Raw genomic sequence first — 144,179 nt, 5'->3', positions numbered from 1 at the left:
AGCTGAAACTATAGTGTCTCCATCTCTAATGAACTGAGCTGTGTTTATGGTGTCAGTAGGTGTGGCTGTTCTAACAATCAGAAATGAAATGAAGCAGAAAACAAGCATGGGGATGCAATCCATTGCTGCTCTCACTTTGTTATATTACAAAATTGCTGGCCTTGCTATATGTGAAAATATTCGTCTCAAGGAATTGCCTATTTAACATCACAATTAGTCTACAGAGAACGCAAGACTCTGGAAATTATTGGCTCTGAAGTGACCCTTGTGTTCCAAAAATGGTTGACACTGCTTTAAGACTTTAAACATCAAGCTTAAGGAATCATTTACTTTGAAAATTGAGGCTAGTGGACTCTGAATTACGACCCTATAAGCTTAAGATCTCTTTTCCATTGCTTGAGTTCGTTGGAATACCCAATCTTGAAACACCTGATGAATCGTTAAGTGGAGTTTCTCTGTTGGCAACCCAAACTGGCGTCAGGACCGATATTGTACCATACCATATCCCCGAGTACCGGTTTCTGGATTTACCGGGGCTCAAAAATCCTAATTTATGGGTCCCACCAGCTGAAACTCTGCTATCTCCATCTCTAACTGGCTAAGTTGGGTGCATGGTGTCAATAGGGGTGGCTACCTTTACAATCAGCAACAAAGTGAAGCAAAAACGAAGCCCGGAAATATAATCCAGTGGCAATCTCATGATTGTTTCAAGTAGCTCGCTTTGTTATGTTATAAAATGGTTGGCCTTGCTAGATGTGAAAAATATTCGTCTTAAGATATTGCCTATTTAACACCACAGTCAGTCTACCGGTAAACGCTCGTCGTCGGAATTTTTTTGGTTTGTGAAATTAGCATGCATAATTGACACAGATAGTCAACACTCAGAGAGCTAAGGGAAGCTCCGGCGATGTCATGTATTGATGATGTGCCGTGGGCCTTGAGCACCAAGAAGTGTTTGACGCTAAATCAAGACTTAAGCTCAGTTCAATGAATCAATCGTTTACTTTGACGCTAACGAGTACCGGGTTGCAATCATATTTTCTGAAACTCTTTGTAGGATTTTTCTTGCTTCTTACATTTTTCTATTCATGCCGTGTCCTCTGCAAATTGTTCTCTATTAAATTGAAAAGATAAAAAAATCTTTAGACTTGAGTTTTTTTAAAAAAACAATAAAGATAATTAATTATTTTACTATGTTTAAAAATTAAAATGATAAAAAGGCTCGAATATCACTATTAAGAATTTTGCTTTTAAGATAAATTAATAATTTTATTATACTTAAAAAATTATTAAAAAAAATGATAGCTCCAATCAATATAATAATAATCACTAGAGCATTCAGAAAAATAAAAATACCTCAAACACTAAAGATATTTGTTTTATTAAAAGGTCAAAACGATAATTATACTGATAAAAATATTTTTGCGTTTTAATTATTTTTTGTTTTTAGTTTTACTATATGCATCGATTCATAAGCGTAGGGTTTCCCCACTGACTATCATTCATTTCTAGTACTGGATTTTTTTATTTACTGATTGATTGATAGGGAGAACTGACACTAAATTTTAAGAAAGTATCAGTGTGTTGGTCACCACTCATCAGCAATTATTTTTTTCGAATTCTAATAATAAATTCCATTACATCTCTCACTTGTCAAATGAGTCTTTGTAGAATATAATTACCCTCAAAATTAAAATTCAAGTGGCATTAATACCCTCAAAATCACTCCTATCATGATTTAGTACTCGAGTACGAGAGACGATTTCATGACCTCTCACTATTCACACCACATTATGTCCCATCAGAACAACATATGATAGAAAAGTTAAGGGATGACTTCAGACAAGAATTGAAGCAGGGGTTGATTGCTTTACAATTCAAGACAGTAAGGGAACTGATTGAAGCAGCACAAGCCTTGGAGGCTTGTATGAAAGAAGGCCAACAGAGTCATGGGGGTGCAGGAAAACGAAAGGATATAGAATTTTTAGGCAGGCCACCGCTTCCAAAGAAAGGTAGAGGCGAACAGTTCCTTCAATTCAAAAAGAAAGGGGGGACATCAACTAGCTCCCGAGAGGATATCGGTGGGAAGTCGAGAAGTGGTCAGACCCGCTCCAAGGCTATAGCTGCGAGGGGGCCTAATGAACAGAAAAAAATTGTCTACCCTCGATGTGCTCAGTGTGAACAAAGACACCTCGGAAGTTGCTTGGTTTCTCTTGGACAATGCTACATATGCCGAGGAGAAGGTCATAAGTGGAGAACCTGCCAGTACTTGGGAAGAGGATGTCATCACTGTGGTGAGAAGGGTCACTTTAAAAGGGAATGCCCCCAGTTAAATACTGAATAGCCTTAGAGACATAGGCAGCAAAGTCAGAGTCATCAGCAGTCCATAACAGTAAACAGATCAGGAAGATCGACTCAGTCAGGAGTTAACTTAAATAGGGGACGACCCAGAGTGTAAAATGAAAGGAATCAAGGAAGGGTTTTCCATATGACCCAAAAGGATGTTAGAGCAGCATCAGATGTGGTGGCAGGTATGCTGCAAATGAATGACTATCAAATGCATGTTTTGTTTGATTCTGGTGCCACTCACTCCTTTATAGCAAATAAAAATGTAACCAAATTGAGTAAGGAAACAAAAAGGGTAGAAAAAGGATTTATTTATGGGACACCTTTAGGTGAAACTGTGGAAACAAATGTTGTATTCGAAGGGATGGGAATTAACATTAATGTGTGTGAACTAGAAGCATATTTAATATCCCTATAATTAAGTGATTTTGATATAATTCTAGGTATGAATTGGTTGGGCAAAAATAAGGCTCGTCTAGACTACTTTACAAAAACAGCAACCTTCCAAGGGGCTAAAGGTGAAACAATGGTCTTTAAAGAGGAGAGAATTTCCAACTTTACATATATAATGTCGACTATGGTTGCGAGAAAACTACTAAAGAAAGGTTGTACAGCATACCTTGCCTATGTGATAAATTCAAAAAAGGGTAAAATAGGACTGTCTGACATTCCAATTGTGAGGGAATTTCCGGACGTATTTCCGGAAGAATTGCCAGGACTACCCCCGGAAAAAGAAGTTGAAGTCACCATCGACATATTGCCTAAGGTGTCTCTTATAGCCCAACCACCTTATAAAATGGCTCCAAAAGAATTGGATGAGTTGAGATGTGAAACCCTAGAAAATTTATGATTTAAATATGCGGATGTATAACCTGCCATGTAAACGTAAGACTGAAAGTGATATATAATGGAGGGGATGACCTCCATAAAATGAATTTTGTTTTAGAATTCATAAATACAGAGAAATTGGTAACGTGTTTTGATGGATAAAATAATGAGAGAAATGATAAAATGTTTCTAAGAAATAAGTGAGGTAATAAAGAATACATTATAATAAAGGATAATTCAATAAAAATGGCAGGATTGAAGGTGCAAGCATCAATTAAAAAAATCAGTGACGTTACTTTGAAACGATAATAATACCTGATAAATAAATAAAGGCAGAAATTTTAAAATGAATATATTCCAAAATAATAAAATGACCTTAAAGGTTTAGAAGGATAATTGATATTATTTTATGTGAGGATTGAACAAGAAAATTTGGATCGTTGATGAAAAGTCATGAACTGACCAATTTTACATTAGAAAACAGAGCTCTCAATCCAATCATCGGATCGGGATGAAATTTTGCATGAAGTCTATTAATATGTTTTCCTACCTTGGTGAAAGATATCATCCCAATAGGAGTTTGGTAAAGACTAGCGATTTAAGCAGAAACAAACCGGATAGTTTACATGAAAAATAAAATAAAATACATAAATATATAAATGAGGGACATAAATGTAATTAGGGGAAAGTGTGCCTTTAAAACAACAAAAGGCCAGCAGTTTAAAAAAAAAGAAAAAGGAAGTGTGTGAGAGACAATAGAGAATCGACTAGAGAGAGATGCAGAATTGGGAGGAACTAATAATGCTCCGGTAGCTATATCTCTGGAATCCACTGTTGGATTATGTTGATTTTTGGATATGTTGTGCGTCTCACACTCCTATACTAACAGACCGGAGGGATTTGAAGGCCCATAATCCGTTTGACAGAAATCATCATCGGAAGTTTCCTGGAAAACAAAAGGAAATTCACCTGCAGGGCAGTTTTGGTCGCTCGCCGATTTCTCTCTTTTTCACCGTTGGATCATGCTTATTTTTGGATATGTGGTGCGCATAGATGTTGCCTTACTTCTGGACGGTGGAGATCGGAAAGGCGTCGTTCATGTTGAATAGTAGCTCATCCATTTTCAGGTCAGTTCGGTTTTATTCAGATTTATGGAGATCAAACCGTTGGATCATTTTGATTTTGAGATATATTATACAAAACTCAATTATCTACATTCTGACCGTTGGGTTCAAATAAATAATTAGAGGTGGATGACTTATTTCTTTTTTAATATATTGCTAGTCTTAGTAAAAATTTAGGAAGCTTGATTTAATTACATGTTTTGATGAAATTCGAATTGTGTGGGTATTGGGTTTATGTAAGATGTAATGGTAAAATATGTTCTTGTTATTAGTGTTGGTATAGATTAAGTGTGTTGTAAAATGTGTTAGGGAAGTTTTGAGGACATTAAGTTTGTTGATTTAATGGATATATAGGCATTAAAAAGGATTGGGTCTAGTGATAATTGAAAGAAAACTTGAAGAAAATTGTATCCTCCATTTAATGTAAAGATTCGGCCTAGACATATAAATGAGAGGATGATCATAATTGTTTTAATTGCTATGGAATTTGAGTTGAACAAGGTTATAATAGATATGAAATGAATGGGCAAATGTTTATCTGGAATAATTAAAAAGGGAATCATCCCTCACCATGAATAAAGGCATTCAGCCAAATGAAGAAGAAATAAGGAGATAAGACTTTGATTCATTTTCTATGTAAATTAGGTATGGATGTATTTATGTGTATAAAGAAAATTAGGTAGAGTGTCAATGTGATGAATTTTAAAAGGATCCAAATTCTTATCATAATATTGAATTCAACCAAAAATGGAAATCTTGAACATGAGTTTATTCGACCTAATGTTATAGGGATTTTTATGGGATTGTGGTTTGTTGAATGCCAAATGAATTGTGTTATGTTTGAAATAATAGATTAATGTGAGGAAAATTTCATTTTTGTGGATTTTTAAGGTTGTCCAAATGGATAATAAAAAGGGAGAAAAATGTTAAATTAAGACGTGCATGGAATTATGATGAAAAATATGTTGTTAAATTTACTTAAGATGAAGTAAAGTGAACTTATGAAAAAGAATTGAAAAACTCATCATGAAAATAAATAAATAAATAAGAAGGTCATTCAGCCAAGAATTGGTTTGATAAGGAAAATGAATTAACTTCAATGGTATGAATAAATGTAAGGATGTGAAGTTACTAAGTCTATACATGATAGGTTGAGTAGAAAAAAATAAAATAAAATAAAATTGTTAGGTCATGTTTAAAGATATTCAGCCTGGAAAGACAAGTCATGAAAGGAAAGAAAATAAATAAATAAATATGTGAATGCATGTGTCATGCGATTTTAAATTTAAATGAATTTTAGAATGGAATTTTCAATTATGATGGTGCCACATTTGATATGTATCTTCAATGATACAGGAGAGATTGCAGAATCTGTTCAATAGCGTGGGACTTTTGTGCGAGTTCAAGCAGAAGGTAGGTGTCTTACACCTCAAACTTTTGTTTTTACAATACTTGTTAGAGTTAAATAAATGGTATTTTCTATAAATGTACTTGTGCTGGACTAGCTGGCTTGAATAGAGTTAGTGGCATTATTATACTGACTGTCGAGTTATATGTGTAATAATAAAAATGAGGTATACCGACTTTAGGGTGATAAATTAATGGTATATTATGATTAAATTATTGATGCTCGATTTATGTATGTATACTGATGATGTGTATGTGTTTAAATAATTTATGTGAAGGAAGTCGGTGTATCGCACCTTGTCTTTTTAAGTTGTGTAAACTTATTGATAAATTTCAGAATTTATTATTTTATTGCTTCGATGATATTGAAATGAGTAAGAGTACCTTATGTGTAACGCTATACCTCTATTAGTTAGGATAATGTTTGAACGAATAGGGGTGACTTGCGTGCGTTGTTATGTATCAAATTAATTATGTTATTATGGTCGTAGTGTCGATAACTAAGTTGTGTGTGAATGATACTTACCAACAGTTATTACAATGCATATGATGTTAAAAAAAAGGGAAGAAAGAAAAAGAAGAAGAAGAAGAAGAAGAAGAAGAAGAAGAAGAGGAAAGAAAGGGGATCGATACGAATGGAAATTTCAAGTGACATTGATTAGCTATCCGGGTTTGGATAGCTAATGGTATCAATGAGGTTTCATTGGTACCGGCATTTCAAATGACATTGATTAGCAATTCGAGTTTGGATTGCTAATGGTATCAATGATGTTTTATTGGTGCCGGCATTTCTTAAATTGATTAGTCGTTCCCGAGCAATTGGGTGACTAATGATGTTAGTAAAGATTACTAACATCGGCATGGTTACTCCTGGTTTAGTGAAAAAGATAAGTTTATTAACTATTCCGGGTCAAGAATAGTTAATGATATCAATGGGTCACATTGGTATCGGCAACCATTTCTGGTGTGATTAGCTACTCCAGGTAAGGAGGCTAATAATGTCAAGGGTTCTTGACATCGGCAACTTTAATGGTAAATCAGATATGAATAAGATTTAATACTCTAGATATGAATAGTTAATGATACTAATCGGTTGTGTTAATATCGGTATGTGAATGTAAGTGATTAGTCTAACCCAATATTAAAAGACTCATGATACTAATGAGATTTATTAGTGTCGGCAATTACTTTCTAGAAAATAAAAGGGAAAATATTGATTAGTTATTCCAAAGGAATGAGATAAGCTAATGATACCAAGAGATAAATGTCTGGGTATAATTGAGAATTGATTTATAAGGAGATGGTGTTCGAAAATCGTTGAGTTGTGTTGAGATTTCCAAGATGAAATTATTCTCAACAAATGGGAAAGGATATTAGATGGATATTGGTAATAGATTGAAAATGCTTGTAAAAGAGGTTTATACCTAATTTTATGTCTCAAAAGAAATTCTATGAAGGTTATTGCATATCATTGTTATTGTTTGTTACTACTTTTTCATATTTATATGTACACGTTAATTTCTATTTTCAGTTCCATCAGGGTCACGCTCGGAATGATATTGGTTTAGTTACCTTTTGCTTTTGACCATGTAATTATTTGTAAATTAAGAATCTTATCTCCTAAAACTTGAAATGTAATATTAATTTGTAAATTTGAATGTATGACTTTAATCTAATGTTTGTAACTTTGAGTACCTATTTAACCATACATGTTTAGAGTTGGAAATCAAATCTTTAACTTGAATTACATTATATAACGTTATTGAATAACATGTGCTGTGTTGATGATGTTGAGTTGGGTTGAGATCCAGGATGTGAATTAAAATTGGAAGTGTAATATGGTTTTGTCGATAACTTGGGACCTCCTAGTATAGGGGAGACACTGCTGAAATTTTGGTAGAAATTTGGTGGAACTGGTATATATTAAAAAAAAATTACCTAAAAATTTCCAATGTATCGTGAAAAAAGGATGTGGGAAATCGAGGTTGTTACATGAGAATTCAATTGCAGGAGCTTTTAGACAAAGGATTCATACGACCAAGCAACTCACCTTAGGGGACACCCGTATTATTTGTGAAGAAGAAAGATGGAACATTGAGGCTTTGCATAGATTACCGTCAGCTGAATAAAGTGATGGTAAAGAATAGATATCCGCTTCCGCGGATAGATGATTTCTTCGATCAGTTGAAGGGTGTTAAAGTATTCTCAAAGATTGATTTAAGATCAGGGTATTACCATATGCGAATCAAAGGGCAAGATGTGCTGAAAACTACCTTCAGAACTCGCTACGGACACTTTGAGTTCTTGGCACTACCCTTTGGATTAACTAATGCTCTAGCACTTTTTATGGATTTAATGAACTGAGTATTCCAACCATACCTTGATAAGTTTGTTGTCGTATTCATCGATGACATCTTGGTTTACTCCAAATCCTATGAGGAGTATGAACAGCACTTGAGACAGACACTACAGACTTTAAGGAGCCGCTAGTTGTATGCCAAGTTGGATAAATGTGACTTCTGGTTAAAAGAAGTTACCTTTTTGGGGCATGTAGTGTCTTCAAAAGGCATTTTTGTGGACCCTCAGAAGGTGGAAGTAGTTTTAAGATGGGAAAGGCCTACTACGGTAACTAAAATTCATAGTTTTCTCGGATTGGCAGGGTATTATAGAAGGTTTATCGAAGGGTTTTCAATGATAGCAACACCATTGACACGACTCACTAGGAAGAACATAAGATGGGAGTGGTCAAAGGAGTGCGATGAGAGATTTCAAGAATTGAAGAGAAGGCTTACTACTGCCCCCATACTAATCCTTCCATCCGGAACAGAAGGCTTTGTAGTCTATAGTGATGCCTCAAGAAAAGGACAGGGTTGGGTCCTAATGCAGCATGGAAAAGTAGTTGCCTATGCATCGAGACAACTGAAGACTCATGAAGTCAACTACCCAGTTCATGACTTAGAATTGATAGTAGTAGTTTTTGCATTACGAGTATGGAGGCACTACTTATACGGATCCCGGGTTCAAATTTTCATGGATTATAAGAGCCTTAAATATCTGATGTTGCAGAAGGAGTTGAACATGCGACAACGGAGATGGGTAGAATTAATTAAAGACTATGATTGTATTATAGACTATCATCCAGGAAAAGCGAATGTAGTCGCGGATGCTCTCAGCCGTAAAGACAAGGCGATTAGGGGTGGACCAGCGACTTGGAATGAGGAAACCATGATTGAGCTAAAGAGATTAGGGGCAGTATTAAATGTGAGTCCGAAAGGATCCTTAATGGCTTAACTAAGGGTGAAGTCAGGATATCGAGAGCAAATATTAAAGGCACAACAGCATGATGATGAAGTGTTAAAAGTAAGAATCAAATTGGAATCGGGGGGTGAAACTCTTTTTTGAATGGGTGATGATGGAATAGTGATGTTGGGGCGACGTATATATGTGCTTGACAACAAAGCCCTTAAACAAAAGTTACTACGAGGGGCTCACGAGTCTAAGTTCACTCTACATCCAGGTAGTACTAAGATGTACTAGGATCTGAAACAGTACTACTGGTGGCCAAATATGAGAAAAGAAGTGGCTGGCTACGTGGCAAAATGTAGTATTTGTCAGCAAGTAAAAATAGAACACCAAAAACTAGCAGGGCTGTTACAACCATTACCAATCCCTGAGTGGAAGTGGGAGATGATCACAATGGACTTTGTGTCGGGACTACCTAGAGGAAAGAGGGGGAATGGTGTAATCTAGGTCATTGTGGATCAACTAAGTCTGCCCTTTTCCTATCAGTAAATATGACAAATCTAGTTGACAAGTTGGCTAAGATTTATGTGAATGAAGTTGTAAGGCTTCATGGAGTCCCAACATCAATTATTTCAGACCGAGACCTAAGATTTACTTCACGTCTCTGGCCGAGCATACAACGTGCCTTGGGAACAAATTTCAGTATCAGTACTGCCTTTCATCCGTAGACTGATGGCCAATCTAAGAGAGTTATTTAGATCTTAGAGGATTTACTAAGGGCATGTGCTTTGGAATTTGGTGGAAACTGGGAGGAGCACCTGTCACTAGTATAATTCACGTAAAACAACAGTTATCAGACAACAATTGGAATGGCCCCATTTGAAGCTCTTTATGGCAGAGAGTGTAGGACACCCTTGTGTTGGGAAGAAATTGGGGACAGAAAGCTGTATGGGGAAGAATTAGTACAAATCACTACTGAAAAAGTGAGGATTATTAAGGATCGAATGAAGGTGGCTCAGGATAGACAGAAGAAGTATGCAGATATTCGAAGAAGACCACTTAAATTTTGTCCTGGAGATAAAGTATTTCTGAAGGTAGCTCCATGAAAGCACATGCTGAGATTCAGCATGAAGGGGGAGTTAGCTCCGAGGTTCATTGGACCATTTGAAATCCGAAAACGTATCAGACCTTTATCATTTGAAATAAACTTACCGTCACAGTTGGCCAAGGTTCACAATGTATTCCATGTTTCTTTGCTGTGAAAAGCCAATGTAGACCCTTCGAGAGTGTTACCTCAAGTGCCAGTGGAGGTAAAAGAAGACTTAACACTTGAGGTAAGATCGATCAAAAAACTCGATTGGAGCGAGAAAGAACTTCGTAATAAGAAAGTTCTCATCATCAGAGTCTTATGGCGAAGCTCACAAATTGAGGAAGAAACATGGGGGAGAGAATACAAAATGAGACGAAAGTTCCCCGACTTGTTTATAAACTCAAGTACATCACTCAAATTTCAAGGATGAAATTTCTATTAGGAGGGGAGAATGTAAACCCCGGGAAATAAATAAATAAATAAAAGTGAAGAAATTCATGTATATGGTTAAATAAAAAACAGGAATTCATAAATTTTTGAATATAAATTTCCGAGCGAAATAATTCGAGGCATTATAATAAACCCGATACTGTTGAGGGTTGCATTTAATTGAAGAGAATAATACACTTAAAGGAAATGGGGTCTAAATGAAAATAAGGGAAATTATAGAGTATAAATACCCTCTCCTCACCAAAAATCTGCAGGAACCATAAGGAAAGAAAATAGAGAGTTTTGTATCCATTTTTCCAAAATCAAGAGAGAAACACTAAAATTTCAAGAACCTATCCAAGATTAAGGGTTTATAGATGGGATAAACACTTGTGTGTAAGGGATTAACAAGAAAATTGAACAAGAAGAAAAGAAAGGAGGGAGTTGAAAATCTTCAACTAGTTGAAGATTAAAATCTTAATTCATACCAGGTAAGGTGTTCTAAACATGATCTTAAAAATTCATTCCAAAGTTGATAATGAATTGATGCCTTGATATTGAATTATAGGTTAGGGTTCTTAGACATGAATTGGGAAAAATTAAAATTAAGTTAATTCATGTGTGGTATGTAGTTTATGAAAGTATTGTGTGAAGGGAAGGGGGTGACGAATTTGGACAGACTCGTCTCTTGACTTTCGGTGAGATTTCAGGTAGGAGGATGAGGGAATTAGGATCGGGTTCCTCATAGAAATTGTAGATTTGAATGTTAGCTAACCAAGAAAACTAGTCTTGCTCAATTTAGAATTGTAGAACTCCAGTTATGGGTTACCAACCGAGACTGAGTCGTGACTGATTATGTAAGGCAATAGGACTGATTAGTTGATGAGCAATTTTGACTATCTTGGAGGTAGAACTGGGTTCTTCTTCCTTCAGAGAACTTGTAGCCTCGTGTCTTAGCTTTATAACGAGATCAATCTCACTTAAAATGGAGTTTTAGAACTCTATATATAGTTAAAAATACAATGAGTGTTCAGACATTAGCAGTTCAAATGTCTAGACAGTAACAGTTCAATGTTTAGATAGTAATGGTTGGACAGTAATAGTTCAAATGTCTAGACAGCAACAGTTGGACAGTAACAATTCAATGTCTAGACAGTAACTTGGAAATTAGACAGTAATAGCTCAAAGCTAGACAGTAAAAATAGACTTTCACGTGAATACTATATGTACGAATATAAAAGAATTGAGTTATACGAACACTTGCACATTGAGATACTAACTCTGAAAATATACATGATATATGTATGTATGTTTTTATGAGGAAATGAACATGCATAGAAAGTAACATATGAGTAATTGATGAATATGGATTCTCTATAATATTAGCTTGAAGGAATTATAACCAAAAACTTCCTTGTGATTTAGGAGGAGCAACCAAGATTGGATCTTCTGTTAGGGGAGGTCGCGAGACAGGCGAAGCAGGTGTGTGATTTTTCCTCCTATTTGCACTTCTACAAATTTAAAATTCTTCTGGTGAATGCAATTATAATAAATATCGTGTTCGATGTAAATAAAGTCTAGCGTATTTACAAGATTAGCTTCGGTTAATAGCATCCGTGATAGGATCACCGGGAAATGAATTACAAGATTAGTTTTGGCTAATGGCATCCGTGATAGGATTGTCGGGAGATGAATTGCAAGATTAGCTTCGGTGATCGCCGAGAAATGGCATCCGTGATAGGATCGCCGGGAAATGAATTACAAGATTAGACTTTGCAAGGTCACTCGGTTCATGCAAGTAAATAAGAGTATTCAAATTAAGAATATGCAAATGAGTGTTAATTGGGTTTAAAAGATTTATACGCAAAATATAAGTTGTCTGTTAGAATTTTTATGGATCCAATAGAAAATGAATATTTCATTCATATACATTATATGAGCATATATATATATATATATATATATATATATATATATATTTCTTTTATCAACATAATATGTTTGTTTATGTAACAGGTCCATCAAATATCCAGGGAGATCATTAGTTTAGGACTCTACTTTGTCAAGCTTATGTAAATATTTAACTTAAATAAAAAAGAATTAACGCACTACAAGATTTCATAGTTTTACCGATGGAAATATTTCATCGGTATGTGATTAAGAGTTCATCGGTAATTTATTTACTGACGTCATCACCGACGGAATACGTACATCGGCTTTTCTTTCGTCGGTAATACTAGCGTCCGTCGCTATATCTGTCGGAAAAATAAAAAAACATTTGCCGATGGTTTTATAGATGGAAATTGCGCGCCAAAAAAAAAGTTTCCCGCTTGAAATATACCGACAGATTTATCCCTTCGGTGATAGTGTGACATATCGATGGATACATACCGTCGGTAAATGTTTCGTTGAGTGTTTGGAATACTGACCAAAGATATCTGTCTGTACATTCGTCGGTCATTGTGGCAAGTACTATCAAATACCGACGGATTAAGTCCGTCGGTAAATGTGTCGGTGAGTGTATAACATCGACCGAATATATCGATCTGTAAATTCATCGGTGACTGTGACAGCTACTGTCAAATGCTGACGGATATATTCCGTCGGTAAAACCCTCTGTGATTATTTTTAAAAAATTATTTAGAATACATAATATAAAATTATATAAATTAATGGTAATAAAAACCAATTATGCAAATAAAATTTTTATTAAACATCAAAAACAAAAAAAATAAAGTTAAATAATATTCATTACAAACTGAATGTGTTTTTTTAAAAATATTAAATTAACTATTGAAGTTAAATAATATTCATTACAAATTAACATAATGGTGGAGCTAGAGGAGGAGGAGGAGGTTGATTGTTATACGACCAAAAAGGAGGAGGCGCACATGTATCACCACTTTGTGATGCCATGTTCATGACCATTTCGTAAAGATGTTCATGATCCGCTTTTTGTTGTGCATGCTCCGTTTTGAGTTGTGCATACTTCGCTGATAGGTAGTTGTATTTTTCGGTGAGTTGAGCCGTGTGTTGCTGTAAGGCCACAAACTCCTTAGATTGGGTGCTCGATACTGATTGGGAGCTCCCAACGGTTGAAACACTACAGGACGCCTGCAAGTTGATTAGTACTTAAAAGTGCATTTTTATCAAGGTTTTATATCATCATTTTGCACTTAAAGTATCAATAACTCCTTAACTAAAGCATGTTTTATAATAACATATCTAATTATATAAGATACCTTTAATTTATGGTAAATGTTCATCTTAAATGCAGGCCTATCACATAAATGAAAGAATTGATTGAGGAGTTGAAGTACTGAAATTGAAAGGACTGATTGGGTCATATCTGGAGCTGTAGATCTTGGATTTAGGTCCATTTTATATGGATGGAAAGATAAGACATAGGCCTACAACTTTTATGTGGAGCCCAAGATTTAAAAAGGCTGTTTTCAAGTCCAAATTGTAGCAACAACAAAGAAGTCTGAATCTATCCTGCAGCCCAGACACTGTTCAGTGTTCAGCCCATATCTCAAGTTCTAGAAGTCCAAATGATCTCACATTTTTACCCTGGAAAGATGAGACAATTTCCTAGAACTTTCATGATTTAAGTTTGTTCAAATTATGACGTCATCAATGACGTGTTTGGCAGACAAGAAGATAAGAATTGTCACCAAGTCAAGATGTGGCCACCCACTCATCAATTAGTCAACAAATCAATAGTTCCGAATTTTGGCCTATAAAAGGAGGCATTTGCCATATATTTAGGCATCTTGGTGTTGAGATCAAGATCATGCTCTTGCTTTCTCTCTTTGTATTGCTTATGCTTTGCTTTCATTAATATCAAGTTTATGCCTTTCATTTCCTTTCCTTTACTTAGTTAACTTTTATCTTACTTATATTCTTATCTTGTTTATATATGTTTCTTTCTTTCATTATATCTAGCTAAGTTAATTATGTCAAGGTGAAAAGGTTACACTAATGGTGTAAGGATAAGTATAATATAAACTCCACATGGACTTTAATGTTGGATACTAACATGCTTTATATTTGTTATCTTATTCACTTTTAATACTTTGCTTGTTAAATGGTTAATCTAGATATATGTTGTATAACACTTGGTATAACAAATACTTGGCACTTTCATAGCCCATACTGTATGGTATAACTGACACCTGAGCTATGAAAGGAACTTGATTTGTTGTTAACATAAGTTATAATCATGAATGCTTGAAAACATTTACAAGTATTAGCATTATTCGAATAAGATAGCTAATGTAATCATGTTAACAATTTATAATCTGATTGGAACCTCCTTGTGTGTGGTTTCCAATTGAATAATAAGGGTTTATACTATACTTGTTTGAAATACCATTAGTGGATCCTCTAACCTTGACATTTGTTGTTATCATTGTTTAATCCTTATGTTAATCTTTCATCTCAAAGTTCTCATCAACTTCTTCCTCTTCTTCTTCACTATTATTATTATCACTATTATTATTATTATTGTTATTGTTACTATTGTTGTAGTATTATTGTTGCTTATAATTTATACAAGTAACCTCCCTGTGGTTCGACCCCGGTCTTGCCGAGTTATTTATTACTTCGACACTCCTGTACTTGGGAGAAGACATCAATATTTTGGTCGTGTCACAAGTTCTCAGCCGTAGTGTTGGAGAGCCCGTAAACCTGATTTTTATCAGGTCCACCAGACGATCCAACCTCCATCCACAAATCCGGATCGAATTCCGGATGGGTCAAAGGATTGTCCCCATATCTCTCTCTCAACTGGCTATTATAGGTCTCCTGAAAATAAAAAAAGTAATCATCATATTCAATTCAATAAAAATAATAACTTAAAAAATAAAATGGTTGAATAAACATACCACCAAGTGTTGAGCACGGTTGTCAACGAACTGTTGCGCCCTTTTTTGGCGGTCTTGACTCCGCACGTGTGTCTCTAAAAACAGCTCCATCGGGCTTGGCTCACGTCCAAGAAACGTAACCTATAATGAAAAAAGATTAATTAACAACAAATTAATTTAATGATATATTTCATTTAAATTAATCTTACCATCCGTTTCACATGTGCAACAAATGGAACGGAGCCGCCGGTGTGCGTTGTCACCGATCCATGAATTGGTCGATTCTGGTTGCCAGCACCGTACTGTGAGCATCGTGTGAACCGCTCAGACATCATGTGCTCAAGATAGTGCGGGCATATATCTTCCAGGATGTATATCGGTTTGAAATCCCTCCAAACTGCCACGTCATTCCAGCCTTGGAGACCCCTATCTCTCGTGGTTTTTTTTGCCTTTTTTTGTGATTCATATCAAAAATCATGCAACCTAATTCCATAGCGAGAAATTAGAAGTTGAAACATAAATTTTTTTCTAAAAAAATATTGTATTGTTTTCGATGTTACCTAATTGCCGCGTGATTTTCCCACACCCTCCTCACAACTTTGTCATGCGCCCTGTCTCAGGCGAATTTGTGCTGTGTATAAATAATTAGATAAATAAAAATAATAATTTATTTACAATTATATTAATAAATTATTAGAAATAAGCTAGAAATGAGAAATTAACACCAACCTCAAATCTGTTAAACCATGCATCGATTTGAGGTATCCATTCAGGATGTCTGGATACCTGACTCCATTGAAATAATGGAATCTCCATTGACGATTTAAACGTCGATGATATTACTCGGGCTGCCTCAATGTTTGTGAACCTGAAAATAAATTAAATTAATGAAATATTGATTAGTTGTTCATAAATTATGTTATAATTTAAAAGAAAAAACTAAAACCTTAACAAACTTACATTGAAAGGTCGTCCTTCCACTGTGCCTCGTTCTTGCGGGTGAATTGATTCCGGTGCAAAGGCACGCCACCTCTGCGCTGTGAACCCGCGCTAGAAGAGGCAGCATCGGTTGACGGCGTAGGTGGCGTAGGTGCCTCTTCTTGAGAGGCACCTAAGGATACGTCATCCTTGCATCTACACAATTGTATACGAATAATGATATAATTAAATTTGAATGTTAAAAAAAATTCGACAACACCTCCCCTATACTAGATACTACCCAAATCCACAAACCTGTAAATATTGACAAAAGCCACAACAAATTGACTCCATCTATACTAATATTGTATATAACATAACATCTATACATATAACATTCATACTAATTACAAGGTAAATTCAACATTAACAACATATTCAATCATTATATAAATACAAACAATAAAAAATATTGAATAAATTCAAAAAAAACTCTAGACTAACAATTAAAATTAATGCAAATAATTAAACACAAATCAAGCAATAATGTAGTAAAATTACTAATTATTTCAACATATTCAATTACTTATTCTAAGGTAAATTCAACATTAACAATTACAATTCAACAAATTATTCAATCATTATATAAATACAAACAATAAAAAATATTCAATAAATTAAAAAAAAACTCTAGACTAACAATAAAAAATATTGAATAAATTCAAAAAAAACTCTAGACTAACAATTAAAATTAATGCAAATAATTAAACACAAATCATGCAATAATGTAGTAAAATTAATAATTATTCCAACATATTCAATTACTTATTCTAAGGTAAATTCAACATTAACAATTATAATTCAATAAATTATTCAATAATTATGCCAATACAACAATAAAATATTTTCAATAAATTCAAAAAAAAAACTATAGACTTTAGGAATGAAATATGCTTACCATAATAATGTGTTTATTTCAAGACTTTATCTACATTATAAAAATACACCAAAACAAAAAAACATAACAAAAATAAAAAAAATCCTTAAAGTAAAATGAAATAGAGGAAACACTTACCTTTTAATTTGATGAAGATTTAAAAAAAAACCTAGTAACCTTTGCAGAAATCTTGAAGGAAATGAGAGGAAAACAATTGAAGAAGAGGGGAAATTAAGAACGGAGGAGATGAAAAAATGAATTGAAGGGGCGATCGCTGGCATTTATAGGGCAGTTTTACCGGCGGATTCACCGACGGCAATTAAAAATAATATTATTTTGATTTATTTCATCGGTGAAGTTTTGAAAATCCGTCGATAGTTTTTGAATTTCGCACCAACGTTTCGTATTACCCTCCATAATTTTCGCGGTCCGTCGGTAATTCCGTCGGCAAAATGACGAGGTCAGAGATGCATTTAATGCACCGCTGTTTGGAATTTGCACAGTTCATCGATGATGTTGTCGGTAATAGTGACCCGCCAACAACATACCGACGGACTTGAATCCGTCGGTATCGACGTCGATGATAGTGGCATTTCAAGTAATTATTTTTCAACTCTCTGTGAAATGCCGACGGAAGTTTGTCCGTCAGTATGGACGTTGGTGATGGTGGCATTTCAAGTAATTATTTTGATTGCTAAACTGTCCATCGCACAAAACAATAACAACAATGCTTAAACAATACATAAACTTATAAAATAAATATTTCATGTTACAAAATATATCATCCATAATATATATTACATGAAAAAATAATTTTACAGAAGGCTTCATTCTGATAGTTAGTCCTAATTTTCTTCTTCTTCGTCGTCAATTGAATAGTCATCACCTTCATCACAATCTTCAATATGGATATCATCATCTTCATCGATACTTGCTTGTCCGCTAGAGCTCAAAACAACATTCAACTCCTCTGCGTCAACATCAACAAGACTATCATGGAAAACATAAAAATTTGAATTTTCTTCCAAGTCAATCGAAGGAGCAACTCAATATGGTTCAACCAACTCACTAACTTGAAAGACTTCATCTCGCACACTTGTGTCTTCGTTCTCATCCTGAACAAGCTCGACACGACCCCTGGGTTTTTTTTTTAAAAAACAGACAAACAATCCACTCTTGATCGATCCTTTCTAAAAGAAGGAGTGTATGTGTAATAAACTTATTGACATTGCTTTGTGAAAAAAAAAGGCATTGTTTACGTTGCGGAGTCTAGCTTTTGAGTTGATTTCGACCAGACCATAGTGCAGTTCAACTATGATTCCTTTGTCAGTCGTGTCATACCAATAGCATTTGAATAAAAACACTCTATTCTGCTCGCTATGATATTGCAGTTCAACGACCTCTTCTAATCTACCATGGTAGTCAACTTCTAACTCACTACTAGTCGATCCCTTAACACAAACACCGTTGTTGTATGTCTTTCTTCCATGCCCGTATTCTTCAGTATGGAAAATATATCCATTGACAAATTACCCGTTGTAGCACTTAACTTTTCTTTCAGGGTCCAGGCTTAGTGAAGACAATGACTTAGCAACACTTGTTCTCATTTGATAAACCTTGTATATAATTTTGCAATGAACAGTAAATGAGAATCACGTAATGACATGCATACAATAATTTTGCAGGTGAGAATGAGTTTGTGATAGTGTTGTTGCGATGTCGCGGTCGCACAAATTAATTACCCTAGCTTAAAACACACAAGATAGTATAGAGCAAGCAAGGGGTCGATCCCACGAGGAAGTTTCAAGTCAGATTTTTATGTTGTACGTTATGTAATTGGGGGGATTTGGTTTGTGATTATCTAAACTATGGCAGCAATTAAACTAGCAAACAAAATCAATTAAAACCGAAACTTATCAAGAAAACAAACCTTGGTCGCAAGCACACATCCACCAACGAAAATTAGAACTGATCCTTGAAACAAAAATTGCAGTTTATGTTCTGAAATTTTATCTTTTCTTAACGTTGATTAATTAACAGATCCGCCGTATAACTAATCCTAACCAACAAACAATCAAAGTGTCCGCACTAATGATTCAATTTAATGGTAGCTTTAAGAACTAGATAATTTTATCAAGATTAACATACAAGCTGTCCGCAGCTTGTGTCACTTTGTTCTAATGTTCTCCCTAAGTTCAATAACGTAGTTCCGCCACAATTATCAAGCTTAATTGCTTCACAAGTTCATATATCACAACTCCGGTTTTGATATTAAACTTAGCAATAGATTGTTCACAACAATAACTTAGAGTCCGCTCTAGCAATCATCAACAACAATCATAGAAAATATGCATAGGAAAACAATCATACTCATTCATAACATAAACTGAAAATAGAAGGAAGAATAAATCTCACGGTTCTTGAAATCCGAAGGTTTGTTGTGTCCTTGCAACCAAGAAAAGAGCTTAGCCTTGCATAACTATTGAACAACTACTTCTAAAGAATGAAAAGAGCATGATTTTTGGGTTTGTAGAGGAGAGAATTTGTGTTTATTCTCTGCTGGCTGCTGCCTCCTTCTGCTCTCCCTCTTTTCTGCTAGCTGCTGCCCCTTCTCTCTTTCTTTTTATATGCTAAGATACCCTAGTCTCTATTTTACAAAATAGTCCTCCCTTAAGTTGACAGTTTACATTTAAGTACTTCAATAACTATTTTTCCTAAAAAGGAGAAATAGCCTTGCATGAAATCTTCAAACTCTGACTTAGAGGACCTAAATTGCTGATATAAAAACTTGGATGTCGGTTTAGATGCTTCGGAATGTAATTTGGACTCGTTTCTTCACGAAACCTGTTTGCTGGCAGAATTCAGTTGTCATCTTTGGAAAATCATATCTCCCTTATATGACATCGTTTTTGGCATAGGTCTTTGAATTAGGAATCCAAGAAAATTGAGTTTGCATCAATTGGACTTCTGTAGCTCCAGATATTAAATTTTGAATGGCCAAAGGTCAATACTGGCAGAATGCAAGATTTGACTTTGCAGGATGTGATTTCCATGATCTTTCTCCTTTTATTTTTCTTGCATTACATTTCCAGAAAGGTATGGATGTTAGCTTTTTAGTGCCACTAGAATCACTTCATTTCGATCTCTAGAACTCACGCTCTGCACAAAACATCGACTGAACGTAAAATCTGCCAATTACCTCCAATTTACTCCTTTTTGCATCTTTCATCCAAAAATGCCTTCAAAACATAAAACAAAGAATATCAAGGCATTTTATATATAAAACATGGACAAAACATTAGGTAAATGTGGGTGAAACTATCGAATAATATGGTTACATCAAATACCCCCACACTTAGCTCTTGCTCGTCCTCGAGAAAGGATAAATAAAATCAAATTGAAAAGAACTATGATCAATCTCTTAATCTCCCATCAATGTCCAAGAATATATGCATTATAAACAAGAATACAATCATGAAGGATAAATAGTATAATTCTCATGAATTCATTTACATGCAAACTTCAAAACTCAATCAATCGTCGGGATTTAAATGAAATCTATGCCATGCCAAAGTGATAGGTCCTCTCATTGATATACACTCCAACACTCATGTGTTTAAGGTTTATGTGTTTAAATCTCTCAAATTCAATCAAAGAGTATGTTCTACCATAGGCTTGCTGTTCAATCTCATCTCCATTAGCAACTTATTACAAGTACTACATGAATCAAAAGGTCTTATTTTCTGATTGTAATGGGGCTAAGGTTAAGGTGAGGTAAAAGAAAGTAAAAGGAAAGGTTCAAACCAAAGAAAGTAGAGCATTCTGAAAAATGATATTTCAAACAAGATATTCCATCAAAGCACATAAATTTTCCATCTTTAATCACCAATGCTTCACTTCTTTTGATTTCAAGCTTTTTCAACATAAAATCTTAAGAACATAAAGGAACCTTTTTTTTTCTTTTCTTTTCCTTTTTTTTTTAACCTTTGGCAACTTTGCCCATCTTTTCATCAAGCATCACTTCTTCTTTCTTTTCACATAATTTCCAACCATAATTCCATGAGATATCATAAGTATATGCTTTACTAATCATTGGCCAGGGGAAAAGGAAAACATATAAAAAGTTAAGGCTTATACATGGATAAAGCAAAGAAAAGATAAACAAGCTCAAAAGGGGCTCACTAAGGATAATATGCTTTAGGTTGACTTTTTGGTTCAAGTGATTAAAATTCCTAATGCCTTTATCATCTTCATGTATATTTGTAATGGAATATAATCTCAATAAGATATGAAGCAAGTTCTAGCGATACATATCATTGAAAGAAGGCACAATCAAAGAATATAATGTTGAAGGCTCAAAAGCTTGCATTGGTATAACACTATAAAGTCAACATGACATATTCTCAAAGTCAATCCCTAAACCAATTAAACCTTAAAATTTGCATGCAGACTCCTTCATTTGATTTATATCTTCATCTATCTCAATTAATTCTCATACATAATACTCATATTCTCAAAAACCAATGGGAGTTAAAAAGATCAAACACAAATTTTTTTTTTTTAGAACAACAAAGAAAACTAAAATTCTCTTAATACCCCCACACTTAAAACACAACATTGTACTCAATGTTGAAATAAAAGCAAAGGAACATAAGAGAATGACAGAAAATAAATTAAAATGCGAAAAAATAAAAGATAAGGAAAAAGAAAGCAAATCTGATTTTTTTTTGTGCTGGGTTGCCTCCCAGTAAGCGCTTTTGTTTTATGTCATTGGCTTGACATGTGGCATGCTCATTCTTCATAGATTGGTTCAGCTAACTCTATAGAAGCGGTGAGTTCTGTCGTCCAACCTTCATAGAAAGGTTTCAAACGATGCCCATTGACCTTGAGTACTTTGTTGGTTTCTAAACTTGTAATTTCAACTGCACCATAAGGAAAAACATTAGAAACAACAAAGGGTCCAATCCAACGAGAGCGCAATTTTCCAGGAAAAAGTTTCAAACACGAATGATAAAGAAGGACTTTGTCTCCAACATGAAACTCCTTTCTTGTAAGCATTCGGTCATGAAGATTCTTAGTCTTTTCTTTGTAAATCCTTGCATTCTCGTAAGCATCATTTCGAATTTCTTCCAACTCTTGTAGTTGCAGTTTTCTTGCAATCCCAGTAGCATCATAATCCATGTTACATTGTTTAATGGCCCAAAAAGCTTTGTGTTCAAGTTCTACCGGTAGATGACATGCTTTCCCATAAATCATTCTATAAGGTGACATTCCTATAGGTGATTTATAAGCAGTCCGATAAGCCCAAAGTGCATCTCCAAGACGTAGACTCCAATCTTGCCGGTTAGGTTGCACTGTTTTCTCCAAAATGGACTTGATTTCTCGATTTGAAATTTCAGCTTGGCCATTCGTTTGAGGATGATATGTTGTGGAAGTTCGATGAGTCACATGATATTTGCGTAGCAATGCTTCCATAGAACGATTACAGAAATGAGTGCCACGATCACTAATGATAGCTTTAGGGATTCCAAACCTGTCAAATATGTGAGTCCTGACAAAATCTAAAACAACCTTAGCATCGTTAGTTCGTGTGGCTTTCGCCTCAATCCATTTGGACACATAATCAACAACAAGAAGAATATAAAGATTGCCAGATGAAGAAGGAAATGGACCCATAAAGTCAATACCCCAAACATCAAAAATTTCACTTACAAGAATATTCATTAAAGGCATTTGATTCTTATGAGTGATATTACCTGTTCTTTGGCATTTTTCACATGATTTGCAGAAGTGATATGCATCTTTAAAAATAGAAGGCCAATAGAAACCACTTTCAAGTACCTTGTGGGCTGTTCTTTTTGCTCTAAAATGCCCACCACAAGAATGAGAATGACAAAAAGTGAGAATGGAATGAAATTCATCTTGTGGTACACACCTCCTAACTACTTGATCCGCACAAAATTTCCAAAGGAAAGGATCGTCCCAAAAATAATATTTAGCATCAGCTCGTAACTTATCTTTTTGGGGTTTAGACAAACCTGGAGGGAATTCTTTGGTGACTAAATAGTTTACCAAATCAGCATACCAGGGTCTTGTAGAGGAATGCAACATATACAACTGCTCATCGGGGAATGTCTCTCTTATTGTTTCGATCTGTATATCCTCAGTCTTCAGTCGGCTCAAGTGATCAGCCACATGGTTTTCAGCACCTTTTTTGTCTTTGATCTCAAGATCGAATTCTTGTAAAAGCAAGATCCACCTAATCAGTCTTGGTTTGGACTCCTTCTTCAAAAGATACCTGAGAGCTGCTAGGCGTTCAAGCATTTGATCCATGAATGGTAATGGGAAATGATCTTTGCGTGTAGAAAGATTGAGCTTTCTGTAATCAACACACATTCTCCATCCACTCGAGATGCGAGTAGGAATGAGCTCATCATTTTTGTTTTTCACCAATGTGATTCTGGTCTTTTTGGGCACCACATGGATTGGCGCGACCCATTTACTGTCAGTGATGGGGTAAATGATTCCTGCATCTAACAGTTTCAAAATTTCAGCTTTCACTACCTCCATCATAGGCAGGTTCAACCTCCTTTGCATTTCCCTTGTTGGTTTTGCGTTGTCCTCCAATAGTATATGATGCATACACATTGAGGGACTAATGCCCTTGATGTCAGCTAAAGTCCATCCAATGGCCGTCTTGTGATCACACAACAACTTCACAAGTTTTTCCTCTTGCATACTTGTCAAACCTTTTGCTATGATAACGGGAAGTGTATTGTTGTCGCCAATGAATACATACTTCAAATTATCGGGCAAAGGTTTTAATTCTAACTCGGGGCCCTGTAAAATAGATGGCAAAAGCTTTTTATGTGAGAGTACTAAATCAACAAAGACATTACCATGGGGAACAGTTTGAAAAGCTTGTAAGGCCAATACTGATTCATACACGTTTTGGGGAACACACACATGCCTCTCTATCTCTTCTATCTTGGTGAAATCATAGCCATAGCTCAAAGCTATGCTTAATCCGTCTTCACAATCAAAATCACAAACTTGCTGCACACACTTATCAATTTGGTCATAACATGTGATAGAATAAACATTGCTATAAGGATATTTCATTGCATCATGAAAATTGAATTCAATTTTTTCATCTCCTACTTCCATAGACAAGGTATCCTTACCACAATCAATCTTTGTGTTGGCGGTTTTCAAGAATGGTCTCCCAAACAATATAGGAGTGTTGGTTGATGAATCACAAGAATCATGTTCCATATCAAGAATATAAAAATCACATGGAATAACCAAACTATCAATCTTGACTAGGACATCTTCTATCACACCAAGTGGGTAAACAAAACTACGATCCGCAAGTTGTATTACAATGCTAGTTTTATTCAAAGGCTCAAGACTAAGAGAATCATAAACATGTTTGGGCATAACACTAATGGATGCACCTAAATCGCATAAAGCTCTTTTAAAACTAGCATTACCAATAACACATGGGATAGTAAACGCACCTGGGTCTTTTTGTTTTAAAGGCAGATTCTTTTGAACAACGGCAGATACAACTTCACCCATACTTACCGTTTCATGACCTTTCAGTTTGAAAGCTCTCTTGGTAGTACACAACTCCTTCAAGAATTTTGCATATTTGGGAATTTGCTTGATAGCATCAAGCAAAGGAATGTTGAGTTCCACTTTCTTGAAAACCTCTAAAATCTCTTTTTCTTTGTCTTCTTTCTTTGACCTAGAAGAACTCACAGGAAAGGGTGGAATTGTTTTAAAACTGGAATTAATTGAGTGAGGAGTTACCTTGGGAGTGTTGGTCTTTATTTCAGTTTGTGGAGGAGAAGGATATTCCTTCTTTGTACTCAATTCAGTTTCTATCTCTTCTTCTTCCTCCATCTCAATTTGTTTCAACCTTTTCTCTTCAAGTTCTTTCCCACTTCGCAGCATGATTGCATTAACATTCTCTTTTGGATTTAATGCTTGGGAGGGCAACTTTCCATTCATTTGTGCTTCCAATTTCCCTACACTTGAAGCTACTTGCCCCATTTGCTTTTCCAAGTTGTGAATACTTGACCTTGTTTCCTGTTGAAAAGACATGACATTTTGTTGCAAGGTCACAGTGTTAGAAGCCAAAGTTTTCATCATCTCACGAAGATCATCATTGGATGATGACCCCATAACATTGGAGTTTGTGAATGGAGGGGGTTGTCTTGCTTGATAACTTTGTTGGGGCTGAAATCCATGGGGATGGAACTGTCGGCCTTAATTTCCTTGTTGGGATGGGTTGCCGTAGCGTAAGTTGGGATGATCTCTCCATCCAGGATTGTACGTGTTGGAAAAGGGATCATATTTACGCTGGGGTTGTCCGTTGAATGCTCCATCAATTGCATGAGCTTGTTCAATGTAATCTTCTTGCATTGTTGGGCACATATCCGAAGCATATCCTTGTAAGGAGCATATGCTACAAACTTTCACCTGCTGCACATTTCCACAAGCCAAAGAACGCACAAGAGAAGTAAGATCATTAACTTTATTTTCAAGGTTAGAAATACTTACCTCATTCACTCGTTTGTTGGAGAAGTCTCCACGAGTGCCAAATTGTTTTGAGTTGGCTGCCATGTTTGAGATCAATTGGCGTGCAGCCTCGGGTGTCTTATCCACCAATGCGCCTCCACTTACAGCATCAATGATACTACGGTCAGCAGGCATCAATCCTTCATAGAAATATTGAATGAGCAGCTGATCGGGTATTTGATGATGAGGACATTGAATGCAGAGTTGCTCAAATCTTTCCCAATATTCGGAGAGTGTCTCTCCATGAGATTGCCGAATCCCACATATTTCTTTCCTTATGTTGGCAACTCGAGATGCTGGGAAATACTTCTCAAGGAAAATCTTCTTCATGGCATTCCAAGTTCCAATAGCTCCCGGGAGAATAGAGAAAAGCCATGCCTTTGCTGCCCCCTTCAAAGAGAAAGGGAAAGCTTTCAACTTAACTTGTTCTTCATCAACTCCATTCGATTTCATGCCAACACAAACCATATGGAACTCCTTGAGATGAGTATGAGGATCTTCTCCTGCAAGACCATTAAATGTTGGTAACAAATGTATAAAACCAGATTTGAGCTCAAAGTTTACATTATTGTCAATGTTTATGCACAATGGTTGATTTTCCACGTTAGGAGCAGCAAGCTCCTTGAGTGTTTGTTGTCGTGCAATAACCATGGTGTTGAGGCGAGCTTCCTTTCTTAACCTATGTAAAGTGCTTTCTATTTCAAGATCAATCTGCACTTGAATTTGATTAGTAGAATGGGTCACAGGCATAAATTGCTAAGAAAACTCAAAAGAAAGTAACCACACAAGAGATTGAAAACAATGCAAATTGTATAAAAATCCTACGGTAGAAAACTAAAACTGCCTAAAAACACTAGAAAAAAGCGGAATTTGGCCTTAATAGGGTGGGGCTAGTGATTTATCACTAGTCCTGTTCAGAACGTCGTTTCCCTTCACGAAAAAAAAGGCCAATACCTAATTCCACCAAAAACTCTGTTTTGAACAGTACCGCCGCCGCAAGTGAACAGTACCGTCGCAAGCAAAAATTCTGTTTCTCTTTTTTTTTTTTTGAATCACAGCAAATAAAAATAACAGTACAAGCACAACAATCAACTAAAATTACCTCCCCGGCAACGGCGCCAAAATTTGTTGCGATGTCGCGGTCGCACAAATTAATTACCCTAGCTTAAAACACACAAGATAGTATAGAGCAAGCAAGGGGTCGATCCCACGAGGAAGTTTCAAGTCAGATTTTTATGTTTTACGTTATGTAATTGGGGGGATTTGGTTTGTGATTATCTAAACTATGGCAGCAATTAAACTAGCAAAAAAAATCAATTAAAACCGAAACTTATCAAGAAAACAAACCTTAGTCGCAAGCACACATCCACCAACGGAAATTAGAACTGATCCTTGAAACAAAAATTGCAGTTTATGTTCTGAAATTTTATCTTTTCTTAACGTTGATTAATTAACGGATCCGCCGTATAACTAATCCTAACCAACAAACAATCAAAGTGTCCGCACTAATGATTCAATTTAATGGTAGCTTTAAGAACTAGATAATTTTATCAAGATTAACATACAAGCTGTCCGCAGCTTGTGTCACTTTGTTCTAATGTTCTCCCTAAGTTCAATAACGTAGTTCCGCCACAATTATCAAGCTTAATTGCTTCACAAGTTCATATATCACAACTTCGGTTTTGATATTAAACTTAGCAATAGATTGTTCACAACAATAACTTAGAGTCCGCTCTAGCAATCATCAACAACAATCATAGAAAATATGCATAGGAAAACAATCATACTCATTCATAACATAAACTGAAAATAGAAGGAAGAATAAATCTCACGGTTCTTGAAATCCGAAGGTTTGTTGTGTCCTTGCAACCAAGAAAAGAGCTTAGCCTTGCATAACTATTGAACAACTACTTCTAAAGAATGAAAAGAGCATGATTTTTGGGTTTGTAGAGGAGAGAATTTGTGTTTATTCTCTGCTGGCTGCTGCCTCCTTCTGCTCTCCCTATTTTCTGCTAGCTGCTGCCCCTTCTCTCTTTCTTTTTATATGCTAAGATACCCTAGTCTCTATTTTACAAAATAGTCCTTCCTTAAGTTGACAGTTTACATTTAAGTACTTCAATAACTATTTTTCCTAAAAAGGAGAAATAGCCTTGCATGAAATCTTCAAACTCTGACTTAGAGGAGCTAAATTGCTGATATAAAAACTTGGATGTCGGTTTAGATGCTTCGGAATGTAATTTGGACTCGTTTCTTCACGAAACCTGTTTGCTGGCAGAATTCAGTTGTCATCTTTGGAAAATCATATCTCCCTCATATGACATCGTTTTTGGCATAGGTCTTTGAATTAGGAATCCAAGAAAATTGAGTTTGCATCAATTGGACTTCTGTAGCTCCAGATATTAAATTTTGAATGGCCAAAGGTCAATACTGGCAGAATGCGAGATTTGACTTTGCAGGATGTGATTTCCATGATCTTTCTCCTTTTATTTTTCTTGCATTACATTTCCAGAAAGGTATGGATGTTAGCTTTTTAGTGCCACTGGAATCACTTCATTTCGATCTCTAGAACTCACGCTCTGCACAAAACATCGACTGAACGTCAAATCTGCCAATTACCTCCAATTTACTCCTTTTTGCATCTTTCATCCAAAAATGCCTTCAAAACATAAAACAAAGAATATCAAGGCATTTTATATATAAAACATGGACAAAACATTAGGTAAATGTGGGTGAAACTATCGAATAATATGGTTACATCAAGTGCTTACATGTGTTGTGAACCATGTGGCAAATTGTTCATCTTGTAATTGAAAGATCTGAGATTCCGTCAGCTGTGAGTTATTGGACAGCAAATATTGTCGATATTCCCTACAAGTGATAATGAGTGTATTATATTACAATATATAATTAACAGTATATTATTGACAAAGTTTAATTAGTATTACACATATATACGCAGGGGTGTAACATCCTTTTCAACTCTGCCAATAAAGAAATCTTTTCTATTCTTTCTGTACCTATGATTATGTGGCAAGAAACAACAGTGACAGTAAAAAAAAAAGCTTTACCTCCGTTTGTTAGCATGAATGCCTTGTTGTTTTCCATGCAGTATGGACATTCTAGTTTCCCATGCGTGGTCCAACCAGAAAGCATTCCATAAGCTGGAAAATCATTGATAGTCCACATCAAAGGCGCCCTCATAAGGAAATTTTGTTTCCTCGATATATCATAAGTCACAGCTCCGGAGGACCACAACTGGGCCAACTCATCAATCAACGGTCGAAGACAAACATCTATATTTCGGATCGGGCTGCTCAGACCTAGTATGACCATAGATAAAAACATGAACTCCGACCTCATACACATCCCCGGTGGCAAGTTATAAACCGTTAGTATGACCGGCTAACAAGAATAAGGAGCAGCAAATGACCCGAATGGGTTGAATTCGTCTGTACACAACCTAAGACGCACGTTCCTTGATTTAGCTAAAAAGTGAGGATGCACACTATTAAAGTGTTTCCACGCTTCGCCGTCAGAAGGATGCACCATCACTCCATCAACCGCATGATGTGATTAGTGCCATGTCATGTGCTCAGCAGTCCTTGGTGACATGAATAATGTAATAGTCTGAACTGTACGACTCGATCAATGTTAAAAGATTCCAACATATCCTCTTTATTTATACCAACTGTAATAGTATCAACCGCATCATGTGATTAGTGCCATGTCATGTGCTCAGCAGTCCTTTATTTATACCAACTTTATTTATATCAACCGCATCATGTGATTAGTGCCATGTCATGTGCTCAGCAGTCCTTGGTGACGTGAATAATGTAATAGTCTGAACTGTATGACTCGATCAATGTTAAAAGATTCCAACATATCCTCTTTATTTATACCAACTGTAATAGTCTAAACTGTACAACTTAATCAATGTTAAAAGATTCCAACATATCCTCTTTATTTTAGGGTAAATGTTTTTTTCCAAAAATTTAGCAGAGTTTCGTTTGCATTTAGGACATCCCAAGTTATCGACTACTATCAATTTATTCAATCAACCCATCATCACAAGGTCCCTTAATTCCGAACCTTTTATCAAACCTCATAATTCCACACCTCATACAATCCACACAATATATATATATATATATATATATATATCCTACGAGTAAGTTCAATATGAACATAGTCCAACATATAATATCATAAAATTTAAAGGAAAAGGAATACTAACATGCAAAGAAAGTATTTACAATATAAGAAGTGTTCTTAGATATTTCAAAAGGGTTAATTACAAGATAACTAAAATACTACATGCTAAGCTAAACCTTTATAAATACATCAAGATTTGCACAAAAGTATACTACATAAACACGTTAATTCCTTTTTGTTTTAAGTTAAATATTTACATAAGCTTCACAAGGTAGAGTCCTAAACTAATGATCTTCCTGGATGTTTGATAGACCTGTTATGTAAATAAACATACCATTATGTTGATAAAGAATATATGTATGCTCATTTAATAAATAGAATGAAGTATTAACTTTCTATCGAATCCATGAGAATTCTAACAAAGAACTTATATTTTGCTTGTAAATCTTTTAAACCCAATTAACACTCATTTGTATATTCTTAATTGAATAATCTTATTTACTTGCATAAACTGGGTGACCCTGCAAGGTTTAATCCTGTAATTCATTTCTCGGCAATCCTATCACGGATGCCATTAGCCGGAGCTAATCGTGTAAATCATATCCCGGCAATCCTATAACGGATGCCATTAGCTGAAGCTAATCTTGTAAATACACTAGGCTTTATTTACATTGAACACGATATTTATTATAATTGTATTCACCAGAATGATTATAAATTGTATAAGTGCAAATAGGAGGGAAAATCACGCACCTGCTTCGCCTGTCTCGTGACCTCCCCTAACAGAAGATCCAATCTTGGTTGTTCCTCCTGAATCACAAGGAAGTTTTTTTTTTTTTGGTTATGATTCCTTCAAGTCGATATTATAGAGAATTCATATTCATCCATTACTCATATGTTACTTTCTATGCATGTTCATTTCCTCATAATAACATACATACATATATCATGTATATTTTCAGAGTTAGTATCTTAATATACAAGTGTTCATATGACTCAATTCTTTTATATTCTTATTTATAGTATTCACATGAAAGTCTACTGTTACTGTCTAAATTTGAACTGTTACAGTCCAATTTCCAACTGTTACTGTCTGACTTTGAACTGTTACTGTTTGACTTTGAACTGTTACTATTTGATTTTTCCAACTGTTACTGTCTGACTTTAAATTGTTACTGTCTGACTTTGAACTGTTACTATCCAATTTTCAACTGTTTCTATTTGACTTTGAACTGTTACTGTCCAATTTCCAACTGTTAATGTCTGAACACTCATCAGATTTTTAACTATATCTAAAGTTCTAAAACTCCATTTTAAGTGAGATTGATCTCGTTAGAAAGCTAAGACACGAGGCTACTAGTTCTTTGAGGGAGGAGAACCCAGTTTTGCCTTCAAGATAGTCAAAATTGTTCATTTACTAATTAGTCCTACTGCCCTACATAATCAGTCACGACTCAGTCTCAGTTGATAACCCATAACTGGAGTTCTACATCTCCAAATTGAGCAAGACCAGTTTCCTTGGTTAGCTAACATTCAAATCTACAATTTCTATGAGGAACCTGATCCTAATCCCCTCATCCTCCTACCTAAAATCTCATCAAAAGTTAGGAGACAAGTCTGTCCAAATTCGTCTCCCCCTCCCCTTCACACAATACTTTCATAAACTATATACCACACACATGAATTAACTTAATCTCAACAATAAGTACTTCTTCCCCAATTTATGTCTAAGAACCCTAACCTATGATTTAATATCAAGGCATCAATTCTTTATTGAATTTAAAAATGAATTTTTTTAAGATCATGTTAAGAATACCTTACCTGGTAGAAATTAAGATTTTGATCTTCAACCAGTTGAAGATTTTTAACTACCTCCTTTCTTTTCTTATTGTTCAATTTCTTGGTAATCCTTTGCTCTCAAGTGTTTATCCCATGTATAAGCTCTTAATCTTGGATGGGTTCTTGAAATTTTAGTGTTTCTCTCTTGATTTCTCAAGAATGGGTATAAAACTCCCTATCTTCTCTCCTTATGGTTCCTACATATTTTTTTGGTGAGGAGATAGTATTTATACTCTATATTTTCCCTTATTTGCATTTAGGCCCCTTTTTTCCTTTAAGTGTATTATTCTCTTCAATTAAATCCAACCCTCAACAGTACCGGGTTTATTATACTATCTCGAATTATTTCACCCGGAAATTTATATTCAAAAATTTCTGAATTTTTGTTTTTATTTAACCATATGCATGAATTTCTTCACTTTTATTTATTTATTATTTTTCTCGGGGTTTACAAATAACCTCTACAGTCTAGATGTGATTGGGAAGTATCTAAGTTTTTTATATGCCACCAGAGTCTTTCCTCTACCAGTTCTGGGTTTGTAATGGGAATGCCCGCATATCATGCACTCGGTCATCTCAACATTTTCAAGGTAGTATAACATGCAGAAGTTAGGGCACATGTCAATTTTTTGGTATCCTAAACCAAGGGGTTTCATCATGGACTTCGCAGCATAGAAGTTCTCTTTCAGCCTGTTCCCTTCAGGTAAAATGATTCTCGCCCATTCAATAATCTTGTCATACCCAGCCTCACTCAACCCGTGATCTGACTTGATGGTGAACACCTGTGCTATAGCTGATAATTTACTATGGTTCATGCAACCATCCCATAATGGTTCGTTAAAGTCTTTCAACAAATCAAAAAACCTAGCTGCATCTGTATTAGGTTCTTCTTCTATAATTGGACATTGACTGACATTACCTTGATTCATTCTCATTGCATCCATAACCATATTCCTGTAAGGATTAGTGTTGTCATTTTTCGCTTCATGCACGTTGCTAGCACTAGAAGTTGACCCAACCACCCTTTCTTCCATTCTCCTCTTACTAACAAATACTTCTTCGTGTGCATACCAATACTGGTAATTCTCCATAAACCCTTTGTGTAGAAGATGCATCGTTACAACATCTGGATGCAGATACTTTTTATTTTGACACTTCCTGCATGGACACCTAATACCGCCTTTAGTAAAATTTCTGGGAATAGATGTTGCGAAATTAATAAAACCCCGAACCCCGTTACAATAATCCATCCTCCGCAATCCTTGGGGTGAATCTCGATACATCCATGAACGATCATCCATGACTTCTATCGAACCTCTATGAAATTATGATGACAACATGTATTAATTAACTATGTTAGGTAAATAAATTTGCAAAAATATTGGTTTACCTCGAGATTATCCAACAAACCAATTACAACTCCTCATAAATATTAAATATTCATTACCAATTATCAACGTCCATACAAATTAATACATATATATCAATTTACAGAAATTACAACTTCGGAATACCATTGATGATAAAAATTAAAACGGACCCATTAAACAAGCTATTAATTATTTCAAAACAACACATGTAATTCAATAATTTAATAAAGTTTCAACAATTTACAAACAAATACAATCTTACAAAATCTAAAACAAACCATAACAAGTATAAAATTATACATTCATATACTACAAGTTTGTTTGAGAAATAACAATAAAACATGTACATCTACTAACAAAATACATATACTAAAAAACAATAAAATTCACATTTAAATGTTAAAATTTAAAAAGATAAAATTACTTACAAAAACTGATAAAAATCCATCGGTAAATCAGAACACGGATGCTGTGACAAAAAGACTTCAAGATATATGACTTGTTGTGCTGAGAAGATGGAGATTTTTTTTTGGGGGGGGGACGCTGGTTGTTTGCAGTTGGGGAGAGTTGAGATAAGGAAGAAGAAGGAGAAATAGGGGAGGAGAGGGTCGATTGAGAGGGGATATATTAACTTTTGCTAATGGCTTCACCGAAGGACTATTTCGTCTATGATTCTGTCGGCTCATCTGACGGCAAACAGGGCACGTCACCGTACGGAGCTGCCGTTTTGAATCCCTCGGTGATTCCGTCGGCATTTTCATCGGTGAATCGGTCACGTCACCGTACGGAGTTGATGTTTTGAATCCTTCAGTGATTCCGTTGGCATGTTCATCGGTGAATCGGTCACGTCACCGCACAGAGCTGACGTTTTAAATCCCTCGGTGATTCTGTCGGTAAGAAATACCAGCAATAACCTCCACATCAGTGAACCGCCCTTTTTTTTTAATTCTCAACATTCCGCCCGTAATGCCGTCGGTAGATACTGACAGAATTTGGTCGTCGGTATCTACCGAGGAAATTACTAATAGAGTAAATTTGGTCGGTAATGGCGACCTCAAATTACTGACAGAATTATTCCGTTGGTATTAAGCGAATTTCTGGTAGTGATGTGTTTATGTAGTATGCTTTTGTGTAAACATTGATGTACTTATAAAAGTTCAGCTTAGCATGTAGTATTTTAGTTCTCTTGTAATTAACCCTTTTGAAACATTTAAGAACACCTATTATGTTGTAAATGCTTTCTTCGCATGTTAGTATTCCCTTTTTCTTTTAAATTTTATGATATGATATGTGGGCTATGTTCATATTAAACTTACTCGTAGGATATATATATATTGTGTGGATTGTATGAGGTGTTGAATTATGATGATTGATGCAAGGTCCGAAATTATGGGACCTTGTGATGATGGGTTGATTGAGTAAATTGATAGTAGTTGATAACTTGGGATGTCCAAAGTACAAACAAAACTCTGCCGAATTTTTGGTAGATTTCAAAAAAAAAAATTTACTCTCAAATTAAGAGCATATGTTGGGATCTTTTAACATTGATCAAGTCATACAGTCGGACTGTTATATGCAAAACTAAGGGTAATTAAACACAAAATCAAAGAATTAGAAGTAATCCGCCTCATTTTGTTTTATAGTGTGTCTGATGACATTCTTTCTCCATTATTTCATCAATTTGCACCAACAAAAGAAAATGAGAGTTTTTGAATGAATTGACTAACCTAGCTATAAAATGATGCATGATTTTTTTGAAAAAAGTAAATATTTCTTTAATTATCTTTATTTTTTCATTTTAAAAAATTATGTTTTCTTATTTTTATTTTACTATTAAATATTATTAGGCTTTTCTAGTTTTCTTATTGGAAGAGAATATTTTGTTTGAATTTTATTTTTTTATTTAGTATAAATAGGGTTGTAATTGCTTTGCCTGATTTATAATGCAAGTGGAAGCAGTAATTTGCATTTGTAATGCAATCTGCAAGAATGTTCTATGTTGATTCCAAAACAAAAGCTTTTCAGGTCACGATTCCAGCTTGAAACACCACCGAATGAAAGGGAAAAAGAGAGAAACAACTGTGTGCAGAAAACATTGCAATCGCTAATTTAAGTGTTAGTATGAAATATTGTGTAAAAAGCTGCCATATTTCTGTAAAGTTGTTCCAACCAGCTGGTATTTTTACCAAAGCAGGAGGTCGAGACGAATTTCAATTTCTTGTGCGCAAGTTCATTGACTTCCATGCTTCTTCAACATAAATCATGCAGCGCACGTATGTATAATATTTTTAGTATCAGTATTCAGTAGTGTCAAAGTAAATGATTGATCCATTGAACTGAGCTTCAAGTCTTGATGCAGCGTCATACACTTCTTCGTGCCCAGAGGCCACGGCATAGCAACGATGACGATCACTGGTACTTCCCTTAGCTCTCTGTAGTGCTGACTATCTGTCAATTATGCATGTTAATTTCATCAACATATAATGCAACAATAAGAACATCATTCTCTCCTTGTTTCTTCACATACAAAGTAGGCTAACTTTTGCTTTTCTCAAACCCATGTTGAATGAAGTAATTGTCAATTTGGTCGTACCAAGTTCTTAGAGCTTGTTTCAACCCATATAATGTCTTCTTCAACAAACACACCTTATCATCTTTTCCACTAACAACAAAATCTTACGGTTGCTCTACATTGACTTCTTCTTTCAACTCGCTATCTAAAAAGACTGAGTTTATATCAAGTTGGTATAACAACTAGCCCTTATGAGCTACAATTGAAATGATTGCTCTTACAGTATCAAAACAAGCTACCAAAGAAAAAACTTCATTGAAATCAATTTCAGAGAATTGAGAATAACCAATAGCTACCTTGAGAATAGCCTTCCAAGTTATTGATGCAATCATATTATTCGATAATTTTATTCATATTTACCTAGTATTTTGCCTATGTTTTATATATATAATGCCTTGATGTTCTTTATTTTATGTTTTGAAGGCACTTTTGGATGTAAGATTCAAAAAGAAGTAAATTGGAGATAATTGACAGATTTGACCTCTGATCGATGTTTTGTGTAGAACTTGAGCTCTAGAGGTCGAAACGAAGTGATTTCAGTGGCATTAGAAAGCTAACAACTATATATTTCTATACATCTATGGCAAGAAAAATAAAAAGAGAAAGAGCATGGAAATCATAACCTTTAAATACAAGTCCAAAGTCTTTATTACCAAATTTCAGCAGAAAAAGATCTCATATGAGAGAGATATGATTTTTATAAGATGACACATGAATTCTGCCAGCAGATAGGTTTTGTGAAGAAACAAGCTCAAAGTACTTCTCAAAGCATCCAAACCGACATCCAAGTCTTTATTTTGGCAAATTAGCTCCTCTAAGTAAAAAAGTCAAAGCTTGAAGATTTTATGCAAGACTTTTTTTTTCTTTTTTAGGAAAATAGTTATTGAAATACTTAAATATAAATTATCTACTTAGAAAAGGACTACGTTATAGAAAAGGGATTAGGGTTTTCTATGATATAAAAAGAAAAAGAGAAAGGAAAGAAGGGGGCAGCTAGAAGAGAAGAAAAACAAACCCTTTCCTCCAATAACCCGAAATCATGTATTTTTTTTTCTTTTTGATTAGTTGTTCAATAGATATACAAGATTAAGCTCTTTTTCTTGGTTGCAAGGACACAAAAATCTTCGGATTTCAAGAATTATGAGATTTATTTTACCTTTTCTTTTCAGTTTATATGATGAATATATTTGTTTTTCTATGATTGTTTATTTTAATTACTAGAGCGGACTGTAAGTTATTATTATGAACAATATATTGCTAAATTTGATATAAGTTATATGCCATATCGATTGGAATCAGATCAGGTTGGCTTTTTTTATAGATAAAGATGGTAGGAACTCACTCTATGATGAAGGAATGAAGGCTTTCTTGGCACTATGCAGGATTATAAGCAAAAACTAGATTATTTGGAATAAAGGTTTAATTATTTAGAGTAAACCATAGCAGATCTAGCTTGGCTAATGGGTAACACAAACATGAATCATGAAGAGAACATTGCTTGGAGACTTACCTTGAGGTAGCCAACTCCCAGACTTATTTTTGAAGATTCACTTAAATAACCATTTATCCATATGGAAGTTTTTAATAGAGACAAATTTGATAGGGGTGATAGAGCCTTAACATTCTAAGATAAACCACTACAATAAACACATGATTTTGCATTAAGATATAAATCCCGACATTCAATGAAGATCTAGACATAGAAGAATTCCTTGATTGGATCGGTGAATATGATAGGGTTAAGGAGTACTCAAATTTCTTAAGATAGAAAAAGGAGAAACTGGTTGCATATAACTTGATAGATGGAGCTTCTTCTTGGTGGAAACATTAGATAGATACATGCTTAAGAGAAGAGAGACAACCTATTACATCATAGATATATATGAGGCAATTGTTGCATGAGAGATTCCTTCCTCATGACTATGAGCACTATTTGTTTTAGTTATACTAGGATTATTCACAAGGTAATAAATTTGTCAGCAAGTACACCGTTGAATTTCAAAAGCTAACAGAACGTTGCAAGCTCTAAGAGACAGAGAATCAGTAGGTCGTAAGGTTTATGAGAGGGTTAAAACTAGCAATGCAACATAAGATTGGAGTACAATTGTTGTTTACGCTCTCTAAGGCGAGAAATATAGAGTTAAAGGTTGAGATGCAAATGAAAGAGAGGGTTGGTAACAATATTAGATTTGACAGGTATGATCTTTCTAGAAGGCAATATAATAAGACAAGTAGATTTGATCTTACTGATAAGGGGAAGGCAGTACAACCATCAAGGCCACATCTAATAAGGCCCGATACTATTAGACCTGATAAGATTTTGAAAAAACAAGTTGAAATAAACAAACTGAATAACCTTTATGAGATGATAATAATAGATAAATTCTTTATATAAAAAGAACCAGGACACCATTCCAATTATTATAGAAGACATAAATTGGTTAATCTGATTGAATAACAGTATGAGCTAGAACCCTCTGACGACGAGGGCAAGCTGAGTGAATATAATGGGGGTGATAAAGAAAAATTATATAAATATGATGATGATAATGAGAGATATACTATGTGGTTATGAAGATATTGCTAAAACCATAACTATATAGTTAGGAAGTATAAGGGTGAGATTTTGATGTGGTAGATATAGTTGCTTATAGTTTAATCTTCAGTAGGCCTTGGCAATACGATGTAGATGTTAAACACTTGGTTAGAGATAATTTGTACAAGATTATAAAGAATGATATGAATTATACTCTTATACCTTTAAAGGGAGAATCCAACTCTAAAGCTTTCAAAGTAGAGGGAAAGGCTTTCATTACAATAATTAGTTCAGAACTTGAGATGCAAACAGAGGTACAAGAAACTAGGCAGATTCATGCAATGGTTATAAAGGCATTATAATGCAGGCAGAAGCTAAAGACAATAATTAAAGGAAGAACACATAATATTTTAAATGGTTGAAATGACCTATAAGTGTGAGCTCCAAATTCACAAATTTACTCTCTCTAAAAATAATGATAATGAAGTCCGCATCACTAAGAGGTTCACAAAGCCTTAAATAGACCAAAAACCTTACTTTAACTAGAAATAAAAAAACTAAAATCTAAAATTACAAAGAAAAGAAGCATAAATTCCAAAATAAGCAAGAAATATTAAAATAAGGAAAAACACAAAAATTACATAACCATGGGCCTCAATGATAATTTTTTATATCTAAAGATTCATGGTTCACGTAGCTCGCGTAACGACACAGTGGCTATTATACAAAAAACAACCTCCAAAAAATCTTGTAAACATTCAAGTGTGATTCAACAATTGGAATAAAAGTTATAACTCTTTTGAAACATTATTTTGGCCTAGCATAACCAAACCTTCTCTTGGGTCATGACCTGTCCCACTAGTCCATAAATGCTTTTGCTAGGCCATCAACATAATCTGTCTAGAGCAGATCCTCATCTAGTTATAGTAGACTCACATCTGACAACTTAGAATCATTCGTTATCATAGGCCTAACTACATCACATTAGTGGATGAACAAGAAAAAAACAAACATTCTTGAAGCAATTAACATTTATGTTGTTGGTTAATGAGGTTCATAGTTTCCATAGGTTAACTACTTTCTATCACCGATTCATTTGAAATTTTAGTAATATTAGGGCTCTCATTACTAGATACATGAAGAAAGGAAAATTTGATTGGAGAGAAGAGACAAAAAACAACTTGGTTTTTATAAAAGAAAAATTAAGCAATGTTCTGGTTTTGTCACTTCCAGATTTTGACAAACCGTTTAAGGTAGAATGTGATACTTATGGTGTTATGATTGGTGGATTTCTATCCCAAGAGAAGAGACCCGTGGTATTTTTTAATGAGAAGCTAAGTGATGCTAGGTTAAAGTGGTCCACACACGAAAAAGAGTTTTATGTTGTTTTTTAAACTCTTAAAAAGTGGAAGAATTATTTGATTTGTAAGGAGTTTGTATTATATTCTGACTATGAGGTGCTAGAATTTTTATATAATAAGAGAAGAATAAGTAATGACTTGTATGTAAGTTAGGTCTACAACTGTTTCCAATTAGAATTATGTGTCATAACTATCCTTTGCTTTTAAATAAAAATAGGAAAAAATGAAAAACAAATGTTGAAAAATAAAAGAAATACACGAAGACAAGTGACTTGGCTGGTAAGAACAAGTCAAAGAATGATATACATGCATAAACTAGAGATGGAGGAACCAAATTGGATCTTTAACTTTGTTTAGAAACTCGATTGCACCATTGAAGGATCTAAATGTTAAAAGCAATGCAAATTAAAGGTTAACTTAAAAAATTGAATGAATTTGCATAAAAATAATTATAAGGATTTAATTAGATTTTTAGTAGGATGATTTGATTTAATCATAGGTATAATTAAAGGTTTAATTAAGTTTATAAATTAATTTAGACTGAAATTAAAATAATTAATTAAGTTCAAGGACTTAATTAGACTGTTAATGGGTCAAATTAATTTTATTAATGACTTAATTCATGAAAATTAAGTTTGGAAGATTTATTTAGGTTTAATTGATAAGATTAAAATTCTGGAGGACCAGATTTAATTTTTACAAGCTTAATTGGATGAAATAAGGGGTGAAATTATATATATAAAAAAAGTTCAAGGGTCAAATAAGAGCCAAATCAAAGAATCTCAAAATCAAGGACCAAAGTGCAAAACACATGTAAGTTCGGGGACTGAAATCAATCAAAACAATGTATGAATTCAAATGTTTTTCCTCTTTGATCTTTTTTTTTTGTTTAGGGTCGTGTTTATGAGTTTGGGTCTTTAGGTCAGGAAGCCCAGCTCATGTGGATAGGCTGAGCCCATTTTTCAATAAAGTAGTGTTTGGCATGATCAATTTTTATCAGAGAAAAAACACAATATGTAAACCCCAGGGGTTAATTCGGCGTAAAATTGAAGGAAAAAAATGAACAATGTACACATTTTGATATATAATGATATAAAAATTGATCCAAAATCATCGCTTGTAATGTTGGATAAGAAATTTAAACACGGTATAACTCAAAAGTTCTATAACATTTCTAAAGGAATTGTATAAGGAAATTAAGCAAATAAAATATGAAAATTGGGGATTTGATACAAAAATTGATCTGAAATAATCGCTTGTAATGTTGGTTAAGAAATATAAACACAATACAACTTTAGAGTTCCATAACATTTCTAAAGGAAGTGTATAAGGAAATTAAGCAAACAAAATATGAAAATTGGAGATTTGATACGTGTAGTCAGGGAAGGGATATGGACATTTGAAATTCAAAAAAAATGGTTAGCAATTAAATTTTTTAAATAGAAGTGCGAAAAATTGTAGAAAAAATAAAAAAAATTTCAAAATGTGAATGAAATTTAAACAAAAGTGATTTATGAGGAAAGAAAGGTACTGAGGTATAAATTAATGAATTTCGACATTGCCCATTGAAAATTGATATTAAACATATACCAGGACGACAGAAATAATACCCGATAACTATAAAAATTATTATTTAAAGGACATAACGGGAATTTGACAAATTGTTGCCTATATAAGGCTTATTGCAGCCGACCATGGAAAATAAAGAAGGAAGAGAGGGAAAAAATTCCATTTTATTTAAAAATTCTTGAGAAAATCTAGAGAAATACTAGAAAAAAAGAAAGAGTTGGTGATACTAAATGATTTAGGCAACAAAATCCTTTAGATTTAAAGTGTTTAGCGAAGAAATTTGGGGATAGAGTAAGGAGAAAGTGGTGGCAACAATAAGCAAGTAAGAAGAGGTGGAAATCCTTGATTGGTTAGCAATTGAAGTCTAGATTACTCTTTGGTAAGGTGTCCCAACATCCAGTTAACAAGTTCTTACAATAATTGCTAAATTTCCCTTGAGTTTTTCATCAAGTTGAGATTAGGGTTCATGATGATTTTTGTTTTTTTTTTTGGGGGGGCGATGATAAATTGCATTGAATTGATGTTTGTGACATAGAATAGGGTTGAAATGAGTTGAAATAACAAGAAATTTTGAAAAACAAATTTAGCTCCTAAGGAAGTGTGTGGCCGGCCATTGATATAGGAAGAAGAACAGTTTTTTTATTTGAATCTTTGACTTGATGATATGTGTTTCTATGAATTAAAATGATGAAAAATGCATGAAGAAATAATAATGAAGGTGTTAGACAAGGTTGAGAAGAGAGTACCTGCATGTATAGAATTAAACAAAAATTATCAATTAAAAAAATGAAAAAATGTTTAATTATGAATTACATAGCAACTGTAATATCTAACCTCTCAAATGGATACATCCATCTATATTGGACTGGTCCTCCAACGTTTACCTCAAATGGTAAATGTACGGGTAGATGCTCTATTGAGTTAAAAAATAATGGAGGGAATATCATCTCAAGTTTGCATATTGTCTCGACGATATTTGTTTCAAGCCTTTCAATGTGATCAACATTCAACTTGCTAGAGCATATATCTCTGAAGAAATGACTGATCTTAGTGAGTGTATCCCATATCCCCTTTGGTAACAAATCACGAAAAGCTAATGGGATGAGTGTTTGCATAAACACATGGCAGTCATGACTCTTCATTCCATATAATCTGCATTCCTCCGTATTAACCAGCATTGATATGTTCGAGGCATGTCTATCGGGAAAACACAAACTCTTAAGCCATTTGTAGACTACTAGTTGTGTGTTTTTCTCTAACACGAAGCTTGCTCTTGGTTTTGAGACCCATGACCCATCACAAACCAACTCCATATTTTTACAATTACATAACAACGCTAAATCCAATCTAGCCTTGATGTTGTCCTTTGTCTTCCCCTTCACATCCGTAACGGTGTTGATAATGTTCTCAAACACGCTCTTTTCAATGTGCATGACATCAAGGTTATGGCGGAGAAGATTGGTCTTCCAATAAGGAAGCTCCCAAAAGATACTTTGCTTTACCCAATTATAGGTCAAACCAAAACCAGGAAACTTCTGCTTACCTGATTGGAGACCAAACACAATGTCACCGTACTCTGATACAATATCATGCAATTCTTCACTAGAAAAACACGGGGGTGCAACATCCTTTTCAACTCTGCCAACAAAAAAAATCCTTTCTGTTCTTTCTGTACCTATGATTCGGTGGCAAGAAACGACGACGACAGTAAAAAAAAGAAGCCTTACCCCCGTTTGTTAACAGTGACAGTGAATGCCTCCCTAGTTTTCCATTCGTGCTGCAACAAGAAACCATTCCATAAGTTGGGAAATCAATGATAGTCCACATCAAATCCACTCTCATAACAAAATTATATTTCCTCAAGATATCATAAGTCAAAGCTCTAGAGGACCACAACTGCGTCAACTCAACAATCAACGGTTAAAGACAAATCTATATTTCGCCCTGAACTGCTCGGACCTGGTATGATCATAGATAAAAACATGAACTCCGGCTTCATACACATCCCCGGTGGCAAGTTATAAACTGTTAGTATGACCAGCTAACAAGAATAAAAAGCAGTAATGACCCGAATGGGTTGAATCTATTTGTACACAACCCAAGATGAACGTTCCTTGATTCAGTTAAAAAGTGAGGATGCACACTGTTAAAGTGTTTCCATGATTCACCGTCAAAAGGATGCACCATCACTCCATCAACCATATGATGTGATTGGTGCCATGCCATGTGCTCAACAGTCCTTGGTGACATAAATAACTTTTGCAGTCTAGGCGTGATTAGGAAGTATCTAAGTTTTTTATATGCCATGAGAGTCTTTCCCCTGCTAGTTCTGGGTTTGTAACGGGAATGCCTACATGTCATGCACTCGGTCAACTCAGCATTTTCAAGGTAGTATAACTTGCAGAAGTTAGGGCACATGTCAATTTTCTGGTATCCTAAACCGAAGGGTTTTATTATGGACTTTGCAGCATAGAAGTTCTCTTTCAGCCTGTTCCCTTCAAGTAAAATGCTTCTTGCCCATTCGATAATCTTGTCATAATCGACCTCACTCAACTCGTGATTTGACTTGATGGTGAACACCTGTGCTACGATCGATAATTTACTATGGTTCGTGCAACCATCCCATAATGGTCCGTTAGAATCTTTCAACATATCAAAAAACCTTGCTGCATCTACATTAGGTTCTTCTTCTATGATTGGACATTCACTGACATTACCTTCACTCATTCTCATTGCATCCATAACCATATTCCTAAAGGATTACTGTTGTCATTTCCAACTTCATGCACGTTGCTAGAACTAGAAGTTGACCCAACCACCTTTTCTACCATGCTCTCATTAGGAACAAATAGTTTGTCGTGTGCATACCAATACAGGTATCCTCCATGAACCCTTTGGTTAGAAGCATTGTTACAACATCTTGATGCAAAAACTTTTTATTTTTACACTTCCTGCATGGACACCTAGTACCGCTATCAGTAAAAATTCTCGGGATAGATGTTGTGAAATTAATAAAACCCTGAATCCCGTTACAATAATCCATCTTAAAGAGTGGTAACGATAATGCACAAACTTCACAGCCACCGTTTCAAGCACACCACACTTTCCAAAATTCTCATGGATATGCACCTCCATATGCTCCACCTCCTAGAAGAAATCTTGAGGAAACATTGCATGCATTCATTGAAAAACAGGAGACAAACAACATTTAAAATGCTCAAACCATGGCAGATCTTGAAGATACTCTTGCAAAGTTCACATCTGCTCTCAGTTTTCAAGAGAAAGGTAAGTTTCCATCTCAACCACAACAAAATCCCAGGGGGCAATACAATGCAAATGCAAGTAGTTCTGGAAGCCAACACATGGATTAAGTCAAATCAGTCACTACTCTTCGTAGTGGTAAGGTTATTGAAAAACCCACTATTGAACCTTGTGAGAAAGATGATGAGTTAATCTCTAAGGGTAAGGAAGGGGTTGAATCTGAACATTGCAAAGAAAAGACTGATTCTCCGCTAGCACTTCCATTTCCTCATGTCATGACCAAACAAAGAAAAGTCAATCACAACTCTGAAATCTTTGAATCCTTCAAACAGGTAAGGATCAATATACCTTTGTTGGATGCTATTAAATAGGTACCTTCCTATGCTAAATTTTTGAAAGATCTGTGCACTATGAAGAGAAAACTGAATGTGAAAAAGAAAGCATTTTTAGCTGAACAAGTAAGTGCTATTCTCCAGAACAATAATGCTTTGAAATATAAAGACCCTGGTTGTCCTATAATTTGTTGCTTTATTGGAGAACATAAAATTGAAAGAGCTTTACTTGATCTTTGAGCTAGTGTGAATTTACTTCCATATTCGGTTTTTCAAAGTCTCAATCTAGGTGAGTTAAAACCAACTTCTGTAACTCTTTTACTTGCTTATAGATCTGTAAAAGTGCCTAGAGGAATAGTTGAGGATGTGTTAGTACAAGTTGATAAATTCATTTACCCTGTCAATTTTGTTGTCTTGGATACATAACCTGTTGAAGCATGTAATTCAATTCCTGTCATTTTAGGACGTCCATTTCTTGCAACTTCTAATGCATTGATTAATTATAGGAATGGACTGATGAAGCTATCATTTGAAAAGATGACATTGGAGATGAATATTTTTAACATTTCCAAGCAACCTAGAGATGATAATGATTTACAGGAAGTGGACTTTATTGAAAAATTAGTTCATGATCAATTTCAAACCACTTCTAGTGAAATTGAGATTGATGAATCTGACGATTTGCAAATGGTCTATTTTCAGGAAGAATCAAAGGCATGTAATTGGAGACCACAAATTGAAGAATTGCCACCACGATCAATTGAGTCCATACCTTCAAGTGTTCAACCACCAAAACCTGATTTGAAGCCGTTACCATTCAATCTCAAATCCTCATTTTTAGGAGAAAATGAAACTTTTCCGGTAATAATCTCTTCAAAACTTAATGCACATCAAGAAGGTAAGTTATTACAAACTCTGAAAATGCATAAAAATGCATTAGGATGGACCATAACTGACATAAAAGGAATTAGTCCTTTGATTTGCACACATAGGATTTATTTGGAGCAAGATCCTAAACCCTCTAGAGAAATGCAACGAAGTTTGAATCCTAATATGAAATAAGTAGTGAAAAATGAAGTCATTAAGCTTCTAGATAATGGAATCATTTATCCTATTTCTGACAGCAAATGGGTAAGTCCTACCCAAGTAGTCTGGAGTCACTGTGATATCAAATAAGAAAAATAAGTTAATTCCAACTAGGAATATTACTGGTTGGCGCATGTGCATTGACTATAGGAAACTTAATTCAATGACTAGAAAAGATCATTTCCCTTTACCTTTCATGGATCAAATCCTAGAAAGAGTTGTAGGTCATGAATTTTATTGTTTCCTAGATGGCTATTTAAGTTACAACCAAATTAAAATTGCATTGGAAGATCAAGAGAAGACTACTTTCACATGTCCATTTGGTACTTTTGCATATCAAAGAATGCCTTTTGGGTTATGTAATGCACCAGCCACGTTTCAAAGATGTATGCTTAGCATATTTAATGATATGGTTGAACGTTTTCTTAAGATTTTTATGGATGATTTTTTTTGTTTTTGGCGATTCATTTGATGATTGTTTAACTAACTTGGAAAAGGTTTTGAACAGGTGTGAAGAGAAGAATCTTGTATTGAATTGGGAAAAATATCATTTTATGGTAACAAACGACATTATACTTGGTCACATTGTTTCATTAGAAGGAATTGAGGTTGACAAATCTAAAATCGAGTTAATTGCTAACTTGCCAACACCAAAATCTATTAAAGATGTTAGATCATTCTTAGGACATGCTGGTTTTTGTAGAATGTTCATCAAAGATTTTAGTGTAATATCTAAACCATTGTGTAACCTTCTAACAAAGGAAAATGTTTTTGAATGGACTGAACAATGTGAAAAGGCTTTTGTTAAACTTAAAAGCTTGCTTACTTCTGCTCTTGTCATTCAACCTCCTGATTGGTCATTACCTTTTGAAATAATGTGTGATGCTAGTGATTATGTCGTGGGTGCTGTCTTGGGATAAAGAAAAGATAAGAAACCTTATTTACTATGCAAGTAAAACTTTAAATAGTGCTCAAATGAATTACACTACCACTAAAAAAGAATTACTTGAAGTAGTATTTGCATGTGACAAGTTCAGATCTTATCTTGTTGGCTCACCTGTTGTTGTTTTTAGTGATCATGCAGCATTGAAATATCTTCTTTCTAAGAAAGATTCTAAGGCTAGATTGGTGCGGTGGATTTTGTTACTTCAAGAATTTGATATCACAATCAAAGACAAAAAAGGCACCGAAAATGTTGTCGTAGATCATTTGTCAAGATTGACAACAGATTCAAGATCTGACATCACACCAATCGATGACTACTTTCCTGATGAATCTTTATTTTCTATCTCTACAATGCCTTGGTTTGCTAATATTGTTAATTTTCTTGTTTCAGGACAATTGCCAGCTCATTGGAGTACCCAAGATAAAAGAAAGTTCTTGAACGAAGTGAAGAATTTTTATTGGGATGACCCCTATTTATTCAAATATTGTACTGATCAAATATTTCGAAGATGCATTCCTGACAATGAGGTAAGTAGTGTCATTAAATTTTGTCATTCTGAGGCATGTGCGAGTCATTTCTCATCAAGAAAGACAACTGCAAAAATCTTACAAAGTGGATTTTACTGGCCCACCATGTTCAAGGACTCACATGCATTCTGCAAGACTTGTGAAAATTGTCAAAAGTTGGGATCTATTTCAAAACATCACATGATGCCTTTAAATCCTATTCTTGTCATTGAAATCTTTGACTGTTGGGGTATAGATTTCATGGGTCCATTTCCTCCATCATTTGGTTTCTTGTACATATTAGTGGTAGTAGATTATGTTTCAAAATGGATAGAGGCAATTCCAAGTCGAAACAATGATCACAAAACAGTGATAAAGTTTTTAAAAGAAAATATTTTGAGTCAATTTGGAATCCCTCGAGCCATGATAAGTGATGGCGGAACACATTTCTGTAACAAGTCATTTGAGTCTTTAATGAAGAAATATGGAATCACACACAAAGTTGCCACCTCTTATCATCCTCAAACGAGTGGACAAGTAGAACTTGCTAATAAGGAGATCAAACAAATCTTGGAGAGAACAATGAACCCTAATAAGAAAGATTGGTCTTTAAGACTTAATGATGCACTTTGGGCTTATCGAACTGCTTATCATTAGGTATGTCACCTTATAGACTAGTCTATGAAAAACCTTGTCATTTGCTTGTAGAACTTGAACATAAAGCTTATTGGGCTATTAAAGCTTTCAATTCAAACCTTGATGATGCTAGTCAGCTGCGAAAATTACAAATAAATGAGCTTGAGGAAATAAGAAATGATGCATATGAAAATTCAAGAATTCATAAAGCAGGAATCAAAGAGTTTCATGACAAGAAAATATTGAGAAAAACATTCAATGTTGGTCAAAAAGTCTTGCTTTATAATTCTCGACTCCATTTATTTCCTGAAAAACTAAGATCAAGATGGAGCGGTCCTTTTATTGTGAAACATGTGTATCCATATGGAGCCTGTGATATCGAGAATCCAAAGAATGACAATGTTTTCATGGTAAATGGACATCGTTTGAAAGTTTACTTTGACAAATTTTCAGTTGAATATGACTCTATTAAATTAGGTGATCCTGTATATAAAGATTGATTCTTTTTCTCACATTGTTTTTATGTTTATTTTTTGTGTGACTTTTGTTTTGCTAGTCTCTCTCACCCCGGTCAAATGGCGGGTAACGGTACTCCGTGACTCTTAAGTTGATTCTTTCAGTTTCCCATGATAACTGATATCTGTGTATATATTTGTGCAATTCTTTGCTCTTTCTCCTTTCTTTGAATCTCTTCTCCAATTCTCATTTGAAAATGGACACCACTCTTGAAAAATTGAAAAAGCATTTTCCCGCTTTGCCTCCAAATGCGATTGCAAAAATTTACCATGCTAAGTGTGAAAGATTGAAGTTGTTAATGAATCGTGGAATTCCTGAAGATATTCATTGGCTGATTGAAGCAAAGGTCCGATTATCAGGTGAGTCCTCCAATTCTTTCATTTCATACATGCCTGGAATAGGTAAAAGCACTTTTACGAAGAAACGTCGTGCAAAATGACTAAAAGTTTGTCACAGATGTGCCAGATGGACTTGTAATGCAAAATGTCGTTCTTTAGGAATGGTATCTATAAACCGTGAAGATAAAATACAATTCATTAAGGATGGCCTAAGTGAGGGGTCTTTAGATAATCTTCTATTGACTCTTGAGATGCACCCTAGTGGAGATGTGCATCGTGCAATTCATGATTTATGGCCACAATTCCATAAAGAACATGCTAGACATAGTCTTGGGAATCTGACTAAAAAAGACCTTGTTTGCCAGTTTTTAAGAAAACTAGATGTGAAGCCTATCCCCGACCCATAGAGGGCATTTAAGCCGTTCTTGGACGTAAAACCAAGGGAAGATGTGAGCCACAATCACAACTACCTGTACATACACATGCTTTTTCAAAATAAATAAATAAAAAAAGCAATAAAGAAAGAGAGAGAGTAAGACTCTAGCTGACCTATATATAGGTAGTATGATTGCATTCTCAATTTCTCATCTATAAAATCTTCTTTTCCTTCCCTTCATTTCTACTCAACCCATACATTCAACAGATATAGAAGTAGAAATGGCAAGTTTCCCAAGTCATCACATAAAAAATATTTTTGTTTCGGTAGATCCAGTCTTGGGAAGGAAATAGAGTTTTTAGAATCAGCAAATCATCTTAGTTAGGTACTAGCTAAAAGAAAGATTCATTTAGTGTATGGGGGAAGCAGCCTTGGGTTAATGGGGGGAGTGTCAATAGCTGCATTTTCAGGAGGTAGTCAAGTTTTGGGGGTCGTCCCCAAAGCTTTAGTAAAAGGGGACATCATTGGAAAAACAATTGGAGAGGAACTACAGGTCTCCACAATGTCTAATCGACTGAATGCAATATTTAACCATGTTGATGCCTTCATTGCCTTACCAGGTGGTCTGGGCACATTGGAAGAGATCTTTCATATTTTCTCTTAGGCCCAACTACACATTCACCATAAACCCATAGGTCTGTTAAATGTTAATGGTTTTTATGATAAGTTGTTGTCTTTTCTTGATCATGCTGTGGAACAGGAATTTCTAACATCTTCAGCACGACAAATCATAATCTTTGCTACTACTGCTGAACAATTGATTGACCAACTACAATCTTTCATCCCTATAATTGATCCCTCCATGAGTTGCATAAATTGGTCAACTAAGGAAAGCTATAAAAAGCTTAGATTGGATTTGAGCCTTCGTTTGTAAAAACTTTGTGTCTTTTGGTTTTATTATTGTGTTTTGTTATTTCTTATATTTGTTTAAGTGTGTTTCAGGTTTGTTAGTGTTCGTTGTTTCAGGTGATGTCTTCTATACTCTATCTTTCTACCTTAGGACATTGAGGACAATATCTCGTTTTGGTTGGGGGGAAAGGGTAGTAGTTGATATTTTTTAAAAAAATTAACTAACTGTGTTTTCTATTTCATAAACCATTTGCAAAACTGTTGTTACTAGGATGACAGAGTAAAGGAGTTCTTTTGTTAAAGTGACTCTTGAGACGCATCTTAGTAAACATTCTTAACAAGGTCTATCAGAATACTTCATGAAATATTCAGGTTTACAAACTCTCGTATTGTTATCACTTAATTCCGCTCATATACTCATTTAACAAGTATTCTTAAATCTTCATTCACACACACACTTTAACATATGATTATGGGTTGTATATTGGATTATTATATTATTTATGTTCTTTTGTTAAAGGTAACAACTAAGGGAAAGGGATAGTATATAAAAAAGAAGAAAAAAAACAAAAAAATGAGGATAATAAAAACTTAGATAAGTTTGGTTTCGTAGTCTCCCTAACCTAAGCAATTAAGCCCGAAGGGGTGTTTTAACACCTAATACCCTAAAGTCAACTGACTTGGGAGCTATTGGCCCGACACTTGTTACATGGGTTGAGGAGAAAAGCTTAAGGGAATCAAACATTGCACTATCTACATATCAGTATCTGCAACCCGAGTTACTAAGCTTGTAGGGGTGTCTCAACACCTAATGCCCTAAGACCAACTGGTCTAGGCGTCATTAGCCGAAAGCTCGTTACATGGGTTAAAGATGCATTGTGTTTTAAGTTATATGTATATATATTAAAAAAAAAAAAGAAAAAGATAATAATCCCAACCCAAGGAAGTTAACCTTAAACATTAAAAAAAAAATTTGTTTTCTTCCAAGTAAAGCCCTATAACTATATGTTGATATATTGAGCATAAAAGGAAGGTTTATTAATATCTAGTTTAAGAGATATTGAGTAGATATATAAATTTAATGAGAGTTTGTTTATCTGGATAGATTAATGGAAGTTGAATGATGAATGCCTTGCTTTTTGAAATTTGCAAATTGTTTTTCTATTTTAACCCTTTGATTACTAGGGACTAGTAATAAGCTGGTTGGGGGGTGTGATTACTACTTAAAAGTGCATTTTTATCAAGGTTTTATATCATTATTTTGCACTTGAAGTATCAATAACTCCTTAACTAAAGCATGTTTTATAATAACAAGTCTGATACTATAAGATACCTTTACCTTTAATTTATGGTAAATGTTCATCTTAAATGCAGGCCTATCACATAAATGAAAGGATTGATTGATGAGTCTAAGTGCTGAAATTGAAAGGACAAAGAGAGGGTCAAACTTAGAAAAGAGATGCTGGTTTAGTCCAAACTGGAACACTGTTCGGTCATTGGGTTATATCTGGAGCTGTAGATCTTGGATTTAGGTCTGCTTTATATGGATGGAAAGCTAAGACATAGACCTAAAACTTTCATGTGGAGTCCAAGATTTAAAAAGGCCGTTTTTAAGTCAAAATTATAGCTACAATGAAGAAGTCTGAATCTGTTATTTATGTTCTTATCTTATTTATTTATGTTTCTCTTTTTTATTATGTTTAGCTAAGTTTATTATGTCAAGGTGAAAAGGTTACACTAATGGTGTAAGAATAAGTATAATATAAACTCAATATGGACTTCAATGCTTAAATCCTAAACAATTTGCTATTAACATGCCTTATCATTTTTATCTTATTAAATCTTAATACCTTGCTTGTTAAATGGTTAATCTAGATCTGTGTTGTATAACACTTGGTACAACAAATGCTTGGCACTCATATAGCCCAACCGTATGGTATAACCTACACATGTGCTATGAAAGGAACTTGATTTGTTGTTAACATAAGTTAGCATCATGAATTCCTGACAATATTTAAAAGTTTGGTATTACTTAAATAAGATAATTAATATGATCGTGTTAACAATTTATAATGAGCTATTAATGACAAATCATCCGATTGGAACCTCCTTTGTGTGTGGTTTCCAGTTGAGTAATAAAAAGAGTTTATACTATACTTGTTTGAAATATCATTAGTGGATCCTCTAACCTTGACATTTGTTGTTATCATTGTTTAATCCTTACATCAATCTTCCATCTCAAAGTTCTCATCAACTTCTTCTTCTTCTTTATTATTATTATTATTATTATTATTAGTATTACTACTACTACTACTACTACTACTACTACTATTATTGTTACTATTTTTATTGTTGTTATTGTTATTGTTGTTGTTGTATTATTGTTGTCTATAATTTATACAATTAACCTCCCTGTGGTTCAACCCTGGTTTTGCCGGGTTATTTATTACTTCGACACTCCTGCACTTGGGAGAAGACATCAATCTTTTAGTCGTGTCAGTTAATATGGAGGAATGTAGATTATATGGAATGAAGAGTTATGACTGCCATGTGTTTATGCAAACACTCATCCCATTAGCTTTTCATGATTTGTTGCCAAAGGGGATTTGGGATGCACTCACGGAGATCAGTCATTTCTTCAGAGATATATGCTCCAGCAAGTTGAATGTTGATAACATTGCAAGGCTTGAAATGAATATCGTTGAGACAATATGCAAAGTTGAGATGATATTCCCTCCATCATTTTTTGACTCAATGAAACATCTACCCGTACATTTATCGTTTGAGGTAAAAGTTGGAGGACCGATCTAGTACAGATGGATGTATCCATTCGAGAGGTTAGATATTACAATTGATATGTAATTCATAATTAAATGTTTTTTAATTTTTTTAATTGATAATTTTTTATTAATTCTATATATATATATATATATATATATATATATATATATATATATGCAGGTACTTGTTCAATCTTAAAAAAAAAAGGTTTAGAACAAGACGTATGTTGAGGCGTCAATATGTGAGGCCTATATTGTTGAGGAGATCTCAACATTTATCTTATATTATTTCGAACCTCATTTGAGAATAAGGATCAACCGTGTTCCACAACATGATGATGGTGAGGAAGTGCCTTCAAGTGGGAACTTGTCAATATTCTCCAATCTTGGACGACCCACACCTAAACATGTCGTAAGGGGAAGATATTTAACTGAACACTCAATATTACAAAATATCTATTTATTGATTATTGTTGTATTTGATATACAAGGTTTATCAAATGGGAGGTAGTGTTGTTATTTCACTGTCTTTACTAAGCCTAGGCCTTGAAAGAAAAGTCAAGTGCTATAACGGGTATTTTGTCAATGGATATGTCTTTCATACTGAAGAATACGGACATGGAAGAAAGACATACAACAACAGTATTTATATTAAGGGATCGACTTCTAGTGAGTTTGAAGTTGACTACTACGGTAGATTGGAAGAGGTCAACGAACTGCAATATCATAGCGAGTAGAATAGAATGTTTTTATTCAAATGGTATTGGTATGACACAACTGACAGAGGAATTAGAGTAGATCCTCACTATGGTCTCGTTGAAATCAATTTAAAAGTTAGACACCACAACGTAAACGTTGTCTTTGTTTTCGCAAAGCAATGCCAACAAGTTTATTACACATACACCCCTTCCTTTAGAAAGGACCGATCAAGAGTTAATTGGTTATCCATTTCAAAAACCAAAACCAGGGGCCGTGTCGAGGTTGTTCAGGATGAGAACGAAGACACAAGTGTGATAGATGAAGTTTTTCAAGCTAGTGAGTTGGTTGAACCATACCGAGTTGCTCCTTCGATTGACTTAGAAGAAAATTTGATTTTTTGTGTTTTCGACGATAGTCTTGTTGATGTTGACGCAGAGGAGTTGCATGTTGTTTTGAGCTCTAGTGGACTACATAATGATGAGGAAGAAGATGATAGCCACAATGAAGAGTGCGATGAAGCTGATAACAATTCAATTAAGGACGAAGACGAAAATTCTGACTAAATATGATGTAAAGCCTTATTTTAATAATGTAATATTAAGTATGATATTTTGGAACATGAAATATTTATTTTATAATTGTCAACTCTTGTTATTGTGTTGTGCGTGCTGTAAGTTTGCAATTCAAGCTTTTGTGCAGGAGGATAGACAGGCATAAAAACAACACTTGCAAAAAGATTGACAGTTTCACTGATGGATATACCGATGGAATGGGACCCGTCAGTATTTCACAGAGAGTTGCAAAAAAATTACGGCATTGTGCCACAATCACTGACGGCTATACCGATGGAATGGGACTCGTCAGTATTTCACAAAGAGTTGCAAAAAAATTACAGCCCCTGCCACAATCACCTACGGATGGCGCACATTCCAGCGCGAATGACTGTCAGACTGCCTGCACAATTACCGATGGATTTGCCGACAGACGCGGCAATTCCAATGTGCGCGTGCTCTAATGCACAGTTACCGATAGATTTTCCGACGGAAATCGAAAAATTTGGAGGGATTTTCAAAATTTTAGTGCAAATTTCAAAATAATACAGACGGACATTACCGAAGGAATTTAATGCCACTGCCTACAAAAATATTATTTTATTGTCCGTCAGTAAAACTGCAGTATAAAACCGACCCCCCCTCCACGGTTCATTTTTTCTCGGCTCCTCAAATTTCTTCTCTTCTCCTCTCAGTATCAATCTTCTGCGTTTTTTCATTTTATTTTTATTGCTTTCATTGTAGTTTTCAACATATTAGAAGGTATGATTCTCCTTTCTTTATCTTTGTGTTTTTTTTACTTTTTTTTGTTTTAATTATGATTATTTTTTTGGTGTTTTTTGTTTTGTGTATTGTTTGTAGATAAAATCTTGAAATCAACACACTATTAAGGTAAACATTTTTCATTCCTAAAGTCTTTAGTTTTTGCTTTTGATTTGTTCAATTTATTTTATTGTTTGTATTGCTATAATAATTGAAAATTTTGTTAAATATGAGTTGTTATTGTTGAATTTACCTTTAAAATGTTAATTGAAATATTTAGTTAAATTTAATTAGTTTATGTATGTTAATTTTTATTATATTATTGCTTGTTATGTTTTTTATTTTTTCGATTAATTTTAATAGTGATTTATCAATTTGTATAGATGTTAGTTGAAATTATATAGATGTTGAATTTCTATAGATGTTAGGTTGTATAGAGTTGATTTTGCAATATTTGTGTAATTATCAATATTTGTAGGTATGAAAACTGTGGGTAGTCTCTAATATAAGGGAGGTGCTGGCGAATTTTTTACATAATTGAATTTAATTATTTGAAAAAATTTGTATAGATGTGTTGAATGAAAATTTAATTATTTTATTGTTTGTATTGTAATAATTATTTGATAATTTAGTCTCTTTTAATTGTCATTGTTGAATTTTCCATGGAAATGGTAATTGGGAATGAAGAATTCAATTTTATTGTTTTATCTCAATTTTATTCTATTATTGATTGTTATGTTTTCTATTATTTCCATTAATTTTAATTTTCATTTATGCATTTTTATAGATGTTAGTTGAAAATAAATAGATGTTGAATTTCTATAGATGTTAGGTTGTATATAAGATTTTCTAATGGAGTCAATTGGTTTGTGGTTACTGTAAAGATTTTTAGGTTTGAAAATTGTGGGTAGTCTCCAGTATAGGGGAGGTGCTGTCGAATTTTTTTAAAATAATCAAAGTTAATTATATAATTATTTGTATAAATTTGTGTAGATGCGTAGAATAAAATCTACAGCACGTCGTCGGCAGACAGTTATAGCTAGTTCTTCTAGCAGCGAGGAGGACGTATCCTTAGGTGTTGATCACGGCAAGGAAGCTGCACCAACTTGTGATGCAGCTTCTTCTAGCGCGGTTTCACAGTGCAGAAGCGGTGTGCCTTCACAGCGGAGTCAATTCACCCGCAAGTACCAGGCACAATGGAAGGATGACCTCTCAATGTAAGTTTGTTTAGGATTTAGTTTTTTTTATACTTATAACATAATTTATGAACAACTAATTAATATTTTATTAACTTTATTTAATTTCAAGTTCACAAACATTGAGGTTGTCAGGACAATAACATCGGCGTTTAAATCTTCGATGGAGATTTCATTATTTAAATGGAGTTAGGTTTCCAGACATCCTGAGTGGAGACCTAGTATCGATGTATGGTTTCAACGATTTCAGGTAGGTGTTAACTTTTAATTTCCAGCTTATTTTTAATAAATTATTTTTATAATTTTATATCTTGTACTATTTTTATTTTAAATGAATTATTTATATACACAACATAAATTTGAGTGGGATAGCGCGGACAACAATGTTGTGAGGAGGGTATGTGAGAATCACGCGACAACTAGGTAACACTGAAAATAATATTTTTTTTTTATAATTTTATGTTCTAAATTCTAATTTGTTACTATGGAAGTAGGTTGCGTGATTTTTGGTATGATACCAAAAAAAAAGCAAAAAGATATGCGAGGGATAACAGTCTTCAAGGATGGAATGAGGTGGTGGTTTGGCGGGAATTCAAACCGCCATTCATCTCGGGTGATATATGGATGGCATAGATTGAGCACATGATGTTTGAGCGGTTCACACGACGCTCACAGTCCGACGCCGACAACCAGAACCGGCAAATTCATGGTTCAGTGACCACGCACACCGGCGGCTCCGTCCTATTCAGCGCACATGCGAAGCGGATGGTAAGATTAATTTAAATGAGATATATCGATAATTAATTTGTTGTTGCTTATAAATATATTTAACTTGCAACCGTTTTTTTCCTTACAGGCTACGTCTCTTGGACGTGAGTTGAGTCCAATGGAGCTGTTTATAGAAACGCAAGTGCGGAGTCAAGACCGCCAAAAGGGGGTGCAGTAGTTCGTGGACAACTGTGCTTAGCACTTCATGGTATGTTCGTTCAATCATTTTATTTCGTAAGTTATTATTTTATTGAATTGAATATGATGATTTTTTTTAAAAAATTTCAGGAGACCTATAATAGCCGGTTGAGGGAGAGATATGGGGACAATCCTTCGACCCATCCGGATTTCGACCTGGATTTATGGATGGAGGTAGGATTGTCTGGTGGACCCGATAAAAATTAGGTCTACGGGCTTTTCAACACTACGATCGAAAACTTGCGGTCGGCCCGTAGTGTCTCAACCGTTGGGAGCTCTCCATCGGTATCGAGCACCCAGTCTGAGGAGTTCATGGCCTTGAAACAACAATATGAACGACTCTCAACGAATTACGATCAGCTCCGTCAAATGGTCATGGAGATGAGATCAAGGATGGGTGATGATACATGTGTAGCTCCTTTGTGGTTGTACGGTCTCAGTAACAACTAGCCTCCTCCTCCTCCTCCTCCTCCAACTTCGTCGTTCATCTAGTTTAATTTTGTTTTTGAAACACATTAAATTTTTAATGAATATTTGGATGACTATTATTTAACATTATTTTTATATTTTTAATGTTTAATAGAATTTTATTTGGTTAATTAGTTTTTTTTACTATTAATAAATACTTTTTTAAAAAATATTTTTAAATCAACACCGACGGCCTTACAAATGGAATTGGCCCGTCGGTATTTTACCGAGAGTTGCAAAAAAATTACCACCCATGCCACCATTACCGACGGATATATTCAGTCGGTGTTTACCTTTACTATTACCGATGGAATATATCCGTCATTATTTGACAGAGAATTCTGAAATATTTACTGCCCATGCCACAATCACTGATGGAATATTCGTCGGTGATTACTGTTGACAATACAGACGGAATTATTCCGTTGGTAAAGTTCTCGCCGAAATTATTTTTTTTTGGCGCGCGTTGCCGTCTGTAATACCGTCGGTGTTCCGTTGGTGTTTGGTTTTTTAATTACCGACAGAATTAGCGACGGAATGGAAAATTACCGACAATCAATATTCCGACGAGCGGATTCCATCGGTGAGGCCGTCGGTAAAAATATTGCCGACGGCCTGCGCGCCTTACACCGACGGAATTAATCCGTCGGTAAAACTGTTTAATGGTGTAGTGAATAGAAAGAAAAATCAAACTATAAAAAAGCATTTATGTTAATTGTAGTATGAAAAAAACTACAAAAGATAAAAGAATAGGTTATTTAGTAGGATCAATTATTTATGTGATTGAGAACATTTTAGATTTAATTAGGATAAATTATTTATTTAAAATTTAATAAAAGAATTTGGTTGTTTGAAACTTGAACCGTAAATTAATAATGGATCTATTTTTCAAACATGGGTTTATTTTTATTTAGTTCATTGTGTTTTATTTTATGTGGTACATAACTAATGTATTAGTCAAACTTTCATTTTTAAAATTTTTATGAAACATTTTTTTGTTATAAAAATTCTCTATTGATAATTTTAAAGAGATAATGGTAGTAATAGGTGATAACAATAGTAGGAGATGGTAGCAATAGAATGGATAACTATGTTAATTAGGTTTTAGCAATATAAAAAAGTAAGATTCAGTAAAATATTTAATTACTTTTTTTAAGTTTTAAAATTTTTTAATGATTAATTATTTTTGAAAATTTTAATTTCTTGCAACTTTTTTATAAACATTCCAGATTATATTCTTGAAAAAGATTATGGTTTTCTATTTATTTGTTAAACATCTTGAAAAATTTGAACCGGTACTCAGCTTATAATTTAATGCAATCTAGCCCAATTGGTAGATTTGACTAAGTTTTGCAAATGCGGAGTAAAGTTTTATCAATTCTTTTTTATTAAAGCTAATTTGCCTAATTGATATAAGCATTGGGATGATTATTATGCACAGAATCTCCCTTTAACCATACTATAATAGTAAGATTAAAGTATATAATGCAGAAAATCTGTATTTCCAACTCATTTGTTGAGAAGATTCATTCCCTTGATATTTTATTGAGTTTTGAATTTGAATAGATTCCTTTACTTCACTCGTACTGTACAACTTAAAAATAACTTCTTTTCACTTCTATAGAGTTTTTGATGGTGATCCACTATAATAATAATAATAATAATAATTATTATTATTATTATTATTATTATTATTATTAGTATTATACTATTGGTATGAAAGCAATAGTGTTTTATTATTATTATTTTTTATACTGGATCACCATCAAAATTGTTGTAGGTATATCAGCAACTCTAAACAAAAAAACAAATAATTCAAACATTTTTAATAGTTTTATTAAATAAATATAACAATATCAATTATAACACTCATAGAAAAATTTATATCATATTAATAATAATAGATTGCATTGCAGTTTAAAGTTAAACAAAGTATATTAGTATAAATATTTTAATAGTGAAATTAAAAATGACAAGACATGCCAAAATAATAATAAAAAAATATATTTTGAGTGAAAAGTTGAGTCAATAAATCTAAAGAAAGTTAATGTGATTGTGTGAAAAGGGTTGAGAAAGAGTTGATAAATAAGGCTTCAGTGATTGAAACGGGCATTATTATATACTAATAAATAAATCATATTATATGAAAAGAAAGGGTGCATTATCCGGATCAGAGCTAAGAAAGAAAATTGAGAAACGCAATTTATAAGCTATACAAAACGAAAACGACAGAAAAATTAACAGTAAACCTATGGAGAATCCCAAGCATATTACCAGCACTGGCTAAACCAAGTAGCTCCTTCTACAATCTACTTGTAATTTTGTTTGTTGAAGCCTATGGAGAGGAGTGAAAATGAGAAGATAACTTGCCAAAAATTGAAAACAAACCAAACTTGAATTGAAATTCTTTGTTGTGGCTTAGAAAAAAGCAGGGAGAATTTTAGGCCGTCTCAATTGAAGGATTTTGGTAGGTGAGGGCCAGGGAAAACAATAGAGGTAGGGAGGATTTTAGGTTGCTGGTGTGGCTATTGTATTTTTAACTATGGATTTATATCTCTAATGAAAAACGAAAATATTTTTAACTAAGGATTTATATCTTTAATGGAAAACAACAACGTTTTCCTTGAAAAAAAAAAAGGAGTTCGGTCTGGTTATAAAATTTTAAGACTTTTGCAGGGGCCTAGGCCCCCACTAACCTCCCCCTAGCTCCCCCTATTTATCCCACCCAATAAATAGTAATTCGCAAATAAAAAAAGGAGAATATAATTTAGATCGTGTCAATTGAAGGATTTTGGTGGGTAAGGGCCAGGGAAACAATAGAGGAAAGGAGGATTTTAGGTTGCTGTTGTGGAAATTGTCTTTTTAACTAGGGATTTATGTATATCTAATGGATAACGATAACATTTTCCTTGAAAAATAGAAAGAAAAAGAGATGGGCTAGTTATAAAATCTTAGTACTTTTGCAACGGCTTTGGCCAATACAAGTCTTGGAATGTTAAGATATCAAGTTTAGAAATGTAACACAGATAACCTTGAACCTAGATATCAATATTATTAGAATCTGATACCCTCACATCCAATAAATAACAGTTCACGAATAAAAAGTATAAGATGACAACATAAAGACAGTTATTTTTTGATAAGCCGATTCAATTCATTAAAGAACTAAAATAAGAGAAAAAACTCATCATCATACACTCATAAATAAAGATGCAATAATCTAAATTATTATTAATTAGAGATTTTATATTTTTAATGGAAAATGACAACGTTTTCCCTTTTTTTTTTAAAAAAAAAGAGTTCAGTCTAGTTATAAAATCATAAGACTTTTGCAGGGGCCTAAGGCCCCCACTAACCTCCCACTAGCTCTGTGTGAAAAACAAAAAGGATTAAAGCTTAAAAAACCAGAAGATTTAAGATGCAAAATATGTGAAGAAAAATGTCAAATTCTATAGAAAAATCTATCCAAAAGTGCACTAAAACCAATCTGAAAACACTCTTCTTCAATCCCTTTTATAGACAATTTTAGGAATCAAAAGCGAATAAAATTCTTTTATTAGCTTTGATTACCCTCCATAAAATTTGAATTAAACCTAAACATTTGTAGCTTTAAATTACATGTCTTTTGAGCTCAAAAAACTATTCAGATCTACAAAAATCCTTCTAGAAGAAAACAAACTCACTTTAATAAACCTCATAAAATTTTAACAACATCTTATTTAGGTGCACTTGTAAATAAAGTTCAATAGATGTAAATGAATTATCCTCAATGTCTTTCTACAAGAATTGAAACTAAACTCTAGATTACGAGGAAAACAAAAATGAATAAAGCTTAAAAAATCAAAAGATTTAAGATGGAAAAATATACCAAGAAGATTGTCTGTAGAAAAATATATTCAAACAGTATAGAACAACCAACCTGAAAACACTCTTATTCAATCCTTATAGACAATTTTAGAAGCCAAAAGTTGATAGAATTCTCTCATTATCAACTTTGTTTACCCTCTATAAAATTTGAATTAAACCAAAACATTTGTAGCTTTAAATTAGTTTTTTTTAAGTTGAAAAAACTGTTTAGATCTACAAAAATCCTTCTAGAAGAAAACTAATCAATTTCACCATTCATGGACCGGATTGATAATTCTTCAAGTACCAGACTCAAGGTCAAATATAAGTTGGGATAAAATAATGTTTTGTACCATAAAAAATTATTTTACAATACACTCAAATCCAGGTCTCAGTCGAGTCGAGCCGAGTCGAAAACCTATTTTGCTTAAGTCCCTTTCCTCTAAAAGCTTGAGTAGTATTTAAGTGAAATTTTAACTTCCTAACTTTACTTCTTTTTTTTCACTGAAAAAATATTTGTAATTTCCTAGAAATTAACCTTGCCATGGAAAACATACAGCAGAGTTTTTATGAGCACACGATCACAAACATCAAGACCACGCAAAACAAGCACACAAGCTTTCATAAGAATAAAAATACAAGTTATCTATCTTGCCTCTAACACTGAAATCGAGCATACGTTTGCCGAAGGTGGTTTTCTCTCGCTCGATGAATAGCTTGCTTCAACAAGATCCCTTTCAGTGAAAAATCCTGGTTGTTTAGGCTGAGGCAATTCATCTTCATTACCCAACATCAAAACCACATATGACATGTTTGGTCTATCTTCTGGATTTTCTTGCACACACAACAGCCCCACATGAATTGAACGTAGCACTTCAGACAAATAGGGTGTTTCAACTTTTGATCCCGCAGCCAGTTCCAGAGGCCTGCCTTGTTTGAACAGTATCCAAGCCTGATAAACAAAACCATGCTGTCAATAACACATTGAAGATTTAAAGTGTTCAGGTCTCATTAAACATGTGCAGGCATCTGGTTTCTGAAAAAAGTACTCAAGAATATATTGAAATTAAAGATAATAAGTAACATAGCTTTGACTCCTACATGCCCAATAAGGTTGAGGTGGTGATCTGGATGACGGAATCCTCTGTTCCTATAGCCACCCACTATCTCTAGCACCAATACTCCAAAGCTGAAGACGTCTGATTTTAGCGAGTAGAGCCCATAATTTGCGTACTCTGGAGATATGTAACCACTGCATGTATTCATAGAATTTTAAGTTCCATTTGCAGACTATCAAGATAAAATGCGTATGATGGAGATGAAGACACTCACTACGTTCCAGCCACTTTATTAGTATTGGCTTCAGTTTCATTTTCTCCAAAACTTCTAGCCAGGCCAAAGTCTGAGATTTTTGGATTCATTTCGGAATCCAACAAAATATTGCTGGTTTTCAGATCTCTGTGGATTATTCTTAGTCTAGAATCTTGGTGAAGATAAAGGAGTCCTCGAGCAATCCCGTTGATGATGTTGTAGCGCTTAGACCAATCTAGTAGCAGGCTTGGAGTCTCATCTGCCCAAGTCAATCCATTACATCTCTTATCAGATTCATAAATGTTGGTTAAGGAACAAGAAAAAAGGAGATGTCAAGTTACGATCAGTGAATTTTGAGTTACAATTACATATACATATATGGCAGAATTTGTCAGCATGAAAGTGGAGAACTCTTCCCCTGCAAAGCCACCTTCCCAAGGGCTTTGAACGATGCTCAATAGATGGCTAAACAATTGATGTCAACTCCATTTTGGAAGCTCAATAGTGCTAAATTTGAAACATTGCATTAGCTTTTTGAAAAGTTTTGTGAGTTCCATACCAAAAATGTAGAAGTCCAAGCTTTTGTTAGGCAAAAGCTCGTAGACCAACATATTTTCATCTCTTTCAATGCAGCATCCAAGAAGCCTCACTAGATTCCGGTGCTGAAGTTTCACGATATGTTTGACTTCATTTTTGAACTCATCAAGTCCTTGTCGTGAATTCTTAGAGAGCCTCTTGACAGCTATTTCTCGTCCATCTGTTAATGTTCCCTGTAAATAATTACTCAGCATCATAAGCAAATCATGCGTTGTCTGCTGAATTCCTAGAGAATTTCATGCAGATTGTATCTGTTCATGAATTCTTTCCAATCAGTCATCCTTTTATTCTTAAAAAAGGTTGGTTCTGTAGTGGAACAATTTCAATACCACAGAACTCCATTGGTGCCTGGAGTTTGTACCATGGAAACTCAGAAGCTATATTGCATGACTGTTTATGGATAATTATTACCTTATAAACTGGTCCGAAACCCCCTTGTCCTAGTTTATTGGATACAGAAAAGTTATTTGTTGCACAAGCCAACGCATCCATGTTAAAGAAGGGTAATTCTAGTTCTTCCTTCAAGTCCTTGTTATTTGATCTTCTTTGCAAATTACCTGTCATTTTTCCTGTCAGCATAACTGTTATGCTTGTTGAAAAAATAGAAAGAAAGACAAAGGATCTCTATTTGCCGCTAAACTCAAGATTTTTATTGCATCAAACACAACGGGGCTTTGAACAACTTACAGTCATATCGTACATCACTGAAAATCAAATTTTTATAGCATCTTCTTTTTTATGTTCGTTTTTATTTTATTTTAAGCTGAATTAATTTAACAAATACTTACTGTTTTTCTGCTGCTTCTTTTTCCAAACACACAAGACCAAGCATAAGCCAACGAACAGAATCCCAGTGGACAACACAGAGCTTACTATGATCATTTTCTTCACTTTGGATTTGGTATTAGCCTTTGCAGAGCCACCGTTATCTATAACAGTGGTACAGAAAAACTGGTGTTAAAAAGAGGAAATGCCAATATGGCTGGAAAGTTTTCTTTGGCCATATGTCATTCAATTTCAGCTTTCTACTCATTTGTTATAAAACAGTATCATTTTGGGTAGGAGAAAACCAATCCATCATGTTACCATCACCAAGTCATGACTAATCTAGCTGTGTATAAGGGAAAATTAATAGCTTGGTTTGGATACGCTCAGAGACTAAAATAGAAGGAAACTCTGTTGCTGATAGCCTTGCAAGGAAAGTATCCTTTTTCCAATAGCTTACTAGTTTTCTATCTGAATATATTTCGAATTTTAATAATAATAAAAAAAACGACTTCTCTAATCTGAGGATAAATTCATACCTAGTTCTGAAGCAGCCATCCGTATAAAAATGTCTTGCTCGTTTTGAAGGAAAGTTCTCATATCAATCAAATCATTGAACCAAAGCAAGCAACCGCTTCCTCCATCCCTGATGTCCAAGTTTGTATACGCAGTACAGCTGCAGTTCTTCAAGCATGTGTTCTTGCACTCCTCCAGGTTCATACTCCTGTTGAACCATGATTTTCTTGTCTCCGGCATCTTCAAACCTCTGAGCTTCCGAAACCCATCTCTGGAACAATTTAGTGCTGTCTTTCTAACGCAACCGCTTGACCAATCTGTCTTGTCCCAGTCTCTTGGAACTTTTGGTACAAATCCGTTCAAGCAATTACACACTGGAGAGTTGTTAATGCTACAGATACCATTTGCGCCACAGAGTGCATAACGCTCACAATTATCTGTATTTCCTGTTTCATAAAGAAACCAACTTTGAGTTTGCTCGATCCAGAGGAGGTGCTGGATATCACCACTCTGACTTAAGACGACCCTCCAATTCCTTGAGTTATTAAGAAGATTTTCTCTGAAAAATATCTCCTTATCATTAAAAACAAATTCAAATGTGTACACTGGATTTGGTTTTAACCGAGGCAAGCCACTGAACCTCAGACCATTCCATGGCCCACCTCGATACTTCAAATTTGAATCTTTCAACACTGCATACTCCGGATATCCATCAGGAATAAGGATTATTGAAATATTACCTCTGGAAGGATCTTCTGGTGACTTCCATGATGTCAAGTGCCAGTCCATGCCAGTTATTATATTCCGTCCTACCTTCATGCCCGGTAATAGTGTGTTGCCTGGATAATCAGAACTCTGCCACAAGGAATTCTCCATGTTATTATCACCCTCCTCTTTCACAACAAGGTTTCCTGAATCCAAAAGCTGCGCAACTGGATTCCTAGTAGGTGTTGATGTGTTGGAAGACCAAATGATGCTTCCACTACGATTGAGAAGAACAAGAAGTCCTTGGTTTGTAAGATTTACAACACCAGAAGAATCGTTAAGTGGAGTTTCTCTGTTGGCAACCCAAACTGCTGTCTGGACAGATATTTTGCCATACCATATCCCCAAGTATCGGTTCTTGGATTTCCCGGGGCTGAAAAATCCTAATTCATAGGTCCCACCAGCTGAAACTATAGTGTCTCCATCTCTAATGAACTGGGCTGTGTTTATGGTGTCAGTAGGTGTGGCTGTTCTTACAATCAGAAATGAAATGAAGCAGAAAAGGAGCATGGGGATGCAATCCATTGCTGCTCTCGTGTTTCTTCGTTATATTACAAAATGGCTGGCCTTGCTAGATGTGAAAATATTCGTCTCAAGGAATTGACTATTTAACATCACAATTAGTCTACGGTGAGAGCCAGCAATGCTACGCTACATAGGTAAACCCATCTCTTTTCCATTGCTTGAGTTCGTTGAAAATTATAGCTACCCAATCTTGAAAATCTTAATCATGAAAGTGGAGCGAAGCTTATTCCTTATCAAGTGAAAGAGGCCAAGAGCAATCGGTGCTGGAGACTTCAAGGGAAGAGTTATCCGCCGTATATTCATTTATAGCTGTTTATTTGTTTATTTTTAAAGTACTTTTTCTTGAAATAATTTTTTTATTTTTTATTTTTTTAAAATTAATTTTTAAAATTTTTTTATATTATTTTGATATGCTATGAAAAAAATAATTTTTTAAAAATAAATATCTTAATAATGAAATTAAAAATGACAAGAGATGCCAAAATAATAATAAAAAATATATTTTGAGTGAAAAGTTAGTCAATAAATCTAAAGAAAGTTAATGTGATTGTGTGAAAAGGGTTGAGAAAAAGTTGGTAAATAAGAGAAAATAAGGCTTCAGTGATTGAAACGGGCATTATTATATACTAATTAATAAATCATATTATATGAAAAGAAAGGGTGCATTATCCGGATCAGAGCTAAGAAAGAAAATTGAGAAACGCAATTTATAAGCTATACAAAACGAAAACGACAGAAAAATTAACAGTAAACCTATGGAGAATCCTAAGCATATTACCAGCTATACAACTCTACATCTATCTAATAAAATTCTAGGAGAATAAGAAATTAACTTGCCATAAATTGAAAATAAACCAAACTTGAATTGAAATTCTTTGTTGTGGCTTAGAAAAAAGTAGGGAGAATTTTAGATCGTCTAAGGATTTTGGTGGGTGAGGGCAAGGGAAAACAATAGAGGAAGGAAGGATTTTAGGTTGCTATTGTGGCTATTGTCTTTTTAACTAGGGATTTATATCTCTAATGGCAAACGAAAATGTTGGGTCTAGTTATAAAATCTTAAGACTTTTGCAGGGGCTTAGGCCCCAGCTAAACTCTCCCGGCTCCCCCTCTGCTTGTGAGAATTTTGTCACCTTACTCATATGCCAACAATACAGCTCTTAAAAAGCCAATAAATCAAGTTTTAAAATGTGACACAGATACAACCTTGAACCTAAGCACTAATATTATCGGAATCTGATATCCTCACCCAATGATTAGCAATTCATGAATGAGAAGTATAGGATGACACCACGAAAATAATTTTTCTTCAAAAAGTCGATTCAATTCGTTAGAGAATTAAAGTAAGAGAGAAAAATCACCCCCACACACTCACAAAGAAAGATGCGGCAATCTAAATTATTATTAACTAGGGATTTATATCTTTAATGAAAAACAACAACGTTTTCCTTTAAAAAAAAAGGAGCTCGGTTTGGTTATATAATCTTAAGACTTTTGCATTGTAAGGGCCTAGGCCCCCACTAACCTCCCCCTAGCTCCGCCCTACTCGTGAGCACTTGATCATATAACTCACATGCAAACGATACATGTAATATCCCATATCGGCGGGTGAGGAGTTGGTAGTTGGTCTTATTAGTAATGCTGGTGTTAACTTGTCATACGCGTTTTGGGACGTCAGGCTCAAAGATGGGTTTGCGTCACCAGGAACAAAACCATGAGGACGGTAAGGCCCATAGCGGACAATATATGATAGGTTGGGTCGGGCTGTTATATTTTGGTATCAGAACTCAAGTTGCTATTCCGGGGACAGGAATAATTATATGATTTTGAAATGTGTTTCAGGATGGTAAGAACAAGGCAAGGAGTCAGGACTAATCCATCCCCAGTTCGGGGAAGTGATTAGAGTTTTCATAATGAAAGTGATCTAGATTGGGATCCCTTGGCAGACACCTCCTCTTATATACCTGCAACATCAGTGTACTCTGAAAGGGGCAAGTTAGTGAGACTTTGAGATGACTCGTTGTCATGTCAGGTAGATGTATCAATGCCCGAGGTATCAAACAGGCAGGGGGGAGATAATATATCCCCACTAGTGACACCGGTAGCTAGGTCAAACCCATTTTCAGATCCTACTTTTCTGAAATATATAGTGAGAGTTGTAGCAGTAGGAATGGTAGCGGGAGCCTCCAGTACAACTCCTAGATCAGGGGGAGTAGTCACCATAGTGCAGTTGGTGAAAGCTATGAGAGGAGATTTCAGGACTTAACAGTTTTTGCCTTAACTTACCTTCCCACAGAGCGCCACAGGGTGGAGAGGTTCTATGATGGACTGAGGCAGGAACTGAGGATGGTATTGATAGCCATGTAGTTTTAGTCTGTGCAGGAATCGGTACGGGCTGCTTAAGCTATAGAGAGGGTAATTGATTAGTACTTAAAAGTGCATTTTTATCAAGGTTTTATATCATCATTTTGCACTTGAAGTATCAATAACTCCTTAACTAAAGCATGTTTTATAATAACATATCTAATTATATAAAATACCTTTAATTTATGGTAAATGTTCATCTTAAATGCAGGCCTATCACATAAATGAAAGAATTGATTGATGAGTTGAAGTACTGAAATTGAAAGGACAAAAAGATGGCCAAAGAGATGCTGGTGCAGTCCAAACTGGAACACAGTTCGGTAATTGGGTCATATCTGGAGTTGTAGATCTTGGATTTAGGTCCATTTTATATGGATGGAAAGATAAGACATAGGCCTACAACTTTCATGTGGAGCCCAAGATTTAACAAGGCCGTTTTCAAGTCCAAATTGTAGCAATAAAGAAGAAGTCTGAATCTGTCCTGCAGCCCAGACATTGTTCAGTGTTCAGCCTATATCTCGAGTTTTAGAAGTCCAAATGATCTCAACTTTTTACCCTGGAAAGATGAGACAATTTCCTAGAACTTTCATGATTGAAGTCTGTTCAAATTATGACGTTATCAATGACGTTTTTGGCAGACAAGAAGATAAGAATTGTCACCAAGTCAAGAGGTGGCCACCCATTCATCAATTAGTCAACAAATCAATAGTTCCAAATTTTGGCCTATAAAAGGAGGCATTTGCGATGTATTTAGGTATCTTGGTGTTCAGATCAAGATCATGCTCTTGCTTTCTCTCTTTGTATTGCTTATGCTTTTCTTTCATTAATATCAAGTTTATGCCTTTCATTTCCTTTCCTTTACTTAGTTAACTTTTATCTTACTTATGTTCTTATCTTGTTTATTTATGTTTCTTTCTTTCATTATGTCTAGCTAAGTTAATTATGTCAAGGTGAAAAGGTTACACTAATGGTGTAAGAATAAGTATAATATAAACTTAACATGGACCTTAATGTTGGATACTAACATGCTTTATATTTGTTATCTTGTTCACTTTTAATACTTTGCTTGTTAAATGGTTAATCTAGATTTATGTTGTATAACACTTGGTACAACAAATACTTGACACTTTCATAGCCCATACTGTATGGTATAACCGACACCTGAGCTATGAAAGGAACTTGATTTGTTGTTAACATAAGTTATAATCATGAATGCCTGACAACATTTACAAGTATTAGCATTATTCGAATAAGATAACTAATGTAATCATGTTAACAATTTATAATCTGATTGGAACCTCCTTTGTGTGTGGTTTCCAATTGAATAATAAGAGTTTATACTATACTTGTTTGAAGTACCATTAGTGGATCCTCTAACCTTGACATTTGTTGTTATCGTTGTTTAATCCTTACGTTAATCTTCCATCTCAAAGTTCTCATCAACTTCTTCTTCATCATCTTTATTATTGTCATTATTAATAGTATTATTGGTACTATTACTAGTATTACTACTACTACTACTATTATTGTTGTTGTTGTTACTATTGTTGTTGTATTATTGTTGCTTATAATTTATACAAGTAACCTCCTTGTGGTTCGACCCCGGTTGTCACGACCCGAGTCCCCGGATCCATGACCGGCACATAGGCAAGGTTCCCCTCCAAGGTTCCATACCTATGTGAACCCAAACTTACACACAAACTTATCCTAACTGAATCAGAGTTCAACGCAGCACTAATAACAAAATCAGCTTTATAATATAATTGAATTGTCTTAATACAAGAGTTTATATAAGTTCAGAGTTTTGGAGCACTAACTAGACACAAAGAAAAGGTACAAAGTACAACCAAAAAGCAGGTTCTGAAGGTCCAACAAAATGACCTGCTATCAAGCTATAAGCCTGAAAAGGATAAATAATGAGATGGTGAGTTCAACAACTCAGTGAGTAGATAACGTTCAATATACGCACACGAGGTAATAAAATAATGAGAAATATATATACAAGTATGGCTTTAGGTTCTCAAATTGGCCATAACAAGAATGTCATATGGTAAAACTCGTCAGAAAAATCAAAATGCAATGAGCATGAGGCTCCGTACTGTGGGATGATCAGTCCACACAGGTTGGTGACTCCCCCGACCAACTAGGGTTCAGATACGATGTGCACAAAGACTAACACTACCCTGTTAGCATGGGTATTCTGACTGACATACCATAGGTTCATAATCATAATCTAACAAACATATTCATATCTCAAAGCTCAACTCATGACATCAATCAAATGAGGAGCTATCAATTCAGAAGTCAATTTAAAATATATGTTGGTTCATATCAAGAATTCAGATTCAATAATTGATAATGCTTTATCAAAACAAGGATAATAATCAACATATATATTATCAAGAAGCATGATCCAATTCATATTAACAAATCAAATATTTGTAATATTTCTCATGCATATGGAAAATTATCCACTCACCTGACTCGAAAGCAACAAAACTCAAAGCTGATATCGAAGAAAATCCTACTGACGTTCCGCCGGTAGAATATCAGGATTATCTAAATATAAAGGAGACATATTTAAGAATGACTCAAAAGAATATATATATAACCTATTTAATACACTTAACTAATGGTGTATTCCGTAACCCTATATGTTTTTGAACTAACTAGTTATTTTTCCTAAAAACCCAACATTTAACGGTTTTCCCGAAATCTAATTCATAATAAAACAATTAATAAAATTGGTAATAATTCACTAAATAACCCTCAATTATTCATCAAACCAATCTTAAAAAGGTAATATTACAGCTAGGGACTAATCTATAATTTATCATATTCTTAAGGGTTAAATTGCAACTTTTGTCAAATTGGAGAACCAAACTAAAATTTATCATAAATCCATGAATATACTGAAATTATGTCCATAATTCATCCTCATTTCTGTCCAGATCATCTCATTATACTCCAGGGACCATTCTGGAATTTTACCAAATTTTTAGGGTCAAATTGTAATTTTTATCAAATTGGAGGACTAAATTGAAAGTGTTAAATTTTCATATCTATACAGTAATTCTGCCCATAATTCATATGTTATTCTGTTCAGAATCTCGAAATATGTCCCAGGGACCAATCTGTAATTTTCCAAAGTTTGGGGACTAAACTGTAATTTTCCAAAATTGAGGGACCAAATTGAATTTTCGCCATCTTCAACCTCCAATCCAGAATTTTAACAGAAACCTACTGTTCTCCCCTGATTTTTAACTCAAAATTCACCATTCAAACAAAACTATAACTTAACATCATCATCTTTCAATTCAATCTCTCAAAATCATCCAAATAATCAAATACCCACAATAATTAACCCTACAACATCCAAATTAACTCATCAATCAACCCAAAACATAAATTTTCAAAACCCTAACATTCATCAAAACTGAAATTAAAACTAAAGAAAACATATTATACACATTAAAGCATAATCTTACCCCTTTTTACTTATTTCCTCCAACTCGTTTCCTTTTTCCCTTATTTTCCCCTCTTTTCTCTTCTTCTTCTTTCTCACTTCACTCCTGCGGTTCTCTATTAAAATTTTACAGGTCTCTTCTTTTGTTTTTTTTCCTTCCTTTTTATATATATCATCTCTTTATACAATTACTACAATACCCCTCATTTAATTATACCCACTCTTTAAGCCATCAAGGGCTTTGTTGTATTTTCCTAACTCTTTTAATTCAAAACATTACAATCTCCCCACCTTATAAAAGTTTCGTCCTCGAAACTTAATAGAAAAGATTGAACACTTACCAAGATTATCGAAAAGATGAGGATACTCCTCACGCATCTTATCCTCGAGCTCCCAGGTCGCTTCCTCACGTGAATGACCTTTCCATTTCACTTTCACTGAAGCTATATCCTTCGACCTAAGCTTCCTCACTTGTCGATCGACTATAGCTTCTGGTTGCACCTCATAAACCATATCATCCCTTAATTCTATGGGATAAACCTCTAATACATGCGATGGATCTGACATATACTTCCTTAGCATGGAAACATGAAATACCGGATGAATAGCAGACAAGTTTGGTGGTAATGCTAACCTATAAGCAACCGCCCCAACTCTCTACAGAGTCTCATACGGTCCAATGAATCGAGGACTCAACTTGCTTTTCTTTCCAAACCTGAATACTCCTTTTGTCGGTGATACTTTTAAGAACACAATCACCCACTGAAAACTCTAAGTCACACCTTCTTTTATCTGCGTAACTCTTTTGTCTACTCTGAGCTGTTTGAAGCTTCTGTCTAATTACCTCTATCTTCTCTGAGGTAATCTGAATCAACTCCGGTCCCATTAGCCTCTTCTCACCAACCTCAAACCAACAAACCGGTGATCTACACTTCCGACCATACAAAGCCTCATAAGGTGCCATCTCTATGCTAGCCTCATAAGGTGCCATCTCTATGCTAGCCTGATAACTGTTGTTGTAAGCAAATTCCACTAATGGTAGGAACTTCAACCAACTCCAAAATCCATAACACAAGCCCTTAACATATCCTCCAAGATCTGAATAGTCCTCTCAGACTGACCATCTGTCTGAGGGTGAAAAGCTGTACTCAACTGCACTTTAGTACCCATTGCCTCTTGGAATTTCACCTAAAACCGCGATGTAAACTGTGGACCTCTATCAAACATTATTGAGATTGGCACTCCATGCAACCGTACAATCTCACTAATAAACAATTTCGCCACCTTTGCATATCCATAAGTAATCTTAACTGGCAGAAAATTGGCTGATTTTGTCAACCTGTCAACAATCACCCATATTGAATCATAACCCTCCTGACTCCTAGGCAATCCTGTCACAAAGTCCATTGTGATCCTTTCCCACTTCCATTCTGGAATCAACAATGGTTGCAACAATCCAGGAGGTTTCTGGTGTTCACCTTTTACCCTCTGACATGTCAAACACCTAGAAACAAAATCTGCTACATCAGCCTTCATCCTATTCCACCAATAACACACCTTAAGGTCTTTATACATCTTGATGGAACCTGGATGCATTGTGTAAACTGTTTGATGTGCCTCTACCATCAATTCTCTCCTCAGATCATCTACATCAGGTACACAAAGCCTATCCCTATATCTCAGCACATCATCATCACCTATCATAAAACCTGCAGCCTTACCCTGCTCAACCTCATTTCTGATCCTGAGTAGTGAATCATCTTTCTTCTGAGCTGCTTTTATCTTATCAAACAAATCTAACTTAACCTGAAAATGAGCAATCATTGCTCCAGCTTCACTAAGATCAAATCTGACTCCTTCATCCACTAACTCGTTCAGCTCCCTAATTAGAGGTCTTCGTACCTCCTGAATATGAGCTAAGCTCCCTGATGATTTTCTACTCAAAGCATCGGCAACTACATTTGCCTTACCCAGGTGGTAATGTATGGTACAATCATAATCCTTCAGCAGTTCCATCCATCTCCTCTGTCTCAAGTTTAGATCCCTCTGCTGAAAGATGTATTTCAAACTCTTGTGATCTGTAAAGATCTCACAAGTTTCACCATACAAGTAGTGCCTCCAAATCTTCAAGGCAAAAATTACAACCGCCATCTCTAAATCATGTGTAGGATAGTTCTGTTCATGCTTCTTCAGCTGCCATGAAGCATAAGCAATAACCTTGCCATGCTGCATTAGAACACATCCTAACCCCATTCTCGAAGCATCACAATACACTGTGTAACCACCAGAACCTGATGGTACTGCTAGAATAGACGCTGTAGTCAATCTCTCTTTCAACTCTAAGAAACTTTTCTCACAAGCTTCAGACCACTGAAACTTAACATTTTTCTGCGTCAATTTAGTCAATGGTGCAGAGATCCGAGAAAAGTTCTGCACAAACCTCCGATAATAGCCGGCCAACCCTAAGAAACTTCTTATCTCTATCGCCGAAGTAGGCCTAAGCCACTGCTTAACTGCTTCAATCTTTTGAGGATCAACCTCAATCCCATTCCTTGACACTACATGCCCAAGAAATGCTACACTCTCCAACCAAAACTCACTCTTTGAGAACTTGCCATACAACTGATGATCTCACAAAGTTTGAAGCACCATTCTCAAGTGTTGTTCATGCTCCTCTCTAGACCTCGAATACACCAAAATATCATCAATAAAAACTATTACAAATCGATCAATAAACTGGCCAAACACTCTATTCATCAAATCCATAAAAGCTGCTGGTGCATTCGTCAACCCAAAAGACATCACTAAGAACTCATAATGACCATACCGAGTTCTAAAAGCTGTTTTTGAAATGTCCTCATCTCTTATCCTTAACTGATGATACCCAGATCGAAGATCGATCTTAGAAAAGAATTGAGCTCCCTGTAATTTGTCAAACAAATCATCTATGCGAGGGGGTGGGTATCTATTTCGAACTGTCACCCGATTCAGTTGCCTATAATCTATACACAACCTCAATGACCCATCTTTCTTCTTCACAAACAACACTGGGCTCCCCAAGGGATACACTTGGTCGGATGAACTTTTTATCCAACAAATCCTGCAGTTGCTCTTTTAGCTCCCTCAATTCTGCTGGTGATTAGTACTTAAAAGTGCATTTTTATCAAGGTTTTATATCATCATTTTGCACTTAAAGTATCAATAACTCCTTAACTAAAGCATGTTTTATAATAACATATCTAATTATATAAGATACCTTTAATTTATGGTAAATGTTCATCTTAAATGCAGGTCTATCACATAAATGAAAGAATTGATTGATGGGTTGAAGTACTGAAATTGAAAGGACAAAGAGATGGCCAAACTTAGAAAAGAGATGTTGGTGCAGTCCAAACTGGAACACTGTTCGGTAATTGGGTCATATCTGGAGCTGTAGATCTTGGATTTAGGTCCATTTTATATGGATGGAAAGATAAGACATAGGCCTACAACTTTCATGTGGAGCCCAAGATTTAAAAAGGCCGTTTTCAAGTCCAAATTATAGCAACAACAAAGAAGTCCGAATCTGTCCTGCAGCCCAGACACTATTCAGTGTTCAGCCCATATCTCAAGTTCTAGAAGTCCAAATGATCTCAAATTTTTACCCTGGAAAGATGAGACAATTTCCTAGAACTTTCATGATTCAAGTTTGTTCAAATTATGACGTCATCAATGACCTTTTTGGCAGACAAGAAGATAAGAATTGTCACCAAGTCAAGATGTGGCCACCCACTCATCAATTAGTCAACAAATCAATAGTTCCGAATTTTGGCCTATAAAAGGAGGCATTTGCCATGTATTTAGGCATCTTGGTTTTCAGATCAAGATCATGCTCTTGCTCTCTCTTTATATTTTGTAATGCTTAAGTTTTGCTTATATTAATCTCTTGCTTATGCTTTTCATTTCCTTTCCTTGTTTATTTATGTTTCTTTCTTTCATTATGTCTAGCTAAGTTAATTATGTCAAGGTGAAAAGGGTACACTAATGGTGTAAGAATAAGTATAATATAAACTTAACATGGACCTTAATGTTGGATACTAACATGCTTTATATTTGTTATCTTGTTCACTTTTAATACTTTGCTTGTTAAATGGTTAATCTAGATTTATGTTGTATAACACTTGGTACAACAAATACTTGGCACTTTCATAGCCCATACTGTATGGTATAACCGACACCTGAGCTATGAAAGGAACTTGATTTGTTGTTAACATAAGTTATAATCATGAATGCCTGACAACATTTACAAGTATTAGCATTATTCGAATAAGATAGCTAATGTAATCATGTTAACAATTTATAATCTGATTGGAACCTCCTTGTGTGTGGTTTCCAATTGAATAATAAGGGTTTATACTATACTTGTTTGAAATACCATTAGTGGATCCTCTAACCTTGACATTTGTTGTTATCATTGTTTAATCCTACGTTAATCTTTCATCTCAAAAGTTCTCATCAACTTCTTCCTCTTCTTCTTCACTATTATTATTATCATCATCATTATTATTGTTGTTGTTGTTGTTATTGTTACTTTTGTATTATTGTTATCTATAATTTATACATTTAACCTCCCTGCGGTTCGACCCCGGTCTTGCCGGGTTATTTATTACTTCGACACTCCTGCACTTGGGAGAAGACATCAATCTTTTGGTCGTGTCAAGTTTTTGGCGCCGTTGCCGGGGAGGTAAATTCTTGTACAAATTATAGTATTTACTTTATTTTCTCTTTTCTCTTTTCTTGTATCTAACTTTGTTTCTTTTGTTTTGTTTCTATTTCTTTTGTTTTCTTCTTCCTTTTATTCTCTTCTTACACGTGCATGAGAGTGTGGTCACGTACATTAAGTGGTAGACTTTGTAGGGTATCCTCATCATTTTCAGAAAATATGGCTGAAGAAGATAACCAATCGCTTCATAATGAGAATAATGAGAATATTCGGGTTAGAACTCTTAGAGACCACATGAATCCCACAAGAACAAGTGCACCCTCATGCATAGTTTTTTTCTCCTGATGCATCTCATTTTAATTTTAAGACAGGCATTATTCAACTTTTACCATCTTTTCATGGCTTAGATTTAGAAAATCCATACTTGCATTTAAGGGAATTCGAGGAGGTTTGCAACACATATAATGACTCAAATTGTAGCATGAACACCATTAGATTGAAGCTTTTTCCTTTTTCATTAAAAGATAAAGCTAAAACATGGCTACAAAATTTGAGACCTGGATCCATTCGTGCTTGGGATGATATGCAACAACAATTTTTAAAGAAGTTTTTTCCATCCCACAGAACAAACTCTTTCAAAAGACAAATCATTACTTTCTCTCAAAAACCAGGAGAAACATTTTATCAATGTTGGGATAGGTATCGAGACTTACTTAATACTTGCCCCCATCATGGTTTTCAAACATGGAGATTAGTTTCACATTTTTATGAAGGGTTAACTCCTAGAGATAGGCAAATGGTTGAATTGATGTGCAATGGAACTTTTGAGGATAAAGACCCTAATGAAGCAATGGAATACCTAGACTTGCTAGCTGAAAATGCGCAAAATTAGGACACCACAGGTACTTATGAGGCACCAAGTAAAACCCAACCTCATACATCTAGTGGAGGTATGTACAACCTTAGGGAAGATCATGACCTCCAAGCCAAGTTTGCATCTTTAGCTAGAAAGGTTGAGGCACTAGAATTAAAAAAGAGTGGTCAATTAAAATCTGTTCAAGACATTGCATGTCAAATCTGTGAAACCAACGAACATTCAACCAATGACTGTCCAACCTTGCCTTCTTTTAAAGAATGTCTCCATGAACAAGCCCATGCATTAAACAGTTTTCAAAGGCCCAACCATAACCCATATTCGCAAACATATAACCCTGGTTGGAGAAATCATCCAAATTTCAGTTGGAAGAGTGAGAACAATAATGCTCAAACTTCACAGCCACCGTTTCAAGCACACCATAATTCCCAAAATTCTCATGGATATGCACCTCCTTATGCTCCCCCTCCTAGAAGAAATCTTGAGGAAACATTGCATGCATTTATGGAAAAGCAAGAGGCAATTAACACTCAACTTGCTCAAAGCATGACAGATTTTAAAGATACTCTTGCAAAATTGACATCTGCTCTCAGTTTCCAAGAGAAAGGTAAGTTTCCATCTCAACCACAACAAAATCCAAAGGGGCAATACAATGTGAATGCAAGTAGTTCGGGAAGCCAACACATGGATCACGTAAAATCAGTCATCACTCTTCGTAGTGGTAAGGTTATTGAAAAACCCATTCTTGAACCTTGTGAGAATGATGATGAATCAATCTCTGAGGGTAAGGAAGGGGTTGAATCTGATCATTGCAAAGAAAAGACTGATTCTCCGCCAGCACTTCCATTTCCTCATGCCATGACTAAACAAAGGAAAGTCAATCACAACTCTGAAATCTTTGAAACTTTCAAACAGGTAAGGATCAATATACCTTTGTTGGATGCTATTAAACAGGTTCCTTCTTATGCTAAATTTTTGAAAGATCTATGCACTGTGAAGAGAAAACTGAATGTGAAAAAGAAAGCCTTTTTAGCCGAACAAGTAAGTGCCATTCTTCAGAACAATAATGCTTTGAAATATAAAGACCCTGGTTGTCCTACAATTTCTTGCTTTATTGGAGAACATAAAATTGAAAGAGCCTTACTTGATCTTGGAGCTCGTGTGAATTTACTTCCATATTCAGTTTTTCAAAGTCTCAATCTAGGTGAGTTAAAACCAACTTCTGTGACTCTTTTACTTGCCGATAGATCTGTAAAAGTGCCTAGAGGAATAGTTGAAGATGTGTTAGTACAAGTCGATAAATTCATTTATCCTGTGGATTTTATTATCTTGGACACACAACCTGTTGAAGCATGCAATTCATTTCCTGTTATTTTAGGACGTCCATTTCTTGCAACTTCTAATGCATTGATTAATTGTAGGAATGGACTGATGAAGCTATCTTTTGGAAACATGACATTGGAGATGAATATTTTCAACATTTGCAAGCAACCTGGAGATGATAATGATTTACAGGAAGTGGACTTTACTGAAAAATTAGTTCATGATCAATTTCAAACCACTTCCAATGAAATTGAGATTGATGAATCTGATGATTTGCAAATGGTCTATTTTCAGGAAGAATCAAAGGCAAGTAATTGGAGACCACAAATTGAGGAATTGCCGCCACGATCAATTGAGCCAATACTTTCAAGTGTTCAACCACCAAAACCTGATTTGAAGCCGTTACCCCTCAATCTCAAATACTCATTTTTGGGAGAAAATGAAACTTTTCCGGTAATAATCTCTTCCAAACTTAATGCACAGCAAGAAGGTAAGTTATTACAAACTCTGAAAATGCATAAAAATGCATTAGGATGGACCATAGCTGACATAAAAGGAATTAGTCCTTTGATTTGCACTCACAGGATTTATTTGGAGGAAAATGCTAAACCCTCTAGAGAAATGCAACGAAGGCTTAATCCTAATATGAAAGAAGTAGTGAAAAATGAAGTCATTAAGCTTCTAGATAATGGAATCATTTATCCTATTTCTGACAGCAAATGGGTAAGTCCTACTCAAGTGGTACCTAAGAAGTCTGGAGTCACTGTGATAACAAATGAAAAAAATGAGTTAATTCCAACTAGGACTATTACTGGTTGGCGCATGTGCATTGATTATAGGAAACTTAATTCAATGACTAGAAAAGATCATTTTCCCTTACCTTTCATGGATCAAATCCTAGAAAGAGTTGCAGGTCATGAATTTTATTGTTTCCTAGATGGCTATTCAGGTTATAACCAAATTGAAATTGCATTGGAAGATCAAGAGAAAACTACTTTCACATGTCCATTTGGCACTTTTGCATATCGAAGGATGCCTTTTGGATTATGTAATGCACCAGCCACGTTTCAAAGATGCATGCTTAGTATATTTAGTGATATGGTTGAACGTTTTCTTGAGATTTTTATGGATGATTTTTCTGTTTTTGGTGATTCATTTGATGATTGTTTGACTAACTTAGAAAAGGTTTTGAGCAGGTGTGAAGAGAAGAATCTTGTACTGAATTGGGAAAAATGTCACTTTATGGTAACAAACGGCATTGTACTTGGTCACATTGTTTCATCAAAAGGAATTGAGGTTGACAAATCTAAAATCGAGTTAATTGTTAACTTGCCAACACCAAAATCCATTAAAGATGTTAGATCATTCTTAGGACATGCTGGTTTTTATAGAAGGTTCATCAAAGATTTTAGTGTAATATCTAAGCCCTTGAGCAACCTTCTAACAAAGGATAATATTTTTGAATGGACTGAACATTGTGAAGAAGCCTTTGTTAAACTTAAAAACTTGCTTACTTCTGCTCCTATCATTCAACCTCCTGATTGGTCTTTACCTTTTGAAATAATGTGTGACGCTAGTGATTATGCCGTGGGTGCTGTCTTGGGACAAAGAAAAGATAAGAAACCTTATGTGATTTACTATGCAAGTAAAACTTTAAATAGTGCTCAAATGAATTACACCACTACTGAAAAAGAATTACTTGCAGTAGTATTTGCATGTGAAAAATTCAGGTCTTATCTTGTTGGCTCACCTGTTGTTGTTTACAGTGATCATGCAGCATTGAAATATCTTCTTTCTAAGAAAGATTCTAAGGCTAGATTGGTTCGGTGGATTTTGTTACTTCAAGAATTTGATATCACAATCAAAGACAAGAAAGGCACCGAAAATGTTGTCGCCGATCATTTGTCAAGATTGACAACAGATTCAAAATCTGACATCACACCAATCGATGACTACTTTCCTGATGAATCTTTATTTTCTGTCTCTACGATGCCTTGGTTTGCTAATATTGTTAATTTTCTTGTTTCAGGACAATTGCCAGCTCATTGGAGTACCCAAGACAAAAGAAAGTTCTTGAACGAAGTAAAGAACTTTTATTGGGATGACCCTTATTTATTCAAATATTGTCCTGATCAAATATTTTGAAGATGCATTCCTGACAATGAGGTAAGTAGTGTCATTAAATTTTGTCATTCTGAGGCATGTGGGGGCCATTTCTCATCAAGAAAGACAACTGCAAAAATCTTACAATGCGGATTTTACTGGCCTACCATGTTCAAGGACTCACATGCATTCTGTAAGATTTGTGAAAATTGTCAAAAGTTGGGATCTATTTCAAAACGTCACATGATGCCTTTAAATCCTATTCTTGTCATTGAGATCTTTGACTGTTGGGGTATAGATTTCATGGGTCCATTTCCTTCATCATTTGGTTTCGTGTACATATTAGTCGCAGTAGATTATGTTTCAAAATGGATAGAGGCAATTCCAAGTCGAAACAATGATCACAAAATAGTGATAAAATTCTTGAAAGAAAATATTTTGAGTCTATTTGGAATCCCTCGAGCCATGATAAGTGATGGTGGAACACATTTCTGCAACAAGCCATTTGAGTCTTTAATGAAAAAATATGGAATCACTCACAAAGTTGCCACCCCTTATCACCCTCAGACTAGTGGGCAGGTAGAGCTTGCTAATAGGGAGATCAAACAAATCTTGGAGAAAACAGTGAACCCTAATAGGAAAGACTGGTCTTTAAGACTTAATGATGCACTTTGGGCTTATCGAACTGCTTATAAAACATCATTAGGTATGTCACCTTATAGACTAGTCTATGGAAAACCTTGTCACTTGCCTGTGGAACTTGAACATAAAGCTTATTGGGCTATTAAAGCTTTTAATTCAAACCTTGATGATGCTGGTCAACTGCGAAAATTACAAATAAATGAGCTTGAGGAAATAAGAAATGATGCATATGAAAATTCAAGAATTCATAAAGCAAGAATCAAAGAGTTTCATGACAAGAAAATATTGAGAAAAACATTCAATGTTGGTCAAAAAGTCTTGCTTTATAATTCTCGACTCCATTTATTTCCTGGAAAACTAAGATCAAGATGGAGTGGTCCTTTCATTGTGAAACATGTGTATCCATATGGGGCCTGTGATATCGAGAATCCAAAGAATGGCAATGTTTTCAAGGTAAATGGACATCGTTTGAAAGTTTACTTTGATAATTTTTCAGTTGAAAATGACTCGATTGAATTGAGTGATCCTGTATATAAAGATTGATTAGTTTTCTCACATTGTTTTGTGTTTCATTTTGCTAGTTTCTCTCACCCCGGTCAAAAGGCGGATAACGGTACTCCGTGACTTAAGTCGGTTCTTTCAGTTTCCCATAATAACTGATATCTGTCTATATTTGTGCAATTCTTTACTCTTTCTCTCTTCTTTGAATCTCTTCTCCAATTCTCATTTCAAAATGGACACCATTCTTGAAAAATTGAAAAAGTACTTTCCCGCTCTGCCTCAGAATGCGATTACAAAAATTTACCGTGCTAGGTGTGCAAGATTGAAGTTGTTAATGAATCATGGAATTCCTGAAGATATTCGCTGGCTGATTGAAGCAAAGGTCCGATTATCAGGTGAGTCCTCCAATTCTTTCATTTCACACATGCCTGGAACAGGTAAAAGCACTTTTGCAAAGAAACGTCGTGCAAAACGACTGAAAGTCTGTCACCGATGTGCCAGATGGACTTGTAATGCCACATGTCGTTCTTTAGGAATGGTATCTATAAACCGTGAAGATAAAATACAATTCATTAAGGATGGCCTGAGTAAGGGGTCTTTAGATAATCTTTTGTTGACCCTTGAGACGCATCCTAGTGGAGATGTGCATCGTGCAATTCATGATTTATGGCCCCATTTTCATAAAGAACATGATAGACTTAGTCTTGGGAATCTGACTAAAAAAGACCCTGTTTGCCAGTTTTTAAGAAAACTGGATAGGAAGCCTATCCCCGACCCATAGAGGGCGTTTAAGCCGTTCTTGGACGTAAAACCAAGGGAAGATGTGAGCCACAATCACAACTACCTGTACATACACATGCTTTTTCAAAATAAATAAATAAATAAAGAGAGAGAGTGTGAGACTCCAGCTGGCCTACATATAGGTGGTATGATTGCATCTTCAATTTCTCATCTATAAAATCTTCTCTTCCTTCCCCTCATTTCTACTCATCCCTTACATTAGACAGATATAGAAGCGTGTAGAAATGGCAGGTTCCTCAAGTTATCACATAAAAAATATTTGTGTTTTCGGTGGATCCAGTCCTGGGAAGGAAATAGCTTTTTTAGAAGCAGCAAATCATCTTGGTCAGGTACTAGCTGAGAAAAAGATTCATTTAGTGTATGGGGGAGGCAGCCTTGGGTTAATGGGGGGTGTGGCAATAGCTACATTTTTAGGAGGTAGTCAAGTTTTAAGGGTCGTCCCCGAAGCTTTAACAAAAGGGGACATCATTGGAAGAACAATTGGAGAAGAACTACAGGTCTCCACAATGTTTGATCGAATGAATACAATGTTTAACCATGCTGATGCCTTCATTGCCTTACCAGGTGGTCTGGGCACATTGGAAGAGATCTTTCATATTTCCTCTTGGGCCCAACTTTACATTCACCATAAACCTATAGGTTTGCTCAATGTTAATGGTTTTTATGATACTTTGTTGTCTTTTCTTGATCAAGCTGTGGAACAGGAATTTCTAACATCTTCGGCACGACAAATCATAATCTCTGCTGCTACTGCTGAACAATTGATCGATAAACTACAATCTTTCACCCCTGTAATTGATCCTTCCATGAGTCGCATCAATTGGTCAACTACAGAAAGCCGTAAAAAGCTTAGATTGGATTTGAGCCTTCGTTTGTGAATCCTTGTGTCTTTTGGTTTTATTTCTCACATAGTATTTTGTTCTGTTATTTGTTATATTTGTTTAAGTGTGTTTCAGGTTTGTCAGTGTTCGTTGTTTCAGGTGATGTCTTCTATACTCTATCTTTCTACCTTAGAACATTGAGGACAATGTCTCGTTTTGGTTGGGGGGAGAGGGTAGTAGTATTTCAAAAAAAAAAAAAAAAAAAAACCAACTAACTGTTTTTATTTCTCACATAGTATTTTGTTCTGTTATTTGTTATATTTGTTTAAGTGTGTTTCAGGTTTGTCAGTGTTCGTTGTTTCAGGTGATGTCTTCTATACTCTATCTTTCTACCTTAGAACATTGAGGACAATGTCTCGTTTTGGTTGGGGGGAGAGGGTAGTAGTATTTCAAAAAAAAAAAAAAACAAAAAAAAACCAACTAACTGTTTTTGTTTTAAAAACCATTTGGCAAAACTGTTATTACTAGGATGGCAGAGTAAGGGGGAATGACTCTTGAGACGCATCTTAGTAAACATTTTCTAATGGTTATTTGCAATATTCATAACAAGGCCTATTAGAATACTTCTTGAAATATTCAGGTTTACAAACTCTCGCATTGTTATCACTTGGTTCTGCTCCTATACTCATTTAACAAATATTCTTAAACCTTCATTTTCACACACACACTTTAACATATGATTGTGGGTTGCACATTGGATTATTACATTATTTATGTTCTTTTGTTAAAGGTAACAACTAAGGGATAGGGATAGTCTATAATTTGCAAAAAAAAAGAAAAAAGAAAAGAAAAAAAGAAAAAAAAAGAAAAAAAAAAAGAAAAAAAAAAAAAAATGATGATAATAAAAACGTAGATAAGTTTGGTTTCGTAGCCTCCCTAACCTAAGCAATTAAGCCCGAAGGGGTGTTTTAACACCTAATACCCTAAAGTCAACTGACTTGGGAGCTATTGGCCCAAAGCTTGTTACATGGGTTAAGGAGAAAAGCTTAAGGGAATCAAACATTGCACTATCTACGTATCAGTATCTGCAACCCGAGTTACTAAGCTCGTAGGGGTGTCTCAACACCTAATGCCCTAAGATCAACTGGTCTGGGAGTCATTAGCCGAAAGCTCGTTACATGGGTTAAAGATGCATTGTGTTTTAAGTTATATGTATAGATATTAAAAAGAAAAAAAGAAAAAAAAAAGAGTAAAATAAAATAAAATAAAATAATCCCAACCCAAGGAAGTTAACCTTAAACATTAGAACAAAATATTGTTTTCTTCCAATAAAAGTCCCATCATCTATGTTTCATACATTGAGCACATAACAAGGAAGGTTTATTAATATTTTGTTTAAGAGGTATTGAGCAGATATATAAAATTTAATGAGAGTTTGTTTATCTGGATAGATTAATGGAAGTTGAATGATGAATGCCTTGCCTTGTGAAAATTTGCAAATTGTTTTTCTACTTTAACGCTTTAATTACTAGGGACTAGTAATAAGCTGGTTGGGGGGTGTGATTAGTACTTAAAAGTGCATTTTTATCAAGGTTTTATATCATCATTTTGCACTTAAAGTATCAATAACTCCTGAACTAAAGCATGTTTTATAATAACATATCTAATTATATAAGATACCTTTAATTTATGGTAAATGTTCATCTTAAATGCAGGTCTATCACATAAATGAAAGAATTGATTGATGGGTTGAAGTACTGAAATTGAAAGGACAAAGAGATGGCCAAACTTAGAAAAGAGATGCTGGTGCAGTCCAAACTGGAACACTGTTCGGTAATTGGGTCATATCTGGAGCTGTAGATCTTGGATTTAGGTCCATTTTATATGGATGGAAAGATAAGACATAGGCCTACAACTTTCATGTGGAGCCCAAGATTTAAAAAGGCCGTTTTCAAGTCCAAATTGTAGCAACAACAAAGAAGTCCGAATCTGTCCTGCAGCCCAGACACTATTCAGTGTTCAGCCCATATCTCAAGTTCTAGAAGTCCAAATGATCTCAAATTTTTACCCTGGAAAGATGAGACAATTTCCTAGAACTTTCATGATTCAAGTTTGTTCAAATTATGACGTCATCAATGACGTTTTTGGCAGACAAGAAGATAAGAATTGTCACCAAGTCAAGATGTGGCCACCCACTCATCAATTAGTCAACAAATCAATAGTTCCGAATTTTGGCCTATAAAAGGAGGCATTTGCCATGTATTTAGGCATCTTGGTTTTCAGATCAAGATCATGCTCTTGCTCTCTCTTTATATTTTGTAATGCTTAAGTTTTGCTTATATTAATCTCTTGCTTATGCTTTTCATTTCCTTTCCTTGTTTATTTATGTTTCTTTCTTTCATTATGTCTAGCTAAGTTAATTATGTCAAGGTGAAAAGGGTACACTAATGGTGTAAGAATAAGTATAATATAAACTTAACATGGACCTTAATGTTGGATACTAACATGCTTTATATTTGTTATCTTGTTCACTTTTAATACTTTGCTTGTTAAATGGTTAATCTAGATTTATGTTGTATAACACTTGGTACAACAAATACTTGGCACTTTCATAGCCCATACTGTATGGTATAACCGACACCTGAGCTATGAAAGGAACTTGATTTGTTGTTAACATAAGTTATAATCATGAATGCCTGACAACATTTACAAGTATTAGCATTATTCGAATAAGATAGCTAATGTAATCATGTTAACAATTTATAATCTGATTGGAACCTCCTTGTGTGTGGTTTCCAATTGAATAATAAGGGTTTATACTATACTTGTTTGAAATACCATTAGTGGATCCTCTAACCTTGACATTTGTTGTTATCATTGTTTAATCCTACGTTAATCTTCCATCTCAAAAGTTCTCATCAACTTCTTCCTCTTCTTCTTCACTATTATTATTATCATCATCATTATTGTTGTTGTTGTTGTTGTTATTGTTACTTTTGTATTATTGTTATCTATAATTTATACATTTAACCTCCCTGCGGTTCGACCCCGGTCTTGCCGGGTTATTTATTACTTCGACACTCCTGCACTTGGGAGAAGACATCAATCTTTTGGTCGTGTCAGCTGGCGCCATTCTATATGGTGCCATTGATATCGGTTCAGTACCTGGAACCAAATCAATACAAAACTCAATCTCCCTATATGGAAGCAATCTAGGTAAGTCATCGGGAAAGACATCAATAAACTCCCTAACTATAGGGACTTGGTCTAATTGAGGAACTTCTTTCTCTATATCCACTATATATGCTAGGTAGCACTGTACCCCTTTTCTGGCCATTTTTCTCGAGATAGCCGACAACATAATTGATGAAGACCCAATCTTATCTCCTTGAAATACCAACCCAACTTCTTCATCTAGATCAAATATTATTTTCTTACCCCAACAATTTACTGAAGCCCTATGCTTTGCCAACCAATCCATTCCCAAAATCACATCAAAATCAACCATATCTAAGACATTTAAGTCTCCCATAAAAATCTTATCTCCAATCTCTATTTCACAATCCAGATACACATACTTCACTAATATTAATTCATCTAAGGGAGTGGAGACTGAAATTGGGGATTTTAACAAGGTTGGTTGTTTATCTAACCTCATGGCAAAATATGGAGACACAAATGAATGGGTTGCACCCGTATCAAACAAAACTTTTGCTTCAAAAGAGCAAACAGAAAGAATACCTGAAACAACTGTGTTGGATGCCTGAGCATCCTGCTGAGTCAAGGCAAAAACTCTGGCATGCCCCTGACCCTGCTGTATCTGACCTCTATCACCTGCACCCCGACCTCTCTGACCACAGCCACCAAAACCTCTACCCTCATGAGCCACAGACTGGCTCGTCGATGGTGCCTGAATAGGATGCTGGACTAAAGCAGATAACCCCGAAGCTGACAACTATCTCCTCGGGCACTCTCTAATCTTATGACCTATCTGGCCACAACTAAAACAAGCCCCAGTCCTTCTGTAGCACTCTACACTAGTATGACTTCCTCCACAGTGCTGACATGAAGAACTATCACTAGGTGTAATAAATGAACTACGAGGTGCAATCTAAACTAAACTCTGAGTACCACTACTGCCACTCTGACCGCCTGAGCCACTAACTGATGGTCTCTGTCTAAACCTCCTCTGAACCCATGAGCCCTGACGGCCACTTCGTCCCCTAGACAGACCTGCACTGAATCCCTGTTGCCTAAAAGACTGACCCTCTTCTCTAGGCCTTTTAGGCTGGCCTGCTGTCATGTCCTCTAATTCTTGCGCCTCTATCAACCTGGCGCTATCAACAGCTAAGGAGTAGGATGGAAACACCTGTGACACCGTCACCTTATACATAGAGGATTTGAGTCCTCTAATGAATCTCTTCACCCTCCACTCCTCAGTGGGTAGAAGATGTTCTGCATACCTAGACAGTTGAGTGAACTTCAGATCATACTCATCCACTGTCATGCTCCCCTGAGATAGCCTCTCAAACTCATAAAGTCGAGCATCCCTGACGCTCTGAGGGAGAAACCTGTCTAAGAACATGGAGCTAAACTCCTTCCATGTCCACTGAGCTTCTACTGGTCTTGCTCTTTTTCTAGACTCAAACCAAGAGATTGCCACATCTCCTTCCAACCTGAACGATGCCAAACTCACAGCTCGGTGGTTTGCACATCCCAAAGCTTCACACCGTCGCCAAATATCATCTAGGAACCTCTGAGGATCCTCTGAACTATCCATCCCAGTAAAAATAGGAGGTGTCAACTTCATGAAGTCATTCAACGGCACATTAACTCCCTGAACAGTGTGGGATGTCGAGGGTACATCTCTATCCCTCCTTCTATCTCTCTCCATAGAAAACTCTATCCAGGTCCGCACAACCTGACTAAGTTGCTGAAACTCTGTAACAGGTTCAGGGTCAGCTACCCCCACACCTGTTTCATCAACCATATCTTCCTCTTCTATCTCCTGAGGCTCTTCCTCCACTGGTGGAGGTACCTCCTCAACATGTTGAGGCACGGGTGCACCGCGCCTCCTTCTTTGCCTTGCAGTTCTCAACCGCGCAATAGGGACATCATCCTGATCATCCTCTACTCTAATAGTATCAGCTATTCGTCTATTCCTCCACATTTCCTAAAATAAAAATGAGAGCACTCAAATCATGCTAGAACAATAGCATGATAGTTACCACAGAATTATAGGAAAGCATATCTATCACAAGGAAGAAGACATGCTTAATGAGAATTCAAAATTTCAAAGACAACATAGATCCTAATGCTCCACTTATTATGAATTTATTTATATTATTATTTCTTTAACCTAAAGCTTTGATACCAAGTTTGTCACAACCCAAGTCCCCGGATCCATGACCGACACATAGGCAAGATTCCCCTCCAAGGTTCCATACCTATGCGAATCCAAACTTACACACAAACTTATCCTAACTCAATCAGAGTTCAACGCAGCATTAATAACAAAATCAGCTTTATAATATAATTGAATTGTCTTAATACAAGAGTTTATATAAGTTCAGAGTTTTGGAGCACTAACTAGACATAAAGGAAAGGTACAAAGTACAACCAAAAAGCAGGTTCTGACGGTCCAACAAAATGACCTGCTATCAAGCTATAAGCCTGAAAAGGATAAATAATGAGATGGTGAGTTCAACAACTCAGTGAGTAGATAACGTTCAATATACACACACGAGGTAATAAAACAATGAGAAATATATATACAAGTATGGCATTAGGTTCTTATAGGAAGGTTTCTCAAATTGGCCATAACAAGAATGTCATATGGTAAAACTCGTCAGAAAAATCAAAATGCAATGAGCATGAGGCTCCGTACTGTGGGATGATCAGTCCACACAGGTTGGTGACTCCCCCGACCAACTAGGGTTCAGATACAATGTGCACAAAGACTAACACTACCCTGTTAGCATGGGTATTCTGACTGACATACCATAGGTTCATAATCATAATCTAACAAACATATTCATATCTCAAAGCTCTTATATTTATGTGTACACGTTAATTTCTATTTTGAGGTCCATTAGGGTCGTGTTAGGAATGATATTGATTTACTTACCTTTTGCTTTTGACCATGTAATTATTTATAAATTAAGAGTCTTGTCTCCTAAAACTTGAAATATAATATTAATCCGTAAATTTGAATGTATGACTTTAATCTAATATTTGTAACTCTAAGTACCAATTTAACAATGAATGTTCATAGTTGAAATTGATTCTTTTACTTGAATTTCATTATATGATGTTATTGAATAAGATGTTTTGTGTTGATGATGATGAGTTGGGTTGAGATCCAGGATGATTGGATCGGGATGTGAAATAAAATTGAAAGTGTGATATGATTTTGTTGATAACTTAGGACCTCCAAGTATAGGGGAGACTCTGTCGAATTTTTTTTTAAATAATTGAAGTTAATTATGTAATTATTTGTATAAATTTATGTAGATGCGTAGAATGAAATTTACAGCATGTCGTCAGCAGACGGTTGTAGCTAGTTCTTCTAGCAGCAAGGAGGACGTATCCTTAGGTGCTGATCACGGTGAGGAATCTACGCCAACTTGTCATGCTACCTCTTCTAGCGCGGTTTCACAGTGCAGAAGCGGTGTGCCTTCACAGCGGGGTCAATTCACCCACAAGTACCAGGCACAATGGAAGGATGACCTCTCAATGTAAGCTTTTTTAGGTTTTAGTTTTTTTTTATATATACTTATAACATAATTTATGAACAACTAATTACTATTATTACTTGTATTTAATTTCAGGTTCACAAACATTGAGGCTGCAAGGGCTATAACATTGGCGTTTAAATCGTCAATGGAGATTCCATTGTTTCAATGGAGCCAGGATTCCAGACATCCTGAGTGGAAACCTAATATCGATGCATGGTTTAAGCGATTTCAGGACGGTGTTAATTTTTAATTTCCAGTTTATTTTTAATAAATGATTTTTATAATTCTATATCTTGTACTATTTTTATTTTATATGAATTATTTATATACATAGAACAAATTTGAGTGGGATAGAGCGAACAACAATGTTGTGAGGAGGGTATGGTAGAATCACGCGGCAACTAGGTAACATCGAAAATAATATTTATTTTTGTTTTATAATTTTATATTTTGAATTCTAATTTGTTACTATGGAAGTAGGTTGTGTGATTTTTGGTATGACACCCAAAAAAAATCAAAAAGACATGCGAGGGATAACGGTTTTGAAGGATGGAATGAGGTGGTGCTTTGGCGGGAATTCAAACCGCCATTCATCTCGGAGGAAATATGGACGGCATATATTGAGCATGTGACCTCAGAGCGGTTTTCACGGTCCGACGCCAACAACCGGAACCGACAAATTCATTGTTCGGTGACCACGCACACTGGCGGATTTGTCCCATTCAGTGCACATGCAAAGCGGATGGTAAGATTAATTTTAATGAAATATATCGTTAATTAATTTGTCGTTCCTTATAATATATTTAACTTTCAACCTAGTTTTTCCTTACAGGTTGCGTCTCTTGGACGTGAGCCAAGTCCAATGGAGCTATTTATAGATACGTATGTGCGGAGTCAAGACTGCCAAAAGGGGGTGCAGCAGTTCATGGACAACTGTGCTCAGCACTTCATGGTATGTTCGTTCATTCATTTTGTTTTGTAAGTTATTATTTTCTTGAATTGCATCTTGAATTGCATATGATGATTTTTTAAAAAAAATTCAGGAGACCTATAATAGCCAGTTGAGGGAGAGATATGGGGACAATCCTTCGAGCCGTCCAGATTTCAATCCAGATTTGTGGATGGAGGTGGGATCGTCTGGTGGACCCGATAAAAATCGGGTCTACGGGCTCTCCAACACTACGGCTGAAAACTTGTGTTCGACTCGTAGTGTCTAAACCATTGGGAGCTCTCCATCAGTATCGAGCACCCAGTCTGAGGAGTTCATTGCCTTGAAACAACAATATCAACAACTCTCAATGAATTATGATGAGCTCCGTCAAATAGTCATGGAGATGAGATCAAAGATGGGTGATGATACTTATGCAGCTCCTTTTTTGTCGTACGGTCCCGAGAACAACCACCCTCCTCCTCCTCCTCCAGCTTCGCTGCTATTCTAGTTTAATTTTGTTTTTTAAACACATTAAATTTGTTATGAATATTATTTAACATTATTTTTATATTTTTAATGTTTAATCCAATTTTATTTGTTTATTAAGCTTTTTTACTATTAATAAATTATTTTTATATATATTTTAAATACATACCGATGGGTTTACCAACGGATAATTTCCATCGGTATTTCACAGAGAGTTGTCAAACAATTACCACCCATGCCATAATTCCCGACGGACATATTCCGTCGGTGATTAAATACAGACAGCTTTACCGACGGATAATTTTTGTCGGTATTTCATAGAGAGTTGCCACACAATTACCACCGATGCCATAATTATCGACGGATTATCCGTCGGTAATTACTGGTGAAATTTTAGATGGATTTAGTCCGTCGGTAATGTTCCCGCGGGAAAAAAAATTTTGGCGCGCGTATCCGTCTGTAAGACCGTCGGTGTTCAGTCGATGGGTGGTTTTTTTATTTGCGACAGAATTAGCGACGAAAAGGGGAGTTACCGACGACTATTATACCGACGGACGTGTTCCGTTGATGAAACTGTCGGTAATTATTTTACCGACGGAGTTCATTCCTGTCACCGACGGAATTAATCCGTCGGTAAAACTGTTTAATGATGTAGTGACTATTATGCTTGTTGAAAAAATAGAAAGAAAGACAAAGGATCTCTATTTGCTGCTAAACTCAAGATTTTTATAGCATCAAACACAACGAGGCTTTGAACCACTTACAGTCTTACCTTATATTACTAAAAATCAAATTTATTTTTTAAAAAAACCAATGATCCAGGATTGGTGTGATAGGAATACTTAGATTTTGATGGTGTGAATACTATTAAATAATACATTTACTTTTGTTTTATTTATTAAGGGTAGAATAGTATTTTCAGTTTAACATATATATAATTTATTTGTATTTAGGTTAACTCAAGTACTTTAGAATAAACAGATTAATGAGAATTTCAGCCTTCTTATCTTATATGTTTGTTTTTCTTTTATTTTAATCTGAATTAATTTAACATAGTATCAGAGCTGATTTTATGGAACAAGGCTTAATCCCAATTTTTTTTTGCAGTTATATTGTCTTCCGCTTCTGTAAAATTTGGTATTTCATCTTTCCTTCAACTTTTACAATTTGATATTTACGTTCAGTTTCTACAATTTGTGTTGTGTTTTGGAGTAATAGCATAATTTTGAGAAGATATTTCTTTAGTTTATGCGATATCTATTCAGTTTTTGCAATCTGGTACTTTGTCTTTCGTTGCTTTTGCGTTCTGGTTTTGTTTGTTAATTATAGCCACCGAAAGAGATGATTCGCTTCAGTCTATATGTGTAAGATTGGATGAAAAAAATTATTCGTACTGGAGTTATGTAATGAGAAATTTTCTTAAGGGTAAGAAGATGTGGGGATATGTTAGTGGAATTTCTGTGATACCTAAGAATACTAAAGAGGGGGATGTTGTTTTGATAGATACATGGGAAGCAAACAATGGAAAGATTATTACTTGGATTAACAATTCTGTTGAGCATTCCATAGGTACACAGTTGGCGAAGTATGAGACAACAAAGGAGGTTTGGTATCATCTATAAAGGTTATTCACACAATCAAATTTTGCAAGGCAGTATCAGTTAGAGAATGATATACGAGCTCTTCATTAGAAGAATATGAGTATTTTAGAATTTTATTATGCTATGATGGATCTTTGGGATCAATTAACTCTTACAGAATCGATAGAATTAAAGGCATGTGGTGCCTAAATTAAGCATAGAGAGGAGCAATGATTGGTACAGTTTTTAATAGCACTTCGTAATGATTATGAAAGGACTTAGAGGTTCAATTCTGCATCGTTCTGCACTGCCTTCTGTTAACTCTATTGTTAGTGAGTTAATGACTGAGGAAATACATTTTCAGTCTTATTCTGAAAAAGAAATTCTTTCTGCTTCAAATCCTTATGTACTAGCAGTACCCTCTAAGTCATTCTATAATCATCAAAATAAGCCTTACACAATAGTTGACTTCGATGAGTGCAGTTTATGTATTCTGCATCGTTTTGCACTGTCTTCTGTTGACTCTATTGTTAGTGAGTTATTGACCGAAGAAATACGTTTTTAGTCTTATTCTAGAAAAGAAATTCTTTCTGCTTCAAATCCTTTTATACTAGCAGTACCCTATAAGCCATTCTTTAATCATTAAAATAAGCCTTACACAAAAGTTAGCTTCGATGAGTGCAGTTTCTATAAGTAGAAAGGTCATTGGAAGGCCCGGTCCCAAGTTAAGACAACATAATCAAGCTTGGAATCATGGCAGTCAATCACAATCTAATGCTCATAGACCACCTCAGGGTTATAAACCACCACACCACAATACTGCAGCAGTAACTTCATCAGGCTCTATCACCGATCCTAGTACTCTAGCTAAGCAATTTTAGAAGTTTCTCTCCTTACAGCCACAAGTAATGTCCGCTTCTTCTTTCATAGGTTAGTTACTTCATACTTCCTCAAGTATGTCATGTTCTGAATGGGTCTTAGATTCTGGTGTTTCACATTATATATCTCCAGATTCTTCATCTTTTACCTATGTGCCCCCTATAAACATTAGGGAGAGACAAGCAAGGTGTGATAACAAAACCAACACCTACTAAGGGAATGGGAGTGTCATCAGCAGTCATAACAGGAATCTTGCTTTCGTTGGTCAATTATGTGATTCTGGTGATTATTTAGTCATTTCTTCTTTTTTTTTTGTGTACAAGATCTGCAGTATTAGAAGCTGATTGGGACAAGCCGTAGGGAGAATGGACTATATATTTTGGATGAGTTAAAAGTGTTAGTTGTTGCTCCTGCTACTACTACTGTTGATTTGTCTTCTTTTCGTGTGAGTTCTTCATCTTCTAGTTTTTATTTATGACATTTTCGTCTAGGTCATGTTTCATCTTCTTGTTTGAAATTTTTAGCATCCATAAGAGCTTTAGAAAATTTGCAAACTTGTGATATTTCTGATTGTAGTGGATGTAAACTAGCAAAATTTTCCGCTTTACCTTTTAATCTAACTATTTCTGTTTCTTTTTCACCATTTGACTTGATTTATTCTGATGTATGAGGATCTTCTCATGTTGTCATAAAAGGAAGGTCTTGATATTATGTTTTATTTATTGATGATCATACTTGTTATTATTGGGTTTATTTAATAAAACATCATTCTGAATTCTTTGAGATATATACAACCTTTCGAGCTATTGTCAAAACTCAACATTCTGTTGTAATTAAATGCTTTAGGTGTGATTTGGGTGGAGCATATACCTCTAATAAATTTTGTCTGTTGCTTGCCTTAAATGGAACCGTTCACCAAACTTCATGTACAGATACTCCTGAGCAAAATAGAGTTACTGAAAGAAAACATAGGCACATTGTTGAAACTGCTCCTTCTCTCTTGTTGTCTGCTTCTGTTCCTAGTGAGTTTTAGGGAGAAGTTCTCCTTACTGCTGTAAGTTTGATTAATACCATTACATCGTCTCATAGTTCAGGTTTGTATCCTTTTGAAAAGTTATATGGGTGTGTCCCTGATTATTCCTCATTTAGAGTTTTTTGTTGTACTTATTTCGTTCTTCATCCTTATGTAAAGCGCAATAAGTTGTCCTCTCGATCTGCTATTTCTGTCTTTCTAGGTTATGGTGAAGATAAAAAAGGGTAGCGTTGTTTTGACCCAATAACTCAGAAACTTTATATGTCTTGCCATGTTGTTTTTCTCAAGCATATACATTTCTTTTCTATTCCATCCATTACTCATAACCTGACTAGACCTGATCTTATTCGTATAGATTTTTTTTCTGAGAATTCTGATAGTTTATCATCTCATGTTCCTAGTACCTCAGACACTCCTCTCCATGTCCAACCAATTTGTATTCATAATTCTATAGGTACTGACACTTTACTCTCTAGCACACCTGAAGCTCCATTCTCATCTATAGCTCCTCAAGCTTCATCTGAGATTGTGGATCCACCTCTATGTCAATTCATACACATTTGTAAGTCCACAAATGTTGCGATGTCGCGGTCGCATAAATTAATTACCCTAGCTTAAAACACAACACACAAGATAGTATAGAGCAAGCAAGGGGTCGATCCCATGAGGAAGGTTCAAGTCAAATTTTTATGCTAGATGATATGCAATTTGGGGGGTTTGGACATTATCTAGACTAAAGCAAAAGAAAACATAAAACTATCAAGCAAAATTAAATAAAATCAGAAAATTATCAAGAGAACAAACCTTGGTCACAAGTAAACATCCACCTACAGAAATCAGAACTGATCATGGAAACAAAACATCAATTTATATTCTAAATATTTATGTCTTCTTAACATTGGTTAGTTAACGGATCCGCCGTATAACTAACCCTAACCATCAAACAACCACAATGTCCGCACTAGTAATATAATTCAATGGCAGCTTTAAGAACTAGATAAGTTGATTAATCAAGAAAATATAACTATCCGCAGTCTATGTTTGATTTGATTGAATGTTCTCCCTAAGAATAATAACGTAGATCTGCCACAATTATTAAACTCAGTTTCTTCACAAGTTCATATACCACAACTCCGGTTTTGATATCAAACTTACCAATAGATTGTTTACAATAATAACTTAGAGTCCGCTCTAACAATTAAAATAAACGATCATAGGAAAAATAAGCATAGAAGAACAAACATATTCATCATATAAACAGGAAAGAAAAGGTAAAATAAATCTCACAGTTCTTGAAATCTGAAGGTTTCTGTGTCCTTGCAACCAAGAAAAAGTGTTTAACCTTGCTTGTTTGTTGAACAACTAATCAAAAAGAAGGAAGAATGCATAATTTTAGGTTTCTTAGAGGAGGGGGGCTTTTTCTCCTCTTGGCTGGCTGCCCTCCTTCTCTTCTCTCATTCTTTTTATATCATAGGAAACCCTAGTCTCTATTTTACAAAATAGTCCTCCCTTAAGTAGATTGTTTACATTTAAGTACTTCAATAACTATTTTCCTAAAAAAGAAGAAATAGCCTTGTATGAAATCTTCAAGCTTTGACTTAGAGGAGCTAAATTACTGAAATAAAAACTTGGATATCGGTTTAGATGCTTCAGAACGTAATTTGGACTCGTTTCTTCACGAAACCTGTTTGTTGGCAGAATTCAATTGTCATCTTTGAAAAATCATATCTCCCTCATATGACATCATTTTTGGCTGACATTTGGAGCGTTTATATGCTTTTGAGTCAAGAATCCAAAACAATTGAGTTTGCATCAATTGGACTTCTGTAGCTCCAGATATTCAAGTTGGAATAGCCGAAGGTCAACACCGGCAGATTGCGAGATTTGACTTTGAAGGCTGCGATTTCCATGCTCTTCCTTATTTTATTTTCTTGCCTTAGATGTCCAGAAAGGTATGGATGTTACCTTTTTAATTCCACTTGAATCACTTCATTTCAACCTCTAGAGCTCATGCTCTGCACAAAACATCGACTAAAGGTCAAATCTGCCGATTATCTCCAATTTACTCATTTTTGCATCTTTCATCCAAAAGTGCCTTGAAAACATAAAACAAAAAATATCAAGGCATTTTATATATAAAACATAGGCAAAACACTAGTTAAATGTGGGTGAAACTATCGAATAATATGGTTGCATCAACAAAACTATCAGATTTTGCTTATTCTTGTTATTCTTCATCATTTACTTCCTTTTGAGCTTATATTCATTGTCTATCTGAGCTCTCTTTCTATAAAGAGGTAATTCGTGATCCTCTATGACAGCAGGCTATGGATGAGGAACTTTCTGCTTTGCATAAGACATATATTTGGGATATGGTTCTTCTACCTCCTAGTAAGAATGTTGTTAGTTGTCATTGAGTGTATAAGATCAAGACTAATTCTGATGGGTCTATTGAGCGATACAAAGCTAGGTTGATTGCAAGAGGATACTCTCAACAGTATGGTATAGATTATATGGAGATATTTGCCCCTATTGTAAAAATGACTACTATTCGTACTCTTATTGTAGTAGCTTCGATTTGTCAATGACATATCTCTCAACTTGATGTTAAAAATGCCTTCTTGAATGGAGATCTTCAAGAAGAAGTTTATATGGCGCCCACTCCTTGTGTTTCACATGACTCTGGGTATGTTTGTAAGCTTAAGAAAGCATTGTATGGTCTCAAACAAGCACCTCGTGCTTGGTTTGAGAAATTTTCTGTTGTGATCTCGTCTCTTTGATTTGTTTCTAGTAGTCATGATTATGCTCTTTTTATTAAGTGCATTGATGCAGGTCGTATCATTCTATCTTTATATGTTGATGACATGATTATTACTAGTGATGACATTGATGGTATTTTAGTTTTAAAGATAGAGTTGGCTATATAGTTTGAAATGAAGGATTTAGGTTATCTTTGATATTTCTTGAGTGATTAGTACTTAAAAGTGTATTTTTATCAAGGTTTTATATGATCATTTTGCACTTGAAGTATCAATAACTCCTTAACTAAAGTATGTTTTATAATAACAAGTCTAATACTATAACATACCTTTAATTTATTGTAAATGCTCATCTTAAATGCAGGCCTATCACATAAATAAAAGGATTGATTGATGAGTTTAAGTACTGAAATTGAAAGGACAAAGAGAGGGCCAAACTTAGAAAAGAGATGTTGGTGCAGTCCAAACTAGAACACTATTCAGTAATTGGGTCATATCTGGAGCTATAGATCTTGGATTTAGGTCCATTTTATATGTATGGAAAGCTAAGACATAGGCCTACAACTTTCATGGAGCTCCAGATTTAAAAAGGCCGTTTTCAAGTCCAAATTATAGCAACAATGAAAAAGTCTGAATCTGTCTTGCAACCCAGACACTGTTCAGTGTTTAGCCCATATCTCGAGTTCTAGAAGTCCAAATGACCTCATCTTTTTTTTCCTGGAAAGCTGAGACAATTTCCTAGAACCTTCATGGGAGAATATATTCAAATTCTGATGTTATCAATGATGTTTTTGGCAGACAAGAAGATAAGAATTGTCACCAAGTCAAGATGTGGCCACCCACTCATCAATTAGTCAACAAATCAATAGTTCCAAATTTTAGCCTATAAAAGGAGGCATTTGCCATGCATTTAGGCATCATGGTGTTCAGATCAAGATCATGCTCTTGCTCTCTCTTTTTTGTAATACTTAAGTTTTGTTTATATTAATCTCTTGTTTATGCCTTTCATTTCCTTTTCTTTACTTAATTAACTTCTTTCTCATTTATGTTCTTATCTTGTTTATTTATGTTTCTTTCTTTCATTATGTTTAGCTAAGGTGAAAAGGGTACACTAATGGTGTAAGAATAAGTATAATATAAACTTAACATAGACCTTAATGTTGGATACTAACATGCTTTATATTTGTTATCTTGTTCACTTTTAATACTTTGCTTGTTAAATGGTTAATCTAGATTTATGTTGTATAACACTTGGTACAACAAATACTTGGCATTTTCATAGCCCATACTGTATGGTATAACCGACACCTGAGCTATGAAAGGAACTTGATTTGTTGTTAACATAAGTTATAATCATGAATGCCTGACAACATTTACAAGTATTAGCATTATTCTAATAAGATAACTAATGTAATCATGTTAACAATTTATAATCTGATTGGAACCTCCTTTGTGTGTGGTTTCCAATTAAATAATAAGAGTTTATACTATACTTGTTTGAAATACCATTAGTGGATCCTCTAACCTTGACATTTGTTGTTATCATTGTTTAATCCTTTCGTTAATCTTCCATCTCAAAGTTCTCATCAACTTTTTCTTCTTCTTCATCTTTATTATTATCATTATTAATAGTATTATTATTATTATTACTACTATTACTATTACTATTATTATTATTATTATTATTATTATTATTATTATTATTATTATTATTATTATTATTATTATCATTATCATTGTTACTATTGTTGTTGTATTATTGTTGTTTATAATTTACACAATTAACCTCCTTGTGGTTCGACCCCGGTATTGCCGGGTTATTTATTACTTCGACACTCCTGCACTTGGGAGAAGACATCAATCTTTTGGTCGTGTCAAGTTTTTGGCGTCGTTGCCAGGGAGGTAAATTCTTGTATAAATTATAGTATTTATTTTATTTTCTCTTTTCACTTTTCTTGTATTTAACTTTGTTTCTTTTGTGTTGTTTCTTTTTCTTTTGTTTTCTTCTTCCTTTTATTCTCTTCTTACACGTGCATGAGAGTTTAGTCACCTACATTAAGTGGTAGACTTTGTAGGGTATCCTCATCCTTTTCAGAAAATATGGCCGAAGAAGATAATCAGTCACTTCATAATGAGAATAATGAGAATAACCGAGTTAGAACACTTAGAGACCACATGAATCCCACAAGAACAAGTGCACCCTCATGCATAGTTTTCCCTCCTGATGCATCTCATTTTAATTTTAAACCAGACATTATTCAACTTTAACCATCTTTTCATGGTTTAGATTTAAAAAATCCATACTTACATTTAAGGGAATTTGAGGAGGTCTGTAACACCAATAATGACTCAAATTGTAGCATGAACACCATTAGATTAAAGCTTTTTCCTTTTTCATTAAAAGATAAAGCTAAAACATGGCTACAAAATTTGAGACCTGGATCTATTCGTGCTTGGGATGAAATGTAACAACAATTTTTAAAGAAGTTTTTTCTGTCTCACAAAACAAACTCTTTCATAAGACAAATCATCACTTTTACTCAAAACCAGGAGAAACATTTTACCAATGTTGGGATAGGTATCGAGACTTGCTTAATACTTGCCCTCATCATGGTTTTGAAACATGGAGATTGGTTTCACATTTTTATGAAGGGTTAACACCTAGAGATAGGCAAATGGTTGAATTGATGTGCAATGAAACTTTTGAGGATAAAGACCCTAATGAAGCAATGGAGTACCTAAACTTGCTAGCTGAAAATGCACAAAATTGGGACACTATAGGCACTTATGAGGCACCAAGTAAAACCCAACCTCATACATCTAGTGGAGGTATGTACAACCTTAGGGAAGATCATGACCTCCAAGCTAATTTTGCATCTTTAGCTAGAAAAGTCGAAGCACTAGAATTGAAAAAGAGTGGTCAATTAAAATCTATTCAAGACATTGTGTGTCAAATCTGTGAAACCAATGAACATTCAACCAATGATTGTCCAACTTTGCCTTCTTTAAAGGAATTTCTCCATGAACAAGCCCATGCTTTAAACAGTTTCCAAAGGCCCAATCATAACCCATACTTGCAAACATACAACCTTGGTTGGAGAAATCACTCAAATTTCAATTGGAAGAGTGATAATAATAATGCACAAACTTCACAGCCACCGTTTCAAGCACACCATAATTTTCAAAATTCTCATGGATATGCACCTCCTTGTGCTCCCCCTCCTAGAAGAAATCTTGAGGAAACATTGCATGCATTTATGGAAAAGCAAGAGGCAATCAACACCCAACTTACTCAAAGCATGACCGATTTTAAAGATACTCTTGCAAAATTCACATATGTTCTCACTTTTCAAGAGAAAGGTAAGTTTCCATCTCAACCACAACAAAATCCCAAGGGGAAATACAATGCAAATGCAAGTAGTTCTGGAAGCCAACACTTGTGGATCAAGTCAAATCAGTCATCACTCTTTACAGTGGTAAGGTTATTGAAAAGCCCATTCTTGAACCTTGTGAGAAAGATGATGAGTCAATCTCTGAGAGTAAGGAAGGGGTTGAATCTGAACATTGCGAAGAAAAGATTGATTCCCCGCCAGCACTTCCATTTCCTCATGTCATGACCAAACAAAGGAAAGTCAATCACAATTATGAAATCCTTGAAACTTTCAAACAGGTAAGGATTAATATACCTTTGTTGGATGCTATTAAACAGGTTCCTTCATATGCTAAATTTTTGAAAGATCTGTGCACTGTGAAGAGAAAACTGAATGTGAAAAAGAAAGCCTTTTTAGCCGAACAAGTAAATGCCATTCTTCAGAACAATAATACATTGAAATATAAAGACCCTGGTTGTCTTATAATTTCTTGCTTTATTGGAGAACATAAAATTGAAAGAGCCTTACTTGATCTTGGAGCTGGTGTGAATTTACTCCATATTTAGTTTTTCAAAGTCTCAATCTAGGTGAGTTAAAACCAACTTCTGTAACTCTCTTACTTGTCGATAGATCTATAAAAATGCCTAGAGGAATAGTTGAAGATGTGTTAGTACAAGTTGATAAATTCATTTATCCTGTGGATTTTATTGTCTTGGACACACAACCTGTTGAAGCATGTAATTCATTTCTTGTTATTTTAGGGCGTCCGTTTCTTGCAACTTTTAATGCATTGATTAATTGTAAGAATGGACTGATGAAGCTATTTTTTGGAAACATAACATTGGAGATGAATATTTTCAACATTTGCAAGGAACCTGAAGATAATAATGATTTATAGGAAGTGGACTTTACTGAAAAATTAGTTCATGATCAATTTCAAACCACTTCTAGTGAAATTGAGATTGATGAATCTGATGATTTGCAAATGGCTTATTTTCAGGAAGAACCAAAGACAAATAGTTGGAGACCAAAAATTGAGGAATTGCCACCACGATCAATTGAGTTCATTTCTTCAAGTGTTCAACCACCAAAACCTGATTTCAAACCATTACCATTCAATCTCAAATACTTATTTTTGGAAGAAAATGAAACTTTTCCAGTAATAATCTCTTCAAAACTTGATGCACATCAAGAGGGTAAGTTATTACAAACTCTGAAAATGCACAAAAATGCATTAGGATGGACCATAGCTGACATAAAAGGAATTAGTCCTTTGATTTGCACACACAGGATTTATTTGGAGGAAAATGCTAAACCCTCTAGAGAAATGCAATGAAGGCTTAATCCTAATATGAAAGAAGTAGTGAAAAATGAAGTCATTAAGCTTCTAGATAATGGAATCATTTATCCTATTTCTGACAGCAAATGGGTAAGTCCTACCCAAGTTATACCCAAGAAGTCTGGAGTCACTGTGATAACAAATGAGAAAAATAAGTTAATTCCAACTAGGACTATTACTGGTTGGCGCATGTGCATTGACTATAGGAAACTTAATTCAATGACTAGAAAAGATCATTTTCCTTTACCTTTCATGGATCAAATCCTAGAAAGAGTTGCAGGTCATGAATTTTATTGTTTCTTAGATGGCTATTCAGGTTATAACCAAATCGAAATGGCATTGGAAGATCAAGACAAAACTACTTTCACATGTCCATTTGGTACTTTTGCATATCGAAGGATGCCTTTTGGATTATGTAATGCATCAACCACGTTTCAAAGATGCATGCTCAGTATATTTAGTGATATGGCTGAACGTTTTCTTGAAATTTTTATGTTTGATTTTTCTGTTTTTGGTGATTTATTTGATGATTGTTTGATTAACTTAGAAAAGGTTTTGAGCAGGTGTGAAGAGAAGAATTAGTACTTAAAAATGCATTTTTATCAAGGTTTTATATGATCATTTTGCACTTGAAGTATCAATAACTCCTTAACTAAAGTATGTTTTATAATAACAAGTCTGATACTATAAGATACCTTTAATTTATGGTAAATGCTCATCTTAAATTCAGGCCTATCACATAAATGAAATGATTGATTGATGAGTTTAAGTACTGAAATTGAAAGGACAAAGAGAGGGCCAAACTTAGAAAAGAGATGTTGGTGCAGTCCAAACTAGAACACTGTTTGTTAATTGGGTCATATCTAGAGCTGTAGATCTTGGATTTAGGTCCATTTTATATGGATGGAAAGCTAAGACATAGGCCTACAACTTTCATGTGGAGCCCAAGATTTAAAAAGGCCGTTTTCAAGTCCAAATTATAGCAACAATGAAAAAGTCCGAATCTGTCTTGCAGCCCAGACACTGTTCAGTGTTTAGCCCATATCTCGAGTTCTAGAAGTCCAAATGACCTCATCTTTTTTTTTCTGGAAAGCTGAGACAATTTCCTAGAACTTTCATGGGAGAATATATTCAAATTCTAATGTTATCAATGATGTTTTTGGCAGACAAGAAGATAAGAATTGTCATCAAGTCAAGATGTGGTCACCCACTCATCAATTAGTCAACAAATCAATAGTTCCAAATTTTGGCCTATAAAAGGAGGCATTTGCCATGCATTTAGGCATCTTGGTATTCAGATCAAGATCATGCTCTTGCTCTCTCTCTTTTGTAATACTTAAGTTTTGTTTATATTAATATCTTGAGTATGCCTTTCACTTCCTTTTCTTTACTTAATTAACTTCTTTCTCATTTATGTTCTTATCTTGTTTATTTATGTTTCTTTCTTTGATTATGTTTAGCTAAGTTAATTATGTAAAGGTGAAAAGGGTACACTAATAGTGTAAGAATAAGTATAATATAAACTTAACATGTTAAAGAGATACTGACAGCCTTAGGATTCTTGTAATCCTATCACAATTAATTAGCCATGATACTCAACTTATCATGCTACCTATAATCTCTCCATGATATCTGTAATATTTCATATTGTCTTTAGAATGATTAGATTACCATGTATATATGCGACAATCACTCTTGTAACCTGCTATATATATGAATAACAACAAAGGCAACAGTAGGTTAGCTTTTCTACATGGTATCAGAGCTTGCAATGGAATCTCTCACCACCTCAATCTTGTCTCCAGCCGCTGCTCTTTCTCTAGATTTTACACCTTCCAAAACTCGCTTACCTGATATTTCCACTAAGCTAGCCTCAAATAATTATCTTCTATGGAAAGCGCAAGTTGTTCCAATCTTAAGAGGACATGGTCTTCTTGGATATGTGACAGATGGAGTTACCTGTCCAAAATTAACCATTGTTGATGCTGATGGTGCATCACAACCCAATCCAGCTGCAGCAACTTGGCTGCGTATTGATCAATTGGTCCTTGGATGGATTAATAGGTTAACTCAAGCACTTTAGAATAAACAGGTTAATAAAATTTCCAACCTCCATCTCTTTTATGTTCGCTTTTATTTTATTTTAATCTGAATTAATTTAACAAATACGTACTGTTTTTCTGCTGCTTCTTTTTCCAAACATACAAGAACAAGCATAAGCCAACGAACAGAATCCCAGTAGACAACACAGAGCTTACTATGATCATTCAATTTCAGCTTTCTACTCATTCGTTATAAAACAGTATCATTTTGGGTAGGAGAAAACCAATCCATCATGTTACCATCACCAAGTCGTGACTAATATAGTTGTGTATGAGGGAAAATTAATTGGTTTGGATACGCTCAGAGACTAAAACAGAAGGAAACTCTGTTGCTGCTAGCCCCGGAAGGTAAGGATTGGATATGCTCGGAGACTATAAAGCTTGGTTTTAAGATTTTTAAATGTTGTATCCTTTTGCCAAAAGCTTGCTAGTTTTCTATCTGAATATATTTCGAATTTTAATAATAATAAAAAAAAAAAAACGACATCTGTCTTCAAGCAGCCATCCTTATAAAAATGTCTTGCTCATTTTTAAGTAAAGTTCTCATATCAATCAAATCATTGAACCAAAGCAAGCAACCACTTCCTCCATCCCTGATGTCCAGGTTTGTATACGCAGTACAGCTGCAGTTCTTCAAGCATGTGTTCTTGCACTCCTCCAGGTCCATACTCCTGTTGAACCATGATCTTCTTGTCTCCGGCATCTTCAAACCTCTGAGCTTCCTAAACCCATCTCTGGAACAATTTAGTGCAGTCTTTCTAACGCAACCACTTGACCAATCTGTCTTCTTCCAGTCTCTTGGAACTTTTGTTACAAATCCATTCAAGCAATCGCAAACTGGAGAGTGGTCAATGCTACAGATACCATTTGCGCCACAGAGTGCATAAGTTTCACAATTATCTGTATTTGCTGTTTCATAAAGAAGCCAACTTTGAGTTTGCTCGATCCAGAGGATGTGCTGGATATCACCACTCTGAGGTAAGACGACCCTCCAATGCCTTGAGCTGTTATGAAGTTGCTCTGTGTAATATATCTCCTTTTTTTTATTGTGAAACTTATGTTTTTAGCAATATAAAAAGTAAGATTCAGTAAAATATTTAATTACTTTTTTATGTTTTAAATTTTTTTAATGATTAATTTCTTTTGAAAATCTTAATATCTTGCAATTTTTTTATTTTTTTAAACCATCTTTTTATTTTATAAGCATTCCAGATTATATTCTTTAATAACATTATGGTTTTGTTTTATTTGTTAGATAGTGGACCACCACCTTTGCTATACTATACTTTAAAACACTTGTGAAAAAGACTATATATTTACTGTTAACATAGATTTATTCTACTGCAGACCACATTATAGATGACACTACAGCACTTGAGGCACTTGAGGGGCATTGTCTTTTTTGTTTTTAATCAAAAAGTACTATTAAGTATGGCTGCCCAACATGATCCACAAGTAATGGGTCTTGTTGCTAGTAGGACCTAATATTTTTAATTTTTTTTATTTAATTTTTTTTCATATGGTAAAGAGAAAAACAATTAATGGGAATTTTTTATATTGTACAAAAGTTAGGTGATGATATTTTTTTTTCATTTGAGGTTGAGTTGAATTTTTTATTCTTTACTTTAATTCAAATTAATATTTTTAGATGTTTTTTTATTTTGATGTGATAATTAAAAAATTAAATTTTAAAAAATAAAAAATATTATCTCAATAAATATTTGAAAAAAATAATTTTTTTTTCAATAATCGTTATGTAATAATATAATTACTAGCATAATGGTCCGCACTCCGCAGCGGGTTAATAATAATTTGTTTTTCAAATGTAAAAACATTTGAGTTGGGTTAAAAGTATAGAATGTATTTGCAATATCACTATTTTCAAATAAAGTATTTTCTATAATACTACTATGAATATTGTATAGTGAAGCAGTGCCTAATACACCGGTAAATAATTTATTTCCCTTTAATTTTTTTCTTTTAAGATATTTCTAATTTTTTGTTTTTTTCCGATTTCAAGTTTTTTATCTTATTTAATTTTTTTAATTCAATTTAATATTTTTTTATATTTTATTATTTTAATGTGATTGAAAGTGGTGTAGGTCCCCAAAATTATAAGTTTGGGTGATAATGGTAGTAGTAGATGATAACAACACTAGGAGATGGTAGCAATAAAATGGTGATGATTTATCAATTAAAACAAATGCTAAATAAAAAATAAAGCGTTGAGAAAAAGTTGATTATTAAGAAAAAAATAAGGCTTAGACCCTGTTTGGAAACGCGGGTCGACCTGCGTTTTCAAAAAATTCAATTTGTTTTGCTAAAAATTAATTTTTTTATGTTTATAAATTGTTTTAATGTGCTAATCTCAAAAATAACTTTTAAGGAATAAAAAAAATTATTTAATTCATTTCTAAGCGAAAAGCACTTTGAAAAGCAATCGCAACCACACTCCAAACATGCCCTAAGTAGTTGAAACGGACATTATTATATACTAACAAATTATCTATAACTAAAACTTATCAATGTTTTACTATAGCACAAGTTACTGTGCATTATGAATGTTTTTACTGTGGATTACACTGTTGTACACTGTCACGAGGTTACAGTGAAAGATAAGTGCTTTCACTGTGGATTACACTATTTAGTGGGGGCATGTTGAGGTTGCAACCTGCAAGCCCCAAATGCATGGCTGAAGGGACGCCCCCTGGAGCTGCGGATACCTAACACTGGAGTTGGCCGAGGCCCTAGCATGCAGACACCTGTCGCGGGGTATGCCCAACCTTAAGCGCTGAGGGCAAACCTGTGTGCCTGGCTGCAGCCCCAGGGCGAGTAGGTCAATATCCCCACCACCCTGGGGTCTGCAGACCCGTTAGGCAGAGTCTGCAACCCCAAGCTCCGGGCTTACAGACCCGCACACTGGGTGCAGACCCCGTCGTCAAGGTCTATTCTAACCGGCCTTGGGTTTAGAGGTCCGCGCGACTGGATTGGCAGACCCTGCAGAGAAGAAAAATGAAAAAAAAATATAATAACAATTATCATCATCATTATTATTAATAGTTTTTTCAAAAAACAAATATTACTGTAAAAACTTTGGACAAGCAAGTTTGATATTATTATTAATATGATAAATATTATTATTTGTATTCTAAATATTATTATCTTTATTGTAATTAAAAGTATTAATATTAAGGATAGAAGAAAATTGAAAAAAAAAATATAATAACAATTATCATTGTTATTATTGTTAATAATTTTTTTTTTTAAAATATAATTACTGTATAAACTTTTGTCACGCAAGTTTCATATTATTATTAATATGATAAATATTATTATTTGTATTCTAAATATTATTATTTTTATTGTAATTAAATCTATTAATATTAAGAATAGAAGAAAATTGAAAAAAAAATACAATAACAATAACAATTATCATTATTATTATTGTTAAAACAAAATTGATAAATTATTATTGTGTAAACTCTAGTCAGACAAGTTTAATATTATTATTAATATAATAAATAATATTATTTCTATTCTAAATATTGTAATCTTTATTGTAATTAAAAGTATTAGAGCTGTTGATACGTGGTTCTAGGGCTGTCAAGCCAGAGCGTTGGGGCCAGCCATGAGCGCATGGCCACGGCCCCAGGCAGCAGACACCTGGCGCGGGGTCTGCCTAGCCTTGGGCGTTAGGGGCAGACCTGCGTGCCTTGCTGCAACACCAGGGCGAGCGGTTCTACAGCCCTGCGAGCCTAGGGTCTGCAGATTCGCGAGGCAGAGGTTACAGCCCTGAGCTCCTGGCATGCAGACCTGTGCTGTAACACCCCATAATTTAATGCATTCATAAAAGAACTTTTAGTCTTAACTTAAAGAAAATGGGTATTTTTTTTCTTCCATCAAACTTATTTGAGACTTGTCGAAATTTCGGTAGAGTTTCCCTTATACCTGGAGGTCCCAAGTTATCAACAATCATCCTGTATAATTATACTCATTTCTTAATCATATCATAATCATGTAGAACCTCAACAATACATCATTCATTGTGCATGCATAACATTTCGCATGTTCATTTCTTTCCCATTGACACACATAATTCATAATAATTGAAAGTAAACAAACATTAAGATTACAAATACAAAATAATATATTTTTATGTCCCGACACTTAATGTAAAAAGAGTACTATTACATATTACACATCTTCTACTTAATTTTTATAACATAAAGGTTTTTAAAGAAAATAAAGACATAAATATTACATTCCAAAATGATAATTCATAAATAAAAAAATCTTACATCTAATGATTTGCATCACCTCACGGTGTACCTGTTTCAACAATAACCATATTAATCAATTTACTCAATATCTTAGTCAAATATTAATTATTATACTCTTAACCTTTGGAATTTAATACTTCTAACTCCAATCATCTAATTTACATAATCTTTTCAAAACTTAAATCGATTACTAAATAATTCTAACACTTTCATATAATTACTCATAAATTTGGTTGTTCTTCCTCGGTTACCAATAATTCTGGTAATTCCATCCAAATTACCCATCATCCGGCTACCCCCCCTTTTTTTTAGCTAATCAATCCGGTAATTCCTTACGAATTACTTCATATTCAGTTAACCTCTTTGTTAACCAATAAACCTGATACTTCTTTTAATTACCCAAAAAATCCGGCTAACCCATTTTGGTTGCCAAAATCAATCTGGTAATTCCATATGAATTACCCAGCATCCAACTAATTTTTTTTGTTCGCCAATCAATTCGGTAATTCCATACAAATTGCCCCATATCCGGTTAACCTCTTTGTTAACCAATAAACCCGATAATTCTCTTAATTACCCTAGAAATCCGGCTAACCCATTTTTGTTGCCAAAATCAATCTGGTAATTCCATACCTTTTTGTTAGCCAAATAATAATCCGGGTAATTTCACATAAATTACCAATAATTCTCATTTGTAATAATCACTCAATTTATTCATTTGCTTCATTCTTTTAACATCAATTAAATAAACAACATAGTTAGTTAGGGAAAACTAATAATTATAAATTAAGGTGATGAATCACCTGCCATGGTTAATAAACTTCTATTCTCACGTCCTAAGCGATACCATATTTGCCTCTATCCTTCACAAGGATTAGTTCTTCATCAATTTTATTTATTTTTTTCTTTTATTTATTCCTTCAATAATCCATAACATAAACACAATTTACCATTTTTGTTTAACAGTAAAGTATCATCCAACATTCCATTTATACTCTGACAAGTTAGTCATCCCAACAATATTAACACCACACAAGTAAATTTAACTCAAGTTGCATATTCCGGTCATTAGAAAAAAACTGATGCCACTAGCCCATTACCGGGTAACTAGTTCCTCCGCCCATCTTATTCCACAACTTTTAATCAATATCCGCATCTTCAAGGCTAAATGAATAATCCTATCGAGATGTTAATCCCCATTTCCTTAACACTTTTAATTATTCCCTATCAGAAATATCATTATAATACCTCTCCCTCAAAACTTGGAAGGGAATGCCGACACTAATGAATTTTCATTAGTGTCATTAGTCGCCTATATCAGGATATCAGAACCGACTAATCAAGTTTATTGTAAATGCCAAAATCAATGCCACCGATTGATATCATTGACTATTTCTAACCCGATATAGCCAATCAGATTTTTCTTTCCATAATACCTTGGAATATTTCTGGAAATGTTAATTTCAAGATTCTTGACATCATTAGCTTTCACTTCAGGAATAACTAATCAAGTTTCGTGTGATTGTCGATATCAACAGCACTGGTAGATATCATTAACTATTCTCACCCGAATAGTTAATCAAGTTCAGTATCCCTCATTTCCAGGGATGATTATGCCGATGTTAGTAAACCTCACTGACATCATTAGCCTCCACATTCGGAACCGGCTAATCAAGTTTCGTGTGATTGCCGATATCGACAACACCAACTGATATCATTAACTATTGTCACCTGAATAGTTAATCAAGTTCAATATCCCTCATTTTCAGGAATGATTATGCCGATGTTAGTAAACCTTACTAACATCATTAGCCTCCGCATTTGGAATTGGCTAATCAAGTTCGAGGAACGATCATCAACGAAATCTATTAATGTAATTCATATTCTTAACCCCATCAAATACTCAAATCCATTTTAATTTCTCGTTTATTTCACTTTATACTTTCTCTTTGTAGTTTCACCCATAGATGCAAAGACCAAGAATTTAATAAGTTAGTAAGTTAACGTTACGTAAAAACTGTAGTTATAGAACACCTACAAGCTGCAGAAGCTTGACTCACGCTTCCTTGTTGTTGTTGTGCCCCTCCTACAGTCCCTCCTTAAGCTCCAACTATACGAGCTTCTGAGAAGTTGAGTGAATGTTTCTCCTATATTTCAATATAATATCCCAAATCAATATTTGAATCTTCCTGATTTATTCATAATATTCATAAATTATCAAAATCAAATACTTCCGCAAACAATTTCCATGGATGTATCTTATTTTCTTACTTGTCATTTAAATTCATTTACATTATAATTTATTTACACTAACATTAAACGTCCAATTAATTCAATTCTTCTTTAATGATTTTCAATGTCCAAAGAGATATTTTTCTAATGTCCCGAGACATTTAACCTATCACTAAATAATGTAATTTAACTTAAATTCCAGCAATGACTACACATGCCATTTTGTTTTTTCTCCAAAATGATTTCTTATATCATAATTCAATTTACAACATCCCTTACCATGATTTCCCATTGATTTCTTCATCAAGACACGTAATTTACCAAACATTCCATCACCTATTTAACTAACATGGCCAGCCATAATAGAGGTTAATTTTCCAAAGTTAGTTTCAATTCATCCCAACCCACTTTCCCATATCATGTTTCCTATTCCAAAACAACCAAAGTATTAATCCACCACTATTTTTTATAGAATTTAACTATACCATCACTTATCAACACATCAAACATGATTCAAATACAATACAAACAATTCTCAAACACTTCCATCATCATTAAACCCATTACAATTATCCTTAGTCCTAAAACATACTTTTTATGCTAAACATCATATTCTCATTCAATATTTCTCAAACCAAATTTAAAACATAATTATGTAAATTTAGAATTCAATAAATCCAAATGGTGGAATTATACATCATCATCATTAGAATAACATATCCAAAATTAACATGCATCCAACGATTAAATCTCCCTGTATCAGAATAATACCAAACTAACCTGAAAATTGGAGACCTACTGTTTGGGAAGTATAATTTCTGGTAGGTGTGTTTCTTTCTGATCTTAACCGTTCAGAATTTATACAACATTTGGACGAACAACATATCAAAAAGTCAGACCAATCCAACAGTGAAAAGATGATATAGCGGCCGATGAACGAGGCTGTCTTGAAGGGTGATTTTCCATAAATGTTCCTCCAGCGACAACCCTCAAACGAAGTCTGCTATTGACAATCCCTCCTGCCAGAATGTAGGTGACATTGAGCATAATAACATATAAAAAAAGAAACCTAATCTAACGATGGAAAGCCAAGATATGGCTGCTGAAGTTCTTACCCTGTTGCCATCTCAAAATCCATAGTTTCAAATCAACTTATTCCTTCTATTTTTTCTGCAAATCAAGCCATTATCATACAATTAATCTCGAAATTCATAAGAACAATTATTCCCCCAAAATATTTACATGAACCCTAGAATTTTAAACTTGGAGGTTTTCTTCTCCTCATGTAAGAACAAGAGAGAAAAATGAAATTACTAAAGGGTATGTTGCTTACCTTTGCTACCTAAACTTACTTCAATGAATTCTTGCAAAAACCTACAAAACTCATGTCCTCCTCTTTCAAGTTCCAGCTCCTACTCTTTGTTTTTCTCAAGCTTTATAACTCTCTAAGTATGGTCACTTGATTTGTTTTCTTGGATATAATCCTCCCAAGAACACTCCCTTTTGATTTAACTTGAAAAATTGGAGAGGAGATGAAGAAAATGGGAGAAAAATGGTCTCCCTACTGTTTTCTCCTTTTGCAGAGGACGTGAGTTGTGTTAAAGGAGGAGAGGGGAAAATTGTTTTATATTAAATTACCAAAATACCCTTATTAATGCCCCTTGTTTTATCTTCTTCAATTTACCCGATTTTGAGTACTCTTGTAAAGCCTTTTCAAAGTCCGATTGACATGAACTTTTAACCTTAAATAAACCAATAAGTATAGAGATTTCTTATAAAATTTCAGCCCGATCCAACAGTCAGATTGAGATATATTATCGATACCATAAAACTAGACAATCAGTGTCTTTTATGCTAAAATCTGAATTTCATGCATTACTTTATTCACTTAGATTCTCATGACCTTTCCTCTTAATTTATGCTTAATAAATTCAATATTACCACATTTATCACTAATTTGTCGAAATAAGTTTTCTTTTATCAGGGTTTACATATCTTCCCATTTTTTTCTTATTCTTTTATCCAATGAAGTTTGTCACTGGTTTCACCAACGTTACGAGTTTTAAACTAAAAATCATGACTCTCATTTCGACTTCAACGATACCTTTAAATTTGTTTATGGAGATTATTTTCTCTCTCACATGACACATTTATTACCATTCCTACTATTTATTCATTTATTTCATACCGAATCTCCATTATTCATCGAGACCTCATTACTTTGATCCTATGTTTTTTTTTATTTACAGGGGTTTACACGCTCGCTGGGTACAGACCCGGCCACCAAAGTCTGTTCTGACCGCCCATGGGTTTAGAGGCCAATGCGGCTAGATCGAAAGACCTTGCAAAGAAAAAAATAAAAAAATAATAATAACAATTATCATTATTAGTATTGTTAATAGTTTTTTCAAAACAATTATTACTATAGAAAATTTGGCTAGGCAAGTTTGATATTATTATTAGTATAATAAATATTATTATTTTTATTCTAAATATTATTATCTTTATTGTAATTAAAAGTATTAATATCAAGAATAGAAGAAAATTGAAAAAAAAATATAATAACAATTATCATTACTATTTGTGGTATAATATAATTATATTTATTATAATTCAAAGTATTCATATAAAAAAATATAATTATTTTTGTTATAAATATAATTATTTTTATTATAATTCAAAGTATTAATATAAAAAATAATTATTTGTGGTATAAATAATATTATTTTTCTTATAATTCAGGGTATTCATATCAACGATATTATAATTTCTGTTCTAATTATTATTATTTTTATTATAATTCAAAGTATTCATATAAAAAATATAATTATTTGTGTTATAAATATAATTATTTTTATTATAATTAAATTTATTAATATTAAATATTATTATTTTTATTATAATTTTCTTGGGAGCTCTGTCATGACCCATTGGCAATGCATGTTGCGTCCGGACTCATTTCGCTTGTGTCCTATATCCAGATCCATAATAGCCTTGGGTCTTGGCTGGAGCAGGACCCAAATAGCCTTTGGTCCTGCCAGTTCCGGACCTAAATAGCATTGGGTGGTCCTGGCATGGTGCACAATCCAAAATAGCCTTTAGCCCTGGTTTGGATAGGACCCAAATAATCTTGGGTCTTGTCCTGCCAGGTGCATGACCCAAAATACCCTTGGGTCCTATCGGCTGCAGGACCCAAAATAACATTGGGTCCTAGCCTTTGCAGAACCCAAAATAGTGTTGGGTCCTGCCTGGTGCAAGAGAAAATTTAATTATGTTAATTCAGTTAGTTTATTGAAATTACAAAAAATTTTATTTTATAAACTTTTTCTATAAGAGAAAATTTTAATGAGAGAGAGTTGATGATAATATTGTATGGAGGGTTTGAGAGAATCACGCTACAATTAGATAAGATTGAAATCAAGATAAAAAATTTTCAAATAATTTTTTTTTCATTTACTAATAGATAATTTATTGGTAACATATAGGTTGTGTGATTTTTGGCATGAGACTTAAAAGGAAGCAAACAAATATGCTAGAGAAAGTGAACTTCCAGCCTGGAATGACATGACAGTTTGAAAGGATTTTGGACCGCCATATATCTCAAATGGTAAAAAAATAGCAGTCTAAAAGCAAAGCAATTTTTACGGTTCCATTACCATGCACATCAGCGACTTCGTTCTGTTCATTTTACATGCAAAGCGGATGGTAAGATTTTTTTTATTTGTTATTTTTTCTAAATATATTAAGTTGAAAATATTTTTATCTTGTAGGTTACAGTTCTTGGATGTGATCCAAGCCCAATAGAACTTTTTGTTGAAACACATGTGTTAAGTGATGACCGCTAAAAAAGAGTGCAATGGTTCGTGGATAGGCGAGCTCAACATTTTGTAGTATGTTGGTTTTCAACATTTTTTTGTCTTAAGTTATTATTTCCTTAAATTTGATGAGTTTATTTCTTTCTTTCCAGAATACATATAACAACTGGTTGAAAGAGAGATACGGGGACGATCCTTCGACCCATTTAGATTTTGATCCGAGTTTGTGGTTGGAGGCAGGATCGTCCAGTGGGCCCGATAAAAATCAGGTGTATGGACTTTCTAACATTATAACTGAAAACTTGCGGATGACCTGTAGTGTTTTGATAGTTGGATGCTCGCAATCGGTTTCGAGCACTCAAACTTCAGAGTTCATGGCGATGTTAGACCATTGAGTACATGATCAAACAACCCATCTTAATAAAAATATGAATGACTCACTACGGATTAAGAAGAACTCCACCAAGTGGTAATGAAGATGAGATCACATATGGGTCATCCATGTGCTCGTTATTGGCCCCACGGTCTCGGTGACAACCAGCCTCCTCCTCCAGTGTCGCTTTTATTTTAGATTTATTGTATTTGAACCTAAAAATGTTTAAATTTGTAATAAATATTTAATTTTAACTATTTTTCTACTTTTTTTCAATTTATTTTTTTTAATTTTTTTTTTTATTACTGACAGGGTTGCGGACGGAACACTTTTGTCAGTATATTCCATAGAATTGAAAACGAATTACTGGAAATACCATTACTACTGTTAACTCTCCAACAAAACTGCAGATGGTATTTCATCATTTATAAATTATTTTTACTGATGGATATACCAACAAAATTATAAAAACACCAATAGAATTACATATTATTTTCTTGTTAGTAATATGTTAAATTTACCGACGGAATAAAGTCAGTAGATTTTTTTTGCACTCTTTGTCTGTCTATAAATCCATCAGTAAATTTATTACCGCCAGACTCACCGATAGACCATAAATTACTAACAAAGATTTTTTTGACAGAATGTTTCCATTCATGATCTCGTCGATAACATACGTATCGACGGACTGTAAAAGTAAATAATGATGAAAAGTTTCGTCTGTAAAACTGTTAAATCTGGTAGTGTCTATAGTTACATGTTACAAATATCCATCAAACTATCATAGTATAAACACTTGAATAGTAAAATTAAAAATGACAAGAGATACCAAATTAATAGAAGCGTAAAAAAATTATATTTTGAGTGAAAAATTAACTGAATGAGTCAAAAGGAAGTTAATTTAATTGTGTGAAATTGGTTGAGAGAAAGTTAATTGATAAACACGTCTATTGAGCATTAGAGGAATTGATTTCTTCTTCTTTTTTTTTGTCTCTTTCTTTTTTTAAAAAAAAAAAGAAGAGAAAAAGTAGGTTAAATACACAACGTGAGTGATCTTTTATATTTGACAAGTATTCATTAGGTATGATTCAATTTTTTAATTTTTAATTTCTTCTTAACCTCACAAAAATAACATTGTAATAAATTAGTAAAAATAATGCCATATATCTAAAAAATTTATTTTTTAATTCATGTTTAAATATTAATTACAAACACAATTTAAAAATATAGAATTATGTCTTAAATATCATTACGTACTAATCTATACTAATAATTATATATATGATCTCTTTTATGTTTAAATATTTTGTATATAGTATTGAATTATATGCTTATTATTTGTTAAATGACTTATGTACTTTAAAAAGAATAAATTATTTACCTAACTCATATACCATTTAGTATTATTATATATGATATAAAGAACACTAACATACTAATTTTACATGTTCTCAAATATAAAGTCAACTTTAATCACAAAAATAAATTAAAAATTTAGATTGATTTTCCTAGGGTTAGTAATATAATATTGTATAATAATTTTATATATTAAAAAATAAAGATTTTTTTTATTACTTTTAAATTAAAATTTAGTTAAAAATTCTTGAATAAATAGGTTTGTTTTATAGGGCTTAAATTAATTATATTATCAACAAAATAGATTAAAAAAATAATGGGGTGGGTGAATCCTTCACTCACACACCACATCCAGCCTTATTATCAATGATAAAGTCAAGTAAAAACATAGCACACCTATTAGATTAGGTGTAAAATTATTATCTCTAATAACCATTCTAATAAACACTCGATTAAACAATCATTCAATCCTATAATCATGAAATCTACTTTAACTCTTTCAAAAATTTAATTTGTTTTATTTAAAATTAATTTTATTTTATGTTTTTAAATTATTTTGATGTGCTGGTATTAAAATATAATTTTAAAAAAATTAAAAAATATTTTTTAATATATTTTTAAAATAAAAAAATATTTTAAACTACAACTAATATTAAGCTTCTAAACATCTTCTTAATAAAAAAAACCTCGACAAGAAAAGACTTCTCGGAGCCACACCACATTTTTTTTTCTCGGTGCTGGTCACCTCAACTTAGTAATCATTCAGCATGACTTCCTATTTCCAAGATACTAAAGTTTTTATGAATAAATAATAGTCTAACTCAAAAACGGTTCCTCGATCGACAAACTCATAGTCTTATTAATAAATTTCTTGCTCAACTCATGATCATATTAATGAACTTTTACTAGTCAAGATCACTCTAACTCGAGAGATTAATTCTTTCTCGGAGTGGTTGATCGAGCAACCACTCATTTTGTTTTGGGAGAATTTTCCGAGACAACATTTCCTCTACTCAAGAGTTTCTTATTATGGGTGATAAATCACTCCGACTTAAGATTAAATTCTCCAGATATTCTATTGCCTCAATTTGTGAGTTGCTTTCATAATATAATTATATCGCCTCAATGTTCTTTTCTAAAATCAACTTCATAATATAATCGAATTGTCTTAATACAAGAGTTTATATAAGTTTAGAGTTTTGGAGCACTAACTAAACATAAAGGAAAGGTACAAAGTATAACCAAAGAGCAGGTTTTGAAGGTCCAACAAAATGACCTGCTATCAAGCTATAAGCCTGAAAATGATAAATAATGAGATGGTGAGTTCAACAACTCAATGAGTAGATAACGTTCAATATACACACACGAGGTAATAAAACAATGAGAAATATATATACAAGTATAGCTTTAGGTTCTTATGGAAATGTTTCTCAAATTGGCCATAACAAGAATGTCATATGGTAAAACTCGTCAGAAAATCAAAATGCAATGAGCATGAGGCTCCGTACTGTGGGATGATCAGTCCACACAGGTTGATGACTCCCCCGACCAACTAGGGTTCAGATACGATGTGCACAAAGACTAACACTACCCTGTTAGCATGGGTATTCTGACTGACATACCATAGGTTCATAATCATAATCAAACAGATATATTCATATCTCAAGGCTCAACTCATGACATCAATCAAATGAGGAGCTATCAATTTAGAAGTCAATTCAAATATATACTGGTTCATATCAAGAATTCAGATTCAATAATTGATCATGCTTGATTATAACAAGGATAATAATCAACATATGTATTATCAAGAAGCATGATCCAATTCATATTAACAAATCAAATATTTATAATATTTCTCTTACATATGGAAAATCATCCACTCACCTGACTCGAAAGCAAACAGAAGTCAAAAGCAGATACCAAAGGAAATCCTAATGGCGTCCCGCCGATAGAATATCAGGATTATCTGAATACAAATGAGACATATTCAAGAATGACTCAAAAGAACGTATAATCTATTTAATACACTTATCTAAGGGTATATTCCATAACCCTATATGTTTTTGAACTAACTAGTTATTTTTTCTAAAAACCCAAAATTTAACGGTTTTCCCGAAATCTAATCCATAATAAAAAAAATAATAAAATTGATAATAATTCACTAAATAACCCTCAATTATTCATCAAACCAATCTGCGCAAGCTAATATTACAGCGAGGGACTAATCTGGAATTTATCATATTTTTAAGGGTCAAATTGTAACTTTTGTCAAATTGAAGGACCAAACTAAAAATATCATAAATCCATTACTATATTGAAATTCTGACCATAATTAATCCTCATTTCTGTCCAGATCATCTCATTATACTCCAGGGACCATTCTGGAATTTTTCCAAATTTTTAGGGTCAAATTGTAATTTTTGTCCTCCAATCAAACTAAAAATATCATAAATCCATTACTATACTGAAATTCTGACCATAATTAATCCTCATTTCTGTCCAGATCATCTCATTATACTGCAGGGACCATTCTGGAATTTTTCCAAATTTTTAGGGTCAAATTGTAATTTTTGTCAAATTGGAGGACTAAATTGAAAGTGTTAAATTTTCATATCTATACAGTAATTCTGCCCATAATTCATATGTTATTCTGTTCAGAATCTCGGAATATGCTACAGGGACCATTCTGTAAATTTTTCAAAGTTTGGGGACTAAACTGTAATTTTCCAAAATTGAGGGACCAAATTGAATTTCCGTCAACTTCAACCTCCAACTCAAAATTTTAACAGAAACCTACTGTTCTCTCCAAATTTCTAACACAATTTCACCATTCAAACAAAATCATAACTCAAAATCATCATCTTTTAATTCAATCTCTCAAAATCATCCAAATAATCAAATACCCACAACAATTAACCCTGTAACATTCAAATTAACTCATCAATCAACCCAAAACACAAATTTTCAAAACCCTAACATTTATCAAAACCGAAATTAAAAGCTCAATAATATACATTTATACATTTAACAATCTAAATCTTACCTTTAAACTTATTCCCTTCAATTCCTTTCTATTTCCCTTCTAATTTCCCTCTTTTCTCTTCTTCTTCTTTCTCCCTTCTCTCTCCTGCCGATTCTCTCTCAAATTTTCAGATCCCTCTTTTGTTTTTTTTTTCTTCTATTTATATTTATTATGTTTATCTAATTACCACACTATCCCTCATTCATTTATACCCACACTTTAAGCCACCAAGAGCTTTGTTGGCATTTCCTATCTTTTAATACAAAACATTACAGTTTTATCATATAATTTTATCATTGTTAATTTTTATAATTCAGACGAGCACCTCCTTATGCAAATAATAATTAATTTTTTTATTTTTTTAAAAATTATTTTTCAAACATGAAAATTATATTTGCTACCTTTATAATCGTAAAATGAACTTACATAGATAGTAAAATTAATATGAACTTTCTTGGATGTAAATTATAAAAGAGACTTATTAATCTTAAAATATTATCACAAACTTGATGGTAATTTATGTATACAAATGTTCTAATGAAATGTTCAAGTCTATAAGATGAAATACTAGCACGTCTTGATGATACATGAACATCAAGTAAGAGAAATAAATGGAGTCCCCTCTCCATGATTCATAAATGTAGCTGCAACTCTTGGATTACATGACGATACTTGTCTTCAATTTCTTCACGTTTCATAGAGACACTAAGCTTTAGAAGCATTTATTTGACTTGCTTCTGTTAGTAATTGCTGTTCTGCAACTAGAAAATCTATCGAATATTCGCCTTTAATCACTTGAAATGAAAATAAAAGCAATCTATCTTGCCTCCAACATTGAAATCGAGCATCCGTTTGCGGAAGGTGGTTTGTTCTGGCTCGATGAATAGCTTGCTTCATCAAGATCCCTTTCAGTGAAAAATCCTGGTTGTTTAGGCTGAGGCAATTCATCTTCATTACCCAACATCAAAACCACATGTGATATGTTTGGTCGATCTTCTGTATTTTCTTGCACACACAGTAGCCCCACATGAATTGAACGTAGCACTTCAGACAAATAGCGTGTTTCAACTCCTGATCCCGCAGCCAGTTCCAGAGGCCTGCCTTGCTTGAACAGTATCCAAGCCTGATAAAAAAAACCATGCTATTAAGAACACATTATCTATTCATGCAAATTCAGTTTTTCAATTGTTTTTCAAAATTCCTTCAGTTTTTCTTCAAGTATTTGAAGTGTTCATGTCTCATAAGCATGTGCAGGCATCTGGTACTTAACAAAAGCACTCTAGAATTTATTGAAATGAAACAGTCAAAGTGACATAACTTTGACACTTACATGCCCGATAAGGTTGAGGTGGTGATCCGGGTGACTGAATCCTCTGTTCCTATAGCCAGTCACTATCTCTAGCACCAATACTCCAAAGCTGAAGACGTCTGATTTTAGCGAGTAGAGTCCATAATTTGCGTACTCTGGAGATATGTAACCACTGCATGTATTCATAGAATTTTAAGTTCCATTTGCAGAATATGAAGATAAAATGCGTATGATGGAGATGACACTTACTACGTTCCAGCCACTTTATTAGTATTGGCTTCAGTTTCATTTTCTCCAAAACTTCTAGCCAGGCCAAAATCTGAGATTTTTGGATTCATTTCGTAATCCAACAAAATATTGCTGGTTTTCAGATCTCTGTGGATTATTCTTAGTCTGGAATCTTGGTGAAGATAAAGGAGTCCTCGAGCAATCCCGTTGATGATGTTGTAGCGTTTAGGCCAATCTAGTAGCAAGCTATGAGTCTCATCTGCCCAAGTCAATCCATTATTGCTCTTATCAGTTGGTAAGTGATAAGTGACTATCAATGAGTTTTCGTGTTACAATTACAAACACATACATGGCAGAATTTGTGAGAATGAAATTGGGGAAAACTACTCTTCTCCTACAAAGCCACTTTATGGAAACTCAATAGATGGTAGAACAATTCATAGAAGCTTAATAGTGCTAAATTTGAAAAATTGGAGTAACTTTTTGATAAGGTTTTGTGAGATTCATACCAAAAATATAGAAGTCCAAGCTTTTGTTAGGCAAGAACTCGTAGACCAGCATCGTCTCATCACTTTGAATACAGCATCCAAGAAGCCTCACTAGATTCCGGTGCTGAAGTTTCACAATATGTTGGACTTCATTTTTGAACTCCTCAAGTCCTTGTCTTGAATTCTTAGAGAGCCTCTTGACAGCTATTTCTTGTCCATCTGTTAATGTTCCCTGCAAATAATGACTCAGCTTCATAAGAAAATCCCACGTTGTCTTCTGAAAGTTGAGAATTTCATGCAGCTTGTATTTCTCCAGGAAATCTTTCGAATCAGCCATCCTTTTATGCTAGAAAAAGGCCGGTTCTGTGGTGGTAGAATTTCAATCCCACAGAACTCCACTGGTGCCTGGAGTATGCACCATGGAAATTCAGAAGCCATATATTGCATGACTGTTTATGGATAATTATTACCTTATAAACAGGTCCGAAACCCCCTTCTCCTAGTTTATTGGAATCGGAAAAGTTATTTGTTGCAGAAGCCAACTCATCCATGTTAAAGAAGGGTAATTCTAGTTCTTCCTTCATGTCATTGTTGTTTGATCTTCTTTGCATTTTTCCTGTCAGCATAACTTCTATGGATTGGGGGGAAAGAAAGAGAAAGACAAGGGATCTCTATTAGCTGGTAAACTCAAGATTTTAATAGCATCAAACACAACGGAATGGGGCGATAGTAATAGTTAGATTTTATAGCATCAAACACAACGGAATGGGGTGAATACTTACTATTTTTCTTCGGCTTCTTTTTCCAAACATACAAGACCAAGCATAGGCCAATAAACAGAATTCCTGTGGACAACACAGTGGTTACTACGATCCTTTTCTTCACTTTGGATTTGGTATTAACCCTTGCAGAGTCACCGTTATCTATAACATGGTAGAGAAAAAACTGGCGTTAAAAAGAGGAAATGCCAAATGCCCATTGTATTTGTTTGTGTGTGTGTGTGTGTGTGTTTTTCCCTGAAAATTTCAAGTACTTTCATGCCAAATAACATGTTATGCTATCAACACAAGCATATATGAATATTTATAAAGATAACTTTCATCTCATGAATTTGATTTCTAGTTATCTGAAAGAATATATATTTGAAAAAAAAAACCATTTAGATATTAAGCAAAAAAAAGTATTAACTCTATGATGCTTAAGGGTCTTAATCAGGTTTCTTTTAGCCATATTTTAAGAGAAGGAAACTCTGTTGCTGATGATAGCCTCGCAAGGAAACGCTTAGATACGCTCACAGACTATATAGGTTGGTTTTAATATTCTTAAACTTTGTATCCTTTTGCCAGTAGCTTTATCTTACTGGTTTTCTTTCTGAAAATATTTCAAATTTTAATTAAAAAAAAAAAAACAAGAGTGACTTTTCTAGTTGAGGATAAATTCATACCTAGTTCTGATGCATCCATCCGTATAAAAATGTCTTGCTCATTTTGAAAGAAAGTTCTCATATCAATCAAATCATTGAACCAAAGCAAGCAACCACTTCCTCCATCCCTGATGTCCAGGTTTGTATACGCAGTACAGCTGCAGTTCTTCAAGCATGTGTTCTTGCACTCCTCCAGGTCCATACTCCTGTTGAACCATGATTTTCTTGTCTCCGGCATCTTCACACCTCTGAGCTTCCGAAACCCATCTCTGGAACAATTTAGTGCAGTCTTTCTAACGCAACCACTTGACCAATCTGTCTTGTCCCAGTCTCTAGGAACTTTTGGTACAAATCCTTTCAAGCAGCTACACACCGGAGAGTTGTTGATGCTACAGATACCATTTGCGCCACAGAGTGCATAAGTTTCACAATTATCTGTATTTGCTGTTTCATAAAGAAGCCAACTTTGAGTTTGCTCGATCCAGAGGATGTGCTGGATATCACCACTCTGAGGTAAGACGACCCTCCAATGCCTTGAGCTATTATGAAGTTGCTCTGTGTAATATATCTCCTTGTTATTATAAACAAATTCAAATATGTACACGGGATTTGGTTTTACTTGAGGCATGCCACTGAACTGCAAGCCATTCCATGGCCCAGCTCGATGCTTCGGTTTCGAATCTTCCAACAGTAGTAACTCCGGATATCCTTCAGGAACAAGGATGCCTGTAATATTACCTCTGGAAGGATCATCAGGTGACTTCCATGATGTCACGTACCAGTCCATGCCAGTTTTGATATTCCGTCCTACCTTCATGCCCGGTATTAGTGTGTTGCCTGGATAATCAAAACTCTGCCACAAGGAGTTCTCCACGTTATTATCACCCTCCTCTTTCACAACAAGGTTTCCTGTATCCAAAAGCTGTGCAACTGGATTCCTAGCAGGTGTTGATGTGTTGGAAGACCAAATGATGCTTCCACTATGATTGAGAAGGACAAGAAGTCCTTGGTTTGTAAGCCTTACAACACCTGATGAATCGTTAAGTGGAGTTTCTCTGTTGGCAACCCAAACTGCTGTCTGGACAGATATTTTGCCATACCATATCCCCAAGTATCGGCTTTTGGATTTCCCGGGGCTGAAAAATCCTAATTCATAGGTCCCGCCAGCTGAAACTATAGTGTCTCCATCTCTAATGATCTGAGCTGTGTTTATGGTGTCAGTAGGTGTGGCTGTTCTTACAATCAGAAATGAAATGAAGCAGAAAAAAAGCATGGGGATGGAATCCATTGCTGCTCTCACTTTGTTATATTACAAAATGGCTGGCCTTGCTAGATGTGAAGTTTTTCGTCTCAAGGAATTGCCTATTTAACATCACAATTAGTCCCCGGGAAGAGCTAGCAATGCTACGCTACATAGCTAGGTAAACGCAAGTCTTCGGAAATTATTGGCTCTGAAGTGACCCTTGTGTTCCAAAAATGGTTGACACTGCTTTTAGACTTAAAACATCAAGCTTAAGGAATCATTTACTTTGAAAATGGAGGCTGGTGGACTTTACGAGCCTATAAGCTTAAGATCTCTTTTCCATTGCTTGAGTTCGTTGGAATACCAATCTTCTGGTACAGAGAACACCAACCCAATCTTGAAAATCTAGTGGAATCGTGAAAGTGGCATACCACCAGACTATCCTCGGTGCTTCCATCCACCAATCAAGGCTAGTGGAGCGAAGCTTATTCCTTGTCAAGTGAAAGAGGCCAAGAGCAGTCGGTGCTGGAGATTTCAAGGGAAGACTGATCCGCCGTATATTCATTTATAGCTGTTTATTTATTTATTTTTAAAGTATTTTTTAAAAAAGTTATTTTTTTAATTTTTATTTTTAAAAATTTATTTATCTTAATGTTTTTATATTGTTTTGATATGATGTGTAAAAAATAATTTTTTAAAAATAAAATAATATTATTTTTATATGTACATGTAAATTTAGAATCATAAAAAGGCTGAAAAAAAAGGAATTTCACAGTAACTAACCACTCTATAAATAAATAAAAAAATATGTCTAGTTGTGATTTCATGAAAAAAATTATTAATAATCATTTTATTAAATAAATAAATAAACATTTACAGAAATTTTATATGATAGTAATAATAATAGATTGCATTGCAGCTTAAAGTTAAACACGTTACAAATATAAAACAAAGTATATTATTATAAATATTTTAATAGTGAAATTAAAAATGACAAGACTTCAGTGATTGAAACGGGCATTATATTATATACTAATTAATAAATCATATTATATGAAAAGAAAGGGTGCATTGTCCGGATCAGAGCTAAGAAAGAAAATTGAGAAACGCAATTTATAAGCTATACAAAACGAAAACGACAGAAAAATTAACAGTAAACCTATGGAGAATCCTAAGCATATTACCAGCTATACAACTCTACATCTATCTAATAAAATTATAGAAACTTCCAAATATTATCTTAAATTTATTGTTTTCACTGTATATATAGAGTTTAGAATCCAATAAAAACATGATAACCTTACAATAAAAAAAAAGATAACATGCAATATTAAGTAAATATATAGACTTGCATAAGATTTAGAAATACAGTAGCATGTATATTAAATTTGTATAAAAAATTATATTTAAACAAAACCAGTTTAAAGTAATTACTTGTTGAAGATTTTAGAATATAACAAATCTAACTTTCTTTTTGTTGCCAAAGTTAAAATTATTTATCCTTAAGGCTTTATTGGTTTTCACTTTGTGCAAAAAAAACTCACTTTAATAAACCTCATAAGATTTTAACAACATCATTTTATTTAGGTGCAGTTGTAAATAAGGTTCAATAGATGTAAATGAATTATCTTCAATATCTTTCTACAAGAATTGAAATTAAACTCTAGATTACGAGGAAAACAAAAATGAATAAAGCTTAAAAAATCAAAAGATTTAAGATGGAAAAATATGCGAAGAAGATTGTCTGTAGAAAAATATATTCAAACAGTACAGAACAACCAACCTGAAAACACTCTTATTCAATCCTTATAGACAATTTTAGAAGCCAAAAGTTGATAGAATTCTGTAATGTTTTGAATATAAAGACATAGGAAAAGGCTAGAAAGCCCTTGAATGCTTAGATGTAGGAATAAATTAAATGAGGGGTATAGTGTAATTGAATAAAGAGATGATAAATATAAATAGGAAGTAAAAAAAAAAAAGGAAAGAGGGATCTGAATTTTGAGAGAGAACCGGGAGGAGAGAAAGGGGGGAAGAAGAAGAAGAAGAGAAAAGAGGGGAAAATAAGGGAAAAAGAAAAGGAGTTGGAGGAAATAAGTAAAAAGGGGTAAGATTATGCTTTAATGTGTATAATATGTTTTCTTTAGCTTTAATTTCAGTTTTGATGAATGTTAGGGTTTTGAAAATTTGTGTTTTGGGTTGATTGATGAGTTGATTTGGATGTTGTAGGGTTAATTGTTATGGGTATTTGATTATTTGGATGATTTTGAGAGATTGAATTGAAAGATGATGATGTTAAGTTATAGTTTTGTTTGAATGGTGAATTTTGAGTTAAAAATCAGGGGAGAACAGTAGGTTTCTGTTAAAATTCTGGATTGGAGGTTGAAGATGGCGAAAATTCAATTTGGTCCCTCAATTTTGGAAAATTACAGTTTAGTCCCCAAACTTTGGAAAATTACAGATTGGTCCCTGGGACATATTCCGAGATTCTGAACAGAATAACATATGAATTATGGACAGAATTACTGTATAGATAAAAGAATTTAACACTTTCAATTTGGTCCTCCAATTTGACAAAAAATTACAATTTGACCCTAAAAATTTGGTAAAATTCCAGAATGGTCCTTGGAGTATAATGAGATGATCTGGACAGAAATGAGGACTAATTATGGTCAGAATTTCAGTATATTCATGGATTTATGATAAATTTTAGTTTGGTCCTCCAATTAGACAAAAGTTGCAATTTGACCCTTAAAAATATGATAAATTCCAGATTAGTCCCTAGCTGTAATATTATCTTTTTCAGATTAGTTTGATGAATAATTAAGGGTTATTTAGTGAATTATTGCCAATTATATTAGTTGTTTTATTATGGATTAGATTTCGGGAAAACCGTTAAATGTTGGGTTTTTAGGAAAGATAACTAGTTAGTTCAAAAATATATAGGGTTACGGAATACACCCTTAGATAAGTGTATTAAATAAGTTATATATATTCTTTTGAGTCATTCTTAAATATGTCTCCTTTGTATTCAGATAATCTCGATATTCTACCGACAGGACGTCAGTAGGATTTTCTTTGGTGTCTGCTTTTGGCTTCTGTTTGCTTTTGAGTCAGGTGAGTGGATAATTTTCCATATGCATGAGAAATAATATAAATATTTGATTTGTTAATATGAATTGAATCATGCTTCTTGATAATATATATGTTGATTATTATCCTTGTTATGATAAAGCATGATCAATTATTGAATCTGAATTCTTGATATGAACCAACATATATTTTGAATTGACTTCTGAATTGATAGCTCCTCATTTGATTGATGTCATGAGTTGAGCTTTGAGATATAAATATGTTTGTTAGATTATGGTTATGAACCTATGGTATGTCAGTCAGAATACCCATGCTAACAGGGTAGTGTTAGTCTTTGTGCACATCGTATCTGAACCCTAGTTGGTCGGGGGAGTCACCAACCTGTGTGGACTGATCATCCCACAGTACGGAGCCTCATGCTCATTGCATTTTGATTTTCTGACGAGTTTTACCATATGATCTTCTTGTTATGGCCAATTTGAGAAACCTTTCTATAAGAACCTAGAGCCATACTTGTATATATATTTCTCATTGTTGTATTACCTCGTGTATGTATATTGAACGTTATCTACTCACTGAGTTGTTGAACTCACCATCTCATTATTTATCCTTTTCAGGCTTATAGCTTGATAGCAGGTCATTTTGTTGGACCTTCAGAACCTGCTTTTTGGTTGTACTTTGTACCTTTTCTTTATGTCTAGTTAGTGCTCCAAAACTCTGAACTTTTATAAACTTTTGTATTAAGACAATTCAATTATATTATGAAATTGATTTTGTTATTTATGCTGCGTTGAATTCTGATTGAGTTAGGATAAGTTTGTGTGTAAGTTTGGGTTCGCATAGGCATGGAACCTTGGAGGGGAACCTTGCCTATGTGCCGGTCATGGATCCGGGATTCGGGTCGTGACAAATTCTCTCATTATCAACTTTGTTTACCCTCTATAAAATTTGAATTAAACCAAAACATTTGTAGCTTTAAATTAGTTGTTTTTTAAGTTGAAAAAACTGTTTAGATCTACAAAAATCCTTCTAGAAGAAAACTAATCAATTTTACCATTCATGGACCGGATTGATAATTCTTCAAGTACCAGACTCAAGGTCAAATATAAGTTGGGATAAAATAATGTTTTGTACCATAAAAAATTATTTTACAATACACCCAAATCCAGGTCTCAGTCGAGCCGAGTCGAGAGCCTATTTTGCTTAAGTCCCTTCCCTCTAAAAGCTTGAGTAGTATTTAAGTGAAATTTTAACTTCCTAACTTAACTCTTTTTTTTCACTGAAAAAATATTTGTAATTTCCTAGAAATTTACCTTGCCATGGAAAACATACAGCAGAGTTTTTATGAGCACACGATCACAAACATCAAGACCACGCAAAACAAGCACACAAGCTTTCACAAGAATAAAAATACAAGTAATCTATCTTGCCTCTAACACTGAAATCGAGCATACGTTTGCCGAAGGTGGTTTTCTCTCGCTCGATGAATAGCTTGCTTCAACAAGATCCCTTTCAGTGAAAAATCCTGGTTGTTTAGGCTGAGGCAATTCATCTTCATTACCCAACATCAAAACCACATATGACATGTTTGGTCTATCTTCTGGATTTTCTTGCACACACAATAGCCCCACGTGAATTGAACGTAGCACTTCAGACAAATAGGGTGTTTCAACTTTTGATCCCGCAGCCAGTTCCAGAGGCCTGCCTTGTTTGAACAGTATCCAAGCCTGATAAACAAAACCATGCTGTCAATACCACATTGAAGATTTAAAGTGTTGAGGTCTCATTAAACATGTGCAGGCATCTGGTTTCTGAAAAAAGTACTCAAGAATATATTGAAATTAAAGATAATAAGTAACATAGCTTTGACTCCTACATGCCCAATAAGGTTGAGGTGGTGATCTGGATGACGGAATCCTCTGTTCCTATAGCCACCCACTATCTCTAGCACCAATACTCCAAAGCTGAAGACGTCTGATTTTAGCGAGTAGAGCCCATAATTTGCGTACTCTGGAGATATGTAACCACTGCATGTATTCATAGAATTTTAAGTTCCATTTGCAGACTATCAAGATAAAATGCGTATGATGGAGATGAAGACACTCACTACGTTCCAGCCACTTTATTAGTATTGGCTTCAGTTTCATTTTCTCCAAAACTTCTAGCCAGGCCAAAGTCTGAGATTTTTGGATTCATTTCGGAATCCAACAAAATATTGCTGGTTTTCAGATCTCTGTGGATTATTCTTAGTCTAGAATCTTGGTGAAGATAAAGGAGTCCTCGAGCAATCCCGTTGATGATGTTGTAGCGCTTAGACCAATCTAGTAGCAGGCTTGGAGTCTCATCTGCCCAAGTCAATCCATTACATCTCTTATCAGATTCATAAATGTTGGTTAAGGAACAAGAAAAAAGGAGATGATAAGTTACGATCAATGAATTTTGAGTTACAATTACATATGCATATATGGCAGAATTTGTCAGCATGAAAGTGGAGAACTCTTCCCCTGCAAAGCCACCTTCCCAAGGGCTTTGAACGATGGTCAATAGATGGCTAAATAATTGATGTCAAATCCATTTTGGAAGCTCAAAAGTGCTAAATTTGAAACATTGGACTAGCTTTTTGAAAAGTTTTGTGAGATTCATACCAAAAATGTAGAAGTCCAAGCTTTTGTTAGGCAAAAGCTCGTAGACCAACATTTTTTCATCTCTTTCAATGCAGCATCCAAGAAGCCTCACTAGATTCCGGTGCTGAAGTTTCACGATATGTTTGACTTCATTTTTGAACTCATCAAGTCCTTGTCTTGAATTCTTAGAGAGCCTCTTGACAGCTATTTCTCGTCCATCTGTTAATCTTCCCTGTAGAAGAGAGGTTCTGTAGTGGAACAATTTCAATACCACAGAACTCCATTGGTTCCTGGAGTTTCTGCCATGAAAAGTCATAAACTATATTGCACGGCTGTTTATAGATAATTATTACCTTATAAACAGGTCCGAAACCCCCTTGTCCTAGTTTATTGGATACAGAAAAGTTATTTGTTGCACAAGCCAACTCATCCATGTTAAAGAAGGGTAATTCTAGTTCTTCCTTCAAGTCCTTGTTATTTGATCTTCTTTGCAAATTACCTGTCATTTTTCCTGTCAGCATAACTGTTATGCTTGTTGAAAAAATAGAAAGAAAGACAAAGGATCTCTGTTTGCTGCTAAACTCAAGATTTTTATAGCATCAAACAAAACTGGGCTTTGAACAACTTACAGTCATTATATTACTGAAAATTAAATTAAATTTTTTTATTTATAAAAACTAATCTTGATATCTGATAATCCAGGACTGGCGCGATAGGAGTACTTAGATTTTGATGGTGTGAATACGTACTGTTTTTCTGCTGCTTCTTTTTCCAAACATACAAGACCAAGCTTAGGCCAATGAACAGAATCCCAGTGGACAACACAGAGCTTACTATGATCCTTTTCTTCACTTTGGATTTGGTATTAACCTTTGCAGAGTCACCGTTATCTATAACATGGTACAGAAAAACTGGTGTTAAAAAGAGGAAATGCCAAATGCCTTTTGTATTTGTTTGGTTAGTTATTATGGCTGGAAAGTTTTCATTTGCCATATATGATCTGGATCATTCAAGCAAGGAAACTCTGTTGCTGATAGCCTTGCAAGGAAAGGTTTGGATACGCTCAGAGACTATATAGCTTGGTTTTAAGATTTTTAAACGTTGTATCCTTTTGCCAATAGCTTACTAGTTTGAATATATTTCGAATTTTAATAATAATAATAATAAGAAGAAGAAGAAGAAGAAACGACTTCTCTAATCTGAGGAAAAATTCATACCTAGTTCTGATGCAGCCATCCGTATAAAAATGTCCTGCTCATTTTGAAGGAAAGTTCTCATATCAATCAAATCATTGAACCAAAGCAAGCAACCGCTTCCTCCATCCCTGATGTCCAAGTTTGCATACGCAGTACAGCTGCAGTTCTTCAAGCATGTGTTCTTGCACTCCTCCAGGTTCATACTCCTGTTGAACCATGATTTTCTTGTCTCAGGCATCTTCAAACCTCTGAGCTTCCGAAACCCATCTCTGGAACAATTTAGTGCAGTCTTTCTAACGCAACCACTTGACCAATCTGTCTTCTTCCAGTCTCTTGGAACTTTTGGTACAAATCCAGTCAAGCAATCGCAAACTGGAGAGTGGTTAATGCTACAGATACCATTTGGACCACAGAGGTTATAACGCTCACAATTATCTGTATTTACTGTTGCGTAAAGAAACCAGCTTTGGGTTTGCTCCATCCACAAAAGGAGCTGGAGATCACCATTCTGAGTTGCGACGGCTCTCCAATGCGTTGAGTTATTGACAAGAGTTTCTCTGTAAAATATCTCCTTATCATTAAAAACAAATTCAAATGTGTATATTGGATTTGGTTTTAACCGAGGCAATCCACTGAACCCCAGACCATTCCATGGCCCGCCTCGATACTTCACATTTGAATCTTCCACCGCTACATACTCAGGATATCCACCAGGAATAAGGATTATTGAAATATTACCTCTGGAAGGATCATCTGATGACTTCCATGATGTCAAGTGCCAGTCCATGCCAGTTATTCTATTCCGTCCTAGCTTCGAGCCCGGTATTAGTGTGTTACCTGGATAATCAAAACTCTGCCACAAGGAGTTCTCCATGTTATTATCACCCTCCTCTTTCACAAAAAGGTTTCCTGAATCCAAAAGCTGTGCAACTGGATTCCTAGCAGGTGCTGATGTGTTGGAAGACCAAATGATGCTTCCACTACGATTGAGAAGGACAAGAAGTCCTTGGTTGGTAAGCATTACAACACCTGATGAATCGTTAAGTGGAGTTTCTCTGTTGGCAACCCAAACTGGCGTCAGGACCGATATTTTACCATACCAGATCCCCAAGTATCGGTTTCTGGATTTACCGGGGCTGAAAAATCCTAATTCATAGGTCCCACCAGCTGAAACTAAGCTATCTCCATCTCTAATTGGCTGAGTTGTGTGCATGGTGTCAGTAGGGGTGGCTACTCTTACAATCAGCAGCAAAGTGAAGCAAAAACGAAGCACGGAAATATAATCCATTGGCACTCTCATGAGTGTTTCAACGCTTTGTTATGTTATAAAATGGCTGGCCTTGCAAGATGTGAAAATATTCGTCTTAAGAAATTGCCTATTTAACACCACAATCAGTCTACCGGGACAGCAATGCTCCACTACTGAGGTAAACGCTCGTCTTTGGAATTTTTTTGGTTTGTGAAATTAGCATGCATAATTGACAGATGGTCAACACTCAGAGCAAAGGGAAGCTCCGGCGATGTCATGTATTGATGATGTGCCGTGGGCCTTGAGCACCAAGAAGTGTTTGACGCTAAATCAAGACTTAAGCTCAGTTCAATGAATCAATCGTTTACTTTGACGATAACGAGTACTGGGTTGCAATCATATTTTCTTAAAAAAAAGAAAATATTTTCTTATGCATCGATTCATGAACTTAGGGTTTCCCCACTGACTATCATTCATTTCTAGTACTGGATTTTTTTTATTTACTGATTGATTGATAGGGAGAACTGTCACCAATGACTATCATTCATCAGCAATGATTATTTTCCCCACTATCATTCATCAGTAATGATTATTTTCGAATTCTATTAATAAATTTCATTACATCTCTCATTTGTCAAATGAGTCTTTGTAGAACATAATTACCCCCACCAAATTAAAATTCAAATGGCATTAATGTCCCAAAGATCACTCCTGCAGTCCTCAAGAGTTTCTTTGTCTGGAAGGTCGATCACTCCATTTCGAGAACGACTGTTTCTAGAGCAATCAACACTCCAATTGAAGAGTAACTTCCCCAAGACATTTTTGGAAAGTTTTTTATTCAACATTTCTCTTCAACTATTCTGGCAAGGTAAAGATCCTGTGCTACATCTATTTTTAAAAGAAAGAGAAATCCTAGTAAATAATTGTAGAGTTATTATAGGAATTTTTAGACTAAATAAGAAAAATAAAATTATCTCAAAAATAAAATAATATCTAATTTCTTAAACTAAGTAGGATAAAATAAAAATAACTTAAAAAATATTTTCTTAAACTAAATAGAAACAAATAAAAATTGTCGATACACGACGTCGGGCGACGGCTCCCGCTTTTTTGTTTATTTTAACAAAAAGGGTTTTTTTTCTCGATTGGGGGAAACAAAGATTTTATTGGAGTCGCCATCTAGTAATTTGAGGGAACTAGAAATCCCAAATTAGACACTGGTCCCAGAGATTCGGGTACGGGGTTAGTTATGATTAAGGGAAGGTAGGCACCACCCTTAAAACATCATTTCAAAAGAAAGGTTACCCTTACTTGTGTGTTTTTATTTGATTCAAATGCGATTATATTTTGGGCTTATTTGTAATTATTTTTAAATGATTAACGTCGGTCCCTAAAAATAGGAGACACGTTAAAAATGACATCAGTCCCTAAAAATTAGGAGACTCATCTAAAATATGACGTTTGTCCCTAAAAAGGAGAGTTACGTCTGGGTTACCAAAAGAAATAATGGACATAATCCATATTTGGTATTTATATTTTTGACATCGGTCCTTTTAAAAAAGAGACGTGTCGACTTTGATTTTTGTATTTTTTACAACATGCAAGAAAATTTACAAGCATTTATATATAAAAAATATCAAAAATACCAGTTGAAACCCAAAAAATTACCTGAGTGTCACTGTATAGGTAAAAGACTGAAATACCCTTGGATTTCTCGAAAAATTACGAAAATGCCACTGGCGGCGCGTGTGGCACACACGCGGTTACTGTGGGCGGCGGCGAGATTTTCCGGCGAGATTTCTGTCCAACCGACGGTCGATCCTGGTAGATCTGATGTCGAGGATTCTGATGGCGGTGGTTTCGACGGCCGTTGATGGCTGACGAGGGAGAATCGTCGGTTTGAAGCTTCGGTGGCCGACAAAAATCGCGGCCCTTTTCCGGCCAGATGAGGCGGATAAAACGCTGAAAACCACCGGGGTTTTTCTTTACAGCAGGGTAGAAACCTTTCTGTGGTGGTACGGAGGCTGGAGACGGCAGGAAAGTGGAGATCGGATGGGAGAGAGAGCGTCGCCGGCGAGAGGAGAGAGAGGCTTTGAGATGTGCTTTGGTGTAAACGCGCGCACGGTGCATCGGTGCAGCTGAAGGCTGTGAATCGTTGGATTGCCGTTGAACTGATCCTGCGGCTGCGATTGGCTGGATCTGCAAGTTGATCGGACGGTCCGGATGGGCTGAGGTGTGATCGGGTGTGTCGCGGTGTACCTAAAACTTGGTACACCGTGTGACGTGGCGCCACCGGATCTAAGGGAGAATTGTTTTAAGGGCTGAGATTTATTTGGGTTTTAATTGGATGTGGTAAGCCCTATTGTATCTTATTAAATCAATGATTCAGATCTAAACACTATTAAATCTAACGGTTAGGATATATTTGGTATTTTTCATATTATTTTGTAAAAAAATCAATATCCTACTCTCGTGAAGAAATAGTAAAAAAAACCTGGAATAGTAAAATCAATTCTCTCTTCTTTCCTTTTCTTTTTTTCTTTCTTCTTCTCCCTCCCTTCTCCCGGCGAACTGTCACTGGCTATTTATAGCCAATGACAGGGGACAAGAAGCATCTGCTTTAAATAAAAATTGTATTCATCCAACTGCTCCGCCTACAATAAATATAACTGCCCCGCCTAATATAACAATTCTGAATTATTAATTTTGTTTTATTATATATAATAATATATATATTTATATAGGTAAAATTAAAACTCAATTCAGTATTAGAAAAAGCCCAATTCAACCGCTAAAAAGGAATTTTAATTACCAAAAATTATGTTGAAACATAAAATAAAATAAAAAAACTCTCAAATGATATAAAACCAGTGGATCGGGTTTTGACCAAAAAAATAACAGTTTTGACCCAAAACGGCATGAAACTCATTTTTTATCCTGGTTGACATGGTTTGACCCGTATTGACCCGGTGAACTCGGTTTTGGTCAAAAATGACGGTTTTGACCCGAAACGGCTCGAAACTCATTTTTTTACCCTGGTCGACATGGTTTGACCCATATTGACCTGGTGAACTCGGTTTTGACCAAAAATGACGGTTTTGACCCGAAACGGCCCGAAACTCATTTTTTACCCTGGTCGACATGGTTTGACCCGTATTGACCCGGTGGACTCGGTTTTGATGGAAAGATGCGGTTGACTTGAGAAAAATATATTTTTGAATTTTTAAACTTTTTTCTTAATTTTTTTGGATTTTTATAAATAATAATAGAAATAAAATAACATTCGAGAAAATCTTGGTGGATCCAAAATTGGGTTACAACAAAAATAATTAAAAAAACCAATAATTTTCCTATAAAAACAATACAATCCTTGTAACAAGATATCTCAAAATCACTTTTAAAAAATAAAATTAATCAAATAAAACAACAAACAGATCCAGATCTACTTTTCTTATTATGTTTAGAGGGAGATACCATCTTCATTGAACTCTTCTATTTCATCATTTTCTAACAACTTTCTTTCTTCTTTTTCAAAATCAAGAATTGAAAATTTAACAAAATAAATTTTTGCAACCAAAATAAAAATTCTAAAAATCTCTGTAGATGTTTTACATTGAGATTCTCTCTCTTTTAAATTTTTTTCTAGTACAATTTGGTGTCTTTGCGTGTTGGTTGCTTGACCGCGTGTTTAAGAGGTTCACAACTAACTAAGAATAGCGTAGGAAGAAGACAATCTGACCGAAATTGATTTGAAACAAGATCAGACCCTAAACAAAAACAACACAAAGAAAAATTGACGTGGAAGGTAAATACAAAAATATATGAAATAAAAGGATATAACATGATTAATGGAGCAAAGCTCTGATACCAAAATGGTGTGAATCTCTTAAACACGTGGTCAAGCAACCCACACACAAAGACATCAATTCTCGGAAAGCCAAGTAAATCAGGTTTTGATAGGAGTGTGACACAAAGATAACTTGTATCCAGACACTAGTACTATTAGAAACGAAAACCCCCACCTAACGAATATTGATTTGCGAATGAGAACTATACGGATGACGCCACAAGGTCGGTTGTTCTTCGATAAGTTATTTTTCAGTTCTTTAGAGAACCAAGGAAGGGAGAGTATCTCACCAACACACACAAAAAAAAATTTGGCAAACAAGAAGTTTTATTAATTTGAATTATCTAACTTACATGTCTGGTTATGCCTTTATAATTTATACTGACTCTAGATTGAAACAAACTCTAATAGACCCCTTATATGGATTTATATGATGCCCACTTACAATTAAACCTAAATAATATAAATAAACCCTAAACTAAGAAGAAAATAATAATAACAATAATAAATCTGAATTTAATATCCTAAATATGATAGGATTAGATTTGTTGCCCTTTAAAAGTCTCATACAAGTTAGGAGAATCAAATTTGAAGTTGTCTCCTCTTTAATTTCCTTGTTTGCAAAGTATTCTTAGTTAACTTAGAAACTTATTTAATGATAGATTCCTAATATAATAAGGATAAAATAATTGTTTCCATACACCATAAGGATTCCACATTAATATGGAGGCCATATCACACATGAAAACTATATTGTTGCCCATTAAATATTCTTGCAAGACTAGAAAATTTCCAAAAACCAATTGCCACATCCTTGTAGAAAAAGAATCCTAGCCAAATAGGAAGTCCACAAGTCAAAAGGAAGCAAATAACAAAATTCATACAACCTATATTGACCAGTATTGTGATGCCTTCCCCAACTTCGATTGACCTGAAATTTTAACCCAAGGTAGGAAAACATGTCAGGAGACGCCATGTAAAACCTCAGCATGATCCAACAGTTGGATGGAGAATTATGACGGTTACCGTGAAACTAGACAGTTACGCATTTTACGTCAGAATCCGAATCTGATTGCTTTTTCGTTGCCCAGATCGTATCACTTTGTATTAATTTCAACTAAACTATGGTGGGGATCTACTTTTATTCCTCTATCGGTGGTTTCATACCAATAATATTTGAATAAAAAGACTTTATTAAGCTCACTATGGTATTTTAGTTAAATAACATCTTCTAACTTTCCTTAATAATTAGCTTCCAACTCATTAAAAGTTGATCCTTTAACACAAACTTCACTATTATAGATCTTTTTACCCTACCATATTCTTTAGTATGAAGGACATATTCGTTGATAAAATACTCGTTGTAGCACTTGACCTTTCTTTCAAGACTCAGACAAAGTAAATTCAAACTATCATTAGCATTCCCTCCAAATTGATAAACCTGATAAATAATTACAATCATTAACAATAAAAGAGAATTTTTTAATGAAATTATGTATTAATAGAAACATTCCGTTTGACGTGGAAAACTTTTCATCTTCTAATTGGAAAATTTGAGATTCAGTCATATGTGGATTTTAAGACAGTAGAAATTGGCAATGTAGCCTACGATGAATTTTTCAATCTATCAGTTGATGAGAGTATATGAGAAAAATTATTTAAAAATTACAACATATTAATATTATACTTACTAAATAAAATGTCTCAATTTATTGCAGTAAAATAGCACAAAAATATATACATTTCTAAATTCATTTTTTGTCTAGTACTTTCCCCTCACAATATTTTTTGGTAAAAGTCATCCAGAATGGGAAAATATTGATAAATTTACACTTGAAGGCAATTCCCCACATAATCATGACTTGGGTTGATTCTTATTATCAAATGAGGCTCAAAATAGTACGAGATAAATGTTGAGATCTATTTAACAATATAAATCTCGTATATCGAAGCCTTAACATGCTCCTTGTTTTTAACGTTTTTTATAGGTTGAACAAGTATCTATATGAGATTAAATGAATGTTTTAATTAAAAATAATAGATATTTAATTAAGATAATTATGTAATCCCTAACCTCTCAAATGGATGCATCCATGTATACCGGACAAGGCCTCTAATTTTTACCTCAAATAGTAGATTTATTGATAAATGCTCCATTAAGTCGAAGAAAGAGAAAGGGAATATCATCTCAATTTTTCAGATTTTCTGGATGATATTTGTTTCAAGTTTCTCTATGTGTTGGGTATGCAATTTTTTAGAGCATATATTTCTAAAAAAATGATTGATCTTTAAAAGTGCATATCATATCCCTTTTGACAATAAATCCTAGTATGCAAGTGGAATGAATGTTTGTATAAATACCTGGTAGTCATGATTTTTCATTCCATATAATTTGTCATCATTCATATTCACCAATCTAGGTATGTTTGAAGCATATCTATCAGGAAAACACAGACTCTTAAGACATTGGTAGACAAGTAACTGTGCATTTTTGTTTAAGGCAAAGCTAACTTTAGCTTTTGCGACCCGTGACCCATCATAAATCAACTCTATATTTTTACAGTGACATAACAAATATATATCTATTCTAGCAATCATGTTGTCCTTTGTCTTTCCTTTCACGTCCATCACCATGTTAAAAATATTTTCAAACATGTTTTTTTCGATATACATGACATCCAAATTATGGAGGAGGAGATTATTATTCCAATGAGGAAGCTCCAAAAAAAAAAACTTTGCTTAACCCGATTGAACATTCACCTGCATCACTCTAATTCATTCTCATTGTATCTATAAGCATACTCCCATAACGATTATTATTATTATTATCATCTACAACTCCATGCTCGTTGCTATAACTAGAAGTTTACCCAATCATCCTTTCTACTTTGGTCTTATATGTAAACTAATACAAGTGTTTTTTCATGAACATTTTTTTTGTAGAAAATACATCATAACAACATCTTAATCGAGAAATTTTTTAGTTTTAAACCTTGTACATGAACATCCAATATCATCTCCATCAATATTTTTTGGATTAAACAGTGTGTAATTAATAATATTCTCAATCTCATTACAATGATCTATCTTGTGTAACCATTTGGGTGAAACTTAATACATCAAAAAGAATCATCTATTACTTATATGAAACCTATATAGAATATTGATGACAATATGTATTAATTAATAATGTGAACTAAACAAATTATCGGTACTCAACTAATTAGCTATCTTTGGTTTAACTCAAACTTATTCAATCTATTTTAAAAGTACCTTTAAATCATTATCAATTTTCTTTAAGAAATTAAATTCCTCCAAATTTACCAAAACTTTCAATATAACAATAAAATTGACAAAATATAAAATGTATCTATTAAATAAACCATTATTTATTTCATTATAAAACATATTGGTTACAAAATCAAACATAATTTCATGAAATGACAAACAAATACAAATTTTTAGAATCTCAAAAAAACCTTAACATATACAAATTATCCATTCATACAATAAATTTCTATGGAAAAAAATTATAAAATAAATAAACACATAAAGAAACTATATATACTACATCAAAATGCCAAAAAAAATTAACATTTTAAAAATGGATTCCAACAACAAAAAAAAGGTAGTTTTTCTTATTTGATATGGCGAGTCTTAAAAAAACAATTGAATCAGAATTGATAGACTAAGTGTTGGAGTGGTTCGATTTATGATGATGAGAGCTTGATTTGGAATAAAATATGGGGTGTTGATGGATTCACCAACGAGTATCATTGTCAAACATATTTTCTTGATAATTTTGTTTGTAATAATGACATAGTTTTTTTTTTCATTCCTTCATTTTCAAATGTACATAATTCCCTCGGTATTCACCGACATAAATTTTTCATCAGTGAATACAGATAAAAATATTATGCTGTTAAATATCATTGTAATTTATTGATAGGTTTTTTTTCCATCAGTATAAGTATTTTCATTTGTATTTGATAATTTTATGATAGTGAATCAAAACTTGCAAAACTAAGGGTAATTAAACACAAAATCAAAGAATTAGAAGTAATCCGCCCCATTTTGTTTTATAGTGTATCTGATGACATTCTTTCTCCATTATTTCATCAATATGCACCATACGAAAGGGAGTTGATGAGGAGGAAACGTTGGAACCAAAGAAAATGAGAGCTTTTGAATGAATTGACTAACCTAACTATAAAATGATGCATGATTTTTTTGAAAAAGGTAAATATTTCTTTAATTATCTTTATTTTTTTCATTTTAAAAATTTATTTTTTCTTATTTTTATTTTACTATTAAATATTATCAGGCTTTTCTAGTTTTCTTATTAGAAGATAATATTTTGTTTTAATTTTATTTTTCTATTTAGTATTAATAGGGTTGCAATTGCTTTAAAATTGTAATGATTTTAAAGCCAGAGTAAGAAGAACGCTTTGCCTGATTTGTAATTTGCATTTGTAATGCAATCTGCAAGAATGTTCTACGTTGATGCCAACAAAAGCTTTTCAGGTCACGATTCCAGCTTTAAACACCACCGAATGAGAGGGAAAAAGAGGGGAAAAAAACTATGCGTTCTGAAAACTTGCAATCACATATTATGATTAAAAAGCTGCCATATTTCTAAAATGTTCAGCTGGTATTTTTACCAAAGCAGGAGGTCGAGACGAATTTCAATTTCTTTTGCCCAAGTTCATTGACTTCCATGCTTCTTCAACATAAATCATGCAGCTCACTTATGTATAATATTTTAGTATCAGTATTCAGTAGTGTCGAAGTAAATGATTGATACATTGAACTGAGCTTCAAGTCTTGATGCAGCGTCATACACTTCTTGGTGCCCAGAGGCCACAGCACAGCAACGATGACGATCACTTTACATATCAATTCAACAAATCTATCTCAAATCATCATTTTTACCAACATAACCCAAAATCACTTAAATAAAAAAATAAACTCATATCAATCATCAAACTTAATCATTAACCCATATCAATCAAACTTTAAACTCCATCTTCAAAAATGTAACAACTTCAGCAAACTTAAAATCAATAACCATGGAAACCCATCAAACAATATCTTTCTTTTCTCTCATATTCTCCGTCTTTCTCTCTCTCTTTTTTCTCCTTACAGGTTTCCTTCATTTATGGTTCTTTCTTTATTTCTTTTCTTCTTTTTTTGTTCGACTTCACATATTTATATATCAAAACATGGTAAAAGACCACATTACCCTTCAATCATTTAATCACTTTTATTATGCCAAAAAAAAGCATTTATGTTATTTTCTTTTATAAGTTCCCCACCTAAGGCTTCTATCAGTGGTGAATTCTAGAACCTCTTTGATAACAAATTTTTTTATATTTACCATTTTGCCATTAATAAATGCTTCCGGGTATTTTTCGTACAAATTGTTTGGTTCCCGGTACTTTTTCACACAATTGTTTTTTTGCTAATTTTATGTACATTGTCCCACAAATTTCTTGGGACAATTTCCTAATCCAAAATGCATCTATTTGATATTTATATAATTTATTTAATTATCAAACTTATTACCATTTCATGATAACATTATCGATCTTTAACTAGTGTTCGCACCATCACTCTTACCTTTGCTTTGTACTATCATTTCTTATTGTTTATTCTTTATTACCATACTAATTTTTTTGGAATCTTTTTTCTATTTTTTCTCTTAATCTTTTGTCCCTCGAAACATGTTATTAGTTTTGTCCACGTTATGAATTTTGAATAAAAAATTTATAATTCTCTTTTCAACTTCAACAATACCTTGAATTTATTCATTGGAGTCCTCAATCCATTTCACATCATATATTTTATTATTTCTTTAGTTTATCCATTTCTTTCCATCCCAAATTTTTATTATGCATGAAATTTTTTATACTTTCAGTCCTACATTTACGTGAAGATTTACATATTTTATACAGTTTAAACAGTTTGACTAAGGGTTTACATTTTCTAATGATTTCTTTAGAAATCTCTCTTCCTCTCCTCTTTCTTCATATGGCCGGCCAACAGTGGATATTTATAGATAACAATTTAATTAATTCCATCTATATCCTTCCTTTAGACCTTTCATATTTTTCAGGTAAATCTTTCCTATATTCTAACACCCATTTCTATTAACTTTAAACCAAGCCATATCGAATTTCCTTAAATTATATTTCATCATAATTCTTTCATATTTTATTTCTTTCATATGGTTTTTATTTGCATTTCTATGTTTTTTTATTTTTTGGCCATTTTTCATAATTCATTTTAAAAAAATTTATACATAAACATTTTATTCCAATTTTCCATATCTATCATCATCCCCATGATTTAAATATTCACTTTACTCAATTAGTATAAGTTTTCCCTCATTAATTTTATATAAAAAAAAATCCAAGGGTTTACGTAGCAACTTAGATTAATTTAAATAATATGTTCCTGAATTTCGATTAACCATGCATTTAGTATCTCCCTGTAAATTTTCAGCTCGATACAATATACAGTTTGAATATATAATATAAAGATCATCCCCTGAATAAAACAAATAAGTACCAAGCCAAAAAACATAACATCAACATCATAGCCCGAAAGAACTTTGTTAGCAAAGAAGGTCTTCCTAACATATAAGCTCTCATTTTCAGTCATCTTCCCTTTCTTAAATTTTAGTTGCTCGTCATATATTTGCTTAAGTGTCAAAGGTATAAGAGTTATAGATCTTCCATCCATCTCAAAGAAAAACCTATTTGTCATCAAATTTTCTACCTATTTTTGAAGCTCCTTTGTTTTCTTGGGATTACTTCAATAGGCTGGTCAGTTAGGAATCAATACGCTAAGTGCAAGATCAATATGATGTTTGATTTCTCTTATCGATGACAATTAACTAGGAATTTTATTAGGAAACACATCATCAAACTCTTGCAACAAAGAAACATAAACACTAGGAATAAAAGGGTAAAGTTTGTTAGTATTAAAATAAAGTTTCTTGTAAACAAGTAGGATTATCGGCTGGTTTGAATAACAGGTAGATTTAACATCACCTTTTCTAGTATAAAAATTGAGTTTTTTCTTTAGTTTTTCCACATAATTCACACTTTTCTCACTTACTTTCTTCACTTTTTCTGTCTTACCTCCATTCTTGTCCAAATTTGTGTTTATTTTGAAGGGGGGTGAATGGTTTTGGGTAGTGAGAGAAGTGTTTTGGTTTGTGGTTGATTTTAATTGTATTCTCTCACCCTATTCCTTACCTTGATTTTCTCTACCCATGTTCTCATGTTCTTTTTTTAAACTTTATTCTATCATCTTACACTTGTTTGGGTGTAAAAAAATATAAGAGTGATGGTTTTACCATCTCTTGCAATAGCATATCTATTTCTAACCCCATTATGTGTCACTTTTCTATCGAACTACCATGGTTTCCCCATGAAGATGTGACTTGCATACATTGAAAGCACATCACACATAACCTCGTCAACATACTTTCCAATCGAAAATAGAACCAAGACATGCTTAGTCACTTTCACCTCACCACAATCATTCAACCATTGCAATCTATAAGGTTTATGATACTTAATAGTACACAAGTTCAGTTTACTAACAAAGGTAGTAGTACTAGCTACATTAGCACAATTTCCACTATTTATAATAAAACTACACACCTTGTTTTGTACATGGCAACATGTTTGAAGATATCCATTTGCTTGTCAATATCATCTTCCTTGACCTGAACATCAAGTGTACGCTTTAG

The 144,179-nt window shown here is 34.2% G+C and overlaps 2 protein-coding genes, 2 long non-coding RNA genes and 1 pseudogene across 6 annotated transcripts; 1 reads left to right on the top strand and 4 right to left on the bottom strand.

Moving 5' to 3' along the window:
* Nucleotides 1-123, bottom strand: part of LOC133697321 (G-type lectin S-receptor-like serine/threonine-protein kinase At4g27290) — a 5,044-nt pseudogene extending 4,921 nt beyond the window's left edge.
* A 61,736-nt stretch (nucleotides 124-61,859) lies between these two features.
* Nucleotides 61,860-66,083, bottom strand: LOC133696880 (G-type lectin S-receptor-like serine/threonine-protein kinase At4g27290). Of its 3 annotated transcripts, XM_062119173.1 has the most exons (8): nucleotides 65,276-66,083; nucleotides 64,559-64,981; nucleotides 64,043-64,183; nucleotides 63,666-63,823; nucleotides 63,217-63,427; nucleotides 62,679-62,916; nucleotides 62,448-62,598; nucleotides 61,860-62,298 (listed from the first exon to the last, which is right to left on the bottom strand). In XM_062119173.1, the coding sequence occupies exons 1-8, from the start codon at nucleotides 65,823-65,825 to the stop codon at nucleotides 61,993-61,995; spliced, it is 2,178 nt and encodes a 725-aa protein (XP_061975157.1). In that variant the 5' UTR covers nucleotides 65,826-66,083; the 3' UTR covers nucleotides 61,860-61,992. The 3 variants fall into 3 exon arrangements, with proteins under 3 accessions (XP_061975157.1, XP_061975155.1, XP_061975156.1); XM_062119171.1 differs by having other exon boundaries at nucleotides 64,559-66,083; XM_062119172.1 differs by having other exon boundaries at nucleotides 63,666-63,811; nucleotides 64,559-66,083.
* A 3,880-nt stretch (nucleotides 66,084-69,963) lies between these two features.
* Nucleotides 69,964-119,844, bottom strand: LOC133695773 (uncharacterized). The gene is made up of 3 exons (XR_009842538.1): nucleotides 119,739-119,844; nucleotides 70,666-70,745; nucleotides 69,964-70,086 (listed from the first exon to the last, which is right to left on the bottom strand). It is a non-coding gene; the product is annotated as an uncharacterized LOC133695773 (long non-coding RNA).
* Nucleotides 119,845-120,316: 472 nt separating this feature from the next.
* Nucleotides 120,317-132,893, bottom strand: LOC133697320 (uncharacterized). The gene is made up of 14 exons (XM_062119795.1): nucleotides 131,343-132,893; nucleotides 130,875-131,015; nucleotides 130,479-130,636; nucleotides 130,147-130,357; nucleotides 129,609-129,846; nucleotides 129,378-129,528; nucleotides 128,926-129,228; nucleotides 123,187-124,468; nucleotides 122,525-122,665; nucleotides 122,213-122,373; nucleotides 121,764-121,974; nucleotides 121,276-121,513; nucleotides 121,048-121,198; nucleotides 120,317-120,840 (listed from the first exon to the last, which is right to left on the bottom strand). Exons 1-14 carry the CDS (start codon nucleotides 132,619-132,621, stop codon nucleotides 120,535-120,537), a joined length of 4,971 nt encoding a protein of 1,656 aa, XP_061975779.1. The 5' UTR covers nucleotides 132,622-132,893; the 3' UTR covers nucleotides 120,317-120,534.
* LOC133696356 (uncharacterized) lies at nucleotides 126,409-128,282 on the top strand. The gene is made up of 3 exons (XR_009842658.1): nucleotides 126,409-126,515; nucleotides 127,444-127,525; nucleotides 128,119-128,282. It is a non-coding gene; the product is annotated as an uncharacterized LOC133696356 (long non-coding RNA).
* Nucleotides 132,894-144,179: the final 11,286 nt, after the last annotated feature.

This window comes from Populus nigra, chromosome 6 (genome assembly GCF_951802175.1).
Source record: "Populus nigra chromosome 6, ddPopNigr1.1, whole genome shotgun sequence".
Classification (NCBI taxonomy): domain Eukaryota; kingdom Viridiplantae; phylum Streptophyta; class Magnoliopsida; order Malpighiales; family Salicaceae; genus Populus; species Populus nigra.
The sequence above is the reverse complement of the archived record's forward strand: the minus strand, read 5'-3'. Positions and strand labels throughout refer to the sequence as shown.

Excerpts from the sequence above, each read along its gene's own strand:
- LOC133696880 (XM_062119171.1), bottom strand. The coding sequence starts at position 65,825 with ATGGATTGCATCCCCATGCTCCTTTTCTGCTTCATTTCATTTCTGATT. Across the intron at positions 62,917-63,216 it reads CTTGGACTTCTACATTTTTG|ATGAGACTCCAAGCCTGCTA; the intron begins GTATGGAACTCA and ends TGACTTGGGCAG. Across the intron at positions 62,599-62,678 it reads AATAAAGTGGCTGGAACGTA|TGGTTACATATCTCCAGAGT; the intron begins GTGAGTGTCTTC and ends GAATACATGCAG.
- LOC133697320 (XM_062119795.1), bottom strand. The coding sequence starts at position 132,621 with ATGAGAGTGCCAATGGATTATATTTCCGTGCTTCGTTTTTGCTTCACT. Across the intron at positions 129,847-130,146 it reads CTTGGACTTCTACATTTTTG|ATGAGACTCCAAGCCTGCTA; the intron begins GTATGAATCTCA and ends TGACTTGGGCAG. Across the intron at positions 121,975-122,212 it reads GTTTCGGACCTGTTTATAAG|GGAACATTAACAGATGGACA; the intron begins GTAATAATTATC and ends CATTATTTGCAG.